General features: G+C 46.4%; 5 protein-coding genes and 1 long non-coding RNA gene across 9 annotated transcripts in view; 1 reads left to right on the top strand and 5 right to left on the bottom strand.

Moving 5' to 3' along the window:
• Positions 1-13730: 13730 nt before the first annotated feature.
• Positions 13731-15083, bottom strand: LOC119961537 (zinc finger protein 239-like; the record flags this gene model as incomplete). Its single annotated transcript, XM_038788863.1, has 3 exons — positions 15039-15083; positions 14320-14600; positions 13731-14151 (listed from the first exon to the last, which is right to left on the bottom strand). Coding segments are annotated over exons 1-3 (747 nt in total), but the record flags the coding sequence as incomplete, so codon positions are not given.
• Positions 15084-25078: 9995 nt separating this feature from the next.
• Positions 25079-29210, bottom strand: LOC119961557. Its single transcript, XR_005459677.1, has 2 exons — positions 28372-29210; positions 25079-25292 (listed from the first exon to the last, which is right to left on the bottom strand). It is a non-coding gene; the product is annotated as an uncharacterized LOC119961557 (long non-coding RNA).
• Positions 29211-32733: 3523 nt separating this feature from the next.
• LOC119961552 (gastrula zinc finger protein XlCGF71.1-like) lies at positions 32734-40931 on the bottom strand. 4 transcript variants are annotated; one of them, XM_038788874.1, is made up of 4 exons: positions 40704-40931; positions 39190-39303; positions 38456-38538; positions 32734-34138 (listed from the first exon to the last, which is right to left on the bottom strand). In XM_038788874.1, exon 4 carries the CDS (start codon positions 33983-33985, stop codon positions 33167-33169), a length of 819 nt encoding a protein of 272 aa, XP_038644802.1. In that variant the 5' UTR covers positions 33986-34138; positions 38456-38538; positions 39190-39303; positions 40704-40931; the 3' UTR covers positions 32734-33166. The 4 variants fall into 4 exon arrangements, with proteins under 4 accessions (XP_038644802.1, XP_038644804.1, XP_038644803.1 ...); XM_038788876.1 differs by having other exon boundaries at positions 40889-40916; XM_038788875.1 differs by lacking the exon at positions 38456-38538.
• Positions 40932-53795: 12864 nt separating this feature from the next.
• LOC119961554 (zinc finger protein 239-like) lies at positions 53796-57338 on the bottom strand. Its single transcript, XM_038788885.1, has 2 exons — positions 57273-57338; positions 53796-55950 (listed from the first exon to the last, which is right to left on the bottom strand). The coding sequence occupies exon 2, from the start codon at positions 55841-55843 to the stop codon at positions 55067-55069; it is 777 nt and encodes a 258-aa protein (XP_038644813.1). The 5' UTR covers positions 55844-55950; positions 57273-57338; the 3' UTR covers positions 53796-55066.
• LOC119961545 (zinc finger protein 420-like) lies at positions 57119-83567 on the top strand. Its single transcript, XM_038788870.1, has 4 exons — positions 57119-57194; positions 59138-59308; positions 60701-61907; positions 82648-83567. The coding sequence occupies exons 3-4, from the start codon at positions 61053-61055 to the stop codon at positions 83389-83391; spliced, it is 1599 nt and encodes a 532-aa protein (XP_038644798.1). The 5' UTR covers positions 57119-57194; positions 59138-59308; positions 60701-61052; the 3' UTR covers positions 83392-83567.
• Positions 83568-106928: 23361 nt separating this feature from the next.
• LOC119961536 (gastrula zinc finger protein XlCGF26.1-like) overlaps positions 106929-110821 on the bottom strand; it is a gene marked incomplete at its 3' end in the record, with an annotated part of 14740 nt that continues 10847 nt past the window's right edge. Inside the window, exon 2 of the mRNA XM_038788862.1 lies at positions 106929-107534. Within this exon, the coding sequence (XP_038644790.1) occupies positions 106929-107534 (606 nt within the window). The remainder of the gene's footprint in view (positions 107535-110821) is intronic.

Here is a 110821-nt window from a genome sequence, read left to right as displayed (position 1 = left end):
TTCTCCATGTCACTCTACGCGGCCTCACAGTATCCGATAAGTTTAATAAGATCCCCCCATATCCTTCTAAACTCCAACGGGTACAGACCCAGAGTCCTCAACTGTTCCTCATGCACAGACAAGCTCTTCATTCCAGGGATCATTCTTGTAAACCTCCTCTGGACCCTTTCCAAGGCCAACACATCCTTCTTAGATACGGAGCCCAACTGCTCATAATACTCCAATGAGCACGGTGGCCTAGTGGTTAGCACAACCCCTCACGGCGCTGAGGTCCCAGGTTCGATCCCGGCTCTGGGTCACGTCCGTGTGGAGTTTGCACATTCTCCCCGTGTCTGCGTGGGTTTCGCCCCACAACCCAAAATGTGCAGTAGGTGGATTGGCCACGCTAAATTGCCCCTTAATAGAAAAAATAATTGGGTAATCTAAATTTAAAAAAATATAATACTCCAAATGGGGTCTGATAAGGCCTTATGTAGCCCAGAAGTACATCCCTGGTCTTGTATTCTAGCCATGGATGCATTGCATTTGCCTTCCTAACTGCCGACCGAACCTGCACATTAACCTTTCGTTTTTACATTAAAAAAAATTTAGAGTAGCCAATTTATTTTTCCAATTGAGGGCAATTTAGCGTGGCCAATCCACGTACCCTGCACATCTTTGGGTTGTGGGGGAAACCCACCCAAACACAGGAGAATGTGCAAACTCCACACGGACAATGACCCAGAGCCGAGATCGAACCTGGACTCGGCGCGTGAGGCTGCAGTGCACCTGCACGTTAACCTGAAGAGAATCTTGAACAAGGTCTCCCAAGTCCCTTTGTGCTTGTGATTTCCTCAGCATTTTCCCATTTAGAGAATAGTCAATGCCTCCATTTCTCCTTCCAAAGTGCATAACCTCAAAATTTTTGCACATTGTATTCGATCTGCCACTTCTTTGCCCACTCTCCTAACCTTGCACAGCATTGCTTATTTTTCTAATCACTTTAAATGAATGCCCTCTGTTTATAACTTTGCCCTAAATATGACTTGCTAGATCAAACGTCTATTGCAGATCCTTAGTTTAACGTGATCAAGTGCCTTTCCATTTGAGAACTGTTCAATAAAGTTATTAGAATTATTGTAGCTGGGGCAGCTGGTGGAGCAGTGGTTAGCAGTGGAGGAACTACGGCGCTGAGGACCCGGGTTTGAATCCCAGCCCTGGGTCACTGTCCGTGTGGAGTTTGCACATTCTCCACGTGCCTACATGGGTTTCACCCCCACAACCCAAAGATGTGCAGGTTAGGCGGATTGGCCATGCTAAATTGCCCCTTAATTAGAAAAAATAATAATAATTGGGTACTCTGAATTATTTTATTTTTTTAAAAAGGATTATTTGTAGCTTCCCCACCAATCAGTTTTTTCCATTATCCTGAAGTGACCTTATTTTTATCGGGAGTTAACTGAAGTGTGTTCCTAACCTCTCATTATCTAAATTTCCATTTCCCACTTCTCTGTCCACCTAACCCAGTCCATGGCTTTCTCCCTCATTGTCTAAAACACATCAGCAACTTTTGTATAATCCGGGCGCAGATATTTAAGTCTAAATCACTGATATATACCGGAAATCTGTGGAGCCCCACTGGAAACAGACGTCCAGGCATCATTCAGTCCTGGATGTGACTAACAGCAGCAACAACAGCGGAATCCAAACCCTCCTGTTGTCTGTGAACTTGCTGATGTCTGTGCGTTGTTTGACTGAGTGAATCTCCTCCCACACATGGAGCAGCTAAACAGTCCCCAGTACCACTCCCACATGTGGGCCCCACACGGTAGCACAGTGGTTAGCACTGTTGCTTCAAAGCTCCAGGGTCCCAGAATTCCCGACTTGGCTCACTGTCTGTGCGGCGTTTGCATGTTCTCCCATGTCTGCGTGGGTTTCCACCGTGTGTTCCAGTTTCCTCCTACAAGTCAAAATGTGTAGATCAGGTGGGTTGCCCATGCTAATTGCTCTTTGTGTCCAAAAAGATTGGGTGGGTTATGGGTTAGGTTGGAGGCCTGGGCTTAAGGTGCTCTTCAAGGGCCAGTGCACTCGATGGGCCGAATGCCCTCCTGCACTGTAAATTCTATGATTCTGTTTCAGTGTGAACTCGCTGGTGTTTCAGCAGATGCTGTTTACTTTTAAACCTCTTTTCACAATCGGAACATTTAAAAGGTCTCTGATCAGTGTGAACAAGTTGGTGCCTAATCAGGTGGGATGACTGAGTGAATTTCGCGTTACACACGGGGCAAGTGTGGCGGTCTCTGTCCAGTGTGAACTCGTTGGTGTATCAGAAGGTTGGATGAACATGTGAATCTCTTCTCACACACGGAGCAGGGTGAACGGCCTTTCTCCAGAGTGGAGTGCGGTGATGTATCAGTAAATCCTTTCTTGCTTTTAAAGCTCTTCGCACAGTCAGCACATTTAAAACGGTCTCTGGTCAGAATGGACCTGATGGTGATTCCGGAGGTTTGATAAAGCATTAAATCCCTTCCCCACACACGGAGCAGGGTGAACGGCCTCTCCCCAGGTGTGAGTGCGTTGATGTGTCAGTAAATCCTTTCTGCTTTAAAGCTCCTTTTCACAGTCAGCACATTTAAAAGGTCTCTGATCAGTGTGAACAAGTTGGTGTGTCAGGAGGTTTGATGACAGAGTGAAATCCCTTCCCACACACGGAGCAGGTGAACGGCCTCTCCCAGTGTGAATACGTCGATGTCTCCGTAAATCCTTTCTGCTTTTAAAGCTCTTTTCACAGTCAGCACAGTTTAAAAGGTCTCTGATCAAGAGTGGACCTGATGGTGATCCGGAGGTCTGATAAAGCATTAATCCCTTCCCACACACGGAGCAGGTGAACAGCCATTCCCCAGTATGAGTGCGTTTATTGTGCCAGTAAAATTACTTCTGCTTTTAAAGCTCTTCTCACAATCAGCAGCATTTAAACAGTTCTCTGGTCACTATGAACATGCTGGTGTGTGATGAGGTGTGATAACTGAGTGAATCCCTTCCGACACACGGAGCAGGTGAATGGCCTTTCCCCAGTGTGAATACGTCGATGAGTTTCCAATTCAGACGGGTAATTGAATCTCATCCCACAGTCCCGACATTTCCATGGTTTCTCCATGTTTAGTGACAGGTTATCAGGTGTAGGGGGTTCCAGATTTGACATCACTATCAGATCAGCCGTGATGTTATTAAATGGTGGAACAGGCTCACGGGGCTGAATGTACTATTGCTGCTTCTTGATTCCTTTGGTGCGAATGTCCTTGTGTCTCTCCAACTTGGATCATCAGTTGAAGCCTGAGTACGGTGTCTCCCTGATGTAAATGCTGCAATTGAATTTCATGCCGAGTGATTGATTAAAGCTCAGCTCAGCTAGCTGTGGAAATTACTTAGATGTCTGTGTCTCGGTGCTTTTCCAATCACAGTGATTTCAAAAATGTTTTTCGAAAGACAAAACAGACAAACATTTCTCCTTCCACGTTGAAAGGCCCGGTCCTGATATCAAGGTGACTCTGTCGATCTCGAAATGATGTTTGCATCTGCAAATATTCTGATAAAGGAGATTACATTGAAATACTGTGAATATATAAGACATAAACAAGGCCATTCTGTCACAGATCTGCTGCTGTCCATACTCGGCACACATCTCCTACTGTCAAACCTATCAAATCTCAGCCTTTCAGCTGATTTTTAAATTCCATTTCTCTCATGTTCTTGTCCCGTTTCCTTTTGAAAACATCTCAGCACTTTCCTCAACTCCTTTCCATGGTAATGAGTTGCACATTCTGAACCTGTGATAAATAATTTTGTCTGTATGTCCCCTTGGATTTATTCGTAACTATCTTGGATTATGACTTGTGTGTATGATGGTCCCTGGTTTGGGACTTTCTCACATCACCCCCTCTCCAAACTACTGATAATTTTAAAAATTTCTGTCAGGTCACTGCTTAATTGTTATTTTCGATAGAAAAAAAGCCTCACTCCATTTAATTTTTCCTGAGAGCTGTAATCTCATTTTACAAAAGTCATCACTGCCAATGCAGGATAGAATTCGCAAAGAAACAAACCTTTCTGTTGGGTTCAGTTTGTTGTGTGCAAATTCTCCAATTCTAACACCCTGTAAAAGGAGTTTACAAAAGCCATCACTGTCAGTCAAGGATAGAACGGGCAGCATGGTAGCATAGTTGCTTCACAGCTACAGGATCCCAAGTTCGATTCCCCACTGGGTCACTGTCTGTGCAGAGCTTGCACGTTCTCCCTGTGTCCGCATAGGTTTCCTCTGGGTGCTCCGGTTTCCTCCCACAGTCCAAAGATGTGCGGGTTAGGTGGATTGGCCATGCTAAATTGCCCTCAGTGTCCAAAAAATGTTAAATGGGGTTACTGGGTTACAGAGATGATGGTGAAGGGTTTGCTCCAGCTCACAATGCCCGGGGACTGATTGACGGCGGGTTCGGACCAGTAGGGGACGGGACTGGGAAGACTGAACAGACCAGCTGGTCCTCCAGCCAAGTAAGAGTTGAACGGGAGGCGGAGCAAACCGGGGCTTCGCTCCCTCCACATGCGCCTTGGCCACCCAGGCCTGTCCTCTGGGAAAAGCCCGAGCAGCTTTCCGCCGGTTGAACTGCCGTGTACTGAGCTTCGTATTCGGGGCTTGGGGCAACATGGAGTGTTTACGAAGTGTTTCCGGACCCGTCATCCGCCTCCATTCCTCCCTCATGACTCACCGGGCACGTTGTGACCGACTAAAGATTTCCACCCAACCGCCTCAATCCTGAGCTACAATCGGTACTGCGCATGCTCCAGCTCACGTGTGAGACCGGGCTCAGCCCCGCCCCTCATTCACTCCGATTGGTTGGCGAAGCAGCTGCGCCGCTCGGTCCTCTAGATCCGCCCCTTTCGTCCTATTGATCCAGAGCTGCCATCAATCATCCCCGGGCATTGTTAGCTGGAGCATGCGCAGTGCCGATACTTCGGCCGGGAGGTTTCATTGAAACCCGGTGGGAGGCTCCCAAACCCCAATAAGAAGTTTCCGGGCACCGGTTTGCATGGAGCGGGGGGACAGCTGCGGCCTGCTCCCGGTGACAGGCCTGAGTTAACAGCCGCCGTTCTTTAGATGGCGGCAAACCCGCAGGGGGCAAAACATCAGAGATAGAGTTTGTTGTGAAACCAATGGGATATGGTAAAACAGGAGGTCAGGGGTGACAGTCACAACAACAACTTTATTTATATAACACCTGTTAACATCCGATATCATCCCAGTCAACTTCACAGGAACATTCTAAAGCAAACTGAGACACCCAGACACAAAATAGATATTAGGGCAGGTGACCAAAACTTGGTCCAAAGAGGTGAGTTTTAAAGAGTCTGAAAGGAGGTAAGTGAGGTGGAGACGGGGAGGTTTTAGGAGGGAATTCAGTGCTTGGGCTGAAGGGAACTTAAAACCATGGTAAAATAATTAGAATCGGGGGTGTGCAAGAGTCCAGGATCAGAGCTGTGCAGATATCTCAGGGGTTGTGGAGCTGGAGGAGATGACAGACACAGGGAGAAGACGAGCCATGGAGGGATTGGAAAACAAGAGTGAGAAATGACTGGGAGCGAATGCAAGTCTCGGAGCACAGGGATCATAGGGGAAAGGGACTTGCTGTGAATTAAGACATGGGTAGCAGACTTTTGAACAAAGAACAAAGAAAATTACAGCACAGGAACCGGCCCTTCGGCCCTTCCCAGCCTGCGCCGATCCAGATCCTTTATCTAAACCTGTCTCCTATTTTCCAAGGTCTACTTCCCTCTGTTCCCGCCCATTCATATACCTGTCTGGATGCTTCTTAAATGATGCTATCGTGCCCGCCTCTACCACCTCCGCTGGTAAAGCGTTCCAGGCACCCACCACCCTCTGTGTAAAAAAACTTTGCGCACATCTCCCTTAAACTTTCCCCGTCTCACCTTGAAATCGTGACCCCTTGTAACTGACACCCCCCACTCTTGGGAAAGGCTTGTTGCTATCCATCCTGTCCATACCTCTCATAAATTTTGTAGACCTCAATCAGGTCCCCCCTCAACCTCCGTCTTTACAACAAAAACAATCCTAATCTACTCAACCTTTCTTCATAGCTAGCACCCTCCATACCAGGCAACATCCTGGTGAACCTCCTCTGCACCCTCTTTTGGATGGCTTTAAGTTTCCATAGGTAGAATGTGGGAGAGCAGCCAGGTGTGAAATGGAATTGTTGAATCGGGAGGTGACGATGGTAAATTGCCTTAGTATCTCAAAAGGTTAGGGGGGGGTTACGTGGATAGGGTGGAGATGTGGGTTTAGCTAGGGTGCTCTTTCCAAGGGCTGGTGCAGACTCGATGGGCCGAATGGCCTCCTTCTGCACTGTAAATTCTATGAGGTCAGAAGCTCATCCTGGATCAAATGTGAAACCAAGTTTACAAAGAGACTGGCTAAGTTTCAGACTGTTGCCAGGCAGAGGGATGGAGTCGGTATGAGAGGAATGGAGATTGGAGCAGGGACCAAACAGTGGATTCAGTCTTCTCCATATTTGATTGAAGTTATTTAGCCAGCAGGAAGAGAACCAGAATGGGCCTTAAGTCTGATATCCGGTATAACTTAGTTCGAGAGGGAGAGGAAGAACAAAGGAAACCAGGAAGATTTGGAGAAACGACCTTCGCGATTGTTCATCAAGTCTCCACACCGTCAGTTCTGGACACAAGGTTCACCTCTGATTATTGAAATTGGTCAGTCAGGGTCATTCAGATTAATGTCCTGTCACAAGTTATGAATGAAGTGATTTATAAAGCATATTCTTACCTTTAATTATATAACTTTGGTAAAAGGATACAGAAATAATGATCGAATACTTTGTTTGGATTTCAGCCCAGGGAGGAGGGAGAGTGTGTGGGACGGGGATTTACAGCTTTGGGGACAGAAGAGAGAGAAAAATGTTCCGCAGGAACTGGAATTAACTGTTCTGAATTTCTATCCCGTACTGATAGTGTGACATTTGTAAACTCCTTTTACATTGCATGAGGGAGGATTTTCAGACAGGAAACACAACCAAATATCACATTAAGATCTGACCGTGTCACTCGGTTGGTATGGACCTGAGTATCCTCAAACTATAAATTGGAATGAAAAATGTTTGTTCTGTTTGTGGGAAAATATTTCAAACATCAGTGTGACTGGAAAAGCACCGAGACACAAACGCACCCAAGTGAGTGTGTTCCAGTGGATGGACTGTGGAAAGAGCTTTAAGCAGTTACAGTCTGAAAAAACACACCATTCACTAAGGGGAGAAACCATACACGTGTTCTGTGTGAGGACCAAGCCTCACTTGATTGTCTAAAGAGAAAACGGACAAAGACACTGACTACATGGAGATACCGTGGGGTATGATTTTCACTTAGGGGGTTTCCAAAATGCGAGAGGTCCCGGGTTCATGTCCCGGACGAGCTCTGCAAAGTGCTTGACTGGGGAGGTGATGGTGTAGTGGTATTGTCACTGGATGAGTAATCCCGAGACCCAGTACAATTCTCTGAGAATGCAGGTTCAAACCCCACCAGGGCAGATGCTTCGTTGTGGCTTGTATTTGCACTTGAATCCAATAAATCAGGGGCAGCACAGTGGTTAGCACAGTTGTTTCACAGCTCCACTGTCCCAGGTTCGATTCCCGCTTGGGTCACTGTCTGTGCGGAGTCTGCACGTTCTCCCCGTGTCTGTGTGGGTTCCCTCCGGGTGCTCAGGTTTTCTCCCACTGTCCAAAGATATGCAGGTTAGGTGGAGTGGCCAAAAGGGTTAAGTGGGGTTACTGGGTTATGGGGATAGGGTGGAGGTGTGGGCTTGAGAAGGGTGCTTTTTCCAAGGGCCTCTCCAGTTGCACCGTATGGACCTGTAAAGACTTAATTACCTACAAAGACTCACATTCAAAGTACCATTTTGCATCATTGAATTTTTCTACATATGTGTTTAAGGAACCCACATCTTCATTCACCTGATGAAGGAGCTGCGCTCCGAAAGCTAGTGATTCTAATCAAACCTGTTGGACCTTAACCTGGTGTTGTCAGACTTCTTACTGTGCTCACCCCAGACCACGCTGGCATCTCCACATCATAAATGAGAAGCATTAAATGCTTCTGCCAGTTTCGAACCAGGCACCTTTTGCGCGTTAGGTGAATGTGATAACCTCCATGCTACAGAAACAGCTGGAAGCACAGTGCCAATGGACCTGTGCAACGTTCAACTGCACAGCCTTGCTGCAGCTTTCAATGGTTCAGCTGGGAGGCCAGGTCACTTATTACATGAAGACAGCTGTTCCTTTAAAACAGATGTCTCAACTTGCAAGACTATAAGATATAGAACTTATATTGAACTTTAGCATTTGTTCAGTAAATATCTAACGGAATAATAGTGATAATGGTTGATAGTGTTTAGTTTTGTAAAATAAAGATCTAGTCTTTACAAAATAATTATCTCATACACCAATACACTAATGATAATCAATGTTCATACTGAATAATCATTAATTTATTTATTGTTTTTTGCTATGAAATCAATACATAGTTAATAGAGAAAAGGTACAGAAGGTGAAATGGCTGCAGGAAGCCACGTGTGAGAGGTATAAAAGGGCTTCCTTGACCTTGTTACAAATGACAGTGAATACAATATGAAAATAACAATTTTTAAACTAAATGTGATTACACATGCGCACTTACAGCTTCCTACATTACAACAGTGAATATGATTCAAAAGTACTCCATTGGCTTTAAAACACTTGAGGAGGTCCAGTGGTAGTGAGACGTTTTATAGAAATGTACATCTGCACTAACTGTCCACAAACTAGGATATATTACACTCGGTGTCCTCACCAAATTCATTGATAAAGATAGAGTCTTAATTTTGTGTAACCACGGCTTTGACACCATTTTAAATGCTCTGTGAAAATCCCAACACACCATATGCACAATTATTTGTTGTAAAACACAGCGAGTTGTTGTGCTTTGCAATGCACTGCCTATAAATGGTTCTGGAATATAATTGGACTAACTTCCAAAAGGATAATTTGATGCATTCTAAAAACAAAATAGTCGTACTCTGGGATTAAATGGGTCACTGTACAAAGAGCTGGCACAGGGAAAATGGGCCAAATAGACTCCTCTGTGCTCTAGGAGCCCTGTGTACATGTAAAGCGAGTGGTAACAACCTGGAACCTACTGCCTGTGAGGGTAGGAGATGCAGAGATGATGGAAGGATTGCAATAGGAAATTGGACGGGCACTGAGATTCGGGGATAGAACAGGGCAATGGACAGACTGGCTTCCTCCACATGGAGCCGACTCGATCCCAAAGGGCTGAATGACCCTCCAGATGCTGTGATCTCAGGAGAGAAATTTAGCTGCTCAAGTCACTCCAAATAACTGGAGTCCCTCATCGCTGGTCCCATTCTTGTAAATGTTCTCGACACCATCTCTCAGAACTTCACATCTTTCCCAAAGTGTGGGACCCATATACAGGGTTCCATTCCAGAGGGATAGAATTGAAAAGCACAGAGGAAACTCGATTAGAACCAGGGTTAGACATCACTGGGAGCTCTGTCAACATTGGTGATCTCCATTTAGAAAAAGGAAATAGAGGCACTGGATAAGGTGCAACAAAGATGCATAATATACAGAACTGAGAGCATTTAACACTCAGGAATGGCTGGGGCTGCTTTATTTGGAAAAGAGAAGACTAATGGAAGTCTTCGCGATTATGAAAAGATTCAATAATCCAATAGGAATTTCAGTAGAAACCTCTTTACCCGAGTGTGAGAATATGTAACAAGCAAGTGGTTGAACAGCATGAATTACCTGAACGTAAAGCGAGATACATACATGAGAGAAAGGAATAGATGGAGATGCTGATGGGGGAGATGTAGAGGGGTGGATGGAGGATCATGTGGAGCATAAATACTGACACAGACCATGGCTAACCTCAGCCAGTAAGGGAATTTAACCTGTGCTGTTGGTGTCACAAACAAGCCATCCAGCCAACTGAGCTAACCGATCGCCGTATAAATCTAATAATTCCATAAATATTAGTGACTGCCTGTCTCCCACCATACTATTTAATGTAGTTTCCCAGTGCACCTCAGACAACTTGCCCCTCATACCCTGATAGTTTTCTTCTGTGAGAAACACCAAGATAAATTAAACAAAAGAACCATGTAACCACAATAGTCCATCTTCATGGCAATGTGGCATGATTTTTGTGGTTTCCAAACAGAAATGGTAATGAAACATCGTCTAACCTCCAAACACCCTTTCACTCTTTGATCCTTGTGAAATGTGAAATCAGATATTCCCAAGAAGGCTCAGAGAATTAGCCCACTGGAGACGAAGCCGTGAGACCGGCCAGTCCAGCAGAAACCCTCTGACCACCCCCATTGACCAACAGAATGAACAAAATGCAGTCCTGGATGTAATGGAGAACAGAAACAATAACAGCGGAATCCAATCCCTGTAATCGGTTGTGAACCTGTTGGTGTCTCAGAAAGTGCGATGAATTACTAAATCCCTTCGCACATGAATGAAATGAAAAAGTGAAATGAAAACCGCTTATTGTCACAAGTAGGCTTCAAATGAAGTTACTGTGAAAAGCCTCTAGTCGCCACATTCCGGCGCCTGTTCGGGGAGGCTGTAACGGGAATTGAACCATGCAGCTGGCCTGCCTTGGTCTGCTTTCAAAGCCAGCGATTTAGCCCTGTGCTAAACAGCCTCTTAATTGACAGCAGGTGAACGGCCTCTCCCAAGTATGAACTCGGAGGTGTGACTGGACGGCATAACTGAATGTTATAGATGTTATAACTAATAGATGTAAACAGGTGTGAGATCATCAGAATTATGGCGACATGGCTGCAGGATGACCAGGGATGGGAATTGAATATATTCAGAATTTAGGAAGGACAGACAAAAAGGAAAAGGCAGTGGAGTGGCAGTGCTGGTTAGAGGAAATTAATGCAATAGTGAGGAAGGATATTAGCTCCAACAATGTGGAATCTGTATGGGTAGAGCTGAGAAACACCAAGGGGCAAAAAACATTAGTGGGCATCGTATAAAGACCCCCAAACTGCAGTGGTGATGTTGGGAATGGCATAAAACAGGAAATTAGGCTGATTGGAAAAGTTTCATAGAACATAGAACACTACAGCGCAGTGCGGGCCCTTCGGCCCTCGATGTTGCGCCGACCTGTGAAACCATCTGAAGCCTATCTGACCTACACTATTCCATTTTCATCCATATGTCTATCCAGTGACCACTTAAATGCCCTTAAAGTTGGCGAGTCTACTACTGTTGCAGGCAGGGCGTTCCACACCCCTACTACTCTCTGAGTAAAGAAACTGTCTCTGACATCTGTCCTATATCTACCACCCCTCAATTTAAAGCTATGTCCCCTCGTGTTGGTCATCACCATCCGAGGAAAAAGACTCTCACTGTCCACCCTATCTAACCTTCTGACTATCTTATATGTCTCTATTAAGTCACCTCTCAGCCTTCTCCTCTCTAACGAAAACAACCTCAATTCCCTGAGCCTTTCCTCGTCAGACCTTCCCTCCATACCAGGCAACATCCTGGTAAATCTCCTCTGAACCCTTTCCAAAGCTTCCACATCCTTCCTATAATGTGGTGACCAGAACTGCACGCAGTACTCCAGGTGCGGCCGCACCAGAGTTATGTACAGCTGCAGCATGACTATCAAGGACTTTTGGACTATCAAGAGAAAAAGATTGGGGAAGACAAATGTAGGTTCCTTACAGTCAGAAACAGGGGAATATATAATAGGGAACAAAGAAATGGCTGACCAAATAAATACATACTTTTGTCTGTCTTCCAAATGAGGGCACAAATCAGATACCAATAATGTGAGGGAACGCAGGATTTAGTGAGAGGGAGGAACTGAAGGAGATCAATATTAGGAGAGAAAGGGTGTTGGGGAAATTGATGGGATTGAAGGCTGGTAAATCCCCAGGGCCTGATAATCTGCAACCAAAGTATTTAAAGAAGTGACTCTAGAAATAGTGGATGCATTGGTGGTCATCTTCCCGGATTCTATAGACTCTGGGAACAATTTCTGCAGATTGGAGGGTGCCTTAGATAATTCCACTATTTTAAAAGGGAGATAGAGAGAAAACAGGGAATTATAGACCAGTAAGTCAGGCATAGGCAATGGGGAAATATCTATAATTCATTATCAAAAATTTTATAGCAAAGCACTGAGAAACCAGTGGCAGGATCAGACAGAGTCAGCATGGATTGGTGAAGGGAAAATCATGTTTGACAAATCTACTGGAATTCTTCGAGGGTATAACTGGTAGAGTTAACGAGGGGCAGCCAGTGGATGTGGTATATTTGGACTTTCAGATGGCTTTTGACCAAAGTCCCGCATAAGATATTAGTGTGTAAAATAAAAGCACATGGGATCAGGAGTACTGTATTGAGATGGATAAAAAACTGGTTGGCAGACAGGAAACAAAGAGTAGGGATTAATGGTCTTTTCCAAATGAGCAGGCAGTGAATAGTGGGGTACCACAGGGATCGGTGCTCAGACCCCAGATATTCAAAAGATATATTAATGATTTTTTAAAAAATTGAAAGTACCCAATTCATTTTTTCTAATTAAGGGGCAATTTAGTGTGGCCAATTCACCTACCCTGCACATCTTTGGGTTATGGAGGTGAGACCCATGGAGACACAGGGAGAATTTGTCTCCACACAGACTGTGACCCAGGGCAGGATTGAACACTGGTCCTCAGTGCCGTGAGACAGCAGTGCCAACCACTGTGCCACCCTATATATTAACTATTTTGATGAGGTAACAAAATGAGAAGGCAGACAATTATCTGAACAGCCATAGATTAGGAGGGGAATGTGCAACAAGACCTGGGTATCCTCGTACACGTCACTGAAGGTAAGCATGCAGCTCCAGCAGGCGGCAAAGAAGGCAAATGCTATGCTAGCCTTCATTGCGAGCGGATTAGAGTACAGGAGCAGGGATATCTTGCTGCAATCTAAAGGGCCTTGGCGAGGCCATACCGGGAATATTGTGAGCAGTTTTGGTCTCCTTGTCTGAGGAAGGATGTTCTTGCTCTAGAGGGAGTGCAGCGAAGGTTTACCAGACTGATTCCTGGGATGGTGGGACTGACGTATGAGAGATTGAATCAGTTAGGATTGTATTTGCTGGAGTTCAGAAGAATGGGGGATCTCATAGAAACCTATAATATTCTAACAGGACTTAACAGGGTAGATGCAGGAAAGATTTTCCCGATGGTGGGAACCAGAGGTCACAGTCTGAGGATACGGGGTAGACCATTTAGGATAGAGATGAGGAGAAACATCTTCAACCAGAGTGTGGTGAGTCTGTGGAATTTTTTCCACAGGAAATAGTTGAGGCCAATACATTGTATGTTTTCAGGAAGCAGTTAGATATAGCATTTAGGATTAAGGGAATCAAAGGATATGGACGGAAAGTGGGATTAGCTCTTGAGTTGGCTGATAAACCATGATCATAATGAATGGCAGAGCAAGTGCCAAGGGCAAAATGGTCTCTTCCTGCTCCTATTATCTATGTAATCCCTTCCCACACTAAGAGGTGAATGGCCTCTCCCCAGTGTGAACTTGCTGGTGTCTCCGCAGGTTGGATGAATTAATGAATCCCTTCCCACACTGAGGGCAGGTGAATGGCCTCTCCCCAGTGTGAACTCGTTGGTGTGTCTGTAGGTTGGTTAACTGTGTGAATCCCTTCCCACACTGAGAGCAGGTGAATGGCCTCTCCCCAGTGTGAATTCGCTGATGTCTCAGCAAGGTGGATGAATCAATGAATCCATTCCCACATTGAGAGCAGGTGAATGGCGTCTCCACAGCGTGAACTCTCTGATGTCTCTGCAGGATGGACAACTGCGTGAATCCCTTCCCACACTGACGGCAGGTGAACTGTCTCTCCCCAGTGTGAATTTGCTGATGTTTCCACAGGTTGAATGAATTAATGAATCCCTTCCCACACTGAGGGCAGGTGAATGGCCTCTCCCCAGTGTGAACTTGCTGGTGTCTCCGCAGGTTGGATGAATTAATGAATCCCTTCCCACACTGAGGGCAGGTGAATGGCCTCTCCCCAGTGTGAACTCGTTGGTGTGTCTGTAGGTTGGTTAACTGTGTGAATCCCTTCCCACACTGAGAGCAGGTGAATGGCCTCTCCCCAGTGTGAACTAGCTTGTGTGTCTGCAGACTGGATAACTGAGTGAATCCCTTTCCACACTGAGAGCAGGTGAATGGCCTCTCCCCAGTGTGAACTCGCTGGTGTGTCTGCAGACTGGATAACTGAGTGAATCCCTTCCCACACTGAGAGCAGGTGAACGGACTCTCCCCAGTGTGAACTCGCTGATGTCTCAGCAGGCTGGATGAATCAATGAATCCCTTCCTACAATGAGAGCAGGTGAATGGCCTCTCCCCACTGTGAATTCGCTGATGTCTCAGCAAGGTGGATGAATCAATGAATCCCTTCCCACACTGAGAGCAGGTGAATGGCCTCTCCCCAGCGTGAACTCTCTGATGTCTCTGCAGGGTGGATAATTGCGTGAATCCCTTCCCACACTGAGAGCAGGTGAACTGTCTCTCCCCAGTGTGAATTTGCTGATGTTTCCACAGGTTGAATGAATTAATGAATCCCTTCCCACACTGAGAGCAGGTGAATGGCCTTTCCCCAGTGTGAACTCGCTGATGTCTCCGCAGGGTGGATGAATCAATGAATCCCTTCCCACACTGAGAGCAGGTGAACAGCCTCTCGCATGTGTGAACTCGCTGGTGCGTCTGCAGACTGGATAACTGAGTGAATCCCTTCCCACACATGGAGCAGGTGAATAGTCTCTCCCCAGTGTGAATTTGTTGATGTCTCTGCAGGCTGGATAACCGAGTGAATCCCTGCCCACACTGAGAGCAGGTGAACGGCCTATCCCCAATGTGACTGCGTCGATGAGTCTCCAGCTGTGATGGGACTCTGTATCCCTTCCCAGAGTCCCCGCATATCGATGGTTTTTCCATGTTTTGGGTCTCCTCGTGTCTCTCCAGGTTGGACAATCAGTGGAAGCCTTATCTACACACAGAACGTGTGCACTGTGTCTCCTCACTGTAAATGGTGTGATGTTTTTTCAGGCTGTGTAACTGGTTTAAGCTCTTTCCACAGTCAGTTCACTGGAACTCTCTCACTCGGGTGTGTGTGTGTGGGTCTCGGTTCCTTTCCAGTCACACTGATGTTTCCAGTCAGTTCACTGGAACACACTCACTCGGGTGTGTGTTGTGTGGGTCTTGGTGCTTTTCCAGTCACACTCACGTTTAAAATCTTTTGAAGCCGACAGATCGGACAAACATTTCTCCTTCTCGCCGATGATATTCAGATCAGAAGGAATCGAGTGAGTTTGTCACATCGAGACGTGATGTTTAAGATTTCTGCCAATAATTCCTCCTCTTCCAATATCCTTTAAAAACAATTTACAAAAGTCAGCGGTCAGTACAGGATAGAAATTCAGAGCTGACAATTCGAGTTCCTCTCTCGTTCTCCAAAAGCTGTAAATCTCCATTCCACACACTCTCCCTCCATTCTCACTCTGCTGTATCTAATATTCACCCTCCCTATTCTCCTGAAGGTGCTGATTCATATTGATTGACAGATCCAAGCTTAGCTCACTGCTTCCTGACCAGGACACAGAGATTAGAATCGGAGCAAAGATGACTGGAAATCTATAACGTAGCTACAGTCTTGTATTACAAGACAAGAAATAATAATACATTTACTTTATTACAAACTGTAAATAATATATCCAATCAGTACCATGTAACAACACAAGACATATCTCTGTCCATTATTAATTTAATCATCCTTAAATGTCAGCCATCTCCTGGGGAACCCATCCCTTTAATTGTGAACATTAGGAACTTAGTGAACTTTTTTGAAATAAATTTACAGTAATTAAGGTGCAATTTAGCGTGGCGAACCCGTCTGCCCTGTACATCTTTGGGTTGTGGAGCTGAGAGCCATGCAGAAACACGGAGAATGTGCAAACTCCACACGGACAGTGACCCGGGGCCGGGATCGAACTCGGGTCCTTGGCGCCGTGAGGCAGCAGTGCTAAGCACCGTGCTTTTCGTCAGTCAAATAAATGTGTCAACCTGTTAAGGCAATATTGTTCAAACTTTTTTTTCCGGGGACCCATTTTTACAACCGGCCAACCTTCGGGATCCAACCCGGCCGATCTTCGTGAGCTACACCGGCCGATCTTCGCAGCCGAAGCCGGCTGACCTTCGTGACCCACTATTTCCTCTTATCTTGTTTGCTGCTGACAACATGGAGGAATCGCAATCGCGCCCAAAGCACGTGATGTCAATGTTCAGGGGGTGTGACATGCTCTCTGCCCCCCTTCAGGCAGGAAGATTACAGATATTTTTTTTTAAAATCTTCTGCGACTCCGATTGCACAAATTCGCGGGCAACAGCCGGATTTTTTTTTTTTACAAGTTCAGGGGGAGGGGGTTTATTTGATAAAGTTTAACAGAAAAAAATGTTTACATCCTCTACAAATTGGAGGTTCACCACATTTCACCGAAACATTACAATTAAAAACGTAAAAAAATAAAAGACACTTAAAAATCAATCAATTAATTGATAAAGCTTCCAAATACGACCTGCAGGCACTTTGTTTTGGAATGTTTAAAAATTAAGATTAAAAACGTTTACATCTTTGTTGAAGTTACAGCTGTGGTGAAACCATCGTTGGATCTCTCACCATTCTTGGAGTAAGAGACTTCAAAGTTCAGAAAGCAACCAATCACATCATTCCCCCCGAACTTTTTGCAGCCGGCTTTTAACAATACCGGCTGCTGCGGCCTTCAAAAAGGCTGCGACTAGATTTCAGAAAATGCGGCCGCACTGCGCATGCACAAAACTCTTGAGAATGCGCACCGATGAGCAGGCACACATGCGCAGCGCGGCCGCATTTTTAAAATACGTTCGTGGCCATTTTGAAGGCTGCTTGAAGCCGGTATTATTAAAAGCCGGCTGCTTCACACGGATTTGCGCAATCGGGAGCGCCGCGACCCTCCCGACATCTTCCCGTGACCCACACACGGGTCGCACCCTCGACTTTGACAATGCCTGTGTTAAGAAGATGGGAGTGAGGAGTTGGAACCACTTTGTGAAGCCGCGAATCTTCATGGAAATTTTTTTTCCCCCAATTAAGGGGCAATTTAGCGTGGTTTAATTGATTTTATTGTCAGTCTGCAGACAGGAGCTGAAGAACTGAACCCAGGCAGAGGAGAGGGAGGGAGAAAACTGCGAGTGGAGGAAAGAAATGGTGCAGATGGTGAGATGGGTTTGGATTTCAGCCCAGGGAGAGTGTGAGAGACAGGAAAAAATGTTCCAGAGAAACTAGAATTGTCTGTTCAGAATTTCTATTGTGTACTGATGGTGATGACTTTTATTTATTTTTTTTAATTACAAAAAACATAAATTTAGAGTACCCATTTCTTTTTTTATCCCAATTAAAGAGTAATTTTAGCGTGGCCAATGCACCTACCCTGCACATCTTTTTGGACCCACGCAGTCATGGGGAGAATGTGCAAACTCAATACGGACAGTGACCCAGAACCGGGATCAAACCCGGGTCCTCGGCTAACCACTGAGCCACCGTACCTGCCCCTCGTGATGACTTTTATAAACTCCTTTTACAGGATATTACAAGGGGAGGATTTACAGATGGAAACTCAAATCAAACTTCACATAAAGATTTAACAGAGTCACTCCATTCATCAGGACCTGAATATCATTGGCCCGTGAATGTGGAAAGAGAAATGTTTGAGCTTTGACAAGAGTCATCGGACTCGAAACGTTAGCTCTTTTCTCTCCCTACAGATGCTGTCAGACCTGCTGAGGTTTTCCAGCATTTTCTCTTTTGTTTCAGATTCCAGCATCCGCAGTAATTTGCTTTTATTTCAGAAAAATGTTTGTCTGGTCTTTCTGCAGGAAAAGATTTTCATGATCAGTGTGACTGAAAAATACCCGATACACACTCGAGTGAGAGTGTTCCAGTGAACTGCCTGTGGAAAGAGCTTTTACCAGTTAAACAGTCTGAAAAAAACATCACACCATCCAGAGCGGGGAGAGACCGTACACATGCTCTCTGTGGGGACAAGACAGAAACTAATCGTCAAACGTGGAAAGGGACAAGGACACCAGCAGCATGTTGAAACAGTGGAAATGTGGGGACAGTGGGAAGGGATTCAGATCCCCATGTGAGCTGGAGATTCATCACCATAGTCATACCGGTGACAGACCATTCACCTGTTCTGAGTGTGGGAAGGGATTCAATCAGTTATCCGAGTGAGGATTTACCAGGATGTGGGAGCCGAGCTGGTGAGGAAGCGAGTGGCCTTTAATAAGGTTCAGGCTGCTCTGCGATAGAAAGGAGTTGGATTCGGGGCGGTATACCCGGCAAAGCTGCAGCTCATATACGAGTCCAAAGACTTCCATTTTGATAGACCGGAGGAGGCAAACATTGTAAAGCATGGACTGGGGTCCAGTTATCTGTATCGGACAAGATATACGTTTCCAGTGGGTGTTGTGATATCCTCTATATAGTTTTTGATATTGTGATAAAATCTGTAGATATATGGGGGGGAGGGGGGGGGGGGTGTAGGAAGACGGGTGAGCTACCTGATGACTAAAGAGCTGTTTGTGTTTTACTCTGCGAGTGTATGGGTGCGTGTGAGGCAGCCATCTTGGGTGGACTCTTGGCCTGTACATTTTGAAGATTTACTGGATAATTCCTCATGGCTGATTCCGTGATGGGGGACGAGGGTGTGGCGGGAGGGTGACACACCCCTGATTCAGCTGGTCACCTGGAGCGTAAGCAGATTGGTTGGACCAGTGAAGGACCAGTGAAGAGGTGGAGGGTTTTTGCTCACCTAAAGAATCTAACTGCTGGTGTGGTGTCCTTGCAGGAGAGTCACTTGCGGGTTAGAGATCAGACTGGACTGCGGAGCGGGGAGCCAAGTGTTTCACTCGGGCTTTGACTAAGGGTTTGAGATCAGACCGGACTGCGGAGCGGGGAGCCAAGTGTTTCACTTGGGCTTTGACTAAGGGTTTGAGATCAGACCGGACTGCGGAGCGGGGAGCCAAGTGTTTCACTCGGGCTTTGACTAAGGGTTTGAGGTGCTGCAATTCTAATCAATTAACCGGCCCCTCTTTCAGTCACTGGGATCATTGCGGACACTAATGGGAGATACGAGGTGGTCAGTGGGTCTTTGGGTGCTGATGAATGGCTAAGCCCCTAACTGGGACGATGTGTCATTTGTAAATAAATTGTTGAGATCCATTCCAGACCTGGATACACATCAATTGATTCTTGGGGCAAATTGTGTACTGGATCCTAAATGGACTGGTCCAAGCCCATTCAACCACTACAAGAACAAAAATGGAATGAAATCTGGACGGACCACCCGGCATCGACCCAAGCATCGGAAATGACAACAGCAAACCCGGCAAAAGATAAAGAAATCTGTTCCCATCAGTAGAGTATAAAAGGATTATGGGACACAGATTTAAGATTTTGAGCAAGATCTACAAGGGAGATAGGAGGAAGAAATTTTACACAGTGAGTGGTAATGATCTGAACTCAATGCTTACACACAAAGGTCGATAGAATAGAATAGAACAGTACAGCACAGAACAGGCCCTTCGGCCCTCGATGTTGTGCCGAGCAATGATCACCCTACTTAAACCCACGTAACCCGTATACCCGTAACCCAACAATCCCCCCATTAACCTTACACTACGGGCAATTTAGCATGGCCAATCCACCTAACCCGCACATCTTTGGACTGCAGGTCCTGATAACGCGAATGGTGCTGTCAGAATTTGATGTGAATATTGGTTGTGAGTTTCCTGTCTGCGAATCCCTTTCTAAGCCCCTGTGAAAGAAGTTTACAAAGGCATCACTGTCAGTCCAGAAATGAAATTCAGGAAAGATAAACATTTCTCCTGGTTAGTTTGCTGTGTGCAAATCCTCCACTTCTAATCTCCTGTAAAAGAAGCCGCAGAGCTTCAACACCATTATCCCAACAAGACTAATAACCAAAGTCCGCAATCTTGAACTTGACCCTTCCCTGTGCAGCTGGAGCCTCGACTTCCTCACCAACGGACCACAATCTGTCAGGATAGGCAACAGCACCTCCTCCACCATAGTCCTCAACACCCGCAAGGATGTGTGATCAGTCCTCTACTGTACTCCCTATACACCCATGACGGTGTGGCAAGATTTAACTCCAACTCAATCGAAGTTTGCAGATCATACGACTGTGGTGAGCCGCATCTCAAACAACGACAAATCAGACTACAGGAGAGACATAAATCACTTGGTTGCATGATGTACCGAAAACAACCTCTCCCTAACTGTTGGAAAGACCAAGGAACTGATCATCAACTTCAGGAAGCGCAGCACAACACACTCTCCCATCTACATCAAGGCTCCGAAGTGAAGATGGTCGATAGCTTTAAGTTCCTGGAGGTCACCATCACCCACAGTCTGTCCTGGTCCACTCACGTTGTTGCAACAGTCAAGAAAGCCCAACAACGTCTCTACTTCCTGCGGAAGCTAAAGAAATTTGGCACGTCTGCATCGACTCTCACAAATTTCTACAGATGTGTGATAGAGAGCATCCTGTCCGGCTGCATCACAGCCGGGTACTGCAACTGCTCAGTCAAAGATCACAAGAAACTGCAGACTGTGGTGAACTCAGCCCAACACATCACACAAACTTGCCACCCCCACATTGATTCTGTATACACCTCTCGCTGCCTCAGGAAGGCAGACAGCATTATCTGAGACCCCTCCCACCCAGGCATTGCCTTTGTCCAGGCCCTTCCATCAGGCAGAAGGTACAGAAGTCTGAAGACCCGCACATCCAAACATAGGAACAGCTTCTTCCCCACAGCTACAAGATTCCTCAACAACTCCCCCATTCAGACCGACCTGTTTCCTGTAAGTACGCTATTCCTGATGCCCTATGCTGCTCTTGCTTATGTATTTGCTTTGTTTGGCCCCTTGTTCCGCACTGTAACCAATCACTCACTGTTTGTCGATGTACCATTTGTCAATGTTTCCTGTTGATTATTCTTGTGTCTACTATGTACGTACTGCGTACGTTCCTCGGCCGCAGAAAAAATACTTTTCACTGTACTTCGGTACATGTGACAATAAATCAATCAATCAAAAGAGCTTTGGACACATGGGACAGAATGTCTAATGTGACAGTGAAATCCGGAGAGCAGGATTGGCTTCCTTTTCTTTCCATCTCTGCCACCGCTTTGCATCATCAATAAGACATTGGGACTCAAAGACTAATCCAGTTTGATGGACAAGTTGTCTCCATTCTGAACAATGGGGAACAAGCCCCTCCCACTCATTGAAACACAAAGATGAGAAACGCGCATGCGCCCTGATGCACATCCAATAAAGATGGCCATGATGTGGAGATGCCGGCGTTGGACTGGGGTGAGCACAGTAAGAAGTCTTACAACACCAGGTTAAAGTCCAACAGGTTTGTTTCAAACACGAGCTTTCGGAGCACGGCTCACCTGAAGAAGGAGCCGTGCTCCGAAAGCTCGTGTTTGAAACAAACCTGTTGGACTTTAACCTGGTGTTGTAAGACAATAAAGATGGCGGCCGTTAACCAGAGCCGAATATGAGCTGCAGCTCCGCTCGGTACAAACTGGGTCCAGTAAGCTGTTTTCCGAGTATTGCGCCTCACAACAGCTTTACATAACATTTCCGCCCACCCCCGCGATCTCTCGCTCCCTCAATATTGTTAAACGCCTCTTACCAATTTCAGATCTGAAGACGACGCCCTTCTGCTTCGCCATTACCCACACTGCGCATGCTTCAATCACAGCGGGCTCCGCCCTTCATTCACTCCGATTGGTTAGAGAACCAGCCCCACCCCTCCTCTTCCTATTGGTCGGGAGCTGCCGTCAATCACACGGGCATTGTGACGGTTGCAGATGGTGAGAGTGGCCACAGGCTCAGGCTGACTGGCTGATTGTCCAATAATAACAGTGAGAGTCTCAGTGGGACAATCAGACAATAATAGTGGAGATGGGGCCCAGAGGGGAAACAGCAAAGGATTCACTCACTTTGAGAGTAACAAACACGGTTTGTTCCAAGAATAAGTCAGGCTGCAGTTTGTGAGTGGATCCAATGTTGACTCATAGAATCCCTACAGTGCAGGAGGCCATTCAGCCCATTGAGTCTGGACTGACCCTCTGAAAGAGCACCCAATCCCCCACCCTATCTCTGGACCCCTCCCGGGGACTATATAGCCTAGCTAATTTAATAATAAACATCTTTGGACTGTGGGAGGAAACCAGAGCATCTGGAGGAAATCCATGCTGACATGGGAAGAATGAAACCCAAGTTCCTGACACTATGAGGCAACAGTGATAATCACTGTGACACCGTGTGCAGCTCCATTACTCTGTCAATGTTACCATTAGACAATAACCTGCCTGTTTTATTCCAATTCTGGTATGTGTTCCTCTGTCACTGTTATCATTAGACAATAACCTGTCTTATTCCAATTCTGGTGTGTGTTACCGTGTCCCTGTTATTATTAGACAACAACCGATCTGATATTCCAATTTTGGTGTGTGTTACTCTGTCACTGTTATCATTCGACAATAATAGGGGGGGCAAGATGCAAGGTAGCAATGATAATTTGATGTTTCTGTGATATAGTCAGTGTCACTGGGAGATGTGTGATAAAATAGGAATGGAAACATCATGACTGAGACACAAATGACTGACTCCACCTGACAGAGCTGTTCTATCCAAGGGGAGAGCTCCCCTTGGGGAGCTCCAGAGATTTCTGGTATCTGCGATGCATCTGTAGAGGAACTGAAAATATTCAGTTCCTTCTCATGGTGCTCGAGTTACACAGTCACACAGGAATATATCGGACAACTCATAAAAAATGTTTTAATCTTCTCTTTGAGAAACATTGTGATTGAAAACATCAAATGTGAAAACCGCAGGAGTGGAAAATTAAGAATGTCACAATGGACATCGTCCCACAGTTCCACAGACCCTGGTTCAATTCCAGCCGTGGGTGACTGTGTGGAGTCTGCATGGGTTTCCTCCGGGTGCTCTGGTTTCCTCCCACAGTCCAAAGATGTGCAGGTTAGGTGGATTGGCCATGATCAATTTCCTCCTCGTGTCCAAGAATGAAAAATGAAATGAAAATCGCTTATTGTCACGAGTAGGCTTCAATGAAGTTACTGTGAAAAGCCCCTAGTCGCCACATTCCGGCGCCTGTCCGGGGAGGCTGGTACGGGAATGTGTAGGTTAGATGGGGTTATGGGGATAGGATGGAGGATTGGGCCTAGATAGAGTGCAAATTAAATGGGCCGAATGGCATCCTTTGCACTGTAGGGATTCTATGAGTGAACTGTTCAATTCATCCCATTCACCATAACACTGCCAATTTACCCTCTACCAATTTACCCTCTACAAGTGTTTATCCAATTCCCTTTGAAAGTTACTGTTAAATCTGCTTCCAACAGCCTGTCAATGTGAATTCCAGATTCTCCTCATCACCCCCTTGGGTTCTGTTGTCAAATATCTTAAATCTCTGTGTCCTCTGGTTACAAACCCTCCTGCTCTTGGGAAACAGTTTCTCCCCATCGACACTATCAGAAATCCTTCCTCATTTTAAACACCTCTATTAAATCTCCTCTTCACCTTCCCTGATCTCAGAGGGACAATTGATGTTTCTCCTGCTCTGAGTCACAGGGACTCGAAACGTTAACTCTGTTTCTCTCAATACCGATGCTGCCAGAACTGCTGAGTTTTTCCAACATTTACTGTTTTTCTCCCACTTTTTCCTTCTTTAATTGATCAAAAACCCATCATGATTTGAACACCTCTATTAAATAGGGACACACAGAGATTGAGAGAGATATGGAGGAAAGGAGAGAGACAGACGGAGAGATTTTAAAAAACAGAAAGATGAGGTGGCGAGAGATAAAAGCTGAGAAATAGAGGAAACAAGTAACACAGAAAGAATGATATAAAATATAAGGGAGCAGGTTATCAGTTCCCAGCTACAGAGAGCAGAGGGAACTCAGTATCTGATCCACAGACACAGCCGGTTCTGTCCGGGAATGGAGACTCTGAACAGAAATAACCGGCTCATTTGTAAATGTCACCACAATGTGATCTGTGTGACTCTGCCCTGACTCTGTGGGCAGATATAAGTCGCAGTGACAGATGTTCTCACCAGATTGTGGTCCCTGGATTTATTTTCTGCTCAGAAGTGAGATGTGCGGTTTGGAACCGGCAGCAGAGAAACAGGAAGTTGTGTTACCTGAGAATGAAACAGCAGGCGTCAGTTTCATGTTATCACCGTGAACAGTCTTCCTGCCTGTGAGGGTGTTAGGCTAAATCTCAGTTCAATGAGTGAGTCGACACAGTAAGGCTTCAATCAAGTAGATAGTTTTTACTTAGGATTGTAACACGTACAGCCATCTGAGTTATGGCTGGAGAAGGCGCATTCTGCCGAGCCTCAAGTTACACACACTGATAAAGGTTGTTCCGCGCGCAATAGCCTTGGGCGGGTTACATAGCTGCCCACTCACAGTACTGTTGCTAACATAAATGTTATCTAAACCGCCACCCCCATCGCCCTCCTTAGTCAGAGCTAGAAGCAGCTGCACAAATATACCTTACAATCCCTCCTTTGTCCTCTTATGAGGACAACAATTACTTCCCGCGCCCCCTATGTTTTGAAACGCACGCAAAAAGAAAATAAAAAACCCTTTTTGCCAAGCGTTCTATACCGCCTGGTTGGGTCTTGAGGTCTCAGGAAGGTGAGGACCCCCCATTCCTCTTGGCTCGACCCGCCGGAGTCTCAAGTCCTTCCCAGGGGCGGTGTACATTATATACAATTTTTGCCTTGCCCCTTATAACCCGCGCGTTTTTCTTTCGTTCCCTCCCCCCCCAGTTTCACATTTCAGCTTCTAAGTACTCTTCTTGGTCAAAAATATCTTCATGTCCTGGTATTTAGGAGGTAGTTCCTCCCGGTTGGCGAATGCCCTCAGCCCACGGGATTTTTCCGGGTTTTCTGATACACACCAGGTCCCCTTCTTTTATCGGACTCTCCTGTCCTTCTTCTCCGTCACCGGCCGCGTTGTTCACCTGTTGCGAAACTAAAGTGACCATGTTACCGAGCATTTTGATATATTGACTCATTTCAATTTCCCTATCTTCCCATGTTTGCACCCACTCCGGGTTGGTCTTGGGTCCTGGGTCGTTAAAAGGGTGAAAATTCAAAACTTAAGATTTGTAAGTTCCAATTAAAATGCATCTTCAGCTGTGTGGACTGTTCATTACTTTATCAGAATTTAAAAGGCCAGAACTCGCAGGCAAACCAGCATGGGAGTGTCAAGACATCTTCTGGATTACACACAAAAGCTTGTTGAAAGGGTTAACTGTCTTGCAGAGACAAAAAGGGGAGTATAGTGGGTGGATAAATTGGAATGATGCCATTCGCATCTCGAAACTTGTTTTTAAATTTTTCACTCAAATGGCTGGGAGTAAAAGTTGGAGTGCTGCCAAATTCCCGTTATCAAGTTTTTCAGGGAACACAATATGTTATTGAAACTCATGGACATATTTCATTTACCCATCTGTTGTTTATAAGTCATTCTGCAATCTCATAATTAAAACATCTGCATTGTGAGACAGTTTAGTTTCACCCTACTGATGATTTTTTGTGTCAGGGAAGTTTTAACCCTGACCTAATGAAACACCGGCTTGATCATATTTGTCATATGTATTTCAACTATCCTAACCTCCACTGAACACCATAAAACTAATATTTTCTTATTTTTACATACGTGATTTTGCACCCTGATTAAAATTATAGCCTTTGAAAAGAAAAAAAATTGTTAACTGTACTCAAACTATAATCTTTAAAGACAATGCGTAGACAATTTGAAGCTTTCAAATAATCACAGCTCGTAACAAGTCAAGGTCTGAAGTCAAAGTCTGAATACAAAGACTGTGAATAGTTCAGAACAAAGTTTAGATGCCTAAAACTCTCTCTCTCTCTCTCTCTGTGTCTGTCTCTGGAACTCTTGTCGCTCTTTCTCTTTACCTTTATCTAACTACCCCTGCCCTTCTCTGTCTCTCCCTGACTCGCTCTTTTTCGCTCTCTCAACTTTCGCTGTCTCTATCAGTCTCTCTCTCTCTACGTAACTCTCTCTATGTAACTCTGTCTCTCTCTTTCTCTAAAATGGAACAAAATTAAAATACTGAACAAAATTTTTCAATCTCCTTCAAAAACTTTATCTGTGTCATTCCATTTAAGTCAATTTCTACTGATTAATTTTAGAGGCATTAGCTTTTCTTAGAGATGTATATTTCTTTGTGCAGATGACCTGCTTGCTGAAATGGTTAAATTTTTGCACAGAATCAAAAGTGTTGGAGAACTTGGCATGGTGCCATTTCCGTCTGCTATGTGACCTTAGACATTACCCATCCTTTCTTTCAATTTTCAATGTTCGTTGTTTAACTGGTTTTTGGAAAGAGACATTACTGGATGTTTATTTTTCTTTTATTTCAAGTGAGTTGAATTACTGCTGAATTTATCTGGACGGCTTGAAACGATCTGAAGTTATTCTCGACATGTATCCATTCTTAAGTTTCTAACCGTAACCTTGTATTGATTTTCCTCCCCATTTTTTTGTTTTGGGAGGGGGGGTTAGTCATCCTCAGATATTCCTGAACAAAAGTAATTGAGTGTTTTAGCCCCTTTCTGATCTTTTGGACTTCACTTAATTTGATTATTTTTTTTTCTCTCCTTGAGACATTCCGGGACAGTCGTTAGCCGTAATTGTTGGCAGTTTTGTGAGGTCTTTACGCTATCTTTACCCACTTGATTGCTTTGCTTAAAGGAGTTAGAGCTCAATTCCTTTAAACCAGCCTGTCTTCCAAATGGTATGAAGGTTTAATTTATCATTTGTGCTTAGAACTTTATTTGTCTTATCTTTACTTCTGTGTATCTCACCATTTTTCTCTGTTCCACAGAAATCACACCCATCTTTGATCATTGTTTTTTTTTACCAGAGTATTTTGCTCTTCAAAAACCAAAAAAATGTTTTAAACTGACTTTTTTACTCATTTGGCCTTGATACTAGATTTATTGGATGTTACCTCACCGTCTGTCCGCCTTGCCAAGTGATTCTAATTTTAGGCGGTCAAAGGTTTGACTACTCGCCTTGTCCACCGGCTCGAGCGGCGTCCAGCTCAGCAAATCCTTCCAGACTTACACTAAATGTTAGGGGTGAAAATATTCACACAAAGGCCTGAATATCAGTAACAAAGCAGTTTACTATGTCAGAATTCTGGGAGATAAGATTTGGGAACTCCGCAGTCCCTGACAGCACCTTATCTCACTTAAGCTTAAACTCACATGGATTAATATACAGATTCAAGGCGGATAGCCTAATGACTTGGTTATTTTCCCATATGTGCCGTCCTCTTTTTTTTTAAGACGTTGGCTGTTTTAACTATTTCTTTCTCTGTCAATTTTATACCCAATTTTAATGCATTAGTTTTCCCCCAGTGGCCATTTTTCTTCTAAATTTTTATGCTCTTTTCGCACGCTAATGTTACCGGACATTTATATTTCAAGGACATTTATATTTCAAATCTCTTATGAACCGGTGATAATAGATCCAAAACTGTTTTGTTTTCAATGCCCGACCTTCACGTGACAGATCTCTGTTCTTAATAACCAGTCTAAGGCAACAAAACAATTTTCCGATTCTAAGACTCTACTTCCTTCTCACTCTACTTCTGAGATCTGACAGTTTTTTAAGTAAAGACTTTAAGTAAATATTATCACTAATATTTGGTCGAAGGTAATAGACTCTATTTCCTTCTCACTCTACTTCTGATATCTGACAGTTTTTTAAGTAAAGACTTTAAGTAAATATTATCACTAATATTTGGTCGAAGGTAATAACATGTCCTCTACTTCCTTCTCACTCTACTTCTGATATCTGACAGTTTTTTAAGTAAAGACTTTGAGTAAATATTATCACTAATATTTGGTCGAAGGTAATAGACTCTATTTCCTTCTCACTCTACTTCTGATATCTGACAGTTTTTTAAGTAAAGACTTTAAGTAAATATTATCACTAATATTTGGTCGAAGGTAGTAGACTTCCTGGGTCATTAATCTTACACCTTAAGGACTTTTAAGTTTAACTTAACACTTACGTGTCACAATCCCAAGGCGTTTGACGTCCGGCTATGGTCGTCTTCTAATTTTGTCTCCTTTTTCAATCACTGAGACAATTATTACACAATTTAAAATTTCAATTTTGGAGTTTTGATTTAACAGGTTTGACTCCGTACCTTCTTTTTAGCCGGCTTTTAATTGTCTCTGCGATCTTAAACGGAGTTGTGTTCGACTCCCCCCCCCAACGTCGGGGTCACCAATTTGTTAGGCTAAATCTCAGTTCAATGAGTGAGTCGACACAGTAAGGCTTCAATCAAGTAGATAGTTTTTACTTAGGATTGTAACACGTACAGCCATCTGAGTTATGGCTGGAGAAGGCGCATTCTGCCGAGCCTCAAGTTACACACACTGATAAAGGTTGTTCCGCGCGCAATAGCCTTGGGCGGGTTACATAGCTGCCCACTCACAGTACTGTTGCTAACATAAATGTTATCTAAACCGCCACCCCCATCGCCCTCCTTAGTCAGAGCTAGAAGCAGCTGCACAAATATACCTTACAGAGGGTGAACTCACTCTGACAACATCAAGAACACCCATACAGATTGCTGCCGGCCTCAGCATTACATTCGCCTCACTTCCCATTTTAAACATTAAAATATGAGGTTATTTGGGTTTTCAAGACATTCGTTGAATTGGAAGATGGACTGAGGGTTGTCACTGGGAGAATTGAGGGGACATTATAGAAAAATTGAATTTTCCTTAAAGACGGTTATTAGAAAATAGGAGACTTAAAGTTAGTCAGCTTTTTCTAAGGGTGGAAGTGTCAATTATAAGGGGGCACACTTTCAACGTGAGAGGGGAAAAGTTTAAGGGAGATGTGTGGGGTAAGTGTTTCATGCAGAAGGGGGGGGGGGGGGGGGGTGCCTGGAACGCACTGCCAGAGGATGTGGTGGAAGCAGGCACATTAGCAACAGTTAAAAGGCATCTGGATGGGGACATGAATATGGAGGAAACAGAGGGATACGCACCGAGTCAGCACAGAAGTTTTTTTTTTGTAGTTAGAGCATCGTGATCGGCACAGTCTTGGAGAGTCGAAGGGCCTGTTCCTGTGCTGAACTTTTCTTTGCACTTTATTCAGGTCCCCTCCCTGCCTCTCTAGTCCAAAGAAAACAACCCGATCTTATCCAGCCTCTCTTCACAGTTAAAATGCTCCATTCCAAGTAGCATCCTGGTGAATCTTCTTCACCCTCTCTCGTGCAATAACCTCCTTCCTATAGTGCGGTGAACAGAACTGAATACAGTACTCCAGCTGCAGGTGAACCAAAATCCTCTGCAGCTCCAACATTACCTCCCTGCTCTTATAGTCTATTCCATGACTGATAAAGGCAGGTGTCCCGTATGCCTTAACTACCCTATTCACTTGTCCTGCCGCCTTCAGGGGTCTATGGGCAAACACCCAAGATCCTATAAGATGTCTACCCTAAGATAGAGATAGATAGAGAAATACAGCACAGAACAGGCCCTTCGGCCCACGATGTTGTGCCGAACTATTGTCCTAGGTTAATAATAGAATTTTGGACACTAAGGGCAATTTATCATGGCCAATCCACCTAACCTGCACATCTGTGGATTGTGGGAGGAAACCGGAGTACCCGGAGGAAACCCACGCACACACGGGGAGGACGTGCAGACTCCACACAGACAGTGATAGAGAAATACAGCACAGAACAGGCCCTTCGGTCCACAATGTTGCGCCAAACATTTGTCCTAGATTAATCATAGAATTTTGGACAATGTTTCATGGCCAATCCACCCAACCTGCACATCTTTGGACTGTGGGAGGAAACCGGAGTACCCGGAGGAAACCCACGCAGTCACGGCGAGGATGTGCAGACTCCACACAGACAGTAACCCAAGTCGAAATCGAATTTGGGACCCTGGAGCTGTGAAACAATTGTGCTATTCACAATGCTACCGCGCTGCCCTTAAGAAGTTAACCTACACTCCATTATTCTACCCTAATCCATGTACCTATCCAATAGCCGCTTGAAGGTCCCTAACGTTTCCGATTCAACTACTTCCACAGGCAGTGCATTCCATGCCCCCACTACTCTCTGGGTAAAGAACCTACCTCTGACATCCCCTCTATATCTTCCACCATTTATCTTAAATTTATGTCCCCTTGTAATGGTGTGTTTCACCCGGGGAAAAAGTCTCTGACTGTCTACTCTATCTATTCCCCTAATCATCTTATAACCTCTATCAAGTCGTCCCTCATCCTTCTCCGTTCTAATGAGAAAAGGCCTAACACCCTCAACCTTTCCTCGTATGACCTACTCTCCATTCCAGGCAACATCCTGGTAAATCTCCTTTGCACCTTTTCCAAAGCTTCCACATCCTTCCTAAAATGAGGCGACAAGAACTGCATACAGTACTCCAAATGTGGCCTGACCAAGGTTTTGTACAGCTGCATCATCACCTCACGGCTCTTAAATTCAATCCCTCTGCTAATGAACGCTAGCACACCATAGGCCTTCTTCACAGCTCTATCCACTTGAGTGGCAACTTTCAAAGATCTATGAACATAGACCCCAAGATCTCTCTGCTCCTCCACATTGCCAAGAACCCTACCGTTAACCCTGTATTCCGCATTCATATTTGTCCTTCCAAAATGGACAACCTCACACTTGTCAGGGTTAAACTCCATCTGCCACTTCTCAGCCCAGCTCTGCATTCTATCTATGTCTCTTTGAAGCCGACAACAGCCCTCCTCACTGTCCACAACTCCACCAATCTTCGTATCATCTGCAAATTTACTGACCCACCCTTCAACTCCCTCATCCAAGTCGTTAATGAAAATCACAAACAGCAGAGGACTGATCCCTGCGGTACGCCACTGATAACTGGGCTCCAGGCTGAATATTTGCCATCCACCACAACTCTCTGTCTTCTATCGGTTAGCCAGTTTGTTATCCAACTGGCCAAATTTCCCACTATCGCACGCCTCCTTACTTTCTGCACAAGCCTACAATGGGGAACCTTATCAAATGCCTTACTAAAATCCATGTACACTACATCCACTGCTTTACCTTCATCCACATGCTTGGTCACCTCCTCAAAGAAGTCAATAAGACTTGTAAGGCAAGACCTACCCCTCACAAATCCGTGCTGACTAGATGTCTACCAAATTATGAGGGGCATGGACAGAGTGGATCGTCAGAAGCTTTTGCCCAGGGTGGAAGAGAAGGCTGAAGGGTGACCTGATGGAAGTCTTTAAAATGGTGAAGATGTTCAATTGTCCAATAGGGATTTCAGTAGAAACCTCTTTACCGAGCGAGTGGTGAGATGTGGAGCTCACTACCACAGCGAGTGGTTGAGGTGAACAGCATGAATCCATTGAAAGGAAAGCTAGATACATACATGAGGGAGAAAGGAATAGAAGGAGATGCTGATGGGGGGAGATGAAGAGGGGTGGGTGGAGGCTCATGTGGAGCATAAATACTGACACAGACCAATTGATCTGACTGGCCTGGCCCTGTGCTGTAGACTCAATGGAACAGAGACAAATGTATTTATTTTAGATCTACCAGTAGTAGTAGATGCAGAATCCATCAAATAAATTAAAGCCAAAGGGCTGCACGGTGGCCCAGTGGTTAGCACTGCTGCCTCGCGACGCCGAGGACCCGGGTTCGATCCTGGTCACTGTCCGTGTGGAGTTTGCACATTCTCCCCATGTCTGCGTGTGTTTCACCCCCACAACCCAAAGATGTGCTGGGTAGGTGGATTGGCCACGCTAAATTGCCCCTTAATTAGAAAAAAAAAAGAATTGGGGTACACTAAATTGTAATTTCTTTTAAAATTCAGGCCAGACTGAAGCGCCATGGTGTTGTGATCTCACTTAAAGATGTGGAGCAGTTGCAGCATCTGGGTTACAATGAACATTCATCTTCTGGAAGCCCTTGTGTGGCCGGTGACAATGTGCGGCTGTGAAAGCTGCAGCATCAAGAAGCCGGACGAGGCTCCAATAAAAGTGTTTGAATTGAAAGGACTCAGACGGGTATTCTGTCTGTCATGGACGGCAAAGTGGATGAATGAGTGGGAGCTGGAGAAAGCTGGTGTTCAGAGGAACCTGTTTGAGGCAGTGATATCGAGGAAGCTCACGCATTTTGGACATGTGTTGTGAACAGGAAGGGACTGTTTGGACAAAGGTAATGCCAGGCACCTGGAAACTGTGTACAAGGAAGGCCCAAGATGTTCTGGGTGGATAATATCAGAATGTGGACTGGCCTCTCGATGGGACAGGCAGTGAGAGCAGCGGAGAAATCAGTGAGAAAGATTGTCTAGACAGCGGCCAACACTCGGAATGAGGACGGATGAAAGACAAGACAGGACATCTGCAGTGGTGGAAAAAAGACTATTTACTAAACAGGATAAAATTAATGTACCATATCTGCCTTTGCAGATCATTGCAGTGGAAATGTGCCCTCGCTCTAAGAGAATCAGTCCCCTGGAATGAAACTTGGTAGACTGGCCAGTCCAGAGGGAAACACTCCGACCTCCCACATCACCAACTGTCAGAGTGAACATGGTTCAGTCCTGGATGTGATTCACAGCAGCAAAAACAGCAGAATCCAACCCCTGTAACTTGTGAACCTGCTGGTGTCTCAGCAGGTGGGATGACTGAGTGAATCCCTTCCCACAGTTAGAACAGGTAAATGATCTCTCCCCGTTGTGAACTCACTGGTGTGTGAGTAGGCTGGATGAATCTCAGAATCCTTTACCATACACAGGTCACAGTAAATGGTCTCTCCCCAGAGTGAACTCCCCTGTGAGTCAGCAGGTTGGATGAAGCTCTGATTCCTTTCCCAGACATGGAGCAGGTGAATGGAATGTCCCCGGTGTGAACTCGCTGGTGTGACAGCTGGTTGGATGAATCTCAGAATCCTTTCCCAGACATGGAGCAGTAAATGGCTTCTCCCCGATGTGAACCTGCTGGTGTGTTCGCAGGTCTGATGCATCTCCGAATGCTTTCCTACACACTGAACAGGTAAACGGCTTGTCCCCAGTGTGAACTCGCTGGTGAGTCAACAGGCTGTATGAATCTCTGAATCCTTTCCCACACATGGAGCAGGTGAATGGCTTCTCTCCAGTGTGAACTCGCTGGTGTCTCAACAAGTCAGATGAAGTAGTAAATCCCTCCCTACACACGGAGCAGATAAACGGCTTCTCCCCGGTGTGAACTAGCTGGTGCCTCAGCAGGCAGAATGAATCTCGGAATCCTTTCCCACAATTGGAGCAGGTGAATGGTCTCTCCCCAGAGTGAACTCGCTGGTGTCTCAACAAGTCAGATGAATTAGTAAATCTCTTCCCACACACTGAGCAGGTAAACGGCTTCTCTCCGGTGTGAACGCGCTGGTGTGCCAGCAGGCAGGATGAATCTCTGAATCCTTTCCCACACTTGGAGCAGGTGAATGGTCTCTCCCCGGTGTGAACTTGCTGGTGTGTCCGCAGGTTGGACAAAGATCTAAATCTCTTCCCACACACTGAGCAGGTGAACGGTCTCTCGCCGGTGTGACTGCGTCGATGTGTTTCCAGCGCAGATGGGAAAGTGAATTCCTTCCCACAATCCTCACATTTCCACGGTTTCCCCATGGTGCGGGTGTCCGTGTCTCGATGCTTTTCCAGTCACACTGATGATAAAATGGCCGATGGTTTTCGCGTCCTAACAAATCGAGTGACTCTGTCAGATCTCGATGTGAAGTTTGGTTTGAGATTTCTTGCTGCAAATCCTCCCCTTTGAATATCCTGTTAAAGGAGTTTACAAATGTCATCACGGTCAGTACAGCTCAGAAATTCAGAACAGACAATTCTAGTTGCTGTGGAACATGCTTTCCTCTCTCGTTCCCCAAAAACTGTAAATTTCCTTTTTAAAAAAAATTATTATTGGAATTTTGCATTTAATATCAAAACATTGCAGAATATAAAAACAATAATAGTAACCAAACCGATAACAATGACAGTACAGGTATCACATGCTGCCGCCGTGTCTGTGACAGTCATCCCCGTGTTATCAATCCCTCCCTCTGTTACATTGTATTAAACAGTTTAAAAAAAAAGATGTTCTTATTGGGACTTTTAATGTTTGATCATAAGAATTATACACAACTTGACATCAGTATTTACCGTTATTGCCAGGGTTGTTTGCATTATTTACCATTACTTTCATTTAGCTGGTGGTGGGGGACACGGGTGGAGGGGGGGTCCTATTTTCCCCCCCCCTTGAGTTTTGGTCGGCGGTTTGGATGGTCCATCTCCCCGGTGCACACACTCTACCTCCCTCCCTCCATTCTCACTCTGCTCCCTCCCTCCATTCTCACTGTACCTCCCTCCCTCCATTCTCACTCTACCTCCCTCCGTCCATTCTCACTCTACCTCCCTCCCTCCATTCTCACTCTGCTCCCCCCTTCCATTCTCACTCTACCTCCCTCCCTCCATTCTCACTCTGCTCCCCCCCTCCATTCTCACTCTGCTCCCTCCCTCCCTCCGCTCCCTCCCTCCCTCCATTCTCACTCTGCTCCCCCCTCCATTCTCACTCTGCTCCCTCCCTCCATTCTCACTCTGCTCCCCCCCACCATTCTCACTCTGCTCCCCCCCACCATTCTCACTCTGCTCCCTCCCTCCATTCTCACTCTGCTCCCTCCCTCCATTCTCACTCTGCTCCCTCCCTCCATTCTCACTCTGCCTCCCTCCATTCTCACTCTGCTCCCTCCCTCCATTCTCACTCTGCTACCTCCCTCCATTCTCACTCTGCCTCCCTCCCTCCATTCTCACTCTGCCTCCCTCCCTCCATTCTCACTCTGCCTCCCTCCCTCCATTCTCACTCTGCCTCCCTCCCTCCATTCTCACTCTGCCTCCCTCCCTCCATTCTCACTCTGCCTCCCTCCCTCCATTCTCACTCTGCTCCCTCCCTCCATTCTCACTCTGCTCCCTCCATTCTCACTCTACCTCCCTCCATTCTCACTCTACTTCCCTCCATTCTCACTCTACCTCCCTCCCTCCATTCTCACTCTACCTCCCTCCCTCCATTCTCACTCTGCTCGATCTAATATACACCCTCCCTATCCTTCTGAAGGTGCTAATTCACACTGATCGACAGATTAATACTCACTGTTTCCTGTTCTCAACCATGAGATCATTACATCCTGCTTTTCTATTTGATAAGATCATGGCTGATCGGATTGTGACCTGAACTTCATTTTCTTCCTGTCACCATAATCCTCGACTCCCTTTTTGATCAAAACTCTAACTGGGCCTTGTATATTTTAACGATGCAGCCTCCACTGCTCTCTGGGGAAGAGAATTGCAAAGACTAACCCCCCTCTGAGGGAAGACATTGCTCCTCATCTCCATCAGAAATGGGGACCCTTTATTTTGACAATTTGCCCACTCGCTCCTGTATCCCCCATGAGGGGAAACATCCTCTATTCATCTCCCCTATCATGTTACCTCAGAATCTTATATGTTTCAATACGATCACCTCTAAACTCAAACGAGTCCAGGCCCAACCTTTCCTCACAACACAACACCTTCATCCCAGGAATCAGCCCGATGATCCTTCTCTGAACTGCTCCCAATGCAAGAATCACCCTCCTTAGTTAACGAGATTGAAAGTGTGCACCATACTCCAGGTACTGTGATCTGATGATAGCCATTACAGAGACACGGCTGCAAGATGACAAAGGCTGCGACCTGAATATTCAAGATTCCATCACTTTTCAGAAGGACAGGAAACTGGGAATATGCAGAGGGATAGTTCTGTTAATTACGGATGACATTAGTACAATAGAGAGAGATGACTTTAGTTATGGAAATCAAGATGTACAATCACATTGGGTAACGATAAGAAATGATAAAGATAGGAAGTCACTTGTGGGTGTAGTTTCTCGGCCACCCTAACAGTAACTCCTGTCATGGGAATGTCCCTTTGAGAACTGTTTGTCTTCTCAAATGTCTGCAGCGATGTCATTGTGTGGCGGGAGCTGGGCTGTGGGCCTAATTTTTAATTTTGCTTTGAGCTGGAAGCTGGTTGTGGCTCTGAGTTTTACTTTCGGTTTAGACAGTTGGAAGCTGCATTCAGACAAAAGAAGGTTTATCTGGTCTCTCTGCATATTTAAAAGGTGTCTCCAGATCACTTGATAACTTCAAACTAATAACTGTGTTGGGAAGGAATTCAAACCTACTGTTTTGTGGTAAAAGGGATTGTCTGAATTATGGATGTTGTTACTGGAGTGTGTTGCACGTTTTACTTGAGTGTAATTCGCGTTTATTGGAGTGTATTAACACGCCTCCGTTTAAAGGCCGTGTGCTTAACACTGCTAGGCTCTATGTGTGTATTTTCAGCTCGGGAGTCGCCAGGTGTCGTATAACACCTCACAAATATTCCAAGGTCAGGTTCAAAGTAATAAAACGATACACCGATTAGTAAGTTCCAAACGATTAGTATTTATTATTACAAATATAATAAATACGCATGCACACGCTAAGGGACTAAGCTACAACTAAACTAAGCGATCAGAATACTTAACTAAACAGGAACAGGCAAGGTCAGGGAGCGAGGCCCTCGTTTCGATCTTGGTCTGTAACCTTCAGAGAGTGTGCTGGTCGCTGGGGGTCTAGTGGGCCTGGTTCGCGTAGCGAGCGTCGTATTGTCACTTACGGTTCGGCGGCTGGTGCTCAACGGCTGGAGTCAGGATACAAGTCGAAGTTCTGGGTCGAAGTCAAAGCCGGAGCACGAAAAAAACAGACAGGACCATGTGTGGGGGTCTATCTTTATAGGGCCCCAATGTCTGTGCCTTTTTTGGGGCAGGCTTTCACCTTCAGGTATCGATTGGATCAGATCCCAATCGATATCTTTTGAATTCCCCCAATGTGAGGGTCTCTCCTCGATGGAGGGGGCGGTCTCTATGGTGGATACTTCTGGTGCCGCTCTGTCTGGACATCCACTTAAAGTATCTATTCAAAACCCAAATGTTGCCATTGTGTGTGCCCAGATCTGGATTGCCTCATTAATATGCAAAGCGTTTTGCTATTAACACCTTTGGTTTGAGATCTTCCACCTGGCCAGAAACTAGTTTTGCTGCTTGCAAAATGCTAATCAGTCTTTGCAGACTGCTTGTCTTGGCTAAACTGCTTTTTCCCTGCAGTCTTAGCAGTTCTCCATCTTGTTAGCCCAGTGTCCATCTTAGGTGGCTACAAGTGAAACAGTATAGGGAAGTTATTAAGGGTTAAATATAGAGTACTGTAGCTGTGTGGGGCATTTAGGTTTGTAGTTGATAAAAATGCTGACGATGTGTGTTTATAGAAATGTTAACTGAATTTGTAGAATAAACTTTGTTTTTGATTTAAAGTGCTGAAGTTGTATAACACCTGAAAAGTCAGCCCTTGTGCTCCTCATAACCAAAATCTATAAACAGATGTCGGTCAGGTGAACTCCACAATATATTTTGGTGTTCTCTGAACCCTGGCCCAGAACACTACACTGTAGGACGAGTGTACAGAGAGGAATAATGGCTCTGAGAAAAGTACAGCAATAATCATGGGTGATTTTAATCGACATGTAGATTGGGCAAATCAGATTGGCAAAGGTAGCCAGGCAGATGAGCTCGCAGAGTGTTTTGGGGACAGTTTCTTAGAGCAGCACCTGCTAGAGCTGACCAGAGAGCAAACTATTCTAGATTACTCAATCACTGAATTGTTAGGGTGCAGAAGGCCCATCGTGTCTGCACCAACTCTCCAAACGAGGATGATGACTTAGTGCCGTTCCCCGTACCTCCCTTGACAACTTCACATCTGAAATTATTGCTCAATACTGGGTTACAAAGTACTTGGGGTTAAACCCAGCAGCTTCTCCTGCACCTCCACTCCAGCCAAACTGATACAACACAACAAACCAAAGGGAATTGGACAAGACTTTGGAAAGAAAAAACGCTGCAAGGACGTGAAGAAAGGGCAGGGGAATGGGATGAGGCAGCATGGGTATGATGGGCTGAATGGCCTCCATCTGTATTGTAATCATTCAATGATTCTGTGAAAAAGGATTATAACTGGAGGCCAGAGACTAACCTTCACAACCAACACCCTCCGCAATACAAATCAGTTCTTAATTGGTCTGTCTCTGCTTCTAGACTCGCTTCTGTGAGAAACGTCTGCAACAAAATAATAGCAAAATACTGGTTGCTGAAAATCGGAAATAAAAATATTCTGAAATGAAAATACTCAACATGTCAGTGAGTAACTGTGGAAAGAGAAATAAAGGTAACATCTCAGGGTGACAGAATCAATAAACATATGAACAAGGAACAGGAGTCACCATTCAGCCCCTCAATCCTGCTCCACCATTTAATAAGATCATGGCTGGTCTGATAGTAATCTCAAATCTTCAATTACACGGAATAAATATGGTGCAGAATTTGATGGTTAATATCAGCTGATGAGAAGAAGATAAATGATCTCCAGTGCAGGAAAAACAATTCCTGACCATGGGAAGATAAAGATGGTAAATCAGCAGCACATAGCCAAGGGATGGGCAGCAGTGAAAACTTCAATCAGAAACATTGGAATAAATAACAGTAATATACCAAACATGGTTAAAATAAATCCACTATTAGAGGCAGAAGTTAAACAATGGCAGAGAGGTGATGATGGATGGCAGAGCTGAAACAGAGCAATGGGTGAACATGGATTCAGATCCACAGTAAAGGAGCCAAGCTTGCCCCAGAGCCCTGGAACCAGAGCACAGATAATAAAACACAGCACTAAAAACTCTAAATTATAGATGAATCCTCAATAATACTCACCTCTGGAACAATTTCACTGTTTTCAATTTTCAAACCTTCTGCTGGAGCTGCAGCTGGGAAGAATTCAGAAGCACTGGAATCAGAGGAAAATCAGTCTTCAAACTTTCTCACTCCCTGCAAAAGAAGATTACAAGAGTCATGTGTCAATTGTGGTTAGAAATGAAGAGATAAAAATGTTTTACTTAAATTTGAAATTGCTGGGTGTAAATCCTCCCCTTCAAACTCCCTGTGAAAGGAGTTTCCAAAGTCCAGGATATTAATTCATAACATCCTCTCCTCCTGTTTCCAGGTGCAGGTTCACAGAAGATGGGATACACTGACATTGGAAACAGTTCAGACAAGGTTCATTCAGCTGATTCCTGGTATGAAAGGTTTTATGGGGAAAGTTGGGCAGGGTCTCTATATACTGATTGGAGTTAGATAAATGAAAGGTGGTTTTGAAGATTGAGGGTGCTTGACAGGGTAACTGCTTAAATCATTTTTCTCGACAGGGAATCTCAAACTGCAGGGAGAGTTTAAAAATAAGGGTCTCAAACAGAGATGTGGAGAAATTGTGACTCTCAGAGAGCCGGCGGAATTCTCTCCCTCATTGAGTGGAGGCTGGGCCATTGAGTGTATTCAATATTGTGATATACAATTTCTACCTACAACTGAATCAAAGGTTAGGGAGCCAGTTTGTCGAGTGGCCTCTTCCTGCGCCTAATGAGAACTATAGAATCCCTACAGTGGAGAACAAGGCCATTCAGCCCATTGAGTCTGCACCAACCCTCTGAAAGAGCACCCTACCTGGGCCCACTCCCCCCAATCTCGGTAATCCCACCTAATTTTTGAACAAATTAAGGGGTAATTCTAGCATGGCCAAGGCACCTAACCTGCACATCTTACGACTGTGGGAGGAAGCTGGAGCACCCAGAGGAAACACACGCAGACACACGGAGAATGTGCAAACTCCACTCAGACTGTCGCCCAAGGTCAGAATCGAACCTGGGTCCCTGGCGCTGTGAGGCCACAGTGCTAGGGCAGCACGGAGATACAGTAGTTAGCACTGCTGCCTCACAGTGCCAGCGACTCAGGTTCAATTCCAGTCACTGTCTTTGTGGAGTTTGCAGGTTCTCCTGGTGTCTGCATGGTTTTCCCCAGTTTTCTCCCACAGTCCAAAGAAGTGCTGGTTAGCCATGATGAACTGCTCCTTAGTGTCCAGGGATGTGCAGGTTCGATTATGGAGTTGCAGAGATAGGGCGTGACTGATGGGTGAGTGCACGTGTAGAGTTTTCTTTCAAAGGGTCTGTGCAGACTCAATGGGCCGCATAGACTCCATATGCACTGTACGAATTCTACAATCTTATTCTTCTGTTATTCGGATGGCCGCACATGCGCTCTGCGATATCGAGGTGTCGGTCACCCCTTCCGTCAATGCAAGAATCAAAACATTTTCTCTCCTTGTCACCTGAACCCTGACGGTGCGCCTACTTTCCGTTACGTCACCAAGATGGCCGCGCATGCGCTCTGCTCACCTCTGAACTAAGATGGCAGCCTCGCAACTGGGCCTGATCCCAGGGAAAAGCTCCACAGCTGCGAACGCGGGACCTGCAGGGTCTTATGCCGGTCCTAGGGCCTACACCGGCTGTTTACAAAGTTTCTGCACCCTCCCCATCCCGACTCCAGGCTTCATTCCTCTTTCCACCCCACCAACTCTCACCCATGGAACAAGCCGTTACCACTCTCGCAAGTCTCCAAGCAAAGTGACACCGCGCATGCTCCCGATAAAGCCCAGAACCGCGCCTGCGCATTGGGCCCCTGTGCAGTGAATAGGGCACATTCACAGCCCCGGTGAATCCTGGGTAATGAATGCATCATTGAAACGTCAAATCGATAATACAAAATAACTTTGCTCAGCTCAGCTTCTGAAATAATCATATTCCTTTCTCCTATCACGGTGCGTGCTGGCGAACTGATTGATTGTTTGGCTGTTGCCTGTGAGTGATCAGCTCCATTCAGTGTTTTCTAAAGTTCACATTTATATGAAGCTGCTCTTCCAACATGTTCCATAGTTTAACAGGCTTGTTCTGATACTCCTCAGACAGGCCCCAAGTGTTGACTTGATACAACCCTTTGACTTCATTAGCCATCTTCATTTTCACTGCATGGTTCATCCGGTTAAGTGACGGATAAATCAGAAGTGTAATTCCATCCTTTGTTTGAAAAGCCTAAATGTAGATTAGATATCTGTCGTTTTCCAATTCTTGTTGGGGGATTTGGTGGTCACCTTTCTGATGTTCCCGGTGTTTTACGGACATCCTTGATGTGAAAGGGATATGTAACCTTTCTGCTCTGTGGGGAGAGTCACATTGCAGCTGCTGGGTTTGTTTTTCCTTTTCTTCTTTTGACAGCAGTTCCTCACTTGTTTTTTCTTTTCCACGGGAATGGCCCCAAGGATGTTTTGATGGTCTTACAGCTTTTAATGCCAGATTCAAAACCGACTGCACAGCGCAACCCTGAACTCACTTGTGGCTTTCCATTCACCCTCAGTCCAATAAGCCCGCACATCAGATATTCACTGTTCTGCAATGCACTGTTTGTGGAGGGACTCTTCCTTCTGTGGTTTCCATACACATACAGCCTCCGTATTGCATCAAATCTTTTTCATGGCGGCTCCTGTGGTTCTCAAACCCACTGCTGCCACCATGTTGTGTTGATGTGTCTTTGCACCAATTAACAAATGTCACACAGGATTGCTGAACTAGTCATTGCTTTGGTTTAATTGAAGATACATTTTTAAAAATAAATTTAGAGTACCCAATTATTTTTTCCAATTAAGGGGCAATTTAGTGTGGCCAATCCATCTATCCTGCACATCTTTTGGGTTGTGGGGGCGAAACCCACGTAGACACGGGAAGATAATTGAAGATACATGACAAGATGGCTCAGTAGATAGATCTACACTCGGGATTCAGCAACCATTATTTACAGACAGTACATAGATACATAGGTACATAGAAGACAGGAGCAGGATGAGGCCTTTTGGCCCATTGAGCTTGGTCCGCCATTCATCACGATTATGTCTGATCATACAACTCAATAACCTAATCCTGGTTTCTCCCCATAGCCTTTGATTACATTCACCCCAAGTGCTATATCTAGCCATCTCTTGAATATATTCAATGTTTTACCATCAACTACTTCCTGTGGTAATGGATTCCACAGCTCACCACTCTTTGGGTGAAGAAATGTCTCCTCATCTTTGTCCGAAATGGTTCATCCTGAATTCTCAGATTGTGACCCCTGGTTCTGGACACACCCATCATTGGTAACATCTGCCCTGTATCTACCCTGACTAGTCCTGTTCGAATTTTATGAGATCCCCCTCTCATTCTTCTGAACTCCAGCAAGAACAATCCCAACCGAGTCAATCTCTGTTCATATGACAGTCCCACCATCCCTGGAATCAGTCTGGTAACCTTTTGTTGCATTCCCTCGAGAGCAAGAACATCCTTCCTTAGAGAAGGAGACCAAAACTGCACACAATACCCCAGGTGTGGCTTTACCAAGGCCCTGTATAATTGCAGCAACACATCCCTGTTTCTGTACTTGAAACCTCTCGCATTGAAGGCCAACATACCATTAGCCTTGTTTACTGCCTGCTGCACCTGCATGCTTACCTTCGGCGACTGGTGCACAAGGACACCCAGGTCCCACTGCACACTCCCCTCTCCCAAGTTACAACCATTCAGGTAGTAATCTGCCTTCCTGTTTTTGTTTCCAAAGCGAATAACCTCTCACTTATCCAAATTATATAGCTCTGCCATTGATTTGCCCACTCACCCAACCTGTCCAGATCTTGCTGTAGAATCCCTGTATGCTCGTCCCAGTTCACCCTCCCACCCAACTTGGTTTCATCTGCAAACTTTAAGATGTTACATTTTGTTCCCTCCAAATCATTAACATATATTGTGAATAGCTGGGGTCCCAGCACCGATCCCTTAGGGATCCCACTGGTTACTGCCTGCCAATTTGAAAAGGACCCATTAATTCCTACTCTTTGTTTCCTCTCTGCCAGCCAGTTTTCTATCCACCTCAATCCATTTCCCCCAATCACATGCGCTTTAATTTTGCACAATAATCTCTGAAGCGAGACTTTGTCAAACGCCTTCTGAAAGTCCAAATGTACCACATCGACTGGCTTCACTGTACTGGTTACATCTTCAAAGAATTCCAACAGATTTGTCAAGCATGATTTTCCCTTCATAAATCTATGCTGACTCTGACTGATCCTCCTAGTGCTTTCTAAATGTTTCGCCATAAAGTCCTTGAAATGAAATGAAAATCGCTTATTGTCACAAGTAGGCTTCAAATGAAGTTACTGTGAAAAGCCCCTAGTCGCTACATTCTGGCGCCTGTTCGGGAAGGCTGGTACGGGAATCAAACCGTGCTGCTGGCCTGCCCTGGTCTGCTTTCAAAGCCAGCAATTTAGCCCTGTGTGCTAAACCAGCCCCTATCTTTGATAATGGATTTTTCCCACTACGGATGTTAGGCTTACTGGTCTATAATTCCCTGCTTTCTCTCTACCTCCCTTTTTGAATATTGGAGTGACGTGAGCTATCCTCCAATCTGCAGGGACTGTTCCAGAGTCTACAAAATCCCGGAAGGTGACCATCAATGCATTCACTATTTCCAGAGCCACTTCCTTAAGCACTCTGGGATGCAGATTCTCAGACCCTGGGGATTTATCTGAAATTCCTACACAATACTAGCTGCTGATCAGAAGCTGCTTTACATCCTGGTTACTTCCTCACATACAAATCTCCTGAACTTGATGTCACAACAATTAGTCTCCTCTTGGGGAAAACAAATACCTAACACTGTATTTAGAAAACACTGTTATACTTAACGCATATCAAAATATTAAACTCCAGTCCAGTCACAGGCATTATTAATGGAAGGGAAAACAAGCCCTGTCAGAATGGACATAGTTCAGTCCTGGATGTGATTAACAGAAGCAATAAGAGCAGAATCCAACCCTGCAGTCACTCGTGAACTTGCTGGTGTTTCAGTAGGTGGGAGGACTGAGCAAATCCCTTCCCACACTGGGAGCAGGTGAACGGCCTCTCCCCAGTGTGAATTCGCCAGTGTTTCAGCAGATGGGATGACTCAATGAATCCCTTCCCACACTGGGAGCAGATGAATGACCTCTCCCCAGTGTGAACTCGGTGGTGTCTCAGCAGGGCAGATGACTGAATGAATCCCTTCCCACACTCGGAGCAGGTGAATGGACTCTCCACAGTGTGAACTTTCTGATGTCTCTGCAGGACGCATAACCGAGTGAATTTCATTTTACACTTAGTGCAAGGGAACGGTCTCTCCCTGGTATGAACTTGCTGGTGTCTCAGGAGGCTGAATGACCGAGGGAATCCCTTCCCACACACGGAACAGGAGAATGGGCTCTGACTAGAGTGGATGTGTTGGTGTCTCTTTAGATCCCTTGTGCTTTTGAAGCTCTTCTCGCAGTCAGAACATTTAAAAAGTCTCTTATCAGTGTGAACAAGTTGATGAGAAGTAAGGTTAGTTAAATTAATGAATCCCTTCCCACACTCTGAGCAGGTGAATGGCCTCTTCCCAGTGTGAACTTGCTGGTGTCTAGTCAGGGTGGATAACTGAGTGAATCCCTTCCCACATTTAGAGCAGTTGAATGGTCTCTCGCCGGTGTGACTGCGTTGGTGAATTTCCAGCTCTGATGGGGATCTGATAACTTTATCACATTCTCCACATTTCAATGGTATCTGTGTGATGCTGGCCTGGGTGTGACTGAGTTGATGAGTTTCCAGCAGGGATGGATAATTGAATCTCTTCCCACAGTCCCCACATTTCCACGGTTTCTCCATGGTGCCGGTGTCCTTGTGACTCTCCAGGTTGGACGATCAGTTGAAGCCTCGTCCAAACAGGACACATGTACCGTTTCTCCCCACTCTGAATGTTACTGTGAGGTTTCTGGTTGTGTAACTGGTGGAGGCTCTTTCCACAGTCAGTTCACTGGAACTCTCTCACTCGGGTGTGTGTTGTGTGGGACTCGGTGCTTTTCCAGTCATACTTATATTTGAAATCTGTTCCCACAGACAGAATAGACAAACATTTCTCCTTCCACATTCAAAGGCTGATGATATTCAAGTCCTGGTGAATCAAATGCCTGTCAGATCTTGACGTGATGTTTTGTTTCACTGCTTTAAACATCTGCAAATCCTCACCTTCCCATGCTCTGTAAAGGGAGATTACCAAAGTCATCACTGTAAGTGGAGGATAGAAATGCATAACAGACAATTCTAGTTCCTATGGAACATTTTTTTCTCTCATTCCACCGCAGATCCTCGTCTTTCTCTCTCTCTATTCCCTCTCTCTCTCTCTGTTAAACTCAGTGTCTTGTCCTGTTTTAGTTTCTGGCTATCTTCCTGCCCAATGTAACCCTGAGCTGATGTTTCACAAGGAGACATTTGTTAATAGTTTCCCAGAGCTCAGAGTCCTCATTCATTTGAGTGCAAAGTGTCAGCTCTTATTTATTATCCCCCCTCCTCTGATGTGAACCATCCTCCAGTGGCTGAAGCAGGATGGTGAGTGTTAACAAGGGACTGTTCCAGGGAGGGAGGGAGGGAGGGAGGGAGCGAGAGAGAGAGAGATGGGCCACCAGGCCTCCTTTGGTCCTATGAATTTAAATTTTCTGTTTCCATTGTCGAGCATATTTAAGACTGAAATAGACTGAATTTTGGACTCTCAGAGAATTAAGGGTTCTGGTGAACAGGGAGGGATTGAGGCTCAATCAGCCATGATTGTATTGAATAACAGTGTAGGTGAGACAGGTTGTCTGGATTGATCCTGCTCCTAACCCTTATCTGCTTACAAATGCGTTGTCTGCTTTCATCATCACCAATTTATTTAACAGATATCCAGATAATTAAACTGTGTCTCAGTTACAGGAGTTACTAACAGCAACATAAACAAACGAATAATGTGATTAACAGCAGAATCTGACCTCCGCAGTCATTTGTGAACTCGCTGGTGTGTCAGCAAGTGAAATGATCGAGCGAATCTCTTCCCACACACAGAGAAGGTAAACGGCCTCTCCCCAGTGTGAACTTGCTGGTGTCTCAGCAGGTTGGAAGACTGAGTAAAGCCCTTCCCAGACACAGAGCAGGTGAATATCTTCTCCCTTGTCTCACCAACATCCGTTGGTGTCTCACCAGGTTGGATGATGAAATGAATCCCTTCCCACACACAGAGCAGGTGTACGGCCTCTCCCCGCTGTGAACTCGCTGGTGTTGAATGAGGTGAGGCGACTGTCTAAATCTCTTCTCACACTGAGAACAACCGAATGGTCTCTCGTCAGTTTGAACAAACTGGTGTTTAATCAGATCTGGTGAGATTTTAAAGCATTTCTCACAATCAGAACATTTAAAAGGTCTTTCATCAGTATGAACTTGCAGGTGTAACTGAAGGCTGGACATCAGAGAGAATCCATTCCCACACACGGAGCAGGTGAACGGTCTCTCCCCAGTGTGACTGCGTCAATGAGCTTCCAGCTGGGATGGGCAAAGGAATCCCTTCCCACATTTCCACGGTTTCTTCGTAGTGCAAATTAGTTTGAGTCTCTGCAGGTTGGATGATCAGTTGAAGCCTCGTCCACACACAGAACACATGTACAGTTTCTCCACCGCTGTGAATGGTATGATGTTTTTCAGGCTGTGTAACTGGTTAAAGCTCTTTCCACAGTCAGTTCACTGCAACACTCTCACTCGGGTGTGTGTGTCTCGGTGCTTTTCCAGTCCAACTGATGTTTGAAATTATTTCCTGCAGCCAAAACAGATAAATATTTCTCCTTTGACATTCAAAGCTTGATGATATTCAGCTCCGAGTGAATTAAGTGATGATCAGATCTTAATGTGATGCTTGGTTTGAGTTTCCCATCCACAAATCATCTTCTAATATTCTATAAACAGAGTTTACAAAAGTAATTGCTGTCAGTGCAGGACAGAAATTTAGAATAGGCAATTCTAGTTTCTATGCAACATTTTTTCTTTTCTTGTTTTCCCAAACGTGTTGTTCAATCAAAATAAAATAAATCAAAATCAGAAACAAAATCCCAACAAGAGCAAAAGAGAATCTTCCTGACTAAACCAGAATGTCTTTACCAATGTCTATGAAACACTCTGTACTTTGAGGTACCCACCGATTGTGGAAGGTGTCAACGGTTTCCCAGAGCCACCCAGACACATGCAGGCCCATGGAAGAGAGGCCTCTTATGGGGGTCGGCAGTAAAGTGACCTTATTCGATGGTGGAGCAGGCTCGATAGACTGATTTAAAAAAAATATTTGTTCATATTTATTGAACATCTCTAATTGCCCTGGAGGGAGTTAAGAGTCATCCACTTGGCTGTGGGTCTGGAGTCACATGGAGGCCAGATCAGGTAAGGACAGCAGATTTCCTTCCCTAAAGGACATGAGTGAATCAGTTGAGTTTTAATGACAATCGACAATGATTTCATGGTCATCATTAGACTTTTAATTCCAGATTTTTATTTAATTAAAATTTCACCATCTGCAGTGGCGGGATTTGAACCCAGGTGATAGAACATTAACCTGGATTTCTGGTTTAGTAGTCCAGTGACAATACCACTACATCACTGCTATCTCACAGGAGGTAGTGGTAGTGGTGTCGTAGCTGACTCCTATTTCTTATGATGTGGAGATGCCGGCGTTGGACTGGGGTGAACACAGTAAGAAGTCTTACAACACCTGAGGAAGGAGCAGTGCTCCGAAAGCTAGTGTTTGAAACAAACATGTTGGACTTTAACCTGGTGTTGTAAGACTTCTTACTGTAAAAACCCTGAAGACATCAAAATTTTACGTTATTTACCCAAAGAGCAGTAAAGTGAAACATTGTCCACAATAGGTACAAAATAAGAGGATATGAAGCTCTGTAGCTTCAATAAACACGGAAAGAGGGAAATGAATGTCCAATAAAGACCTGGTCCACTTACCAATCACTGTCAGAGTTCAGGGACTCAAAATCAAAAATAATAAGAGGCTGTGTAAGTTATTTGGGAAAGATAGTTAAACAAACAATGTGAACAGGGTGGGATGTGTTCGGAGACAGGATGTTCCAGTTCTCCATCCTGGGATTCTCAGTGTCAACAGGGTGGGATGTATTTGGAGACAGGATGTCTCAGTTCCCACCCTGTGGTTCTCAGTGTGAACAGGGTGGGATGTGTTTGGAAACAGGATGTCCCAGTTCCCCATCCTGGGGTTCTCAGTGTGAACAGGGTGGGATGTGTTTGGAGACAGGGGGCACAATTCTCCGCAAATGCGGCGAGTCATAAAGGCTGCCATGAAACTGGCCGTGTTTCACGGCAGCGTCCGCGCCCCCTCCCGGGACCCGATTCTCCCCCCCGGGCGGGGCTAGCAGCGGGCCCCGTGAAGCACGACATTGTGGGCTTAGCGACCGTCGCTAAGTCTGCGCACCAAGTGTCACGCCGGCTGACGCGCACAATGACGTCAGCCGCGCATGCGCGGATTGGACGGCTCCAACCCGCGCATGCGCAGGGCCGTCATCTCCCTCGGCCGCCCCGCGGACTGATCCTGAAGGGTGGCGGAGGGAGAAAGAGTGCGTCCGTTACGGACGCACTGCCTGCGATCGGTGGGCACCGATCGCGGGCCCATGGATGCCCAGGACGGGCATGTTGCGCCCGTTTTTACGACGGCAGCAAGCAGGTGTGTTTGCTGCCGTAAAAACGGTCGTAAAGGCCTGGGCACTTGGCCCATCGGCCTGGGGAGAATCGCTGTGCGCCGTAAAAAACGGCGAGCAGCGATTCATGTCGTGGGGCGGCCGTGGGGGGGGGGGAGAATAGCGGGTGGGCGTGAAAAATGTCGGGTACGCCCTCCCGCTATTCTCCGATCCGTCGTGGGCAGCGGAGAATCGCGCCCAGGATGTCTCAGTTCCCCACCCTGGGATTCTCAGTGTGAACACGTCGGGATGTGTTTGGAGACAGGATGTCCCAGTTCCCCACCTTGGAGTTCTCAGTGTGAACAGGGTGGGATGTGTTTGGCGACAGGATGTCTCAGTTCCCCACCCTGGGGTTCTCAGTGTGAACAGGGTGGGATGTGTTTGGAGACAGGATGTTCCCGTTTTCCACTTTAAAGGGACAAGGAGAGAACCAGCTCCATTGAATGGTGATGCTTTATGACATCATTCCATTACCTGGTAAATGCCCTCCCAGAATCCAGTTCATTAGGGGCTGGGAGTGTTTGATGGGGCAGGGCAGCGGGAATTTTACCCTTATCAAAGCTGTGCTGTACCTACTCTCTGGCACTGTTTGATGTAACGTGTAGTGGGAGTTTTCCTTTGTACCTATCCTGGGCTGTACTTGCCCCGTGAGTTTGTGATGGGATGATTTGGAGAGAACTTTGTTCTGTACCTTAGATGGACTGTACATACCTTGGGAGTGTTTGTTGGGAAAGTGTAGAGAGAGACTTACACTGTTCCTGACAAGTGTTGTACCTGCCCCGAGTGGCTCCCACTTCAGAACTGGTGCATTAAATTTACTCAGAAGGCAGAGGTGGGCCACCTTCTTGAACCTCTTCAGTCCATGTGGTGTAGGTACACCCACAGCGCTGTTAGGAAGAGAGTTCCAGGATATCGATACAGCAACAGTGAAGGAACGGCGGTATGTTTCCAAGTCAGAATGGCGTGTGGCTTGGAGGGAAACTACCACGAGGTGTTGTTCCCTACATCTGCTGCTCTTGTCCTTCTAGGTGTCGTGGTTGTGTGGGAAGAGATTCACTCAGTAATTTATCTGCTTCGTGGATGAAAAGAGCTTTGCTGATAATGGAGCCACAGCTTTACAGAAATCCTGGACTTCATTTCAAATTGTAACAGATTGTTTCCTCCCAACAGGTTCAATATACATTGTGGTTTTTACAGAATTCTCTGCATCCAGACTCCATTAAACACACTCAGAAAGTAGGAACCAATGGCGTGTTGATTTAATGTTTATTTCTATTACATAAGTGACTGCACATTGAGACCATGAGATTATTGGATACTCAAAGGAGGACACATTAAAAAGAGCTGTGAGTGTAATCAGCACATTGTTCTAATCTGGTTCCTCTGCTCGAAGCCAGATCAGGTCAGAAGGCCCAGGATTTTAGATATTGAACCGTTTTGGTTTTAGTAAAGTATTGCTAACTTTTTTTTTTATAAATGTTTTTATTCAGTTTTCATATTTTATATTGAACAAATTACAAATTGTTAGGAGAGAAAAAGAACAAAAAAAAACAAACAAACACGCAAAAATTAACATACATATTTACAGGTAGGCATCTTCGTAGTAGTAACTGCGCCCGCCCCCCCCCCCCCCCCCCCAACATGTTTATTTAGTTTGGTTTTGGGCCTTAGCTAGCCATCGAACCCCCGTACCGAACCTGTAGCCCCCCCCCCCCTCCCGCTACCTTCCCCCGACTATTCTTCCTCTTGTACATTGGCCACAAATAGGTCCCGGAACAGTTGCATGAATGGCTCCCACGTTCTGTGGAAGCCGTCGTCCGACCCTCGGATGGCAAATTTGATTTTCTCCATTTGGAGAGATTCCGAGAGGTCGGACAGCCAGTCCGCAGCTCTGGGCGGTGCTGCTGACCGCCAGCCAAACAGGATTCTACGGCGGGCGATCAGGGAGGCAAAGGCAAGGGCGTCCGCCCTCCTCCCCAGGAATAGATCTGGCTGTTCTGAAACCCCGAAGACCGCCACTATCGGGCATGGCTCCACCCTCACTCCCACCACTTTGGACATAACCTCGAAGAAGGCTGTCCAGTACTCCACGAGTCTGGGGCAAGACCAGAACATGTGGGCGTGGTTGGCCGGGCCTCTTTGGCACCGTTCACATCTGTCTTCCACCTCCGGGAAGAACCTACTCATACGGGTTCTTGTTAAGTGGGCTCTATGTACCACTTTTAGTTGCGTCAGGCTGAGCCTTGCGCACGTGGAGGTGGAGTTGACCCTATGCAGTGCTTCGCTCCAGAGTCCCCACCCTATCTCCATCCCCAGGTCGTCCTCCCATTTCCTTCTTGTTGCGTCCAGTACGGTGTCGTCCCTATCTACCAGTCGGTCATACATGTCACTACAGTTCCCTTTCTCTAGGATACTTGCGTCCAGTAGGTCTTCCAGTAGTGTCTGTCGTGGCGGTTGTGGGTACGTCCTTGTCTCCTTTCGTAGGAAGTTTTTGAGCTGCAGGTACCGTAGCTCGTTCCCCCCAGCTAGCTGAAATTTCTCTGTCAGTTCGTCCAGTGTTGCGATCCTGTCGTCCGTGTATAGGTCCCTGACTGTCAGTGTCCCCCCGTCCTGCCTCCACCTTTTGAAGGTGGCGTCAGTCAGTGCTGGTGTGAACCTATGGTTGTTGCAGATGGGAGCCCTGTTCGACATTTTGGTCAGGCCAAGTTGCTGCCGCAGTTGGTTCCAGGATTGGAGGGTGGCTGTCACCACTGGGCTGCTGGAGTGTTTTTTGGGTGGGGATGGGAGTGCTGCCGTGGCGAGGGCCCGGAGGGAGGTTCCCATGCAGGAGGCCTCCTCCGCACGCACCCACTCAGCCTCTGGCTCCTGGATCCATCCCCTTACTCGCTCGGCTGTTGCTGCCCAGTTGTAGAATTGTAGATTCGGGAGGGCTAGCCCTCCCCTGGTTTTTGTTTTTTGTAAGACCTTCTTTGGGATCCTAGCATTTTTACCCCCCCATACGAACGCCATGATGAGTTTGTCCAGCGCTTTGAAAAAAGTATTGCTAACTTGATAATAAATTCCAACAGATACTCAGATCCTCTTGCAATGATGTTCAACACACCATTTGCCTTCCTGATCACTTGCTACACCTGCTTTTGGTGACTCATGAACAAGGACACCCAGATCCCTCTGGATATCGGCACTTCCCAATCTCTCACCATTTAAGAAATATACTACATCACCGTTCCAATATTTAGACAATATAATAGACAATATTTTGTCTATATTATCATCCATCTGCCATGTTCTTGCCCATTCATTATCCTGTCCAAATACTCTTGAATCCTCTTTGCATCCTCCTCAGAACGCAAATTCTCACCTAGTTTTGAGTCATCAGCAAACATGGAAATATTGCATTTGGTCCCCACACCCACATCATTGACACAGATTGTGAATAACTGGAGCCCAAATACTGATCCTTGTAATACCTCACTGGTCATAGTCTGCCCAGCTGAAAATGATCCATTTATTCCTGCTCGCTGTTGTCTGTGACTCCTCAATCTGTGCCAGTATATCCCCACCCACCATTCATATGTTTCCGAACCTCCTCTGTTGGACTTTATCAAAAGTCTTCTGAAAATCCAAATGCACCACATCCACTGGTTCCCTTATCTCTTTTGCAGCATTATTCTTTTTTTTTATTAATGTAGAGTACCCAGTTATGTTTTGTTTCAAATAAGGGGCAATTTAGCATGGCCAATCCACTTAACCCGCACATTTTTGGGTTGTGGGGTGAAACCCACGCAGACACAGTGGTAATATTCTTAAAGAAAACTTTCAACAGCTTTGGAATCATAGAATTTACAGTGCAGAAGGAGGGCATTCGGCCCATCAAGTCTGTGCTGGCCCTTGGAAATAGCACCCAACTTAAGCCCACACTTCTCCCCTCTCCTCATAACCCAGTAACCCCACCGAACCTTTTTTGGACACAAAGGGCAATTTATCATGGCCAATCGACCTAACTTGCACATCTTTGGACTGTGGGAGGAAACCGGAGCCCCGGAGGAAACCCACGCAGACACGGGGAAAACATGCAGACTCCACATAGACAGTGACCCATGTCGATAATCGAACCTGGGACCCTGGAGCTTTGAAGCAACTGTGCTACCCACTGTGCTACCATGCTGCCCCATGGAACATATCATTTCTCTTTCAGAAATTCATGCTGAATTTCCCAGATCAGTTAATTATTTTCTAAATGTTGCTGTTAATACATCCTTTGCAAAAGATTCTAGTATTTTTCCCATTACTGATGTCAGGATAACAAGTCTGTCATTCCCCTTTTATTTCCCCATTTCTGAAAAAGTGGGATTACATTTTCAACCTCTAATCTGCAGAGTCTATAGAATGTTGAAAGATGACCGGCAGCGTATCCACTGTGTCGACAGCCACCTCCTCTGACACTCTGCAATGTAAATCATCGGGTCCCAGGTATTTATCAACTTTCAATCCCATTAATTTCTCCAGTGCTACTTTTTCACTCATCTCATTCAGTTCCTCATTCCCATTAGACTGTAGTTTCTCTCTTATTTCTGGGAGGTTTTTCTACGTTCCTCCGTGGAGACAGACACAAAGTAATTATTTAGCTTCTCTGCCATTTCCCTCTTCCCCATTATAAATAAATCCTGTCTCGTCCTCTAATGAACCCACATTTGTCTTTAATAGAATCCCCAATGTGCAGATGGAGGCCATTCAGCCCATTGATTCTGCACTGACCCTCTAAATGATCATCCCACCTAGGCCCACTCCCCCGATCTATCCCCGTAACCCCACTCGAATATTGGACACTAAAGGGCAACTTAGCATGGCCAATCCACCTAACCTGCACATCTTTGGACTGTGGGAGGAAACCAGAGCATCTGGAGGAAACCCACGCTGACACGGGGAGAACGTGCAAATATCACACAGTGTGTGTAGTTTGTGCATACTCCTCAAATCTGTGAGTTTCCTCCAGGTGCTCTGATTTCCTCTTACAGTCCAAAGATGTGCAGGTTAGGCGGTGTTATTGGGAGAGGAAGGGGGAGTGGGCCTAGCTAGGGTCCACTTTCAGGCAGTCAGTGCAAACTTGAAGTGCCGAGTGGCCTCCTTCTGCACTGTGGTGATTCTATGGATTCTCGTGCCATCATGTAAATGAGAAACAGGAGGGGCCAAGGATAGATTCTTGGGAGACACCAAATTGGAGAGGAAAGGGAGGTTGGAGATGGGGTGGTCATTTGCAAAGGAGTTGGGGGTCAAGGGTTGTTTTCACAGGATGGGTGAGGATGGTGTATTTAAATTGAGGGGCAGCACCAGAAGAGAGAGAGAACTGTTAACAATATCAGTTAATGTGGGGAAGTTGGATGGTCAGCGGTTTAGTGAGAATAGGGTCAATGGAGCAGAAGGCAGGTTTTGTAAACAAGATGAGATTGAACAGGACATGACAGGAGACCGGACAGAAACTGGAGATAGATGTGAGTTCATGACTCAGACAAGGGACATTTTTTTTGAGACAGTTTTGTCTGGTGGGTTAGAGGAAGGGAGAAAAACAGCAGAGGCAGCTGATCGGATTGTCTCAATCTTCATGACAAAGAATCTCCACGAGCACCTCGCAGTTGTTTTTGGAGATGAGAATGGAGAAGACAGGGGAGAAGGAGGATCCTTCAAAAGGAACTAACTTATGTTTGAGGTGTTAAAAAGATTAAATAGGGGCAGCACGGTGGTGCAGTGGATAGCACTGCTGCCTCATGGCGCCGAGGTCCCAGGTATCCCAGTTCTGGGTCACTGTCCGTGTGGAGTTTGCACATTCTCCCCGTGTTTGCGTGGGTTTCGCCCCCACAACAAAAAAGATGTGCCGGTTAGGTAGATTGGCCACACTAAATTGCCCCTTAATTGGAAAAAAATGAATCGGGCATTCTAAATTTTAAAAAAAGATTAAATATAGCATGTTAACCCTAAGCTGATTTATTTAAATGTTATCTTGACTATTAGCCTGTGTAACTGGTTTGAAATGTATTAACATCAGCAGAAACAGACCCCAATGAAGATGGATCAGACCTGGATGTGATTAACAGCAAAATCCACTCACTGTAATTACTTGTGAATTCGCTGGTGTCTCATCAGGTTGGATGACTGTGTGAATCCCTTCCCACACTTGGGACAGATGTAAGGCCTCTCCGCAGTGTGAACCCGCTTGTGTGTCAGCAGGCTGGATGACTGAGTGAATGTCTTCCCACACTGGGAGCAGGTGAATGGCCTCTCCCCAGTGTGAATTCGCTGGTGTACAGTGAGGTCAGATGATGTCTTGAACCCAGTCCCACAGTAAGAGCACCTGAACGGTTTCTCATCAGTGTGAATACGTTGATGCCGCATAAGTTCCCCGGAACTTTTAAAGCATTTCCCACAGTCTGGGCATTGAAAAGGTCTCTCATCAGTGTGAACACGTTGATGGAGTATCAGAGCCCGAGAACCTTTATAGCACTTCCCGCAATCTGGACATTTAAATGGTCTGTCGTCCGTGTGAACCCGCTGGTGCGTCATTAAGTCAGATGACCGAATGAATCCTTTCCCACACTCTGAGCAGATGAATGGTCTCTTCCCAGTGTGAACTCGCTGGTGTCTCAGCAGGCTGGACGACTGAGCGAATCCCTTCCCACACACGGAGCAGTTGAATGGTTTCTCCCCAGTGTGCACTCGCTGGTGTTGCAGCAGGCTGGATGATCGAGAGAATCCCTTCCCACAATCGGAGCAAGTGAATGATCTCTCCCCAGAGTGTCTGGGATGATGAATTTCCAGTTGCGATGTGGATCTGAATCCCTCCTCACATTCCCATGGTTTCTCCTCACTATGAACGGTGCTTTTTCCTTCCATGTTCAAAATTCACTGATATTCAGGTTGCAACAAATTGGGCGATCCTCAGATTCTGATGTAATGTTTGGTTTGAGTTTCCTGACTGCAAATCTTCCCCTTGTAACACTCTGTTAAATTGATTTAAAACAAAAAAAAGGGAATGAGAGAGAACCCACAAAAACACAAAGACAGGTTGTGAAATTGAGCTGAATGAATCTGGTCATTTGTGGGGCCAACACTGGGATAAAGTGACCATTAAAACTGTTGGATTGTCATAAAAACCCAACTGGTTCACTAATGTCCTTCAGGGAAGGGAACCTGCCAACCGGCCGGAACCCACACAAGACTCGGGCCTCTGCAAGAATACAAGAAACAGAAGCAGAAGTAGATCATTTGGCCTGTCAAACCTGGTCTGCCACTGAACACGATTGTGGCTGATCTTGGTCTTCCAGTCTCCTTTCCTGCCAGCTCCCCATTTCCTTGACTTCCTGAGAGACCAAAAATCACACCATCTTAACCTTAAATATATTCAACAATGGAGCATCCACAACCCTCTGGGCTAGGGAATTCCACGTGACAAGAAAGACAGACAGAGAGAAAAAGAGAGTGAGTCATGGTGGAGAGACAGAGAGGAAAGACAGAAATTATAAGGGAGTGTGAGTGATAGGAACAATGGAGAGGCATTTGAAAAAAATGAAATGAGAATATATACCTACATCAGAATCACAATTTGACAGAATCTCCTCAACCCTTCACCTCCACCACCTGGATGGACCAGGACAGCAGCTGTATGTTAACATCACTACCTGTAAGTTCCCTTCCAAGACACACAATGTCCGATCTTGTGTGACATCAAGTGCTGAAGGAGCAGAAATTTACTCTATTTAAATATTGAGAAGATTAAACCCATTCTCTTCCGTTCCCTCGACAAACACGATCCCTGTCCCTGCAAAATGTCTGAGGCTGAAGCAAACTGTTCACAACAATGGTGAAATATTTCACCCCCAGATGAGCTCCCAAACATATATCCACATCATCATCAATATCACCTATTTTGTAACGTTTCTCTGAAAAGTCTTAATGTTTTATTCTGTTCAAGGCACAATATAAATACGAATTATTGTCACAGCTCTGGATATGTATCATTGTTCTGCACCATAAACATTTTTTAAAATGTTGCCCCCAACAATGATGGCGACTGAGCATGCGCTCTGCTACAATGAAGATATGCTGGGTGCGCGTGCGCACTGCTGCGAGTACGCAATTAAAAATGTGTGCGCATGCGCATTCCTGCTAGTGCGAAACAAAGATGGCAGCTGCTTCGTCCCGTCTGTGAGAAAGCTGCAGCCTCCGCTCAGGTCACCGGGTACCGGTAGGTTATTTTTCCCGGTTTCCTGTTTCTATCATATGTTTAGGAAGTGTGCCTCACGACCGGGCTGATCCCACTGACCTGCCATTCCGACATTTACGGATTGTGAATCGGAGAAAGAACCTTCTTCACGTCGCCATTAATCACACTGCGCATGCTTCACTCAGCCCAGTCCCGCCCACCCATTCACTGTGATTGGTTGGAGGACCAGCTGCTTCCGAACAGGCCTCCGGTCCCGCCCCTCTGCTTCCATTGGTCCGGAGATGCCGTCAATCATTCCCCGGGCATTGTGAGGTTTCAAAAACAAAGAAAATTACAGCACCGGAACAGGCCCTTCGGCTCTCCCAGCCTGCACCGATCCAGATCCTTTATCTAAACCTGTTGCCTATTTTCCACGGTCTACTTTTCTCTGTTCCCCACCCCTTCATATATCTGTCCAGATGCATCTTAAATGATGCTGTCGTACCCGCCTCTACCAGCTCCACTGGCAAAGCATTCCAGGCACCCACCACCCTCTGTGTAAAAAACTTTCCCCGCACATCTCCTTTAAACTTTTCCCCTCTCACCTTGAAAATCGTGACCCCTTGTAATTGACACCCCCACTCTTGGAAAAAGCTTGTTGCTATCCACCCTGTCCATACCTCTCATAATTTTGTAGACCTCAATTAGTTCTCCCCTCAACCTCCGTCTTTCCAATGAAAACAGTCCTATCTACTCAACCTTTCTTCATAGCTAGCACCCTCCATACCAGGCAACATCCTGGTGAACCTCCTCTACACCCTCTCTAAAGCATCCACATCCTTCTGGTAATGTGACGACCAGAACTGCATGCAGTATTCCAAATGTGGCCTAACCAAAATCCGATACAACTGTAACATGACCTGCCGACTGTTATATTCAATACCCCGTCCGATGAAGGCGACAGCACGTCTTTTGGGACTTGTAGGAGAATGCCAGAGCGCCCGGAGGAAACCCATACAGACACGGTGAGAACGTACGGACTCCGCACAGTGACCCAAGCCGAGAATGGAACCCGGGTCCGCAGCACTGAGAAGCAACAGTGCTAACCACTGTGCCGTCCTTAAAATAAAGAGTAGGCACCACTGGATTTCGAAGCCAGGATCTCCTGTTAACTAGTCAGGCGCTTGAACCAAATTCTCCCAAATTCTATCGCTTGGATAAAGGATTGGCTAACCAACCGACAGTAGAGTGAGGATTAATCTGTCTTTTTCTGGTCGGCAAGCTGTAACCAGTGATGTGCCTCAGGGTTTGGCCCTCGGGCCCCATCTATTTACAACCTGTATTAATGATTATGGGACAGTCAGAATATACAATATCTAAATTTGTAGATAACACTGAAATGGGTGGGAAAACAAGTTGCAGTGGGGAAATATGAAATAAACTAATGGATTTGCATAGGTTGGGTGAGTGGGCCAAAATTGAATAAAAAGGCAACTTATTATCTAAATGAAGAGAAACTTCATAAATGCTTTTGTGCAGTGGGATCTTGGTGTCCTCCCATCCATTCTTCTCACCCACTTCCCAACCCCCTTCCATCCATTGACTCTGATAACACCTCCTGCTGCCTTGGGACAGCGGGCAGAATAATCAAATAATCACCCGCGTTATCGGGTGGCACAGTAACACAATGGTTAGCACTGTTGCTTCACGGCGCCAGGGACCTGGGTTCGATTCCCAGCTTGGGTCACTGTCTGTGCGGAGTCTGCATGTTCTCCCCGTGTCTGCGTGTGTTTCTTTAAAGTGCTCCGGTTTTCTCCCACAAGTCCCGAAAGACGTGCTTGTTAAGTGAATTGAACATCCTGAATTCTCCCTCGGTGTAACCGAACAGATGCCGGAGCGTGGCGATTAGGGGATTTTCACAGTAACTTCATTGCAGTGTTAAGCCTACTTGTGCCACTAATAAAGATTATTATGTTTATTTCAAGGAGGGTGGAGTCTAATAGCAAAGTGGTGTTGCTGCAGCTTCACAAGCAGCCAGTGAGGTCACATTTCGAACACTGTACAGTCTTGATCACCTTCTTCAAGGAACGATGAGGGTCTGCCAAATGAGGAAAGAATTCTCTCAAACTGGTGAATCTTGGAATTATTTACCCCAGGTAACGTGGAGGCCGAGTCCTTCATCAGTTGCAAGGCTGAGATTGATACGTTTTTAATCGGTTGGGGAATAGAGAGAAGGTAGGAAAGTGGACTTAGTGAGTGTGAGATCAGCTGTGATCTCATTAAATGGTGGAGCAGTTCAAAGGCTGAATGGCTGACTCCTGTCCCTATTGCTTCTGGTCTGTTCTGTTTGTCGGTAAAGATTTCCAGAATCTGTGTGACTGGAGAAGCACTGAGATATATAAAATCCTGGTTAGACATTTTTTTTTAAATGCTGGAAATCTTCAGCATAACGGGCAGCATCTGAAAATGAAATGAAAATCGCTTATTGTCACGAGTAGGCTTCAAATGAAGTTACTGTGAAAAGCCCCTAGTCACCACATTCCGGCACCTGTCCGGGGAGGCTGGTACGGGAGGCTGGTCTGTGGAGGAAAACAGAGTTAATGTTTCAGGTCAGCATGATCTTTCATCAGATCAAGAACAGTGTGTTCCCATTAGGGACAAAGGGGCAACCAGAGGATATTGGTCAGCTGTTGAAGGAAAACTTCACATCTGTCTTCACACAAGAGAATGAGGAGATAGATATGGAACTCGGACAAGGAGACTGAGGTTTCTGAGCAAATTGACGTGGGGAGTGACATGGTGTTGGCAGGCTTAAAAGTGGACAAATCTCCAAGTGTGGATGAACTGTGTCCCTGGATGCTCTGAGAGATGAGGGAAGAGACTGCAGGAGCTCTGCCCCAAATTTTTTGATCCTTTCTGGCCACGGAGAGGTGCCAGAGGACTGGAGATCAGCTAATGTGGTCTTACCTTAAGAAAGGTTGTCGAGATAAGCCAGGAAACTACAGACTAGTTAGTCTCACGTCAGTGGTAGGGAAAACATTGGAGAAAATTCAGAAGGACAGAGACTTATCTTCACTTGGAGGGCAAGATGTGATCAGGAATAGTCAGCGTGGCTTGTTAGAGGGAGGTTATGCCTAACAAATTTTGAATTGATTTTTTTATGTGACTGGCTGTGCAGATGAGGGTAGTGCAGTTGATGCAGTTTGCTGGATTTCAGCAAAGCCTTTGACAAGATCCCAAACGAGAGACATTATAAAGAAGGCAAAAGCACATGGGATAGAGGTAACATGATGGGGTAGATTCAGAATTGGCTTAGCTGTGGGAGACAGAGGGTGATGACAGACGGCTGCTTTAGTGACTGGAAGCCAGTGACCAGTGGCACACCACAGGGATCCAGCAGAGTGAGAATGGAGGGAGTGTGTGGGATGGATATTTGCAGCTTTCGGAAAATAAGAGAGAGGAAAAATTGTTCCATACAAACTAGAATGATCTGTTCTGAGTTTCTATTCTGTACTGACAGCGAGGAATTTTCTAAATTGTTTTTACAGGATATTAGATGAGGAAGAATTACAGACAGAAGTCTCAAATGTCACGTCTCGATCTGACAGTCACTCAGTTCCCTGGAACCTGAATATCATCGGCCTTTGAATCTAGAAGAAATGTTTGTCCGAACTGTCAGCTTCTAAAGGTTTCAAACATCAGTGTGACTGGAAAAGCAGCAAGACCCACAACACACACCCGAGTGAGATTGTTCCTGACTGTGGAAAGAGTTTTAACCAGTTACACAGCCTGAAGAAACATCATACCATTTACAGCGGGTAAAGACCGTACCCGTGTTTTGTGTGTGGACGAGGCTTCAACTGATCATCGAACCTGGAGAGTTACAAGTTGACTTTAACTATGGAGAAACCGTGGAAATGTGGGGACTGTGGGAAGGGATTCAAAGCTCCATCTGAGGTGGAAATCCATCGACGCAGTCACACTGGAGAGAGGCCGTTCACCTGCTCTGACTGTGGGAAGGGGTTCAGTGATTCATCCAACCTGTTGATGCACCAACGAGTTCACACCGGGGTGAGGCCATACACCTGCTGTGATTGTGGGAAGGGGTTCAGTCGATCGTCCAACCTTCAGTCACACCAGCGGGTTCACACTGGTGAGAGGCCATTCACCTGCTCTGAATGTGGGAAGGCGTTCACTCTGTTATCCCATTTGCAGTCACACCAGAGAGTTCACACTGGGGAGAAGCCTTTCACCTGCTCCCAGTGTGACAAAGGATTTACTAATTCATCCAATCTACAGAAACACCAGCGGGTTCACACGGGGGAGAGGCCATTCACCTGCTCTCAGTGTGAGAAGGGATTCACTCAGTTAACCCACTTACTGACACACGAGGCGGTTCACACTGGAGAGAGGCCGTTCACCTGCTCTGCATGTGGGAAGGGATTCATTCAGTTATCCAAGCTGCTGATACACCAGCGAGTTCACAATGGGGAAAGGCCGTTCACTTGTTCTGACTGTGGGAAGGGATTCACTCAGTCCTCCACCCTGCTCTCTCACCAGCGAATTCACACCGGGGAGAGACCATTCACCTGCCCTGCATGTGGAAAGGGATTCAGAGATTCATCCACCCTGTTGAAACACCAGCGCGTTCACACTGGGGAGAGGCCATTCCTCTGCTCTCAATGTGGGAAGGGATTCACTCAGTCATCTAGCCTGCTGACACATCAGAGAGTTCACACCGGGGAGAGACCATTCATCTGTTCTGTTTGTAGGAAGGGATTCACACAGTCAGCCAACCTGCAGACACATCAGCGAGTTCACAAGCGATTATAGGGGCTGGATTCTGCTGTTATCGCTGCTGTTAATCACATCCAGGATTGACATTCTGACATTTGGTGAAGTGGGAGAGTTTCTTTCTGCTGGACTGGCCGAACTCCCAACGTAGCTTCCAGTGGGCTGATGGTGAGTCTTAAGAGCACATTCCCACTGAAATGATCCACAAAAGCTGATGAAGGACACTTATTTCATCCTGTACAGGGTTCAGTTCTGGCCTTGGGTGACTGCCTGTGTGGAGTTTGCACTTTCTCCCCGTGTCAGCGTGGGTTTTCTCCCGGTGATCCTGATTCTTCCCACAGTCCAGATGTGCAGGTTAGGTGATTGGCCATTCTAAATTGCCCATTTGTGCCTATGTGTAGGTTTGGTCATTGGGATAGGGTGGGTGAGTCGACTTGGGTGGAGTGCTCTTTCAGAGGGTCGATGCAGACTCGATGGGCTGAATGGCTTCTGAGGGTGAGCTGTGAGGAGGATGCAGAGATGCTTCAGCAGGATTTGGACAGGCTGTGAGTGGCACATGCATGGCAGATGCAGTATAATGTGGATGTCCGCTTCAGTAGCAAAATTAGACAGGCCGATTATTATTTGAATGGGTGTAATTTGAGAGTGGTGGATACTCAGTGAGCCCTTGGTGTCCTCGTGCATCAGTCACTGAAAGTAAGCACACAGGTACAGCAGGCAGGAAAGAAGGCAAATGGTATGATGGCCTTCATAACGGGAGGAATAGAGATGTTTTATTGCAGTTTTATAGGGCATTGGTGAGGACACACCAGGAGTATTTTGTTCAGTTTGGTGTCCTTATCTGAGGAAGGAGGTTCTTCCTATGGAGGGAGTGCAGTGAAGGTTTACCAGGCTGATTCCTGGGATGGTGGGACTGTCATATGAGGAGAGACTATGTCGGTTAGGATTATATTTATTGGAGTTTAGAATAGTGAGAGGGGATCTCATTGAAACTTCCAAAATTCTAATAGGATTAGAAAGGGTAGATTCAGAAAGAATGTTATCCAATGGTGGGGAGTCCAGAACTAGGGGTCATAGTTTGAGGATAAGGGGTAAACATTTTCAGACTGAGGTGAAGAGAAAATTCTTCATCCAGAGAGTGGGGAATCTGGAATTCGCTACCACAGAAATAGTTGAGGCCAAAACTTTGTGTAATTTCAAGAAGGAATGAGATATTGCTCTTGGGGCTGAATGGATCAAGGGATATGGGAGGAAAGCGGGTCTCGGGTATTGAACTTGATGATCAGAATGAATGGTGGAGCAGGCTCAAAGGGCCTGTTTTACTGCAATTGTATAGGGCTTCCTGCTGCTTCTATTTTCTATGTTAATAGAATGGTATGTTGGCCTTCACAGTGGGAGGAATAGAGATGTTTCCTACCAGTACAGGTGGATCTAAAATCAATACATTTATCTGTGATCCATTGAGTTTGCAGCCAGTTGGCTCCATTGGTCTGTGTCAATATTTATGCTCCACATGATCCCCCACCCACCCCTCTTCATCCCCCCCCCCCCATCAGCATCGCCTTCTATTCCTTTCTCCCTCATGTCTGTATCCAGATTCCCCTTCAATGTATTCATGCTGTTCACCTCAACCACTCGCTGTGGTAACGAGTTCCACATTGTCACCACTCGCTGGGTAAAGAGGTTTCTGCTGAAATTCCTATTGAATTATTGAACCTCCTCATAATCTTCCATTTGGTCACTTTTCAGTTTTCTCTTTTCTAGAGAAAAGCCGTCCCAGTCTTTCCTAAGGATTAAATGCGCTGTTCTCGTATATTCTTGGAATCTTTGTTGTTCCTTTTCCAGAGTCTCTATTTCCTTTTCCTAAATGGAGATCACCAATGTTGACGGTGCTCTGTGTCGTCCAGCCCTGGATCGAAACAAGTTGAACATAACTTCCTGCTTTTCAATTCTCCCTCTGGAATGGAACCCTATATATGGGCCCCACACTTTAGGAAAGATGTGAAGTTCTCGGAGAGAGTGCAGAGATTTACGAGAATGGTACCAGAGATGAGGGACTTCAGTGAGCGGGGGAGACTGGAGCAGCTGCAATTGTTGTTTTGAGATCTGTTGTGATATCAGAGGAGGCCATTCAGCCTATTGATTCCCTGTTGGCTCCCTGGAGCAAACTAGTCAGTCTCTGTATCCCTATAGCCGTGTAAGTTTAGATCCCGAGATGCCCATTCAGTTTCCATTTGAAATCTTCCATTGTCTTCATTCCCACCCCCTCACAGGCAGCAAGTTCCAGGTCATTACCATTCACTGCATCAAAATATTCTCCCTCACATTCCCTCTGCATCTTTTACCCAAAACCTAAAATCTGTCTCCCCCTTGTCCTTGTCCCTTCAGCTAATGGGAACAACTTTTCTTTATCCACCTTATCGAAACCTGTCATAATCTTGTCCACCTCTATCAAATATCCCCTCAACCTCCTTTGCGAAAAGGTGAACAACCCCAGCCTGACATCGACCATAAAGAACAAACCGAATATGTTAATGTCTAAAATCAAATGGGAACGTTTAATTTCTGTTTTAAAGATATTGTGAATATATTGTCCTAGACAATAAATGAATTGGAATACTTTCCCTCGGGTGTGTCTGGAATATGTCAATCTGGTATCCCCCTAAATTCCAGATAGTTTGGAATGTGTAGATGGGATGAATGAGTTTATCACTTTCTCTTGGAAATGTTTACATCCTTGTCCATGAACTTTGTTGTAAAGAAGTCCAGGCGCTACATAAAATATCAGCACCGTAACATGGGGAGATAAGGAAGATAGACTCACTTTGGTCTTTCATCAGCACATCTGAGAGTTAAGAATGTGTGACATGATTTTGGGATACTGGTGTGTGTAAATGTGATTTGTTACTTGTGAAAAACAGCAAGTTTAAATTCATGGTGAAATGAATTTAATTCATTTCATTTCACGGCAGCTGAAATGGTTAATGTGACCAAGGGATTGAGACAACATTGTTACCGCATCAAGGCATTGGCACACACTCCAGAGAGAAACTGACTTTAAAACAATCAATGGAGATGGTGCTTCTACCCAGAGTGTAATGGTAATGCTGCTGCACTTTGATACTACTGCTCAGACATTAGACTGTCAGCTCTTATTTATACTGAATAAAATCTACCCACTGCCACCAATAAGGGCTATCACTGTGAATCATTTCAGAGTTTGGGAAAGTGTGGGTGATGAAGGTCAATATAAATTAGGAGCAGGAGTCGGCCATTCGCCCCCTCGATCCTGCTCCTCTATTCAATGAAATCAGGGCTAGTCTGATTGTGGTCTCAACTCCTTTCCTTCCTCCATCCTTTCACTCCGATGTCAATCAAGAATCGATCAAATTCAGCCTTCAAGCAGATTCAATGGGCCTGCCTCCAGCCCTCTCTGGGGAAGGAAGATTCATATACCCACAGCCATCAGGGGAAAAAATTATCAGCATCTTAAATGAGAGACCCCTTATTTGTAAATGGTGTCCCCTAGTTCTAGTCTCTGCCACAAGAGGAAACATCCTCTCAGCATTCTCTCTGTCAATTCCATTCAGCGTCTCATGTTTAAATAAGATCATCTCTCATTATTCTAAACTGCAATGGATACAGGCCCAACCTGTCAAACCTTTCCTCAGAGGATAACCCCCTCATTCCAGGAATCCAGAGTCAACCTTTTCTCTACTGCTTCTGAAGCACTTATCTCATGACTGAAATAAGGAGACGCAAACTGTACACAGTGCTCCAAATATGGTATCACTAAGGCACTGGACAACTGCAGCAAAACATCCCTACTTTTATATTCCATTTCGTTTGGAATAAACAACAATATTCCATTGACCTTCCTGATTACTTGGTATACCTGCAGACTAACTTGCGATTCCAGGGCATTCTGATCCCTCTGTACCTCAGAGTTTTGCAATCTCTCCCTATTTAAATAATATTGTTTTATTTAATACTTCCTGACAAAGTGGACAATTCACAATTTCGAAAGTTATGCTCCATCTGTCAGGTTTTTGCCACTCAGCCTATTTGTAGTCCTTTGCAGAGTCTTGAAATCCACTTCACAAATTACTTTCCTACCCATCTTTGAGGCATCAGAAAATTTAGCCGCAGACATTCAATCCCATCATCCAACACATTCATACAGATTGTAAATGGTTGGGAGCCCAACACTGATCCTGGTGATATTCCACTTGTCACATCTTACCCACCCAGAAATGACCCATTTGTACCTACTGGCTGCTTCCTGTTCGCTAACCAATCCTCTATCCATACTGATATGTTGCCCCCAAACCATGAGCTCTTATTTTGTGTAATAACCTTTGATGTGATAGCTTGGGGAAATCCCTTCTGGAAATCCAGATAAAGCACATCTACAGGTTCCCCTTTATTGACATCCCTTGTTACTTCCTCAGAGATCCTTCATAAATTAGTCAATCACGATTGATTCCCTGAACCCATTTTCAAACACTGTGTCAATAGGGCACCACGGTAGCATTGTGGATAGCACAATCGCTTCACAGCTCCAGGGTCCCAGGTTCGATTCCGACTTGGGCCACTGTCTGTGCGGAGTCTGCACATCCTTCCCGTGTGTGCGTGGGTTTCCTCCGGTTTCCTCCCACAGTCCAAAGATGTGCAGGTTAGGTGGATTGGCCATGATAAATTGCCGTTAGTGTCCAAAATTGCCCTTAATGTTGGGTGGGGTTACTGGGATTGGGTGGAGTTGTTGATCTTGGGTAGGGTGCTCTTTCCAAGAGCCGGTGCAGACTCGATGGGCTGAATGGCCTCCTTCTGCACTGTAAATTCTATGAAATCTCCTCTTCCCCCCCCCCCCCCCCTCTTTTTGCCAATTACCTTAGACAGACTCACATTCTGTTAAAGAGCCTGTCAACCCCACTCACTTTCCCGAACGTGAACAAATTTAATCAGGAAAAGTCCAACAAATTCAAATATTTTACTGTTAAAAGTTTATTGACGAAACAGAACATGGTTTAAAAAAAACTAACAGAAAATTACTTGAGGATGAAAGACAACCCGAGTAACAGGATGTTCACAATGTTCTGGGTCCCAAATGGTTTCCCTTCAGCTCCTCTGTACCCTGTTCCCATGACCCCTCGTTTTGGACACGGGGGCACTGAATCCTGGGGGTCACATCATTGTCAGCCCCGGTCTCCCCCCCCCCCCCCCCCCCCCCTCCTGAACCCCGATTGGATGGATGTCCAGTTCCCAGTCAGTCCTCCAGCACCTTTCTGCCTCTATCAGTGCAATGACCATGGCAGTTCCCCAACTGGGGAGCAGAGCCCGTTATTCTCACCTAGATTGGGCCCTCAGCTCCATCACCTGGCTGTCATTGACACGAGCAATAGAGACAGAAAGGGGGCCGAGGCTCAAATAGGAAGACAAAACTTGTGGATTAGGATCTCCGTAAAGGTCAGCAACTTCCAATAAAAAAATCAAATTCCCAGTCAACAAATTAAAGGATCACACGACAAGACTTCAAGTTTTATGACTTTTTAAACAACAAACAAACAAACTAGAAGCTATTTTAACTCGGAAACCTACACATTAAACTATAAACTGGAACTTTGCCCTTTTGCACAATCTAAAATCACACTCCACAATTACAGTTTACTGTGTTCTGGAAGGCAAAACTTAGTTGTCTCAGAACCTGTCCAAAGTGATGATTCATTCCCGAGGATTTACTTCCGTTCTTCAATCAAGACACCGAGGAAAAAAAGGGAGAATAGAATAGAATGTGAACTAGCAAAATACATAAAAATGGATTGTAAAAGTTTCTATGGCTGCGTAAAAAGGAAACGTTTGGCTCTGACAAAGGTTTTGTCCGTTACAGATAGTCAAGAGAATTTAGAATGAGGAATAGAGATCTCTCCAGCTACCTCGTTCAACACTCTGGGATGCAGATAATCAGCTTTTGGAGATTTATTCACTTTCAACCCCATTCATTTATTCAGTACGACTTTTTCACCAATACTAATCTCTGCCAGTCCCTTGGTTCTCTGGTGTTTTGGGGACAATTTCTGTATCTTCCTCTGTGAAGACAGACAGACATTGTTTAGTTTCTCTGCCATTTCCTTACTCCCCATTATAAACTCTCCTGTCTCTGCCTGGAATGGACCCACATTGGTCTTTGCTAATCTTTACCTTTTCACATTCCTGTGTAAGCTTTTCCAGTCGGTTTTTATGTTTCTCGCCAGTTTGCTCTCATCAGTTTCTTGATCCTCCTTTGCTGATTTCTAATGGATCTCATGGAATCTTTTAACTTTTCTTGTTCGCCACGGTTACATTACTTTTCCTGTTGGATTTTTATTCCTTAAAGGAATCTATATTTGTTGTATATATGTGAAATAAAAGTTGCAAAAATCCAAGAGGACCATAGGCTGCTCTCGCCATTGACAGAGAGAGAGCTGACTGGAGGTGATTTAACTCGAGGGTCAGCACACCTCAGGCGAGGGGCCTGGTTGAGAAGGCCGGGCCTTCATGAATAAACTCAGCCAATACGGGAGTTGAATCCTCACTGTTGGCCTCGCTCTGCATCACAAACCAGTCATCCAGCCAACTGAGCTAACCGACCCCTGATAAATATGTAATAATTCCTTAAACATGAGGTATTCCCTGTACCAATCCGTTTCCCAGTCCACCTCAGACAACTTGCCCTTCACACCCTGATAATTTTCTTCTGTGAGGGACTCCCAGATAGATTGAACAAAAGAACCATCTAACCACCAGGGGGCCATAGGCATGGCAGCACGGCATGCTTTTTGGGGGTGGGGGGGGGGGGGTCGAAACAGAAATTGAAACTAAATATCTTCAAACATCCAAACACCCTTTCACTCTGTGATCCTTGTGCAATTTGAAGCCAGGTATTAGCAACAAGGCTCAGAGAGAATCAGCCCATTGGAGGCAAAGTGGTGAGACCGGCCAGTCCAGCAGAAAGAAACCTTCCGACCATCCCCACTGACCACCTGTCAGAATGAACAAAATGCAGTCCTGGGTGTAGAGCAGAAACAATAACAGCCAAATCCAACCCCTGTAATCGATTGTGAAATTGTTGGTGTCACAGCAGGTCCGATGAAACAGGTAATCCCGTCTCACATTGAGAAGTGGACGGCCTCTCCCCAGTGTGAACTCGCTGGTGTCTCCGCAGGTGGGATAACTGAGTAAATCCTTTCCCACAACGAGAGCAGGTGAACGGCCTCTCCCCAGTGTGAACTCGCTGGTGTCTCCGCAGGGTGGATACTTGAGTAAATCGTTTCCCACACTGAGAGCAGGTGAATGGCTTCTCCCCAGTGTGAACTCGCTGATGTGCCTGCAGGTTGGATAACTGAGTGAATCCTTTCCCACACTGAGAGCAGGTGAATGGCCTCTCCTCAGTGTGAACTCGCTGGTGGATCCGCAGGTGAGATAATTGAGTAAATCCTTTCCCACACTGAGAGCAGGTGAATGACCTCTCCTCAGTGTGACCTTCCTGGTGGCTCAATAGGTGGGATGAATCCCGGAATCCTTTTCCACATTGGGAGCAGGTAAAGGGCCTCTCCCCCGTGTGAATTCGCTGGTGTCTCAATAGGTGGGACAAATTACAAAATCCTTTCCCACACTGAGAGCAAATGAACGGCCTCTCTCCAGTGTGAACTCGCCGGTGTGTCTGCAGATTGGATAATCGAGTAAATCCTTTCCCACATACAGAGCAGGTGAATGGCCTCTCCCCAGTGTGACTGTGTCGATGAACCTCCAGCTGAGATGGGAATCTATATCCCTTCCCACAATCCCCACATTTCCACGGATTCTCCATGTTTTGGGTCTCTTTGTGTCTCTCCAGGCTGGTCAATCAGTTGAAGCCTCATCCAAAGACACAACACGGGTGCGATCTCGTCCCGCTCTGAATGGTGTTATGTTTTTCAGACTGTGTAACTGGTTAAAGCTATTTCTACAGTCAGTTCACTGAAACTCTCACTCGGGTGTGTGTTGTGTGGGTCTCGGTGCTTTTCCAGTCACACTGATGTTTCTACAGTCAGTTCACTGAAACTCTCACTTGGGTGTGTGTTGTGTGGGTCTCGGTGCTTTTCCAGTCACACAGATGTTTGAAATCTTTAGCTGACAGTTCGGGCAAACATTTTGCATTCTACATTCATAGTCTAAGGAAATTCAGGTTCCAGGGAATCGAGTGACCATCAGATCGAGATGTAACGTTTGAGATTTCTGTCTGTAATTCCTCCTCATCTAATATCCTGTAAAAACATTTTACAAAATTCATCACTGTCAAAACAGGATAGAAAGTCAGAACAGACAATTCTAGTTTCTATGTCATATTTCTTCCTCTTATTCCCCGAAAGCTGCAAATCTTCATCCCACACACTCCCTCCATTCTCTTTTTAAAATAAATTTAAAGTACCCAATTCATTTTTTTCCAATTAAGGGGCAACTTAGCGTGGCCAATCCACCTACCCTGCACATCTTTGGGTTGTCGGGGCGAAACGCAAGCAGACACGGGGAGAATGTGCAAACTCCACATGAACAGTGACCGAGAGCCAGGATCGAACCTGGGACCTCGGCGGAGTGAGGTTGCAGTGCTAACCACTGTGCCACCGTGCAGCCTCTCGCCGTCAATTCTTTATCTGCTGTAAGAAGTCTTACAACACCAGTTTAAAGTCCAACAGGTTTGTTTCAAACACGAGCACTGCTCCTTCCTCAGGTGAATCTGCTGTATCTAATAATAATAATAATCTTTATTAGTGTCACAAGTAGGCTTACATTAACGCTGCAATGAAGTTACTGTGAAAAACCCTAGTCACCACACTACGGCGCTATTCACCCTCCCTATTCTCCTGAAGGTGCTGATTCAGGCTGATTGACAGATCCATGCTCACAGCTTCCTGTCCAGGAGGTCACAGCAAATCAAAGAGAAAATGCTGGAAAATCTCAGCAGGTCTGGCAGCACCTGTAGGGAGAGAAAAGAGTTAACGCTTGGAGTCCAGATGACCCTTTGTCAAAGCTAAAACAGTAAGAAGTCTTACAACACCAGGTTAAAGTCCAACAGGTTTGTTTCAAACACAAGCTTTCGGAGCGCAGCTCCTTCCTCAGGTGAACGCCAGCATCTCCACATGAAAGCTAAAAGAGGGAGAAAGTGGGAAATATTTATACGGTGGAGTGAGAATGAAGTCATCTTTCATGTATAAATATTTCCCCAACTGTGCCGGGAGGCAGCCTGCAGATCACCTCGGTCCGCCGCATGGACTCCGGCATCTCCCGCTGTGTGGCGGCAACGCTGGTCTCTATGAGGTTGTTTGTGGAGAGAAGCCGGAAGTGACGGACAGTTAGAGTGGAGAATGTTCATTGTTTCATTCGGCTCTGGGGCCGCACTCGGGATTCTAAACCCAGCCCCCGACACTGACCTCTCACCTGACAATGGCCAGAGTGATTGACGGCAGCTCCTGACCATTAGGGTTCAGGGACGGATTCGGAAGACCGGTCAAAAGTGGCTGGTCCTCCAGCCAATCGGAGTGAATGAGGGGGCGGGACTGGGCCGTGTGAAGCATGCGCAGTGCGATTAATGGCGGCACAGATAGTTGTTTTCTCGGATCCACAATCCGTAAAGGTGGGGATGGCGGGACGGAGGGAGAGCTCGATTAGGCGCATCGTTGGACACACTTATTAAACATGTTATATAAACCGAAAACCCGGAAAACTAACCTATCGGTATCGGGGGACATGCAGCTTTCTCACAGACGAGACAATGGGGCCGCCATCTCCCTCGCGCGCACTGGAGGGTTGCGCATGCGCAGTCGTCAACCTTATTGCGGCACTGGCAGCAGTGCGCACGCACACCCACCATCTTTATTGGGGGCAGCAGCAGCGCAGTTCAGGCTCAGTCGCCATCATTGTTACTGCAGTTACCCGCAGATCCAACCAAGGAACACATCCGCCAACTCAGCAGACTGATCAAGACCTTAGATCCAGACCTTCAGAACACCCTACGTGCTCTCATCCCACGTAATCCCCGCATTGGAGATCTCTACTGCCTCCCGAAAATACACAAGGCCAACACACCAGGCCGTCCTATCGTTTCAGGCAATGGGACCCTGTGTGAGAACCTCTCTGGCCACATCGAGGGCATCTTGAAACCCATCGTACAAGGTACACCCAGCTTCTGTCGCGACACGACGGACTTCCTACAGAAACTCAGCACCCATGGACCAGTTGAACCAGGAACATTCCTCGTCACAATGGATGTCTCGGCACTCTACACCAGCATCCCCCATGACGACGGCATTGCTGCAACAGCCTCAGTCCTCAACACCGACAACTGCCAATCTCCAGACGCAATTCTGCAACTCATCCGTTTCATTCTAGACCACAACGTCTTCACCTTCGACAACAAATTCTTCATCCAGACGCACGGAACAGCCATGGGGACCAAATTTGCACCTCAATATGCCAACATCTTCATGCACAAGTTGGAACAGGACTTCCTCACCACACAGGACTTTCAACCGATGCTATACACCAGATACATCGATGACATTTTTTTCCTTTGGACCCACGGCGAGACATCACTGAAACGACTACACGATGACATCAATAAGTTCCATCCCACCATCAAACTCACCATGGACTATTCTCCAAATTCAGTTCCATTCTTGGACACACTCGTCTCCATCAAGGACGGTCACCTCAGCACCTCGCTTTACCGCAAGCCCACAGATAATCTCACGATGCTCCACTTCTCCAGCTTTCACCCGAAACACATTAAAGAAGCCATCCCCTATGGACAAGCCCTCCGTATACACAGGATCTGCTCAGACAAGGAGGAGCGCAACAGACACCTACAGATGCTGAAAGATGCCCTCGTACGAACGGGATATGGCGCTCGACTCATTGATCGACAGTTCCACCGCGCCACAGCAAAAAACCGCACCGACCTCCTCAGAAGACAAACACGGGACACCACTGACAGAGTACCCTTCGTCGTCCAGTACTTTCCTGGGGCGGAGAAACTACGACATCTTCTTCGCAGCCTCCAACACATCATCAGCGAGGATGGACATCTTGCCAAGGTCATCCCCACACCCCCACTACTGGCCTTCAAACAACCGCGCAACCTCAAACAAACCATTGTTTGCAGCAAATTACCCAGCCTTCAGAACAGCAACCACAACACCACAAAACCCTGCCAGGGTAATCTCTGCAAGACATGCCAGATCATCGACATGGACACCACCATTACACGTGGAAACACCACCCACCAGGTACGCGGCGCATACTCGTGCGACTCGACCAATGTAGTCTACCTCATACGCTGCAGGAAAGGATGTCCCGAAGCGTGGTACATTGGCGAGACCATGCAGACACTGCGACAACGAATAAACGGGCATCGTGCGACTATCAACAGGCAGGACTGTTCCCTTCCAGTTGGGGAACACTTCAGCAGTCAAGGACATTCAGCCTCTGATCTCCGGGTCAGCATTCTACAAGGAGGCCTTCAGGAGACGCGACAACGCAAAATTGCTGAGCAAAAACTTATAGCTAAGTTCCGCACGCATGAATGCGGACTCAACCGGGATCTGGGATTCATGTCGCATTACATTCGGCCCCCACCAACAAGCCTGGACTTGCAGAGGCCTACCGACTGAACTGGCTTGGGACAATTCACACCTCTTTAACCTGGAGTTACCTCTCTCTCTGCATCTTTGATGATTTGATTGCCTGCAGGTGCTCGCATTCCGGGGCATCTCTGACTGTGTCTATATAAACATTTCTGGAACAAGCCTTTCCATTCACCTGAAGAAGGAGCCGTGCTCCGAAAGCTCGTGTTTGAAACAAACCTGTTGGACTTTAACCTGGTGTTGTAAGACTTCTTACTGTGCCATCATTGTTGGGAGCAACATTTTTTAAATGTTTTTTCATGACAGACTGTTTCACTCTGAGTTACAATTCTTATTTATGACTCAGAACAATGATACATGTCCAGGGCAGTGACAATAATTCGTATTTATTGTGCCTTGACAGAATAAAGCGTTTTCACACATCTCAGAGAAACATTATAAAATAACAATTGACACTGAGCAATATTAGATTTAAAGGAGAATCTTAATGGAGGAAAGTGAGTGAGAGAGTCGGAGAGTTTTAAGGAGGACATTCCAGAACTTTTAGCCCAGTCAAATAATAAAAGGCCAGTAATGGTGGACCGAATAAAATCAGGAATGCTGTCGTGGCCGGAATTAAATTAAATTGAAGAGGTGTGTGTGAGGAGATTACAGAGATCAGGATGATCACAACTATAGGAAAAGAAGAATGGGAAATTTCAACTTTTGGAACTTCTTAAAAGGAAAATGAGCACATAGGGATGGGTAAACAAGGCTTGTTTGTATTGTATTTGTTTTATTGTCACATGTACTGAGGTACAATGAAAAGTATTGTTCTGTGTACAGTCAGAAGTTCTGATGTGGAGATGCTGGAGATGCTGCTGTTGGACTGGGGTGAGCACAGTAAGAAGTCTTGCAACACCAGGTTAATTTCCAACAGGTTTGTTTCAAATAACTAGCTTTCAGAGGAAGGAGCAGTGCTCCGAAAGCTAGTAATTTGAAACAAACCTGTTGGGACTTTAATGTGGCGTTGTAAGACTTCTTACTGCAGTCATAAGTTCATAAGATACATGAGCAGAATTAGGCCATTTGGCCCATCGAATCTGCTCTGCCATTCTATCATAGCTGATATGTTCCTCATCTACTATCTACAATGCTAAAGACCAAGAGCGGGATTGCAAAATCAGCCAGAGCATCTCCTCCTAAGAACACATGACCGAGGAGTAGGCAATGCAGCCTCCCAAGCCTAAACACTTTCAATGTGATCATGGCTGATCCCATCCTGGGCTCAATTCCACTGTCCTCCATAAGCCTTCAACTCATTACCAATTAAAAATCTGTCTAACTCCACTTTGAATTTATTCACTGTCCCTTCATCCACCGCACTCTGGGGTAGAGAATTCCACAGATTCACAACCCTTTTGGAGAAGTAGTTTCTCTTCAAATCTGTTTTAAATTTGCGACCTCTTATTCTAAGATTATGAACTTTCATTTAAAATGCCCCACAAGAGGAAGCATCAGCTCCACGTCTACTTTATAATCTTCATTATTGGCACAAATAGGCTTACATTAACACTGTAATGAAGTTACAGTGGCAATCCCCGAGTCGCCCATTCCGACACCTTTTCAGGTATATAGAGGGAGAATTCAGAATGCCCAAATTAACCACCAGCACGGCTTTTGGGACTTTCGGGAGGAAACGGAAGCGCCCAGAGGAAAGCCACGCCAACACGGGGAGAATGTGCAGACTCTGCACAGACAGGGACCTAAGCCAGGAATCGAACCTGGGACCCTGGCGCTGTGAAGCAACAATGCGAACCACTGTGCTACCTGCCGCCCACTATCCATACCTTTTAACATCTTCTTTAACTCAATTAAATCTCCCCTCATTCTTCTAAACTCTAGAGAGTATAGGCCTAAACTGTTCAATCTCTCCTCATACGACAAAACCCTCATCTCTAGAATCAATCTAGTGAAGCTCCTCTGAACTGCCTCTAATGCCACTACATCTTTCCTCAAATAAGGGGACAAAACTGTGCACAATACTCCAGGTGTGATCTTGACAATGCCTTGTATAGGTGCAACACTTCCTTACTCAGTTCCTTTTGCTAACATTCCATTTGCTTTCCTTATTATCTGCAGCACCTGCATGCTCGTTTTCTGTGACTCATGCACAAGGACACCCAGATCCCTCTGCATAGGAACACCCCGAAGTCTCTCCCCATTTAGTTAATAGGCCACCTTTCCATTTTTTCTGACCAAAATGCATGGCCTCACACTTATCCACATTAAACTCCATCTGCCACATTTTGGACCACTCTCCTAACCTATCTATATCCATTTGTAAGGTTCTTATTTTCTCATTGCAGTTTACTGTCCCACTTATTTTCGTGTAATCTGCGAATTTGGCGATAGAACCTCCTATCCCTGTATCCAAGTTGTTAATATAGATTGTAAATAGCTGGGGCCCAAGGACTGAACCCCGTGGCACCCCACTATTTACATATTCCCATCCAGAAAAAGAACCATTTATCCTGACTCTCTGTCTCCTGTCTGTCAGCCAGTCTTCTATCTAAGCTAATAAATTACCCCTAATCCCATGTGATCTCACCTTGTCAATTAACCTTCTGTGCGGCAACTTATCAAACGTCTTCAGGAAGTCCAGATATACTACATCTACAGGATCCCCATTATCCACTTTGCTTGTTACATCTTGGAAGAACTCACAATTCTTTCGTCCAGAAATTAATTTCTTAGTATTTGGAATAGTGGATTGTGAATTCAATATTTTAAAATCTTGAATTGAAAGTCCAATGATGACCATGAAACCATCGTCGATTGTCAGAAAAACCTATCTGGGGGCAGCACTGCTGCCTCACGGCGCTGAGGTCCTAGGTTCAATCCCGGCGCTGGGTTACTGTTCGTGTGGAGTTATGCACATTCTCCCCGTGTTTACGTAGGTTTCGCCCCCACACACAAAGATGTGTAGGTTAGGTAGATTGGCCACGCTAAATTGCCTCGTAATTGGCAAAAATGAATTGGGTACTCTAAATTTATAAAAACAACAAAAAAAATCAATTAAAAACTCATCTGGTTCACTCTTGTCCTTTAAATGAAATGAAATAAATGAAAATCGCTTATTGTCATGAGTAGGCTTCAATGAGGGAAGAAAATCTCCTGCCCTTACCTGGTGTGGCCCACATGTGTCACCAGACCCACAGCAAAGTGGTTGACTCTTAAAATGCCCTCTGAAATGGCTGAGCAAACCACTCAGCTCAAGGGCAATTAATGATGGGCAGTAAAAGCCCAGCCAGCGACACCACATCCCCATGAAATTACTTTTTTAAACTTGAGGAAGGATGTGAAGGCATTGGAGTACAGAGTCCAGAGAAAATTCACAAGAATGATTCCAGGGAGAAATAACTGGAGCTATGAGGAGAGGTTGGGTCTGTTTTCCTTGGAGAAAAGAAGGCTGATTGGAGAGTTGTAGAGGTAATCAAGATCCTGAGGGGTTTGGACAGGGTAAATAATGAAAAGCTATTTCCCCTCAGGAGGACATCAAGAGGGGCTGGTTTAGCTCACTCAGCTAAATCGCTGGCTTTTAAAGCAGACCAAGCGGGCCAGCAGCACGGTTCGATTCCCGTACCAGCCTCCCCGGACAGCAGCAACAAACTCCAGCTGTCAGAGTGAAGATGGTTCAGTCTGGATGTGATTAACAGCAGAATCCAAATCCAATCCCTTCAGTCACTTGTGAACTCGCTGGTGCCTCAGCATGGGGCTTTTCACAGTAACTTCATTGAAGCCTACTCGTGACAATAAGCGATTTTCATTTCATTTCATGTGGGAGAGTGAATGAATGCCCTCCCACACACTGAGCAGATGAACGGCCTCTCCCCAGTGTGAATCCACTGGTGCTTAAGTAGATTGGACTTCCAAGTAAAACCTTTCCCACAGAAAGAGCAGCTCAAAGGTGACTCCCTGGTGTGAGTGTGTTCATGTGTCAGCAGATCCTTCCGGCTTTTAAAGCTCTTCTCACAGTCAGGATATTTAAACGGCCTCTTATTAGTATGAACAAGTTGGTAGGTCAGCAGGTCGAATGAACGGGCGAATCCTTTCCCAGAAACAGAGCAGGTGAACAGCTTCTCCCCAGTGTTTGTGAGTTTATGGCTCAACAGATCACTTTTCCTTTTATAGTTTTTCTCACAGTCGGAACATTGGAAAGGTCTCTCTTCATTGTAAATATGGTGGTGTGACAGGAGGTGGAATGAGGTTGTGAAGCCTTTCCAACACACAGAGCAGGTGAACAGTCTCTCCCGAGTGTGAACTCAATGGTGTCTCAGAAGGTTGGATGATTTAGTGAACCCTTTCTCACATGCAGAGCTGGTGAATGCTCTCTTCCCGGTGTGACTGCGTTGATGAATATTCAGCTCAGATGGATAATTGAATCCCTTCCCACAGCCTCCACATTTTCACGGTTTCTCCCTGATGGGACAACATTTGCATGATCACGTTTAATTAATAATCTTTATTGTCACAAGTAGGCTTACATTGACACTGCAATGAGGTTACTGTGAATAGCCCCTAGTCACCACACTCTGATGCCTGTTCGGGTACACACAGAGAGAATTCAGAATGTCCAAATAACCCAACAGCTCTTGAGGGAGTAAACCAGAGCAGCTGGTTGAAACCCACGCAGACATGTGGAGAACGTGCAGACTCTGCACAGACAGTGACCTAAACCGGGAATCAAACCTGGGACCCTGGCTCTGAAGCAACAGTGCTAATCATTGTGCTACTATGCTGCCTATTTGATGATCAGCTGAAGCTTGGTCCACACACAGAACACAAAAACAGATTCTCCCAAATAGTGCTTTTTGATGTTATGTACAAAAGCTGATGGTTCAGGCTGTGATGCATCAAGTGACTGTTAGACCATGTAAACTGCTGGATTGTCCTAAAAATCCAACTATTTCACTAATGTCCATCAAGGAAAGGACCTGCCACCCGGTCTAGACCTACACAACAATGTAGCTTCGCTGGAGAAGGACGAGAGGTGCAAGTGGGAGGAAATGAACGATAAGGACTTGAAATATCTAGAACTCGACAAGAACTTTCAGAGAACCTGCCCCAGCCACAACATTCATCAGCTCAAAATACACAGGAATACCATCACCTTCAACTTCCCCTTCCAATCTCAAACCAACCTGACTTGGACTTACATCGGCATTAATTCATTGTTCCTGGGTGATAATCCTGTAACTTGTTACCTCATACCACTGTGAGAGCACCTTCACCACTCACATTGCAGCAATTGACTAAACATCACCGTCAAGGGGAAACTGCTGATTGTCAGTAGATTGTTTTAATTCTTTCATGGGATGTGAGCATTGTTGACAAAACCAGCATTTGTTGTCCATCCTAATTGTCCTTCCAAAGTTGGGGGTGACCTTCCTTCATTAATCGCTGCAGTCTCAGTACTGTTGGTGTAGGAATTCTAGGACTTTAGCCCAGAGACAGTGAAGGCACAGCAACATACCTACAAGTCAGAATGGTGTGTGGCTTGGAAGGGTAATTGCAGGTTGTGATGTTCCCATGCTACCTGCTGTCCATATCCTTGTAAGTTAAGGGCGTTGGAAAGTGCTTTCAGAAGAGGCTTGGTGGGTTGCTGGTCATGTTAGCAATGCCCATGTCCCAATAATTAACTTTTTTAAATATTGCAGATGTTAAAAGGATAAAAAAGTCTCAACTGAAATAGATTTGCTGACTTTAACACAGCCTTTAATTGGTCTGTGTTGCCAGACTCAGTTCTGTGAGCAACATCTGTAATAAAACAAAATACAGCATTATCAACATCGTGGGCGGTACCATTCACCTGAACCTGGATTGGACTACCCATAGAATACCATGGCTACAAAAGCGGATCAGAAGCTAGGAATCCTGTGGCAAGTAACCTTCCTCCTGGCTCCCCAAAGACTGTCCAACATCTACAATAATAATAATATTTATTGTCACAAGTAGGCTTACATTAACACTGCAATGAAGCTACTGTGAAAAGCCCCTAGTCGTCACATTTGGGCACCTGCTTGGTACACGGGGGGGGGGGGGGGGGGGGGGATTTAGAATGTCCAATTCATCTAACAGCACATCTTTCGAGACTTGTGGGAGGAAACCGGAGCACCCGGAGGAAACCCACGCAGACGCAGGGAGCACATGCAGACTCAGCGCAGACAGTGACCCAAGCCGGGAATCAAACCTGGGACCCTGGCGCAATGAAGCAACAGTGTGAACCTCTGTGCTACCGTGCCATACAAGACACAAGTCAGGAGTGTAATGGAATACCCTTCACTTTTTCCCACAACACTCAAGAAACTTGACACTATCCAGGAGAAAGCAGTTTGTTTGCTTGGCAATCAATCCACAAACATCCACTCCGTCCAGAACAACAGCAGCAGGGTGTACCATAAGACCATAAGATATTGGAGTAGAATTAGGCCACTTGGCCCATCGAGTCTGCTCCACCATTCAATCATGGCTGATATTTTCTCATCCTCATTCTCCTGCCTTCTCCCCATAACCCCGGATCCCCTTATTAATTAAGAACCTATCTATCTCAGTGAATGTCTTAAAGACACACAGTGACTTGGTCTCCACAGCATTCTACGGCAAAGAGTTGGTCTCCACAGCCTTCTGCGGCAAAGAGTTCCACAGATTCACCACTCTGTGGCTGAAACAATTCCTCCTCACCTCTGCTTTAAAGAATCGTCCCTTTAATCTGAGATGGTGTCCTCTGGTTCTAGTTTTTCCTACAAGTGGAAACATCCTCTCCACATTCACTCTATCCAGGCCTCGCAGTATCTTGTACGTTTCAATAAGATCCCCTCTCATCCTTCTAAAGGCTCCTTATGCAGCACTTTTCAAAGCCACATTCACAAAGGATAGCGGCAACAGAAACATGGAAATCCGACCACCTGGAAGGTCCCCTCCAAGCCACTCACCATCCTGAATTGGAAATATATAGCTGTTCCTTCACTTCACAGGGCCAAGATCCTGGAACTCTTTCCCTAATAGCACTGTGGCTGTACCTACACCACATGTACTGCAGCATTTCAGCAAGGCAGCTCGTCACCACCTGCTCAAGGGCAATTATGGACGGGCAATAAATACTGGGCTAGCCAGCGACGCCAACATCATATGAATGACTTTTTAAAAAGCAAAAACATTGCAAATGTTGGAATATCAAAATATAAAGAGCTGGACATACTAATCAGGCTAGACCGCATCTGTGTAGAGAAAGATACATTATTACAGGTTCAGGTCTGATCTGCGGTCAACCTCCAATAAAACACTTTCCTACTGGAGCTGATGAATGGTGGCCATAGTTCCCACAATCCCCCGCGGCATAGACACCGCTCGATCAAACTCTCTCATGGCCCAGACACTGAGTGCGCATGCTCCGGGGCCAGCCCGCCGCGGGGCATTCTGGGCGACTGTTCCGAGTCTGAGGGAACCGGTAAGTGATGGCGGTGATGGGCTGCAGTAAACTAGTCACGCTATCGAATCCCAGGGGGAGCGATGGAGCCAGCTCCGGACGGGGATAGTTTCTCAATCTTAAGTGAAGGCCACAGACCCTAAATAAGACTCTGAGGTAGCGAGTTTGTGGCTCTGTGATCTGTGCTTGGGATCAGGCCCGATTGAACGGCCGCCATCTTGGTTTAGTGAGGAGAAGAACGCATGCGCTCGAGACTGGGTGACGTAAGAGAGAATGGGCGGGGCCTCCTGCACTGTGGGGATTCTGTTCGGGAGGTTACAGCCCCTGGATAGTTACCGGAAGGGGCTGCTTGTAAATTAATGTGAAACGTTAACTCCACATTCCTAGCTTTGCTGCACAGAGGGGACTGGGCTAGTCGGAGCGGAGGGTCTGCTCAAAGCACCAATTTGTTGATCCAGATTGGTGAGCCCTATGGGAGAGAACGTAGGGCTTCCTCTGGCTGCTGGACCCTCTTCCATCGTCTTGTCCATGTTTAGGTGGCCCTGGAACGTGAAGATGAGGTGTCCACCAGTAAACTTGATACCTTCCACAATTGTTTGTTACATCAGGGTGCAGAGTGCTTCTGAGATACTGAAAGCAACATTCTGGTTTTTTTAATAGAACAGTACAGCACAGAACAGGCCCTTCGGCCCTCGATGTTGTGCCGAACAATGATCACCCCACTCAAACCCACGTATCCACCCTATACCCATAACCCAACAACCCCCCCTTAACCTTACACTACGGGCAATTTAGCATGGCCAATCCACCTAACCCGCACATCTTTGGACTGTGGGAGGAAACCGGAGCACCCGGAGGAAACCCACGCACACACGGGGAGGACGTGCAGACTCCACACAGACAGTGACCCAGCCGGGAATCGAACCTGGGACCCTGGAGCTGTGAAGCATTTATGCTAACCACCATGCTGCCCAGATAGTTTCAAAGTTTTCCTTGTTTTTGTTGTGATTTTGCTTTCTTTTACTTTAATTGGGCAACATATTTGGGGAAATAAGAGGGAAGAATATTCCGTAGAAATTAGAATTATTTATTCTGAATTTCTATCCTGGCAGACAGTGGTACTGACACAGTAAACTCCTTTTACAGGGCATTGGAAGGAGAGGTTTTCACACATTCATCATGAGTTGAACATCAGCAGGAAAGGATCTGAAACATCAGTGTGACTGGAAAAGCACCAAGACCCACACAACACACACCCGAGTGAGAGAGTTTCAGTGAACTGACTGGAAACATCAGTGTGACTGGAAAAGCACCGAGACCCACACAATACACCCGAGTGAGAGAGTTCCAGTGAACTGACTGTGGAAACATCAGTGTGACTGGAAAAGCACCGAGACCCACACAATACACACCCGAGTGAGAGTTCCAGTGAACTGACTGTGGAAAGAGCTTCAACTATTACAGAGCCTGAAAAAAAATCACATCATTCACAGTGGGGAGACACCGTACAATCATTCTCTGTATCAACAAGCTTTAACTGATTATCCAATCTAGTGACGCCATGGTGAAACCGTGGAAATGTGGGGACTGTGGGAAGGGTTTCAGCTTCCCATCTGCACTGGAAACTCATAAACGCAGCCACACTGGAGAGAAGTTGTTCACCTGCTCCACTTGTGGAAAGGAATTCACTCAGTCATCCAGCCTAATGACACACCAGCGAGTTCACACTGGAGAGAAACCGTACGATTGCTCTCAGTGTGGGAAGAGCTTCCGGTGTTCATCCCACCTCACTGAACATCTACGGGTTCACACTGGGGAGAGACCATTCCACTGCTCTGAGTGCGGGCAGAGATTCACTTGTTCTTCCCACCTCACTCTACACAAGCGTGTCCACACTGGTGAGAGGCCGTTCGTCTGCTCTGTGTGTGGGAAGGGATTTATTAGATCATCGCATCTTCTTAGACACCAGCGTGTTCACACTGAAGAGAAAGCATTCACCTGCACGGAGTGTGGGAAGAGTTTCACTAATTTACCTAATTTTCAGAATCACCAGCGAATTCACACTGGAGCGAAACCCTTTACCTGTGCTGAGTGTGGGAAGGGATTCGCTGCAAAATCGCAGCTTAGGACACATACACTTGTTCACACTGATGAGAGACCATTTCAATGTTCTGACTGTGAGAAGAGCTTTAAAAGCAGAAGGGATTTGATGAAACATCAGCGAATCCATTCTGGGAAGAAGCCGTTCATCTGCCCCGTGTGTGGCAGAGGATTCACTCAGCCATCCGCTCGTCTGAAACACCAGAGAGTTCACTTGTGATTACAGGGATTGGATTCCTACACCCAGGAATGAACCATGTTCACTCTGACAGTTCAGATTTATTTCCCTTGTTGTTAAACTCCAGCCCAGTTAGAGGGATTAATAGAATGGACATGAATTGCATTAAACGCAGTGTTGGAGTCCTTGATAAGAGGAGACTGATTGATGGCCTGTTACCGACTGTTCCAATGTTGGGTCTTTTCTCCTTTGTTAATGGAAGACTTGTATTTATATAGCGCCTCTCACAACTTCAGGATGTCCCAAAGTGCTTTACAGACAATGAGGTTCTTTTGAAGTGTAGTCCCTGTTGTAATGTAGGAAATGCAGCAGCCAGATTGCTTACACAAGGCTCCAACAAACACAAATAAGATGCTGGAAATACTCAGCAGGTCAGGCAGCATCTGTGAAAGCAAGAAAGTGAGTTCAAAACAGAACTGTGATTATGACCAGATTATCTGTTCAGTGTTCATCACCGAGGGCTTTATAGTGAGTAGTTCACCCGAGAGAACTTCCTCCTTCGAAATATCATCAGCAGAACCTTTATGAGCAGCTGCAAGAGCAGATGGGGTGAGATTGGAAGGTTTCTTCTGAAAGACAATCCTGTATTCCCTCAGTACAGTATTCTCTCAGTACCGTGCTGTATTCCCTCAGTACAGTGCTGTATTCCCTCAGTACGGTGCTGTATTCCCTCAGTACCGTGCTGTATTCCCTCAGTACCGTGCTGTATTCCCTCAGTACCGTGCTGTATTCCCTCAGTACAGTACAGTATTCCCTCAGTACAGTGCTGTATTCCCTCAGTACAGTGCTGTATTCCCTCAGTACCGTGCTGTATTCCCTCAGTACCGTGCTGTATTCCCTCAGTACAGTACAGTATTCCCTCAGTACAGTGCTGTATTCCCTCAGTACAGTGCTGTATTCCCTCAGTGCAGTGCTGTATTCCCTCAGTACTGTGCAGTATTCCCTCAGTACAGTGCTGTATTCCCTCAGTACACTGCTGTATTCCCTCAGTACAGCGCTGTATTCCCTCAGTACAGTGCTGTATTCCCTCAGTACAGTGCTGTATTCCCTCAGTACAGTGCTGTATTCCCTCAGTACAGTGCTGTATTCCCTCAGTGCAGTGCTGTATTCCCTCAGTACTGTGCAGTATTCCCTCAGTACAGTGCTGTATTCCCTCAGTACACTGCTGTATTCCCTCAGTACAGCGCTGTATTCCCTCAGTACAGTGCTGTATTCCCTCAGTACAGTGCTGTATTCCCTCAGTGCAGTGCTGTATTCCCTCAGTACAGTGCAGTATTCCCTCAGTACAGTGCTGCATTCCCTCAGTACGGTGCAGTATTCCCTCAGTACAGTGCTGTATTCCCTCAGTACAGTGCTGTATTCCCTCAGTACAGTGCAGTATTCCCTCAGTACAGTGCAGTATTCCCTCAGTACGGTGCTGTATTCCCTCAGTACAGTGCAGTATTCCCTCAGTACAGTGCTGCATTCCCTCAGTACGGTGCAGTATTCCCTCAGTACAGTGCAGTATTCCCTCAGTACAGCGCTGCATTCCCTCAGTACGGTGCTGTATTCCCTCAGTACAGTGCAGTATTCCCTCAGTACAGTGCTGTATTCCCTCAGTACAGTGCAGTATTCCCTCAGTACAGCGCTGCATTCCCTCAGTACGGTGCTGTATTCCCTCAGTACAGTGCAGTATTCCCTCAGTACAGTGCTGTATTCCCTCAGTACAGTGCAGTATTCCCTCAGTACAGTGCTGTACTCCCTCAGTACCGTGCTGTATTCCCTCAGTACGGTGCAGTATTCCCTCAGTACAGTGCTGCATTCCCTCAGTACCGTGCTGTATTCCCTCAGTTCGGTGCTGTATTTCCTCAGTACAGTGCAGTATTCCCTCAGTACGGTGCTGTATTCCCTCTGTACAGTGCAGTATTCCCTCAGTACAGTGCTGCATTCCCTCAGTATGGTGCAGTATTCCCTCAGTACGGTGCAGTATTCCCTCAGTACAGTGCAGTATTCCCTCAGTAGTGCTGTATTCCCTCAGTACAGTGCAGTACTCCCTCAGTACCGTGCTGTATTCCCTCAGTACAGTGCTATATTCCCTCAGTACAGTGCTATATTCCCTCAGTACAGTATTCCCTCAGTGCAGAGCTGTATTCCCTCAATACAGCGCTGTATTCCCTCAGTACAGCGCTGTATTCCCTCAGTACAGCACTGTATTCCCTCAGTACAGCACTGTATTCCCTCAGTACACTGGGGCAGCATGGTGGTTAGCGTCAATGCTTCACAGCTCCAGGGTCCCAGGTTCAGTTCCCGGCTGGGTCACTGTCTGTGCGGAGTCTGCATATCCTCCCCGTGTGTGCGTGGTTTTCCTCCGGGTGCTCTGGTTTCCTGCCACAGTCCAAAGATGTGCAGGTTAGGTGGATTGGCCATGCTAAATTGCCCGTAGTGTCCTAAAAAGTAAGGTTAAGGGGGGTTGTTGGGTTACGGGTATAGGGTGGATACGTGGGTTTGAGTAGGGTGATCATTGCTCGGCACAACATCGAGGGCCGAAGGGCCTGTTCTGTGCTGTACTGTTCTATGTTCTATGTACAGTGCAGTATTCCCTCAGTACAGTACTGTATTCCCTCAGTGCAGCGCTGTATTCCCTCAGTACAGTGCTGTATTTCCTCAGTACAGTGCAGTATTCCCTCAGTACAGTGCTCTACTCCCTCAGTACAGTATTCCCTCAGTACAGTGCAGTATTCTCTCAGTACAGTTCAGTATTCCCTCAGTACAGTGCAGTATTCTGTCAGTACATTGCTGTATTCCCTCAGTACAGTGCTGTATTCCCTCAGTACAGTGCTGTATTCCCTCAGTACAGTGCTGTACTCCCTCAGTGCTGTATTCCCTCAGTACCAGCTGGATTTTATGGTCAGATTTTTGGAGGTGAAGTTGAACCCACATCCTCCTGACTCAGAGATGGGAATGTAACCATTGAACAATAACACCTCATCATTAACTCGAGATTATTTCCGTTCTCACATCTTTGGTTGTTCTCCTGAACACATTAACCCATTGAATCATGCAGCGGGGGATGAACAATAGTCTTTACAGACACCTATAAGTGGGACTAGGTAGTACATTTCAGTAGAAATTATGCATTTTCAGACAAGTTCCATTTTATAGATGTGCAGGTTAGGTGGATTGGCCATGATAAATTGCCCTTAGTGTACAAAATTGCCCTTAGTGTTGGGTGGGGTTACTGGGTTATTGGGATAGGGGGAGGTGTTGACCTAGGGTAGTGTGTTCTTTCCAAGAGCCGGTGCAGACTCGATGGGCCGAATGACCTCCTTCTGCACTGTAAATTCTATGATAAGCGAACAAGAGCAAGGAAGCCATTTTGAGACTAATATTTACCTGAATGGGGCATTTTATATCCAGCCATTAACCAATTGTATTTTTTTATTAAAATAAGTTTTATTCTAGTTTTTTAATAACAATAACAAATTTTCTCCCCGCAATTTAAAACAAACAATTTCCATGCCAAAACAGAACAAGAAAATAACTCTTTCCCCCCCCCCAAAATAAATAATACCAAATAGCAATACAATAAAGAAGAAAATAACATAACAAACCCACCGCCGCACAAACACCCCCCCCCCCCCAACCATCCCCAAACCCCCCCCACTGGGTTGCTGCAGAGACCGACCACTCTCTACCCCTTCGCCAGGAAGTCGAGAAAGGGCTGCCACCGCCGAAAGAACCCCTGTACCGACCCCCTCAGGGCAAATTTCATCCTCTCCAACTAAATGAACCCAGCCATGTCGTTGACCCAGGTCTCCGAACTCGGGGGCCGCGTATCCCTTCACTGTAACAGAATCCTGCGTCGGGCTACTAGAGACGCAACGGCCAGAATGCCGGCCTCTCTCGCCTCCTGCACTCCCGGCTCCGAAGCTACCCCAGCCCGGCCTGACCCTAGACCCAACCACTTCCGACAAAATCCCCGCCACCCGTTTCCAAAACCCCTCCAGAGCCGGACATGCCCAAAACATATGGGTGTGGTTTGCCGGGCCACCCGAACACCTCCCACACCTGTCTTCCCCTCCGAAAAACCGGCTCATCCTTGCCCCCGTCATGTGAGCCCTGTGCAGCACCTTCAGCTGAATTAGGCTGAGCCGTGCGCAAGAGGAGGAAGAATTCACCCTCTCCAGGGCGTCCGACCACGTCCCATCCTCAATCTCTTCCCCTAGCTCTTCCTCCCATTTCGCTTTGAGCTCATCTACTGAGGCCTCCTCCTCCTCCTGCATCAGTTGGTAGATAGCCGAGATCTTCCCTTCCCCGACCGACGTCCCCGAAAGCACAATGTCCTGCATCCCCCTTGGCGGCAGCTGCGGAAACTCCTCCACCTGCTCTTAACAAAGTCCCTGACCTGCATATACCTAAAAGCGTTCCCAGGGGGGAGGTTCCACTTCCCCACCAGCTCCTCCAGAGTCGCGAACTTCCCATCCAAGAAGAGGTCCCCAAACTGTCTGATGCCTGCCCTGTGCCAACTCCCAAATTCCCCCACCCGTTCTCCCTGGCGCAAAACGGTGATTGCCCCGTATCGGGCCCAAACTGTGGCCTTCACTTCCCCCCTATGCCGCCTCCACTGTCCCCAGATTTTGAGGGACGCAACCACCACCGGACTCGTGGAGTACTTTGCCGGGGGGAGTGGAAGTGGGGCCGTCACCAAGGCCTCCAGACCGCACAGGATGCCACCTCCAACCTCTTCCATGCATCACCCTCCCCTTCCGTCACCCACCTGCGAATCATCGCCACGTTCGCCGCCCAATAATATCCACCCAGGTTGGGCAGTGCCAGGCCCCCTACCTCCCTTCTTCGCTCCAAAAATACCCTCCTTACTCTCGGGGCCTTCCGCGCCCACACAAACCCCAGAATCGACTTATTCATCCTTCTAAAAAAAAGCCTTCGGGATCAACGTGGGGAGGCACTGGAAAAGAAACAAAAACCTCGGGAGCACGGTCATTTTCACCGACTGGACCCTGCCCGCCAACGAGAGCGGAAGCGCATCCCACCTCCTGAACTCCTCCTCCATCTGCCCCACCAGCCTCGAAAAGTTAAGCCTATGCATAGCCCCCCAGGTCCTAGCCACGTGGACCCCAAGATACCTAAAGCTCCCCGCAGCCCTCCTCAACGGGAGTGCCCCTATCTCCCTCTCCTGACCCCCCGGGTGCAGGACAAACAGCTCGCTTTTCCCCACATTTAGCTGATATCCCGAAAAGTTCTCAAGTATCCTCAGCACCTCTGGCATCCCCTCAGCCGGGTCCGCGACATACAGCAGCAGATCATCTGCGTAATGTGACAACCGGTGCTCCTCCACCCCCCCCCCCCCCCCCCCCCCCCCCGGCACAATCCCCCTCCAACCCTTCGAGTCCCCCAGCGCCATGGCCAGGGGCTCAATTGCCAATGCGAAGAGCAGGGGAGACAAGGGGCACCTCTGCCTCGTCCCTCTGGAAAGCCGAAAGTCCTCCGACCGCCTCCCATTCCTCACCACACTCGCCACCGGGGAGCTGGACAGCAACCTCACCCAGCTAATGAACCCCTCACCAAACCCAAACCTCCGCAACACCTCCCACAGGTAACTCCACTCCACCCTATCAAAAGCTTTCTCCGCATCCATGGACGCCACTATTTCTGACTCCCCAACCACCGGCGCCATCATCATAACATTCAGGAGCCTCCGCACGTTGGCATTCAATTGTCTCCCCTTTACAAACCCCGTTTGGTCCTCATGAATCACCGTCGGGACCACATCCTCCACCCTCCTGGACAGCACCTTTGCCAACAACTTAACATCTACGTTAAGGAGCGAGATCGGTCGATAAGACCCACATCGGTGCTTGTCCCACTTCAGGAGCAAAGAGATAATTGCCCTGGACATCATCGGGGGCAAAGCCCCCTCCCTGGCCTCATTCAGGGTCCTCACCAGCAGCGGGCCCAGCAAATCTGGAAATTACTTATAAAATTCCACCGGGAACCTGTCAGGCCCCAGCGCTTTCCCTGTCTGCATGCTTCCCAGCGCCTCCACCAACTCCTCCAACTCAATTGGGGCCCCCACCCGCTCGTCCCCTACTCTTGGGAACTCCAGCTTATCCAAAAAGCGGTCCATCCCGCCTGCTTCCCCAGGGGGTACCGCCCGATATAGCCCCTTATAGAGGATCTGAACACCCCATTGATATTAACCAATTGTATTAATCAACGAAGTGTATTCATTACTCACCAGTCAGAAACATATAGCGATCGTCAATTGATTTTAATTGTGAAGATTTAATAATCAGTTTGTAGTATGTGTTAAAAGACTGGGTTATACCTGAAAGTAATGTCAGCCTCTTTTAAATTCAGTACTCTAGCTTCTGTAAGAACAAGAACAAAGAAAATTACAGCACAGGAACAGGCCCTTCGGCCCTCCCAGCCTGCGCCGATCCAGATCCTTTATCTAAACCTGTCCCCTATTTTCCAAGGTCTACTTCCCTCTGTTCCCCGCCCGTTCATATATCTGTCTAGGTAATGAAATTGACCAACCATTGAGTTCTAATCATTTTATTCAAACTGAGGGAGGAGCTACTTAAGGATTTAAAACCCGAGGAGAAGGTCCATTGTCAGCCAAGTACTGGAATCCCCAAAGCAAGATTCCCATCAGAATTGTTGTCAAAAGGGCAGCACGGTGGGGCATTGGTTAACATTGCTGCCTCACAGCGCTGAGGTCCTAGGTTCGATCCCAGCTCTGGGTCACTGACCGTGTGGAGTTTGCACCTTGTCCCCGTGTTTGTGTGGGTTTCGCCCCCACCACCCAAAGAGGTGCAGGGTAGGTGGATTGGCCACGCTAAATTGCCCCTTAATTGGAAAAAATGAAATGGGCACTCTAAATTTATATTTTAAAAAATTATTGTTGTCAAAGAAGTGGTACAAGAGGGATTATGTTTATACAGCCTGATCAGCCAAGAGAACTGGAAAAAGTCTGTTTTGTATCGATCAGTTTCCCTTTTTCCTTCTGTATCGATCAGTTTACGCTTTTTCCTTCCGTATCGATACGTTTACCCTTTTCATTCTGTATTGATATGTATCTTTATTTTAACTAAATTTATTTCAATTTACCATCTGAAATTCCTGTCCTTCCTAATCATTAAAAGTCTTGTTCAAACTAAAACAATTGAGTAAACTATTTACAAACACTGGTGGATTGGACTTCCGGTGGCGGCAATGATGAGCGAAGCCGCACATTCGGCAGCTCCCGCTGAGAACGGACTTTGGGGCTCTTTTCAGGGCCCCCAACGGAGCTGTGGCGGCAAATCCCGACGGGGGAAGAGGTCAGGAGTCGATCCCAACGGTCCTATGGTCCAGACCAGGAGTGGGGTAAGGAGAAAACCGGAGAAAGCACCCCCGATAAAGCGGGGGAAGGAAGACAAAATGGCAGCCGGCGGAGGCCTTGAGGAGCTGAGGCAGTGGGCCCAGGAGCAGCAGGCGACTCTGCTGCGCTGCTTCCAGGAGCTTAAGTTGGAGCTGCTGGAGTCGCTGAACGTAACCAACAGGGAGCTGATGGAGACCCAGACAGCCCAGGGGGCTGCGATCCGGGAGCTGCAGCAGCAGGCCGCCGAGAGGGAGGACGAGGTCGTGGCCGTGGCGGGGAAGGTGGAGATGCATGAGGCGCTCCATAAAAGATGGCAGGAGCGGTTCGAGGAGCTGGACCACTGGTCGAGGAGGAAGAATTTGCGGATCCTGGGCCTCACGGAGGGGCTGGAGGGGTCGGACCTAGCGGCCTATGTGGTGACTATGTTAAACTCGCTGATGGGGGCTGGGTCCCCTCTAACTCCAGGGGCCCCTGGAGTTAGAGGGGGCCCACAGAATTCTGGCTAGGAGGCCCAAGCCGAACGAGCCGCCGCAGGCGGTGTTGGTGCGGTTTCATCGCTTCGTGGATCGTGAGTGTGTGCAGGCCGCTCGATGCAAACCCGGGCCCGGAAACTTCTTATTGGGGTTTGGAACCTCCACCGGGTTTCAGTGAAACCTCCCGGCCGAGTCCAGCGTCGGTACTGCGCATGCTCCAGCTCACCATGCCCAGGGAGTGATTGACGGCACCTCTCGACCAATAGGAAGAGAGGGGGCAGGAGGACCGAGTGGTTGCAGAGGGTCGTCCAACCAATCGGAGTGAATGAGGGGCGGGGCTGAGCCCGGTCTCCCACGTGATGCTGCAGCATGCGCACTACCGATGGCAACTGAGGATTCAGGCAGGCGGGTGGGAATCCTAACTCGGTCACATCGCGCCCGGTGAGTCATGAGGGAGGGATGGAACCGGCGGATGGGTCGGGAGGCTTCATAAACACTCCATGTTGGCCCCGAATACGAAGCTCGGACACGGCAGTTGGACCAGCGAAAGCTGCTCGGGCTTTTCTCAAGACAGGCCCGGGTGGCCGGGCGCATGCGGACCGACTGAGAACCACGGCTTTGCTCCGCCTCCCATTCACTCTGATTGGCTGGAGGACCAGCTGATCTCGTTCGGTCTTCAAGCCCCGCCCCCTTTTCCTATTGGTCCGATTCCGCCGTCAATCAGTCCCTGGGCATTTGTGAGCTGGAGCAAACCCGTCACAATCATTGTAAGAAGTCTCACAACACCAGGTTAAAGTCCAACAGGTTTGTTTCAAACACGAGCTTTCGGAGCGCAGCTCCTTCCTCAGGTGAATGGTGAGGTATGTTCCAGAAACATTTATATAGACAAAGTCAGAGATGCTGGACAATGCTTGGAATGCGAGCATTTGCAGGTAATCAAATCATGAGATCCAGGGAGAGGGATAATCACAGGTTAAAGAGGTGTGAATTGTCTCAAGCCAGAACAGTTGGTGGGATTTTGCAAGTCCAGGCCAGATGGTGGGGGGTGGATGTAATACGACATGAATCCAAGATCCCAGTTGAGGCCGCACTCATGCGTGCAGAACTTAGCTATAAGTTTTTGCTCGGCAATTCTGCGTTGTCGCGTGTCCTGAAGACCGCCTTGGAGAACGCTTACCCGGAGATCAGAGGCTGAATGCCCTTGACTGCTGAAGTGTTCCCCGACTGGAAGGGAACATTCCGGCCTGGTGATTGTCGCATGATGCCCGTTCATTTGCATGGTCTCGCCAATGTACCACGCTTCAGGACATCCTTTCCTGCAGCGTAAGAGGTAGACTACATTGGTCGAGTCGCACGAGTATGTGCCGCATACCTGGTGGGTGGTGTTACCACGTGTAATGGTGGTATCCAAGTCGATGATCTGGCATGTCTTGCAGAGATTGCCCTGGCAGGGTTGTGTGGTGTCGTGGTCGCTGTTCTGAAGGCTGGGTAATTTGCTGCAAACAATGGTTTGTTTGAGGTTGCGCGGTTGTTTGAAGGCCAGTAGTGGGGGTGTGGGGATGACCTTGGCAAGATGTTCATCTTCATTGATGATGTGTTGAAGGCTGCGAAGAAGATGTCGTAGTTTCTCCACCCCAGGAAAGTACTGGACGACGAAGGGTACTCTGTCAGTGGTGTCCCGTGTTTGTCTTCTGAGGAGGTCGGTGCGGTTTTTTGCTGTGGCGCGTTGGAACTGTCGATCGATGAGTCGAGCGCCATATCCCGTTCGTACGAGAGCATCTTTCAGCATCTGTAGGTGTCTGTTACGCTCCTCCTCATCTGAGCAGATCCTGTGTATACGGAGGGCTTGTCCATAGGGGATGGCTTCTTTAATGTGTTTTGGGTGAAAGCTGGAGAAGTGGAGCATCGTGAGATTCTCTGTGGGCTTGCGGTAAAGCAAAGTGCTAAGGTGACCATCCTTGATGGAGATGAGTGTGTCCAAGAATGCAACAGAATTTGGAGAATAGTCCATGGTGAGTCTGATGGTGGGATGGAATTTATTGATCTCATCGTGTAGTCGTTTCAGTGATTCTTCGCTGTGGGTCCAAAGGAAAAAATGTCATCGATGTATCCGGTGCATAACATCGGTTGCAGGTCCTGTGTGGTGAGGAAGTCTTGTTCAAACCTGTTGGACTTTAACCTGGTGTAAGACTTCTTACTGTGCTCACCCCAGTCCAACGCCGGCATCTCCACATCATCACAATCATTGTCAGCTCCCTGGTTTGCAGCTGTGGAGCTTCTCCCTCCCTCCTGGGAACAAGAAATGAGAGCTGACACTAGTAAATCCAAGGGGGCAATTCGGACAAATTTATTTATCACAGATTTAGAATGCAACTCATTACCATGGAAAGGAGTTGAGGAAAGTGCTGAGATGTTTTCAAAAGGAAATGGGACAAGCACATGAGAGAAAATGGAATTGAAAATCAGCTGAAAGGCTGAGATTGGATAGGTGTGACAGTCGGAGATGTGTGCCGAGTATTGACAGCAGCAGAATCTGTGACAGAATGGCCTGGTTGTATTTGACAGAGTCAGCTCACTGGGCTAAATCGCTGGCTTTTAAAGCAGACCAAGCAAGCCAGCAGCACAGTTCGATTCCCGTACCAGCCTCCCCGGACAGGCGCCGGAATGTGGCGACTAGGGGCTTTTCACAGTAACTTCATTGAAGCCTACTCATGACAATAAGCTATTTTCATTTTTCATTGATTCATCAGGACCGGCCTTTCAACGTGGAAGGAGAAATGTTTGTCTGTTTTGTCTTTCAGAAAAAATTTCAAAAATCACTGTGATTGGAAAAGCACCGAGACACAGACATCTAAGTAATTTTCCACAATTAGCTGGAACTGAGCTTTAACCAATCACACAGCATGAAATTAAATTGCAGCATTGACATCAGGGAGACACCGTACTCAGGCTTCAACTGATGATCCAAGTTGGAGAGACATAAGGACATTCGCACCAAAGGAATCAAGAAGCAGCAATAGGACATTCAGCCCCGTGAGCCTGTTCCACCATTTAATAACATCACGGCTGATCGTGACCTCAAATCTGCATCCCACCTACACCTGATAACCTGTCAATAACCATGGAGAAACCGTGGAAATGTGGGGACTGTGGGATGGGATTCAATTACCCATCTGAATTGGAAACTCATCGACGTATTCACACTGGGGAAAGGCCGTTCACCTGCTCCGTGTGTGGGAAGGGATTCACTCGGTCATCACACCTCCTGAGCCACCAACTTGTTCATACTGATCAGAGACCTTTTAAATGTGCTGACTGTGAGAAGAGTTTTAAAAGTAACAAGAATTTACTGGTACACCAACGCACTCACACAGGGGAGAGGCCCTTCATCTGCTCCGTGTGTGGGAAGGGATTCACTCAATTATCAATCCTCCTGAGACACCAACTTGTTCATACTGATCAGAGGAGTTTTAATTGTGCTGACTGTGAGAAGATCTTTAAAAGTAAACAGAATCTGCTGAAACCCCAGCGAGTTCACACTGAAACAGAATCATAGAATTTACAGTGCAGAAGAAGGGCATTTGGCCCATCGAGTGAATCATAGAATTTACAGTGCAGAAGGAGGCCACTCGGCCAATCGAGTCTGCACCGGCTCTTGGAAAGAGCACCCTACCCAAGGTCAACACCTCCACCCTATCCCCATAACCCAGGAACCCCACCCAACACTAAGGGCAATTTTGGACACTAAGGGCAATTTATCACGGCCAGTCCACCTAACCTGCACATCTTTGGACTGTGGGAGGAAACCGGAGCACCCGGAGGAAACCCACAGAAACACTGTGACAACGTGCACAGTGGGTCCGCACAGTGACCCAAGCCGGGATTCAAACCTGGGACGCTGGAGCTGTGTAGGAACAGTGCTAACCACTGTGTTACCAAGGGTCAGTGCAGACGCGATGTGCCGAATGGCCTGGTCTGCACTGTAAATGATACGATTCTGGAAGTTGTATGATAAACAGTTTAGTGAGAATTGCGACAAAGGACCAAAGGGTAAGTCTCACAGACAAGATGAGCACTGAGAAAGCATGATGGGAAATAGCAGGAAAAGAGGGGAAAGATGTGAGTTCAGAATTTGGACAAGAAAGGTCTTCGAGGCAGTTTTACTGAGTGGTTTAGTGGAAGAGGAGCTGTAGAATCAGCTGATCGGATTGTTTCAATGGGTGGGATTTTTCAGTCCTTCCTGCTGGCTGGATCTTCCAGTCCCACATATCTCTCGGTCTGCTGTTCCGGTTCATTGGCAGTCTCATTGGGTTCGCTGTAGGTCTCTTGGGGTCTGTGGAAAAACTCCCGGTGCCTCATTCGCCTGATGAATTCCCTGGAGTGGAGAAACTATGACATCTTCTTCGCAGCCTTCGACACGTCGTCGATGAAGACAAACATCTTGCCAAGGCCATCAACACTGCTTGCCTCCAAACAACCGCGCAACCTCAAACAGACCATTGATTGCAGCAAACTACCCAGCATTCAGGAGAATAGCAATCCTGACACCACACAACCCTGCCATGGCAACCTCTGCAAGATGTGCCAGATCATTAACATGGGTACCACCATTACACGTGAGAACACGTGTAATGGTGCGACTCGGCTAACGTTATCTACCTCATACTCTGCAGCAAAGGATGTCCCGAGGCGTGGTACATTGGCGAGGCCATGCAGACGCTGCGACAACGGACGAACAGACATCGCGCAAAAATTGCCAGGCAAGAATGTTCCCTTCCAGTCGGGGAACACTTCAGCAGTCAAGGGCATTCAGCCTCTGATCTTCGGGTAAGCATTTGGCCTTCAGGATGCACGGCAACGCAGAATGGCCGAGCAGAAACTGATAGCCAAGTTCCGCACACGTGAGTACGGCCTCAACCGGGACCCTGGATTCTTGTCACATTACATGCGCTTGCAAAATCCTACCAACTGTCCTGGCTTGAGACAATTCACACCTCTTTAACCTGTGATTATCCCTCTCTCCAGTTGCACCGTATGGACCTGTAAAGACTTAATTACCTGCAAAGACTCGCATTCAAAGTATCATTTTGCATCATTGAATTTTTCTGCATATAGAACATACAGCGCAGAAGGAGGCCAATCAGCCCATCGAGTCTGCACTGACCCACTTAAGCCCTCACTTCCACCCTATCCCTGTAACCCAATATCCCCTCCTAACCCTTTTGGACACTAAGGGCAATTTAGCATGGCCAATCCACCTAACCTGCACGTCTTTGGACTGTGGGAGGAAACCGGAGCACCTGGATGAAACCCACGCAGACACTGGGACAACATGCAGACTCCGCACAGACAGTGACAGCGGGGAATCGAACCTGGGATCCTGGCGCTGTGAAGCCATAGTGCTATTCACTTGTGCTACCGTGCTGTCCATCTGTGTTTGTGGAACTCACATGTTCACTGACCTGAGGAAGGAGCTACACTCCAAAAGCCAGTGATTCGAAACAAACCTTGTTGGACTTTAACCTGGTGTTGTAAGACTTCTTACTGTGCCCACCCCAGTCCAACGCTGGCATCTCCACATCATAAATCAGAAGCATTTAATGCTTCGGCCAATTTCGAATCAGACACCTTTCACTCGTTAGGTGAATGTGATAACCTCTACGCTACAGAATCAGCTGGCAGCACAGTACACAATGGCCCTGTGCAACATGCAACTGCAAATCTTGCTGCAGCTTTCAATGCTTCAGCTGAGAGGTGTTGTTGAAAACTCACCACTGTTCTTAGAATTCACTCTGTACCAAAAAGGGTCGATATTCTAAATGGCGGAAAGGGATTCTCACTCCCTGACTCCGATGCAAGCTTTGCTAGGTGCTATTCAGGTCAAACTATATTTGCAAATTATCCCCGGTATAACCCATACCTTCACCGAAGAATTTTACCTACTTCCCCCTCAGTAGCATTGATGTCCTGGGTCCTGCGTTGCTGAGTAAGTAGAGTAGGCTAATAACCATTGTTTCAGGTTAAAACTTTTAAGTTATTTTATTATTATTCTTTTCTTTTCGAAGATGCAATCACTGTCTTTACAGAAAAGTAAAAATATCTTGCTTCTGGATCCTTCTGGTTGGTTGAAGGGACCTTCAGGCCCAACTTGACAATCAACCTTCTTTTTAAAATCTGGTCTTCTTTAAATGTCTTCGCTGGTGAGCTTGGTTGCCATGTCCTATCTTTCCCATGTACCGAGCTGTGAGAGCTGGCTATCTCTGAGCTGACTCTGCCTCCTCTTTAAATTCTAGTCTTCCTTAGATGTATTAGCTGTTTTAGCTCGGCTGCTATGTCTTATCTTTCCAATGACCGAGCTGACTGCTTGCTTCTCTTGTTCGTTCTCTGCTTCTCTCTCTCTCCCTCTGCTTCTGCTAGTTCCTGTTCTGGTCTCTGGGTTTATATTCTCTTTCTAACAGTTATTAAGTTTTTATGACTTTATTGTAAAGTAACTTTTATTTCACTTTGATTGTTAAAAGTATCTTTGATCTAAACATTCTAATACAACTAAGTATTCATTTTGACATGACCTCACCTCTCAGGTCTCTGATTACATTGTTTCCTTTCTGATGTTCAAAGTTCCTTTGTGATATTCAAAAATGCTTTGGTTTCAATATGTGTTACTTTTAATGCCTGTCATTTCTATAGTTTTATTTTCCAATTGTGTCCCCAGCTCATAATTTTGATTTTGGCTTTAAATTATGTTTCTCGTAGACTGATAGTCTCCAATTTTCTTTAATTTACCTGATATCGGCAGCACCTCACACCTAGAATTATAAACAAATTCAACTGAACCTCATCCTTTCCTTTCCAGCTGCTGACTAAGAGAGTTAATTTCAATGACGGTGTGAATCATTGCTTTTAGTGTAATGCTAAAATCCACTTGGTTATAACTTGAAAGGTTTACATTTATCACCTAGCTCAATTGAAACCCTCATCCATGCTTTTCCAGATGCTTACTAAAATAGTTACTTTCAATGAAGTTGTGAACCATTGTTTTTAGCTTCATACAAAAATCCTGTGTTTGCTAAGCCTGTTTGGGAGAAAGAATCTGCATTTTATAATCCTGCTTTTTGCAGCTGCTGTTAACCCTTTGTGGCATCTTGCCCTACATTCTCTCATGTTTTTCTCAGACCAGATATGCCAGACTTCCATGTTTCAAATGACACATCTTTCCATAAAATTAATTACAGAGGCCAGGTCACTGATTACATGAAGACAGTTTTTCCTTTAAACCAGATGTCTCAACTCATCAGGCCATAAGATATAGAACTTATATTGAACTTTAGCATTTGTTCAGTAAATATCTAACGGAACAATGCTCTCTGTTCAATCATTAATGCATCATTCTTAACTTCCGACAGACAATTTCCACCAATTTTACTCAATATTTGTTTCATTATTCAATGTGGAACGTCAGTTTATTTGTTTGTTATATATGAATTCATTTTGAATTGAATGGGTCTCGAGTCTTCACTCTGAAATATTTGCCATAGAATTGCAAACATGACTGACCAACAAACGAAAGTGTGTCACTGGGTAACAGAAATCCCATGGTGCTTTGTTCAGTTTGACCACAGTCAGCCTTTGAACAAAGTCAAATATAGTTAAATGGAAGCGAATTGAGAATGATGTGTTGCTTATATTTGACCCCTCTGTGTTTTGGTGTGAAACATTCTGCAGCCTAAATACCGTTCATGTCTAAGAAAGGAGGGGTGACAGCAAATCCGCACTGAGCCTGGATTTCCTCATCTCCGAGTGGCTTTTCCTGTTTCTCCATCATTAAGGCCGAATCTTTCAAAAATGTGGTTCAGTTAAATCTCTTAACATTTCCTCAAATTCAGTTACAGTATTGTTTGTGTCTGTCTATATAAGCTGTCTAGATATGTTTCGGATGGTGATTAAAGTATTAATCTACGTCTACAAATCCATTAAATTCTTTTGTGAACTGAGCAAACTGCCAAGATCCGCACTTTGTTTTTTCATGTATGGAACGATCTGTCTGGACTGTACGCAGAACAATACTTTTCACTGTACCTCGGTACACGTGACAAATCAAATCCAATCAAAGAGACAGTTTCTTACTCGTCTTCAGATTGAACAATGAGCCGCCTAAAAAATTATTTATTCATGGGAGGTGGGCGTCACTGTCTAGACCAGCAATTACTGCTCATTCCAATTGCCCATGAACTGCGTGTCTTGTGAGGCTATTTCAGAGGGCACTTACAGATCAACCACAACATTGCTGTGGATCTGGAGTCACGTGTAGCCAGGCCACATAAGGAGAGCAGATTTCTTGAAGGACATTAGTGAACCAGATGAGTTTTCACAACAATCCAAATGTCATCATTAGACTTTTAATTCGAGACTTTTATTCAATTTCAGCATCTGTCCTTGGCAGATTCGATCCCAGATCCCCAGAGCATTAATCTGGGTCTCTGGAGTATTCGCCCAGTAACAATTCCATTACTCCAATGCCTAGCCCACATATTCTTGGCAGAATATGGTGTCTCGTGTTGTGTTCTGTGATCTTGTATTGCAATGATTCTACAGAACCGCTGGGGAATTAGCCAGAACGATGATTTATTAATGTACACGTGGTAATGTAACGATCAGAATGCTACACAGACTAAGTTATCACAGAGTTACATTAGAGTCTCTTGGAACTACCCTTATGTGCGACTGGCCTCGTGTATGCCTGATAACCTTCTGCTGGTAGCCGGATGTCACCTAACTAATTCCTGATGCCAACTACTGGTGGGAGTACATGTAATATTATATACAGGCTTATCGCCACATCTCATAACTTCTCAAAATTATCGAATAATTTATTTTTTCAAACAAATTCTGATAGCCCTGCAGTTTCTGGAAACATTTTGGTTGATCGTGTTATTTTTAAAAAATAAAGATCTAGTCTTTACAATATAATTACCCAATACACCAATTCACTAATGATAATCAATGTTCACTACTGAATAAACTTGAATTTAATTGTTTTTTGCGATGAAATCAATACATAGTTAATATAGAAAAGGTACAGAAGGTGAAATGGCTGCAGAATGGCACATGTTAGAGGTATAAAAGGGCTTCCTTGACCTTATTACTAAGGCCAGTGAATACACTATGAAAATAACAATTTAAGGGCAGCAAGGTGGCGCAATGGTTAGCACTGCTGCCTCACGCCGTCGAGGTCCTAGGTACGATCCCCTGGGTGACTGCCATGTGGAGTTTGCACATTCTTCCCGTGGTTTTGTAGGTCTCACCCCAACAACAGATGTGCAGGGTAGGTGGATTGGCCACGCTAAATTGTTCCTTAATTGGAAAAACTGAATTGGGTACTCTAAATTTTTTTAATATAATGAAAATAACAATTTTAAAATAAATATGATTACACATACGTACTTACAGCTTCCTACATTACAACAGTGAAAATGTTTCAAAAGTACTCCATTGGCTTTAAAACACTTTAGGAGGTCCAGTGGGAGTGAGAGGTTTTATAGAAATGTACATTTGTTCTAATTGTTCGCAAATGAGGATATATTACACTCGGTGTCTTCACCAATTTATTGGTAAAGATTGAGTCTTAATTTTGTCTAATAACCACGTAATTGACACCATTTTAAATACTTTGTGAGCCTCCAGACACACCATATGCACAATTATTTGTTGTAAAAACAGCGAGTTGTTGTGATTTGGAATGCACTGTCTATAAATGGTGCTGGAATCTCATTGGACTGTAACTTCCAAAAGGGAATTTGGTACATTCTGAAAAAAACAATAGTCGAACGATGGGATTAAATGGGTCGCTGAACAAAGAGCTGGCATGGGAAAAATGGGCCAAATAGACTCCTCTGTGCTCTTGCAGGCTTGTGTACATGTAAAGGGAGTGGTAACAACCTGGAACCTACTGCCTATGAGAGTAGGAGATGCAGAGATGACAAAAGGATTTCAATAGGAAATTGGACAGGCACTGAGAGAAATAAACACACAGGGATTCGGGGAAAGAACAGGGCAATGGACAGACTGGCTTCCTCCACAGGGAGCCGACACGGTCCCAAAGGGCTGAATGGCCCCATTCCCACCCTTCAGATGCTGTGATCTCAGGAGAGAAATTCAGCTGCTCCAGTCACTCCAACTAACTGGAGTCCCTCATCTCTGGTGCCGTTCACGTAAATGTCCTCTACACCCTCTCTAAGAACTTCACATCTTTCCTAAAGTACCCATATATAGGGTTCCATTGCAGAGGAATAGAATTGAAAAGCACGGAGGAAATGTTCAACTTGTTTAAAACGATGGTTCGACTACACTGGGAGCACTGTCAACATTAGTGATTACCATTAAGGAAAAGGAAATAGAGGCACTGGATAAGGTGCAACAAAGATTCATAATATACAGAACTGAGAGCATTTATTACTCAGGAAAGGCTGGGGCTGCTTTTTTCTGGAAAAGAGAAGACTGATGGGTGACCTGATGGAAGTCTTTCAGATTATGAAGGGATTCAATAATCCAATAGGAATTTCAATAGACACCTCTTCACCCAGCGAGTGATGAGAATGTGGAACTCGTTACCACAGCGAGTGGTTGAGGTGAACAGCATGAATACATTGAATGTAAAGCTTGATACATACATGAGGGAAAGAGGAATAGAAGGAGATGCTGATTGGGGGAGGTAGGGAGATGTAGAGGGGTGAGTGGAGGCTCATGTGGAGCATAAAACTGACATGGACCATGGCTAACCTCAGCCAGTATGGGAATTTAACCTGTAATGTTGGTGTCACTCAGCACGAACCAGCCAACCGAGCTAACCGATTCCCATGTAAATCTGGAATAATTCCTTAAATATTAGTGATTTCCTGTCTCCCACCATACTATTTAATGTAGCTTCCCAGTGCACCTCAGACAACTTCCCCCTCATACCCTGATAGTTTTATTCTGTGAGAAGCACCAAGATAAATTAAACAAAAGAACCATGTAACCACCATAGCCCATCTTCATGGCAATGTGGCACTGCGGGTTTGCAAACAGAAATGGTAATGAAACATCTTCTAACCTCCAAACACCCTTTTACTCTTTGATCCTTGTGAAATGTGAAACCAGATATTTGCAAGAAGGCTCAGAGAGAATCAGCCCACTGGAGACGAAGCCGTGAGACCGGCCAGTCCTGGATGTAATTGAGAACAGAAACAATAACAGCAGAATCCAATCCCTGTAATCAGTTGTGAACTTGTTGGGTGTCTCAGGAAGTGCGATGAATTACAAAATCCCTTCGCACATTGAGAGCAGGTGAACGGCCTCTCCCCAGTGTGAACTCCCTGGTGTGACTGCAGACGGCATAACCGAGTGAATTGTGTAAGTAGAGGTGAACATCATGAGTTATGGGGGTGACACCCACGCAGACACTTGGAGAACGTGTCTCCACACGGACAGTGACCTGGGGCCAGGATTGAACACTGGTCCTTAGACCGCAGTGCTAACCACTGTGTCACCTAATGATTTAGATCAGGGAACAAAATGCAATATCTCCAAATGTGCAGATGACACAAGTTGCGTGGGAGGGTGAGCTGTGAGGAAGATGCAGAGATCCTTCAGTGTGATTTGCACAAGTCGAGTGAGTGGGCAAATGAATGGCAGATACAGTATAATTTGGAGAAATGCTAGATTATCCAGTTTGGTAGCAAAACGAGAAGGCAGGCTATTATCTGAATTGTCATAAATAGGAGATGGAAATGTGCAACGAGACCTGGGTATCCTCGTACACCAGTCACTGAAGGTAAGCATGCAGCTACAGCAGGTGGTAAATGGTATTCTAGCCTTCATTGCGAGCGGATAGGAGTACAGGAGCAGGAATATCTTACTGTCATTATACAGGGCCTTGGCAAGTCCATACCTGGAATATTGTGAGAATATTTTGATCTCTTCATCTAAGGAAGGGTGTTCTTGCTCGGGTGGAAGTGCAGCGAAGGTTTACCAAACTCATTCCTGGGATGGTGGGACTGACGTATGAGAGATTGAAACAGTTAGGATTGTATTCACTGGCAGCATGTGGCGCAGTGGTTAGCACTGGGACTGCGGTGCTGAGGACCCGGGTTTGAATCCTGGCCCTGGGTCACTGTCGTTGTGGAGTTTGCACATTCTCCCCACGTCTGCGTGTGTTACACCCCCACAACCCAAAGATGTGCTGGGTAGGTGGATTGGCCACGCTAAATTGCCCCTTAATTGGGAAAGAAAAATAATTGGCTACTCTAAATTTTAAAAAAAGGATTGTATTCACTGGAGTTCAGAAGAATGAGGGGGGAGGGGGAGGAGATATCTCATATAAATCTATAAAATTCTAACAGGACTTGACAGGGTAGATGCAGGAAAGATTTTCCCGATGGTGGGAGTGTACAGAAAGAGAGGTTGCAGTCTGAGGATACGGGGTGGACCATTTAGGACAGAGATGAGTAATTTCTGCACCAAGAGAGTGGTGAGTCTGTGGAATTTGTGACCACAGGAAATAGTTGAGGCCAATACATTGTATGTTTTCAGGAAACAGTTCGATATAGTACTGAGGGCGAAGGGGATCAAAGGATGTTGAGGGGAAAATCGGGATTAGGCTATTAAATTGGATGATAAGCCATGATCATAAAGAATAGCAAATCTATGTAATCCCTTCCCACACTGAGAGCAGGTGAATGGCTTCTCTCCAGTGTGAACTTGCTGGTGTGTCTGCACACTGGATAACTTTGTGAATCCATTCCCACAGAGGGAGCAGGTGAATGGCTTCTCCCCAGTGTGAACTCGCTGATGTATCTGCAGGATAAGCTGGCACCCCTGATGATGGAGATATTTGAGGAGGCGATAGGGAAGGGGGTGTTACCACAAACTTTTCGGCAGTCATCGATTTCCCTGTTGCTTCGACGGAGTGTAGGTTGTATGGGCTCATATCACTTTTAAACGTGAATGCAAACGTATTAGCAAAGGAACTGGCAGGTCGGCAGGAGGAGTGCCTCCTGAAGGTGATAGGTGAAGATCAGACGGGGTTTGAGAGAGGGAGGCAGCTCTTTTCAAACGTTAGATGGGTACAGTAGTCCCCCTTTATAACGCGGGTGTTGGGGTCCAAGACAGCCACCCGCGTTGCATCCGAGCCGCGGATATCCACAATGGGGGTTTTAAATTTATTTAAAAATCTATGCTAGCGCTTCCCATTGAGAGTCTACGGGGGGCGGGGGGAGAGGTCAGACCCCCGTAGACTCACAATGGGAAGCGCTAGCATAGATTTTTAAATAAATTTAAAACCCCCATCGTGGATCTAATTAAAACAGTGTCAATTTCAGCGGCCGGCTCACTTTGATCCGGAGAGGGAAGCTGCTCTCTCACTGAAACAATCAGCCGGCCGCTGAAATTGACACTGCCGGCTGCTCTCTCCCTCCAATCCAACTTTTAAGTTTTAATGTTTCTGATTGGAGGGAGAGAGCAGCCGGCAGTGTCAATTTCAGCGGCCGGCTGATTGTTTCAGTGAGAGAGCAGCTTCCCTCTCCGGATCAAAGTGAGCCGGCCGCTGAAATTGACACTGCCGGCTGATTGGAGGGAGAGAGCAGAGAACACAGGAGGAGGTCATACGGGCCTCTGCAAGACCAGCATGGTCTCACATCGCCCCTCCCCTCTGTAGCTGGGGTTCAGGCTGTGGCTGCTGGGCTTCAGGCTGTGGCTGCTGGGGTACAGGCCGTGGCTGCTGGGCTTCAGGCTGTGGCTGCTGGGGTACTGTGGCTGCTGGGGTTCAGGCTGTGGCTGCTGGGGTACAGGCCGTGGCTGCTGAGGTACAGACTGTGGCTGCTGGGGTTCTGATTGGAGGGAGAGAGCAGCCGGCAGTGTCAATTTCAGCGGCCGGCTGATTGCTTCAGTGAGAGAGCAGCTTCCCTCTCCGGATCAAAGTGAGCTGGCCGCTGAAATTGACACTGCCGGCTGCTCTCTCCCTCCAATCAGAAACATTAAAACTTAAAAGTTGGATTGGAGGGAGAGAGCAGCGGGCAGTGTCAATTTCAGCGGCCGGCTGATTGTTTCAGTGAGAGAGCAGCTTTCCTCTCCGGATCAAAGTGAGCCGGCCGCTGAAATTGACACAATTGACAGTTGGGGTCCATAAGCCCCCCCGCGGTATATCGCGAACCGCGGTATTGCGGAGTGCGGTATAACGGGGGACTACTGTATTGAACGTGGTTATGGCAGTGGACGGCGAGAAAGCGTTTGACCGAGTAGAATGGGGGCTCTTGATAGCAGTTCTGGAGCGGTTTGGGATTGGTCCGCGATTTGTGGACTGGGTAAAGCTACTGAATAAGGAGCCGGGGCCAGTGTCCGCACAAAAACATCAGCTCGAGATACTTTTCTCTCCACCGTGGGACTAGACAGGGGTGTCCTATGTCCCCCCTGCTGTTTGCACTCGCGATTGAGCCGTTGCCCATCGCGTTAAGAGGTTTGGGGGGTATGGAAAGGGACAGTTTGGGAGCGGGGTGAATAGAGCACAGGGTGCGCTTGTGTGCCGATGACTTGTTATTATATGTGTCGGAACAGAGTGTGTCAAGAGGGGGAATATTGGAGCTGCTTTGGATGTTTTGAGTTTTTCTCGAGGTACAAATTAAATCTCGACAAACGGAGCAGTTAAACAGCCTCTCCCCAGTACCGCTCCCACATGTGGGCGGCACGGTAGCACAGTGGTTAGCATTGTTGCTTCAAAGCTCCAGGGTCCCAGAATTCCTGGCTTGGCTTACGGTCTGTGCGGAGTTTGCACGTTCTCCCCATGTCTGCGTGGGTTAACCCCGGGTGCTGCAGTTTCCTCCCACAAGTCCAAAAATGTGTAGATTAGGTGGATTGGGCATACTAAAATGACCTTAGTGTCCAAAAAGGTGAGGTGGGATTATGGGTCAGGTTGGATGTATGGGCTTAAGTACGGTGCTCTTTCCAAGGGCCGGTGCACTCGATGGGCCGAATGCCGTCCTTCTGCACTGTAAATTCTATGATTCGGTTTCTGTGTGAACTCGCTGGTGTTTCCGCAGATGCTGTTCACTTTTAAATCTTTTTCCACAGTCAGAACATTTAAAAGGTTTCTGATCAGTGTGAACATGTTGGTGTGTCATCAGGTTGGATGACTGAGTAAATTTCTTGTCACACACGGGGCAAGAATATGGTCTCTGCCCAGTGTGAACTCGCTGGTGTTGCAGAAGGTGGGATGACCGAGTGAATCCCTTCCCACACACAGAGCAGGTGAATGGCCTCTCCCCAGTGTGAGTGCGTTGATGTATCAGTAAATCCTTTCTGCTTTTGAAACTCTTTTCACAGTCAGCACATTTAAAAGGTCTCTGATCAGTATGGACAAGTTGGTGTCTCAGGAGGATTGATGACTGAGTGAATCCCATCCCACACTGGGAGCAGGTGAATGACCTCTCCCCAGTGTGAGTGCGTTGATGTCTCAGTAAATCCTGTTTACTTTTAAAACTCTTCTCACAGTCAGCACATTTAAAAGGTCTCTCATCAGTATGAACAAGTTGGTGTTCCAGGAGGTGGGATGACCGAGTGAATCCCTTCCCACACACGGGGCAGGTGAATGGCCTTTCCCCAGTGTGAGTGCGTTGGTGTCTCAGTAAATCCTTTTTACTTTTAAAACTCTTCTCACAGTCAGCACATTTAAAAGGTCTCTGATCAGAATGAACAAGTTGGTGTGTCATGAGGTGTGATGGCTGAGTGAATCCCTTCCCACACACGGAGCAGGTCAATGGCTTCTCTCCAGTGTGAGTGAGTTGATGCGCCCGTAATTCTGTTCTGCTTTTAAAGCTCTTCTCACAGTCAGCACATTTAAACGGTCTCTGGTCAGAGTGAACCAGGCGGTGGGCCCGGAGGTTTGACGAAGCATTAAATCTCTTCCCACATTCCAGACAGGTGAACGGCCTCTCCCCGGTGTGAGTGCGTTGATGTAACAGTAAACTATTTCTGCTTTTAAAACTCTTCTCACAGTCAGCACATTTAAAAGGTCTCTGATCAGTATGAACAAGTTGATGTGACAGGCGGTGGGATGACAGAGTGAATCCCTTCCCACACACTAAGCAGATGAATGGCCTCTCCCCAGTGTGAATACGTTGATGTGTCAATAAATCCTTTCTGCATTTAAAGCTCTTTCCACAGTCAGCACATTTAAACGGTCTCTGATCAGTATGAACAAGTTGGTGTGTCAGGAGAGATGATGACCGAGTGAATCCCTTCCCACACACAGAGCAGGTGAATGGCCTCTCCCCAGTGTGAATACGTTGATGAGTTTCCAATTCAGACGGGGATTGGCATACCATCCCACAGTCCCCACATTTCCACGGTTTCTCCATGGTTATCGACAAGTTATCAGGTGTAGGTGGGATGCAGATTTGAGGTCACTATCAGATCTGCTGTGATGTTATTAAATGGTGGAACAGGCTCACGGGGCTGAATGTCCTATTGCTGCTTCTTGATTCCTTTGGTACGAATGTCCTTATGTCTCTCCAACTTGGATCATCAGTTGAAGCCTGAGTACGGTGTCTCCCTGATGTAAATGCTGCAATTTAATTTCATGCTGTGTGATTGGTTAAAGCACAGTTCCAGCTAACTGTGGAAAATTACTTAGATGTCTGTGTCTCGGTGCTTTTCCAATCATAGGGATTTTTGAAATTTTTTCCGAAAGACAAATCAAACATTTCTCTTTCCACGTTGAAAGGCCGGTCCTGATGAATCAAGTGACTCTGTCAGATCTCAACATGATGTTTGCAACTGCAAATATTCTGTAAAAGGAGATTACATTGAATTACTGTGAATATATAATCCAACCAGCCCATTCTGTCACAGATTCTGCTGCTGTCAATACTCGGCACATATCTCCGACTGTCACACCGATCAAATCTCAGCCTTTCAGCTGATTTTCGATTCCATTTTCTCTCATGTGCTTGTCCCGTTTCCTTTTGAAAACATCTCAGCACTTTCCTCAACTCCTTTCCATGGTAATGAGTTGCACATTCTGAACCCGTGATAAATAATTTTGTCTATATTATTCACTTGGATTTATTCGTAACTTTCTTGCATTGATGACTTGTTGTTTATTGATGGTCACTCTCTCACATCGCCCCTCTCCAAACTACTGATAATTTAAAAGATTTATAGCAGGTCAATGCTTAATTTGTTGTTGTCGATAGAAAAAGGCCCCACTCCATTTATTCTTTCCTGAGAGCTGTAATCTCTCATTTTACACAAGTCATCACTGTCAATGCAGGATAGAATTCACAAAGAGACAAACCTTTCTGTTGGGTTCAGTTTGTTGTGTGCAAATTCTCCAATTCTAACCCCCTGTAAAAGGAGTTTACAAAAGCCATCACTGTCAGTCCAGGATAGAAATTCCGAACAGGCAATTCTAGTTTCTCTGGAACATTTTTTTCCTCTCTTTTTCCACCAAAGCTGTAAATCTCCGTCCCACACACCCCTCCTCCCTGGGCTGAAATCCAAACCCATCTCACCATCTGCACCATTTATTTCCTCCACTCCCAGTTTCCTGCAAACCAGGGAGCTGACAATGATGGTGAAGGGTTTGCTCCAGCTCACAATGCCCAGCGACTGATTGACGGCGGGTTCGGACCAATAGAGAGAGGGGGCGGGCTGGAAGACCGAACAAGTGCGGCTGGTCCTCCAGCCAATCAGAGTGATTGGGAGGCGGAGCAAAGCCGGGGCTCTCGCTCCTTCCGCATGCGCCCGGCCACCCAGGGCCTGTCTCGGGGAAAAGCCCGAGCAGCTTTAGCCGGTTCAGCTGCGATATCCGAGCTTCATATTCGGGGCTTGGGGCCTCTCCGGAGTGTTTATGAAGTATCCGATGCACCCTACGGCTCCATCCCTCCCCCCACCCCATGACTCACCAAACCGAATTTGACCACCTCAGGATTTCCACCCGACCGCCTGAATAGTGAGACCTCAACGGTACTGCGCATGCTCCAGCTCACGTGGGATACCGCGCTCAGCCTCGCCCCTCCTTCACACCGATTGGTTGGAGGACTCGCTGCAACCACTCGGTCCTGAAGACCCGCCCCTCTCTTTGTATTGGTCCAGAGCTGCCGTCAATCACTCCCTGGGCATGGTGAGCTGGAGTATGCGCAGTGCCGATGCTGGGCCCGGCCGCGGGTTTGCAGGGAACTGCGGCCTGCTCCCGGTGACAGGCCTGAGTTAACGGCCGCCGTCTTTATAGAGGCTGCAAACCCGCAGGAGGCAAAACATCAGAGATAGAGTTTGTTGTGAAACCAATGGGATATTGTAAAACAGGAGGTCAGGGTTACAGTCAACAACAACTTCTATTTATATAACACCCTTAACATCATAAATCATCCCAGTCAACTTCACAGGAACATTCTAAAGCAAACTGAGACACCCAGATACAAAAGGAGATATTAGGGCAGGTGACCAAAAACTTGGTCAAAGAGGTGAGTTTTACAGAGTCTGAAAGGGGGTAAGTGAGGTGGAGACGGGGAGGTTTAGGGAGGGAATTCAGTGCTTGGGGCCGAGGGAACTTAAAACCCTGACGGAGTAGTTAGAATCGGGTGTGTGCAAGAGTCCAGGATCAGAGCTGTGCAGATATCTCAGGGGGTTGTGGAGCTGGAGGAGATGACAGACACGGGGAGAGACGAGGCCATGGAGGGGTTTGAAAACAAGGGTGAGAAATGACTGGGAGCGAATGTAAGTCTCGGAACACAGGGATCATAGGGGAAAGGAACTTGCTGTGAATTAAGATATGGGTAGCAGACTTTTGGATGGCTTTAAGTTTCCAGAGGTAGAATGTGGGAGAGCAGACAGGTGGGTCATGAAATTGTCGAATCGGGAGGTGATGATGGTAAATTGCCTTAGTATCTAAAAAGGTTAGGGGGGGTTACGGGGATAGGTGGAGGTGTGGGCTTAGCTAGCGTACTCTTTCCAAGGGCCGGTGCAGACTTGATGGGCCGAATGGCCTCCTTCTGCACTGTAAATTCTATGAGGTCAGAAGCTCATATTGGATCAAGTGTGAAACCAAGTTTACAAAGAGACTGGCTAAGTCTCAGACTGTTGCCGAGATGGATAGAGTCGGTATGCCAGGAATGGAGATTGGAGCAGGGACCGAACAGTGGATTCAGTCGTCTCCATATTTGATTGAGTTATTTAGTAAACAGAAAGAGAACCAGAATGAGCCCTAACTCTGATATCCGGTATAACTTAGTTCGAGAGGGAGAGGAAGAAGAAAGGTGTAATAATCCACAGGACGCAGGAGTCCTGTCACCACACCAATATTTATTGCCAATAACTAGATACAAGAGCAGCTCCAAACAGTGCTGTTAGCATTCCAGTCAACTTAAGACTGCTCACAAAGCCTACACAGGTGCTTATATGGGCCCCCTCAATGAGCTATCATTGAGGGAGCTCATACTCCAATTGGCCAACCAATAATGCTAATTAGAGGTCATTACAAAAGGAAACATAAGAACTAGGAGCAGGAGTAGGCCATATGGCCCCTCGAGCCTGCTCCGCCATTCAATGA

This window comes from Scyliorhinus canicula, unplaced genomic scaffold, assembly GCF_902713615.1.
Source record: "Scyliorhinus canicula unplaced genomic scaffold, sScyCan1.1, whole genome shotgun sequence".
Taxonomy (NCBI): domain Eukaryota; kingdom Metazoa; phylum Chordata; class Chondrichthyes; order Carcharhiniformes; family Scyliorhinidae; genus Scyliorhinus; species Scyliorhinus canicula.
Note: the sequence above shows the minus strand (reverse complement) of the source record. Positions and strands in the feature narration are given on the sequence as shown.

Coding starts and splice junctions, on each gene's coding strand:
- LOC119961545 (XM_038788870.1), top strand. CDS start 61,053: ATGGAGAAACCGTGGAAATGTGGGGACTGTGGGAAGGGATTCAAAGCT. Junction 61,908..82,647: donor ACACCGGGGAGAGACCATTC/ATCTGTTCTGTT, acceptor GTGAAACCGTGG/AAATGTGGGGACTGTGGGAA.
- LOC119961554 (XM_038788885.1), bottom strand. CDS start 55,843: ATGGAAGGAAAAAGCACCGTTCATAGTGAGGAGAAACCATGGGAATGT.
- LOC119961552 (XM_038788874.1), bottom strand. CDS start 33,985: ATGGGGAAACCGTGGAAATGTGAGGATTGTGGGAAGGAATTCACTTTC.